Source organism: Melanaphis sacchari, unplaced genomic scaffold, assembly GCF_002803265.2.
Source record: "Melanaphis sacchari strain LSU unplaced genomic scaffold, SCAv2.0 Contig31_pilon_pilon, whole genome shotgun sequence".
NCBI lineage: Eukaryota > Metazoa > Arthropoda > Insecta > Hemiptera > Aphididae > Melanaphis > Melanaphis sacchari.
Genome location: NW_020271193.1, coordinates 3,451,585 through 3,577,733, shown reverse-complemented (window position 1 = coordinate 3,577,733; position 126,149 = coordinate 3,451,585). Strand labels below are relative to the sequence as shown.

Below are 126,149 nucleotides of genomic sequence, written 5' to 3'. Positions count from 1 at the left end.
TCTGAGGGGGAGTGGAAACAAGTTTATTCTTCTACAAAAATTAATTTATTCACTTTTCTTTAAAATACCGATTTTCACTATATAAACGCTTAACAAATTTTTATAGGTAAACTAGAACCCACTCAAGAAGACTTAAAAGAAAATGGGTGAGTCTAGAGACATCCTTTATATATAAATAAAATAGTTCCTGAATCTATCTTAATTAGGAGGACAGAGGTATACTGTTGTAGAAACTGTCTTTCCCTCAATCAAGCTCAACGTTATAACTTATATTATATTCAAACGTTAGGTGATAATCAATTATGTCATCATATGTCATAGTTTGTATAAATTTTAAATAAAGATTTTCAATAAAAACTAAAATATTATAGTGAATCAACAATAATAGTATTATTAGCAATACGTAACTGAACGAAGTACAACAATATATTATTTTTTTACTATACATAAAACACAGTGCCCTCTATTGGATTTATTTTTTTACCATAATTATTACGTTTTTTACTTTCTTCCTCGCTTAAACAATTTTATCGAGTATGAATCACAGACAAATCTTTGGCGTGAACCGTAGTAGACGTAATGGTCTATTAAATACAAATGTCTACATCATCGTGAATACTCTTTAATCGTAGGTATGGATAATGTAAAGATAAATGTCAAGAAAAAAAAACACGGTTTGAAATGTATAATATTTATAAAGACGCATTGATGCGTGTAAATCAAAACGGTTATCTAACAAATATTTCTAAATAAACAGAGCGAACTTCTGCCTTCTGGCAGTTTTTCCCCCGAGTAATACTAATATCCAAGAAGAAAACGTAAAATTCCAAATCATTAGGTAATAAACGTTCAGCAGCGGCGCGATTTCGACGAAAATGCTACACAGTACACATAGGTTCTAAAGCGCTGTATGTTTTCAGTAACCGCGTAATCGTTATAAAGTCGACAGTACGAAACGTGACCGCAGTAGTTCCACGGAATAGATAAAATTTAATCTTTTCCATCGAAAACGACAGTGACCACGGCTTACCGCGGTTGACAATCGCCCAGCGCCCAGCGTAAGCCGTTCGGTGCGCGACCCTCTCAAAGACGACGACGACACCGCCGCCGCCGCCGCCGTCGCTGCTGACGACGAACAGCAGTCGATGGCCGATTATTCGATCCGTAGACGAGACAAAGTTAATACTCGCCGCCGCCACCAGTCGCTGCGTCGTACATTCGTACCGTCCCGTTACTCGCGATTCGTCGCGTTTATCAATCAATACTTGCGAGTCCCGCGACTCCCGACTTCCGAATTCTGGACGTATTACGTATTTACGCAGTACGTAAACACCAGACGGCAGGCGTTGCTCATTGGCCATTGCTCGTTCCACATTTCCCGCGGCGCGAACGGTGCCGAGTTAACGTCGTCCCACGGTCAGTCTGCGGCCATCGCGTGTGTATTTGATTCTTTTCTCGTCGTCAAACGTTAAACATTAATAAATGTTATTGTCGCCGTCCGCTTGTTGGAAGATTTCATAAGATTACCATACGCGTCTGCACTATTACTATAGTGCTAATACTACGACTACTACTATTACTACTGCTACGACACGGTGAGTTTACACAATGTTTATTGTTTATCTTTCTAGTCGTGAGCTTGGACAATACCACCGAATAATAACAATGTTAATGCCTAGGCCCCAGAACTCCCAGCGAAAAATGTAGACTTTTAATTATAGGGCTCGCCAATCCGATTTCCTCGAGACTATTTGCTACTTCACCAGTGTCCATTATCATTTCTCGTTCATTATCTCACTTTCTCTTCGCATCTCTTTTGTCTAGGCTAAGGTTTACGACAATACGACGGCGCTGTCAACTGTTGTTTTCCAAAGTTCACTTTTCCGATTGAATTTTTGGTATTAGGCATTGTTTAATATTATTTTTTACATCTAGGATGTGCTATGCAAATTTGCTCGTGCGTCATAGTTTTTACTAGTACCTGTGTAAAACCTGTTGAGTATAATTATATATTGTGTTTCAACGTTTCGTACCAATTGTCGATTGCTGATTAGTTATTATTAACAATATGGTGAATATATTACAATAGTGCCTGTGTTGTATTGCTGTGCTTACTGATAGAATGCTCAACAATTTTATAATGATTGTTCTGGTTTACCCGAGTAGGCAGTTTAAACTTTTTATTTTTACATTTTTTTATCTAACTTTTACTACAGTTTCACATTATTTTGAACATTGAGATAATTTATTTAGACATTAGGAATTTTCCATTGAATTCCTTTGTGCTTTATCCGTGTTTCTCAGTAATAGTATAGATAAAAAAAAATTGCCAACAATTTTTTTTTTTTTTTTTTGGTAATAAAATCCCATTTTTTACCAAATAGCAATTTGATGTTAGATGTTTTATATTTATTTATAAAACTTGAGAAATTAATGTTATTAAACTCAAAATATTTATTAAGTATGATTTAAAAATTAATTAATATACCTACCTAAGATTTGTTTTCTTATTATCATATTCTAAAATTACTGTTGTTATGATCACTGTTGGACTTAGAATTAATAAGTTATGATTTTTTTCTATTAATTTTGACTGCAAACAATTTAAATGTTGTTTTAGTACTAAATTAAATTACCTGCCAACTAAATATACAAGTCAGAAGTCTAAAATCATAGTTTTTATTTATCATTTTACATTATATAATGTTGATATAATGTGTTTGAAATTTGTTAATTACCTAGTGAAATAGATATTGTATAAATTATTGTTATAGTTTAATTTGTGTTATCGTAGTTAAAATGTATAATTAGCCATTTAAGTGACCATTATTTGTGGATAGGTTAAAGTGATTATATAGTTCAAGAATGATAATATTATATATTTTATTTTATTATGCTTTGTGCAAATGTCTCATAGCAAAATAATCTTTCCTCATCTTAGTTTTAGTAGGAGTAAGCCCCGAAGTAAGCAAAATTAAAGTAATCTTTTACTTTAGATTATTTTTTTAATATTATTGTCCCTTATTATGACAACTTTAAATGTCTAGTATAATTATTAAATGTTTTCCTTTTAGTCTTTTTTCTGTTTTGTAGAAAATGTAAAAGCTACTTATTGCCTAGTAAAATTTTCTACTGAGTCATATATTTTTAAGTATCTATTTTATTATATTAAAAAAAATTGAATAATTCAAAAAAGCACTAAAAATTGCAAAGTATGCAAAATTAAATTTTTAATTTTAGGTTCTCTGTGTCATGAAAAACATTTTTAGCTTACTCTGCTATTTTTAAGCATCTCATAAGAAAAATTCAAATGCTATAAAATCTCAACCCTGCTAATAACTCAATGATTAGAATTAAAATGTTGTTAAAATAAAGTATTAGGTACTTATAATAGTTAATTGTATTTAGCAACAATAGATGTGAACAAACAATTGTAATTTATAAAAAATTGAAATAAACAAATAAAAACATTAATAAATAAAGTAAAATAGAATAATAATATTAAGTATTAGTAATTATTGGTAATTGATGATATTATTTTTTTTTCACATATTTTGAAATTAACTACAAATTTATTTTTGAAAATACATTTTGTTTTATTGATTTGATTTTATATACCTAGTTAAGTATAGTTAAAACTAATTGCTTACCTATTTATTATCTAATTCATTTTATTTTATTTTAAATAATTGAACTCTTTATGAAATTATGTCATGGCTCGCTACTAGCCTTAAAGAATACATCTTCCAAAATGTTTCTACCAAAGTTTCTGGTTACAAATGAATTGGCAGAAACCTCAACAAATGTCCCGTTTTTTATCTCTAGATAATATTTAACTCCCTATTATTCTCACATTTACCTTATTTTTCAAGTGTCTATAAACACTCAAATATAATCTTAGTATAAATCATGGTTTAAAGATAAAGAAAAAATAATGGAAGATATAATACTCCTTTTAAATGTTCTAAAATAAACATAGAATACAGTATCATTATAATAATATATATGTTAATAATGATATAATTTATAAAATTAAAATATTTTTTTTATTAAATTATTGCATACAAGAACATTTATTTCACATTTCTCCTATTCTATAATATGTTGACACATTGTTAATGTTATTAGATTATCTAAATTACAAAAAGAATCCAATAATATTATTTCATTAATTATCATCTCATTATTTTTTTTCAAATAATTTAAAGCATATTTTTATGAACTCATGCATATATATATATGTATGTGTGTGTGTGTGTAATTATTTAACGATGTGCATTCTTATAGATTACGTGTTTTATTTATGAATATCTTGCTTGAATTTAAGATAATATTTAAATTAAATTAAATTTTTATTTTGGGCATCTTTTATTGTCACCTTACACTAATCATCTTAAAGAATAAGTTCATTAAAAATGTATATTATTATTGTCTAATATTTATTGTAAATAAACATTTACAAGTACATTTTAATACTAGGTGGAGGTTGATATTTTTTTATAACTGTGTCATTCTAATAACTATAAAATTTAATTTAATACTTTCAATAACATTATGCATTTTTGTTAGGTGATCCTGTTTTACATAATAATATTAGATATCATATAAATTTGAATTATATTATAGTTCTATATTAATTATGTTTGTAAATTATTCAATTGTTCAAATGTTTTCAGATGCAAACTCAACAACCTCCTATTAACTCAACATTTAAACTAATTGAGCGTCGTAAGAATGAGTGGCGTTGCCTACTCTGTTGTCATGTCAGAACAGGAACCATTTTTCTTGGATTATGGCATTTGGTAATAAAAAAAAAAATGAAATTATTATAATAATCTTATTATAAAAATCAATATTTATTTATTTGTTTTATAGATGTTACAATTACTGGCGATAAGTACACTCGGAGTGTTTTTGCGACACCCAGAATTATTAAAACCTGTTCAGATAACAAGAACTTCAATAGAACATAATGAATTACCTACTGCTTTAGCTGAACGTAATATTCCAACTTTAAATAATTATGCTTCTACTGATAGCTCTTCTGCATTATCAAACTATGATCAAGATGATATGGTTGAACCTACAATTGGAAGTTCAGGAAATCAACAATATTCATTTGGAATGTTCATGGGTCGTCCATTCAAATTGGGTAAGCTAAAATTGAATTAATTTTTTGTTACAACTTAGGAATCTTATTTGTGATTTGTCTCAATTTTGAATGTAGTGTTTTAGTATACTGATAAAAGGTCAAAAATAATACTTTAATCTATTTTAGATTATCTGTTTTGTATGTATCTTAACTTCATTTTTTTCTTAATTATTTATATAATTTAATTTATTTAAAATTTAAATGATGATTCTAAATCAAATGATAATTATTTGATTATAATAACAATTATTAATTACCAAAACAAATATTACTAATACTAAATTTTCTTACATTGTTTGAATTTTTGTTTATATTTTCACTTAATTTTTTTTTTGTTACAATTTTATCTTAGGAAAGTTACCTTTATTATTTGTTTCAATTAAACTTGTTTTAAGTATCGAATATTGTGTTCATATCAAAGTATATTTATTACATTTATAATATTTTATAGTATTTTGTACAGCTCTACTGAATAATATTTTGATATTTCTTATTCTGCTTATGGTATTCAATATTGATACAATTGTACTTGAAAGACAATTTTTTTATGATTTTGAGTAAAACTTAACTATAAATAAATAATTTAAATTTATGATACTTGTTATCTGTTGGAAACATTTATTTCTACTGTAGTAAGATTTTGTATAAATTATTTACTGAGAATTTACAGTGATTGATAAATTTTAAAAAAGACAAAGAAATATAGATTAAAACTAGTAATATTTTATTTTTATTTTTTTTAGATGATTTAAATTATGGAGCGTTTGTAATACTTTTCACATTAATTATTACTATTTTCATGATTTATGGTGCCATAAAAGGAAAACCTAAGATGTTAATTCCATTCTTTTGTATGCAATTGTTTGATTTATTTGTGACTATGTAAGTGAAACATTGCCTTTATAAATTAATATTATTTTTATAAATATATAATATATTATTAAATTTTAACATCTTATTAAAGTACATATTGTATAATATATTATATATTTGTATTTTATTTGCATAAAATAAGCCAACTTTTTAACATATGTTTTATTAGTTTGTCAGCTTTTGGATACTTATGTTATTTGCCAGACTTCCATCGTCTCATGATCCGCACCGATTCTGAATATATGTCTAGTAGTATTGCAACGATAAATCCACGCTTAATATCATTTATAGTCGTTTTTTCTTTGTGTGTTTCAATAATATCTAAGGTTTGTATTTAATATTTCTATATATATATATATATAAGTCAACTTATAAATTGATTTTGTCTCATTTATTAGTTATTACATGTTTAGAAATAATAGTTTTTGTTTTAATCCACAAGTATAATTATTAGTGAATTAAAATTTAAATAATATTAAATATTTAGATTATTATGTATTTGTTAACACATTTGTTGAGACAAAAATTTATGATAACATTGTGCGCATACAATTATTTATAAATTGATAAGATCAAAATAAAATATAAATATTAAACAATGTATGATTTACTAATTTAGTAATGCATCAATTTTTTTTTAAAAACACATCTAACAGTTGGTTGACAGTTTCTACAAATGTATTAACAAATTTTATTATTATATTGTATTTATTCGTGTGTTTTAAAATCAATTTAAAAACTTATTTTTTTTTATTAGTAATTTTAACTTTACAGAAAATAATAAATAATTTATTTTTAAATTTTTACTAGTTTTTTGTTTATTTAAATAATTTTTTTCATTTTAGGGGTACTTTGTTGGTGTAGTTTGGAGTTGTTATAAGTATCTGACTTTAAAAAGAAGTTCAGCTCAACCAACTATTCATTATATAGAATCAAACTTTGTTGTTCAGAATCTTTTACGTCCGGACTATGATTTTAACGTGAAAAAGTTTCCTTCTCCACCACCTTCTTACGCTGTTGCTGTTGGAGAAGATAATGCTACCCATCCAGATGTACCTCCACCATCATACAATACTATTAATTAGAGAATAATTCAGGAAGATGATATTACTTATAGTTTTACAACATGTCTTTAAATTATTTAACATTTGAGTGTAAAAAAATACATTTATAATATATTACTTATCAGCATAAAATTACTATAAACTAGTCCCCTTGGAAAGACTGGAAGTGATTTGTTATGGAAATCAATTGGTAAGAACGCTAAATCAAATGTTAAACTAATCTTATTCATATATAAAAATACAATTTATTGTTACTTTTATTCCTGTTGTATAAATTTATTTAAAATTTTATGTATTTTTTTTTATATTATGGTGCAAGTGTTAGTTAATCTTCTTAAGTGTATTTGTCTTATTATTTTTTAATGATCACAATTTTAATAAAATTAATTAAATTATGTTTCCTATTCATAAGTAGCACAATACAACTGGTATTTGTTAAATTATTGTATTATTAATTGAAATGATTTAATTTAAAGTTCCTTGATACTTGGCTTTATTTAAAAAAACCTCTTATAACTGTTTAGAAAAACTTTATTTTCAAAGAAAGTATACCTAATAAATGTATAATGGTTATGATTTCATAAAATAAAAAACAGCATTTAAATTCAATTTTAATTTAGAGATTTAGAAATAACTATCAAATAATATCCTATGGTAAATATATATTTTGTATAATATTTTTCAAAAACAATTTAGTAATATATGTAATGTTGTATTTAAGAAAAAAAACCATTAAATGTCAACTATTTTTTGGTTTTTATTAGTTACACTTTAGTTAGTATAATAATGTACATTAAATTTCCACTGGATACTAGGTAAATATATTATAATCTTGCATGATTATAAAAATGTCAACTTATTATACTCATAAGTGATTGATTAAATAATTATTATTTAACCAATAGTTATAATTAATTTCATAACATTAATATATTATATTATTTCTAAATCCAACCCAAATATGAACTAGCCACTTGCTATATAATTTTTGACGCTCAACTAAAAGCTATATTACAAATTTTAAAAACAAAAGTAGTTACACAACCATTGATTAAATAATATTAATCGATTAAACAAATAAAAAAATATATAAATATTGCAATTATTAATTTATTTTTCTATTAGTCTTAGGGTACTACGAATGCTAAAGTAATTTTTCCCAAAGTTAAATTACATTTATTATATTGTAATTTTACTAATTGTTATTAGTTTATAAGTCAATACCGTTGTATCGTTGATCAGTTTAACAATGTAAACAGGTTCATGGTATAAAATGTGAGATATTCCTTTAAATAGTTTTTTTTGAACCATGACAAAATAACAATCCTTTTTTTTTGTTAAAATATTCAAAATTTTAATTTGATGTGTGTATTAAAAAAGTTGTGTAAATGTCTGATATTTTAAGGTTGCTATAAGAACAATATTTATGAAGATCCTTGTTTCTAATTGTCGAGTTTATTTTAGAAAAAACATTTTGTCAACTATAAATAAAAATAAAAAATTAAGAAAATCAAAATGTTTTGAAAATTTTCGTTACTAGAAAATTTTTAGACATACATTTCATGAAAAACCATCTACATTTCTATGCTGAATATTGATTTCAGTGCTTTAAATAAATGAAAATGGATGAGAGAAAAAAACAAATCATGTTAAATGATTTACTCAACTCAAAATTTAAGTTTGATACATTTAAATTCAGTAGCTGCCTTAATCACATGTTTTGAAAAAAAAAAAAATGTTAGAAAATTCATCCAGAATAACCCGTTAATATAACATAATATAAATGTACCAAATATTTATATGATATGAAAATGGAAATCTTTGTCATGCATGTTCTCTGAAACTACTCATCAAATTACTTTTATTTTATTTTTCAAATGGAAGAGTATATAATGGAGCATGTTTTTAGTCTATTTCCAATTCTATGAGTAAATGAAAAATTGAGTTATTAATTTTTTAAATAATCGGTAACTATGCATATTAAGTTAGGTATTTAGTTTTTCATTTGTGTTACCAATTATTAGTTATTAATAGAAATTAGTATTTTAGTGATAACTGATAAGTCTAATTGTAAAAATGTTCGTTGTTTTTAGTTCACACTATTGAACATTATGAATTGTTGGTTTTTGGTCTAGAATGAAAGGAAATCAAGTTTATGTTATTCACAAAAAAAGAAAAAAAAGGCTGCTGCTGTTAAATGGTCAAAAAAACATTAAACAACCCTGATCGAGACAGTCGTGTTAAATTGATATGTCGAGAATATATATACACCAAATCAGAAGACAAAAAATATTTACCCACATGCGTTACCCAAAATGTTAGCATTAGGCAACCAAATTTAACACGGATGTATTTTGTACGAACAACCAAGTGTACGGTGATAGCTAGTATATTATATGCCTGAACAATGTTAATTGTGAGTAGTTAAAAATTATTGAACCATCTATTATTTCATATTTATATTTGAATTTATTTTTTAATAATGATTAAATATCTTATAATAGCAGTAATTATATTTTTTTTAAACACGGTTTACCATTTAAAAATGAACAAAATGTTTGATTATTTAAAATATTTTTATGAAATAAAGAACAAATTTTGTAAAGGAATTTAAAACCCAACTAATTGAAAATTTTCAACATTTTTCAAATAATATAAAGTCTAAAAACTTACGGGAATCATTCTTACTTAAACATATTGTCGCGAAGTCCTTAGAATAATGTAAAAAAATATTTTTATTATTTAAATAAATTATTGAAACATAAAAATTAAAAAAAAAGGTTTTAAGCGGTCTGAAGTTTAAGTATATCACTACTCATTAGTCTATCTTTTTTGCGGCGCTCACGAATTATATACCAAGTAAGGTAAGTATAATGTACCTATCTCTTTGAATGCGTTATTACTCGTACTTTCACACCTACAATGAATATTCGTTTTTTAAAAGTGGTTCTTAATTCTTAAATAATAACATTGCCAAATAAATCTATTACACCTAATTTATATTTACAATTTAATAAACAAAAATAATTTTAAAAATTACTCACTCAATTAAATAGGTGATAAATAATAATGCTGTAGGTATTGCTATAATATCATACCAATATAGGTACCATATATATGATTATTAATCAAAAGTAATATCTAACGTCTGTTTTAAACTAGATACCTACTGTCAAACTTTTCGTGATTCAAATTGTTCATGGGTACTTAGGTTTTTGTTATTGTATAAGTACTTACCTATTATAATAACACTCAGTAAGTATTATAAAGATGTAAGTATGTTTATTAAGTTGGAAATCAATTTGAAAAATATAATGTTTGATAATTCGATTTGGGACATAGTGTTCGTATTACCTTTTTTTAAAACCAGTTTAGTGAGTACTGCTTTTATATATTTCAACATCAGTGCTTTAAATTTTGATGGACCGATTTTAAAAAGATTTTTAAAGTAATAAAAAGAAAAAAGAAAAAAGTAATTTTATCCAAAATAAATTAATAATAAATTTCGTTAAATAATGATTGCAAAAATATAATTTTTAGTTATACATAAATAAGTATAGGTATATAACCGGTGGCTGAAAATGTAAGTTTTATTAACACATTTTTTGAACAACTCTTTGCGGTTATTGATTATTTTGATTTATTTTGATTAATGGAAAGAACTGATTCGAAATTGAATTGCGTGACCATAAAACGAACGGACTATGTTTATGTGTCGTTTTATACCTGTTCACTAGTTTGACAGCAATGCCATATTTGATCTACCCACACAAAAGTGACGTCATTATTCTAATACTCGTATACGATAATTTGTAATAATATTAAATATATTTAGTAAGCCAAGTGCTGTGCAAAAAAAAATTATCGAGCTTCATGCCTTTATTATAATCACCAATCAAAACTGCGTTATAATATTCATAGTTACTTTTATGCGTTAAGATATTAGTTACCTACTTTAATGCTTTAACATAGAGACTGCACCGATGATATTGTCTGCGTATTATTATTATTATTGTAATATGTGCTCAACCACATTCGTATAAGGCGCTCTCGTGAAACCTAATCTGAAAATGATTATTAAGTATTAACATAATATTATACGCCAAAAATAATGTACATTCATTGTTGTTTATATTCATTTTATCGCAGACGTACACCATAGAATACATTGAAAGATGCTATCATTATAAATGTATAACTATTATCGTCTTATTCAGCTGAATCGTAATTTCTGTATAGTTAAAGCGGTTAGAGATATTCAACTTCAATCGATCGTCATTTAACACATGTTGCATAGTTCTTTTTCTTTAGAATTGCTTAAATCATTATTATTTTGTTTCAAATATTTTTTCGAAACGTTTGAAACTAGGTATGTGAAATTTATTTACAAAAATACAAGATTATGTCCTATGATAATTATTACTCGTATACAATATACAATGTGTAGAGTATTTATTTTTTTATTTCAAAAGATAATTCTTTAATCTTTTGGGTACCTATGATAAATTACATGGATAAAAACAATACAACATTAAAGTACAATTATTTTATTCTTCTATTTTTATAGTATCACATGTTTTGCATACAATTGCATTACAATGCATTTATATGTAGGTAGATGGGTACGCAATATGCGTACCTACTTATATTTAGTATTTATCTATAAATTTAAAAAGTAAGTAATAAAACATTATTATTGTAGTGCATAGTGCATACTGATTTTACGATAAACCCATCTTTCATTCAAATTAATATTAAAAATGAATTAAAAATAGATATTTTAAGAATAGGTATCACTCTCTGCTATGTATAGATGTGTAGTAACAACATAACGCCATTTACAATTTTGTCATTTTGTGTAATATGTAATATATTTTAATAGGTACGTAAAATAAATTATTGTTTAAAATTTAACCAATAAAAAACAGAAATATGAGAAAAAATTATACTAAATAACTAACCTAGATAAACGAGTAGGCAGTTTAAATATTTTCTACATTTCTATAATATAACAGCAATCTTAAGACCACCAATAACTCAAGAATATTCAAATCTTAATATAATATTATTTTGCTAAAGTTTAAATTTCAAATTTTTATATAAAAAATAATGCTTATGTATTTTAAATATTTTTAAATTGTTGAAAGAACTATACTTAGTATTTTTTGTAATACCTTTGCAAGCTTTTTCACCAAGCTTAAAATGACAATCAACACTTTTTTCAAAAGAGTAAAAATATTTAGAAAAGTATAATATCATGTATCTATATACACAATGGTAATGTAGGTAATATCTAAATATTTGGTGAAAATTTCAAGTTACTACATCAGTCATATTTTTGAAATGCACTAAAAAAATTTGTCTTCAACTATATTTAATCAAATTACTATTTTCTTTTTTTTTTAACTTTTTAACTATATTGTCTCAATATATATATATAAATAAATGATAGTTATTTTTCTCGAGTCGACCGTGTAAAATATTTATGTGTTGAAAGTTGAAACTATTGAAAGGTAAAAAATAAATAATAAAAAAATTAGTCGTTAGTTAGCCTTTATAAGACACTAAATGGATCTTGTTAAATTTATTGATGAACATTTTATGGAAACGGTCGAAAAATAGATTTTCATAATTATCATGAAGATAATTTTGTTTTAAACCTTTATTTTTATATACATATTTAAATAGATGATTCTGTATGGCATCACCCGTGACAAATTATTAATTAAATAATGCCAATGGATTTATCATATCTTATAAAACTTGTTAAATGTAAATTAGATAGGTATATTTTTAACCAGAGAAAATCATTTGAATTGTTTTGATTCTGGTTTAAAATTGTATATATTTATTAAAATAATAAATATTTTATTTTACGTGACCAATAGCAACCCTATACCTTCAGGTATACAGACAAAAATAATATTTATTTTTCGTTAGTCAACAGATCTTTGTGTAAACTACTCTTTAAAAACCAAAACTTAAAAAATGATTGCGAAATGCATACATCAGGATTACATAACATGTACCAAATTTCAGAACCATGAGTACCTACTGTACTCAGAGTACACTACACGTATACAAATAATGCATTCATTATACATAATGCTTTAAGTCTTAAGATAAACAATTATTTAAAACCCAGATAATTTATTAGTATTGATGTACACGAAAGTTGAATTTTATTTTCATAGGCGTAAACGACGGATGTCGATAATAGAACAGATTAGTGGTGTGTTTGTGATTTTTTTTTTATAGGGGAAATAATATGAGTAAAATTGTCAATACTAAACATGCTGGAATTTTATTACCTACTGATATAGTGATAAGTGGAAAAACCACAACTAAAATCATATAAATTTAAGTAAAAAAAGGGGGGGATTAAGAGAAGAGATGTATCTCTCTAATCTCCCACCTTAAATACGTTACTGAAACAGATATTTTATCGGAAACGAATAAAACAATGTTTCAGTACGATGAGAGACAATAATTATAATATTATTTGTTTTAATTTTGTAATATAAATACAATTTACAAAATATAAAACATGTTCAGGTATACGTATGTAAATGTTTTTATAGGTATTTGTGTTCATATCCATACATGTAAAATGGCACGCGAACGTTGTACCAAAAGAAAATGTTAAAAATAACACTATATAATTAAACTAAATTTATAATTTATAGGTTCGAACTTGACCTAGTAGAAAATCAAGTAAAAAAAATCAAACCATTAACTTAGCAGAAATCTATACTTCAAGGTCCAATTTTGTCGTTTTTCTAGACGAGTGTATGACATTTGAAGAAAATACTGAATTTTTAATCAGTAAGTATAGGTATCTACGTTTTCTCTCTCGGATTTCGTATTTTTATATATATAAAAAAAAAAAAACGAAGTCCTTCAACTTAAAAATAAAAAGATATGTGTTGTATAAAAACAAATAAGATTATATTTTAGGTTTTTTTTCTCGCACCAATTATAGTTTTTTTTTACCAATATAGGTAATTTATTAAACAATTTATTTGATTATCAGTATAATATGGACGTACGATCAATCGCCGAGAAATTTCGACCAAACAGTATATATATATATTATTATATAACCATCATTTACCTACAATTTATAATTCTGGTATTAATTGAAACAAAAATCGATTTCAAGTCAGCGCTGCAATATTATACTTGGAAATTTCGAATTACAACGCTTTTTCATTTACCTGTGGACGGCTGCAAACGTTGTCCAACGTACGTCATAATAATATTGCACGGTGTCCCGTGTAGTTATACATAACTATACGAGACTTAATGTTATTATAACGGAGCTTGTCGTAAGCGCGTACGCCAGCAGATGATTATAACGTGAATAGTAGATAACCTTCGGTTGTCTCCATATTTAGTATCAAAACCCCTTGTACGCATTAGCAATAGTAAAATAGGAACCTATATTATATTCGTTTTTACTTTCAAAACTACCTCCATATCGAGACAACTTGCGTGACCACAGGGCTCTAAAGATGACAAACGTGCAGCGCGTTCTTATATTGTGTTTTTTCTCTCTCCAAATAGAAGTAAAAATAATCATACATTATGCATGGCGTTGTGGCGCGGTATTATTTTGATTTAGATTTATCGATGCAAAGTAAAGTAAAGAAAAAAAAAACACCCCAATTGACAAAATATTTTTTTCCATTTATTTCGGGAGTAAGACGATAATAAATAGAAAATACACAACTTGTAGTTTAACGATGTATATTTAACGAATAATATAATTTTTAATATCTACATGAATTGATCTAATATAAAATTTAGTGGTAAACTATATTATCTGGAGCCTCGTGTAGTTTTTAAATTTCAAAGTTAGTTTTGAGTATTCTAAAATAGTTAATTTATATTTTTATGTTATTCCGTATTCGCTACATGTTTATGGTATCATAAAAATATTTTTTAACATTGCAATTTCAAATCGTGAAGGGGGAGTGATGGTCGGACTTGAAACCCCTCTCGGGTTTACGTCCTTGTTAGTGTTTATCTACGACGTGAGTGAATGATGAACATGCTTGAGGATTGATGCCTTCCCTTGTGTCCATTTCATACATCTTATTATCTTAATAACTACATTTATACTACAATAAATTTTTATACTTATTATACGGTTAACCCTTTCACTGCTATGGACGCGTATATGCGTCCAACGTAAGCGACTCTGTGGTGCTATGGACGCACATATGCGTCCTATCATTTTAAAAATCAACAATAACTGTTTTCAATAATGTGATAACATGCACATGTGGTAAATAATTAGATAAATCCAAAAATATAATAAAAAAAAAACCTGAAAATTATCAAAGAAGTTATAAGCAAAACTAAATATTTAATTTTCCAGGGTTCCCAAACTATGATTTATTGTTGAAAAACGGAAATATTTTAAATCGAATTTTTGATTGCACTGTCGCACTTAAATTTTATTATTATTATTTTTATTATTGTTATTCTTTTATTTACTGAGCTATTTATAAATTATATAATATTATTATTTAGTCAGTGATGATGTATTCATTTACTAAATTTCGTCATAAGTACGATTTCAACGAGTGGTTTTATTTGTTTTTTCAACGAAAAAAATTTGAAATGTTGTCAGAGTTCGATATTTTGAATGAATTAGATAATATATTAGCTACCGAGTAGTCGGGTGATGAGTTCCTTGATGATTTATGTTTTGATGATGTCAATTCAGGTAATTATGATTAATAATTTTTTTTTTATATATAACTATAAAATATTTATATAAAACCTTCTTTTCTGTTCAATAGATACATCGGCATCGCCACCATTGATAACAAACCAAAAGTAATTCAATCATTTTATGATAATGTCGAACAAGGTAAATACAGTTGTGCGTTACATATTAGTTTCTAATTCCTAATTGGTTTACCACATATACATATATAATAAATAGTAATTATATTTACTATTTATTTATTTTAGATCTACCAGGAACATCTGAAACGACTGAAGTTTTTCTTGAAGTGCCAGTTGCTCAAAATGTTACACCAGTTTTAGAACCAAATATGAGAAAAAATACATTTAAATTAACTTTTGCAGACGCCAAACTTTAAATAGAAGACAACAGGAAAATTTAGCCCTAAGACAAAACATCTCAACTCATCTAAGGTAATATATTTTATGTACTATAAAAATATATGTATTTACTAAAATAATAATATTTTTATAGTAATTATTATAATGCCTATAATTGTTATTGCAGTAGGTACAAGTAAAATTTGTAACTTTGATAACTATACCAAATACTAGTATTACTGAAATAATGTAATAGTTTTGATATTTCTAGTATTATTTTTGTAAAAATAAGTATACTATATTATATTAGTAAGAACAATACAAAAAATTAACTATTTTAATTCTGTAATTTATGTTGTTTATATAGTGTGAAGTTCAAAAACATGAATTTGGGTTAAAATAGTTTGGTTTATACAAATCTATCCTTATTCCTTTTAAAATCTTAAATACACCACTGGGGTTTTAAATATTTTATAAGATATTATATAAACGATTAAGATGATTTTTGGTTTGTAATATTATGTTTTAGCGACAGAACGTATACGACAAATAAAAATAAAAAACGATCTGGAATCGAAACTTATGAATAGTCTGTGGTTATAAAACAATTATAAACTGTCATGAGTTTTGTATTTTGTAGTAAAATGGGCATCAATTATAACAGTTTAATTTTTTCGTCATAATGACTTGTAGAAGTGTGAAGACGAGTCATATAATCGTATAAAAAATTAGGACTTTATAATAACGTGTCTAAAATAAATTTAAAACATTAAATAACCTAATATAACTACAATAATATATAGGGAGTTATTTTTCGTAATGAATACGCATGCGAAATGTACCGTTCTGTTTGTAATAACAATAAAAAATGATTATATTGTACATACATGCACGTGGGAAGGTACCATATTGTGTACCTACAGAATTTTATTTTTTATGTTTTTATTGAAATACATTAGCTTATTTTCTGTCGTCTAACCTATCATAATAGTATGTAATTTGAAAGTTGAATTTCAAATCGTGCAATTATCTTCAATCAATATACAAGCCGTAGAAGACTGATAGAAAATCCAAAATACCACATATATATAAATATATATTATAATGTACATATTATACTATTATATATATATAATTTGTATACAGTGGTCCTCGACGTTGATTTATGCTGTAGGAAAATGTAGGAAGTATATTACAAGACTTTCTCCGACTTGACGTATTGGATAAAATTATAATAGCAACCTGTAACAATTAACATTAAATAAAATATTACCATTGGCCGGTACAATTGCAATATTGTATGTCAATATGTGTATATTTTACAGTAAGTTGCAGGCGTAATTAAAATTTATAGTATAATAACCTAGTCATAGTTACCTCAGTGGTTTTTAATCAAGAGTGGATCGTATATTCGTTTATACGTAGTATATGCTTGACAAAAAAAAAAAAAAAAAAAAAAAACGTAGTCAAATCAAGACACCTTGAACGTTTAAAAGTCGAACAATACTTGGAATCTGTCTGTTTCATTCGAGCCATTCGAGGACATGGAACGGTGAGATAATTTCGTTGAATCATTATTGTGTTACGTTGACATAGGTCAAAATAGACGTTAAACAAGATAGTGCCTTCTTAAGAAACTTAGAATAATACATAGCCGTCGGCGCGACGGTTAAAAAAAAAATATATATATATTGATAAAAGTGTTGAGCCAGAAAATTTAGTTATAAATAATACATGTCACGACGCATGGATTTTTAACTTGCTAATATACATCGACCTGGCTTAAAAAAGAAAAAATAATAGTTACCTTGCTCTGCTCAACCTAACAAATTAATTATATTTAATGAAATTTGCTTTAATCGTTACTCGAGTATACAAAAAATATTCCGACGGTCGTTAATTATGCGAAGGAGACTAAAGATTAACTTAGTACAGTTTTACCATCTTTACACATTGTTACTTTCTTCTTTTACTGCTAAACGTTACATTTATAAAATAGTTTCTGTGTTTGTTCGATAAAACTTAATCCATTTATTCATTTACCATAAGCCTACAGATGACTTAATACGTAGTATTAAATATGATCATATTGTGCCTCAATGGACAAAATTAAAAAAAGAATAAAAGTATAAATAAAGCCGTATATTCGTTTTACGAAGATGTGTATAATTCAAATTAATCTCAAAATTATTAATTAATGTTAAATATTTTATAAATTTTAATACATTGATATCCGAAATATTTCTTAGTTAATAATAAAATGGTAAATACAAATATCAAAATTATGACAAATATTAATGATTTTTTAACTTCATCTTATTTAAAGTATTAAATTTGATTATTGATTCCATTAATGAGTATGTATAAGTGAAAGATAACACATAATAATAAATAAATAAATATAATATATAAATATTTTTAGTAAAATATGCTATTTTAAAAAAAAATTTAAAATTGATTAAGCACTCATTAAATCTATGCTATTTTTGTATACTAATAATATAATTACTTAGAGATATATCTTATGATTTATATTGATATGTACAAATTTCATAATGTATAGTTCTAGATTGTGTTAGCCATATTTTTAAACATTTTTTATGTATTTAAAAAATACTCCCTTTACACAAATAAGGAGAAATACAGGAACCTTCGGAATTATAACGAATTCTACATTCGAGTATTACAGCATATTGTAGAATTTAAGATCTTAATTAAATTTCATTTTTCATAAAATCAATTTAACTTAAAAGCTAACAACTGTAGTTATTTGAAACTCTGACAAAATTTTTATAAAATTATTTTCTATTTAAAATAACATTTCGATTCTTTTGAATTATTTAAAAGTATGAGAAATTTTTTAATTTTTTTCTGGAAACGTCAATTAAAAATTAATCACTGAATCAATATTTTTTATTTTTTCGTCAAAATTTTGAAAATCTCAAAAAATTATAAATAATTTTGTAGTTAAATACCTATTCTATAAGTCTACATTTTTTTTTTTTTTATTATAGTTTTGAAAAGTTAACTTAAAATTCCAAAAGTTGTTCATACTTAAATCATAAAATCTAATAAATGTATATATATCTTTTGATTGAAATTTTAAATTCAAATTTGGACAACATTTGTTGAGTGTATCTAAAGATAAATAACGATTTTAGTTAATTTTTTATAATTTAAAAAAAATATTTGTAGGAACTTCAAACTTTTATGTATATTTTAATATTATGAATTTGACTATATGCAATGACATTTTTTGTTTCTTTTAAAATATTATTAACTATTTATACGAGTACACTATGAATTTATTTTGATTGTGTTACGATATTGCATGTATGATGTACTATTATAATAATTAAATACTAATAATACGATAAATAATTCGTCTCCTTGTTTTATATAATTAATATTCATATTTATTGTATTTTAACGTGCCTTATAACATAATTTTGTATATTATGTAATTGTTGTCATTGCTATTTGAATAATTCTATTATCTATATACATATGTTAATTGTTGAGCTGTAATAGTCTAGATACTATAAGCTAATAAAAAAATAAAATAAAAAAAAAAATATGATAAATATGATACATTCGAAAAAGATTATATCAACTTATTTCATACTTTTCATATACTAAAAGTAAAATAAATGACTTTAATAGCTAAACTAGAAACATGTTAAAAAATAAACTTATCACTTACTACCAATATAGGCTAACATGGACTGGCAGATCCTCTCCGCTCTGATTATTTTTCATGTGATAATATATTATTAAATTAAAATTTAACACAACCATAAGGTTGTGAACCATAATAGTGACCCATTCAATACCTAATGTACAGCAGCAGAGGGGTAGTTACCCACTTACCTACCTTTTTATCGATTCACAATCACATTGATAATTTAAAAACTATTATTGAATCAACAAATTTGTATATACCTATACATAATAATATAGTGTATACACAAATAGGTACATTTATTCAATATTATATTCAAGAAATAATTTGAAATAGTATATTATTGTTCTTTTTTGATTTTATTTTTAATTTTATAGCTTGAAAACGATATATTTTTCAGTATGGGTATGGATTGAGTTATTTTTAAAAAGTCAAGGATCTGTAGTATAAATTAATTAAAATATAATATTGTTTTCTATTTTGTATTTCTAGTTTTAGAAGTTGTCTTTGTGCTGTATTCTTTACATTATAGCTACTTGATGTCAATATCATAGATATATTCGTTTATATCAATAGATAATGTAATAACTAACCTAACCCGGGGCTTAATATTTTCTATTGTATATATTATCTTCTGTAGTTCTGCGTCTATATATTCATATCTGTATGTGTTTGTGTGTGTGTTATTTAAAGAATATATAAGTAATAACCAGGGGCGTCCCTGGTTCAATTTTTTCCTGTGCATGGGGGAGGGGGGTTAACTTAATAATGCGCATACATATATTATTAGGTAATAGAAAATTACCAAAGGAATAACATGAATTATTACACGAATAATGAGTAATTTTCATGTTCAGTCCTACTAATATGAAAAATTAACTTAAGATTAATTTTATGGAGATTATTAAAGGCTCATAAATAATAATCACATGTAAAAGTATTCAAAAGCGAGCAGCTATATAGTATGGGGTATGGGCAAAGAAGACAATTCCAAGATGCGTATCCTGTAAAGTGCAATTAACCATCAACCAGAAAACCCCAACACCTCCTCTCGTTGAATGCCGACAACAGAAATCTTTAAGAGAAAAAAATGTTCATGAGTTTCACTAGCAGTCACTATACAGGACAATAGGTGAGACGACAAAAAACATCTAAAATTCACAAGATAAATTAGTATAGATAACTTGTCGTAATATCATTTATAATCATGTTGTAACACCTAGTATACCTACTCAGAACTAATAGTACTAAATCATATTATTATTATTACATATTTTACATGACTATTATTATTGCATAAAAAAAGATTAATAAAAAACACAGTAAAATAGGTATATAAGCTTATAAAAACGTTGTATAAAAATGAATTTAGTGGGTAGTCATTTTGTTTAGCAATTTTCCCATTTGCCTTCCCTCTTGGTATTGGCTTAGCTATTTTTTTATAGTAGGCTGGAACTAGATTTTACGTATGGAGTGTAGTTAATTTCAAAAATAATTAACATATAAATTATTATCGTTTTCACTATAATTATTTATTTTCACACTATAGCGTATCCAATATCCATGGTTTTTATGAAATCATTAATTACTACTGCAGTCAAAGGTGTATTATAAGTTATAACTACATACCTACCTAAAGCTAATTCTTATACATTTATGGTGTTTTGACTTGTTAATAATTGCATTATCAATAAATACTATAATTTTTTATTTTATTTATATTTATACATTTCAAATCCAAATATAATATGAAGTTTTAAGATGATAACCAACAAATAGTTTCAAAATTATTAATTATGATTTATGATAAAATTCTTATTATAGTGTAAAATAAATGTAAGAAAATTGAAAAGCAATATAATTTAAATCATACAGCTTTTTTAAGCATACTTTACAAGTATTTGCTATACTTATTACTTTACTTTTAATAAATATTAGCAAATACAATTTAACTAATTTTCACCAATGCAATATGCTGCAATAAAAACTGACAACCCCCAGAGAATATATTTTACATATATATCTTATATCTATACACAAATAGCTTATTCGGGTAATTATCATTAAGTTAATAATAATAAAATCATTCAAAAAAAATTGGCTTAACACAAACAAAAATCTACGTATCCAACAATTAGCTATATTAAATAGTAATATTCTGCCATTTCTCAATATTAAAAATCATATTTATGATACGATAAACTAATTCACATCAATATTTCAAGCAAATTTTTCGACTTTGGTGTTTAAATAAAAATATTGAAGTTATAAAATATTCAGGGGAAAAATTGGAAAACGTGGGATTTTTTAATAACTTTAGATTTTATGTTTATACATTTAAAATAACAAGAACCCATAAAAATTAAGTTAAAAAAAAAAAAAATAAATAGCTTAATTTTAATGTTTTAATATTTTAATAAATCGTCAATTCTAAATGATGTATCATTAATTATTATATATTAAATTTATATGTACCTTATTTATTTATGATCGAAATATTTAATCAATTCTTGAGACACGTTAGTAATTATTTTCTTACAAATGATATGCATACGAATTTATCATTAATTTAAACATCATTCGTCACATACGCAAAAATGTATGTAATTGTATATTTCCAAATTGTCATTTTAGAGCAACTTAAATCAACTAGAATTTTTTTAAATCATATTCATATACTGTCCTATTCATATTTTTTGAATTGTGTGTAAATCACATTCAAGAGTACTGTTATTGATTTAAATAAAAATGTTATACATCAAGACATTTAGTGCACAATTTATTTTCTAAATAATTTAATAATAGAAGAACATTGCACCTGATAGAAAAAAACTTATTGATATTAGAAATGTATTGAATAATAAACATGAATAGCGCGATTTATTTATAAATACATAAAAAAAAGATTTAAATGTATGCAGTATAATCCTATAAATTGTACATATTAAAGATAATATGTTATGATTTATAGGTACACATATTCCCCGTAAGCAATATTTATTATAAATAGAATATACAGTGGTATACCTACTCGACTACTCGTAAGTACTCAATCACTATACATTATTTTGTAAAACAAATTTTTATGTAGTAGTTAATAAAATCGATAAATAAAGTCTAATGATAATGTTAATTCCCAAGCGTTAAATAAGATAAATGCAAAATTATACTTTAATAAAATTTTAAAATTCAAAATTGTACTGTTGTAACTAGCAAGTATAACTTGTAGGTGTTTGGGACGTTTGGGTGTAGCTAAACGAAGACATCTGGCATTATAAATGATGTCTACATTATTGACTAGGTACGTGTATTGACGTATTTTGCACGATCAAAATGTACGCGTAGGAAATATTACAAATTATTAAACATATCAATAATTTTATTATTGAAGTTCAACAACATAAATTTTAAACCCTAAAATAATGAGTCATAAGACAAACTTTAAACAATAAAGATTTTGATCATAAGAAATTATAAATCCCATTTAGCATTGGTCATGTATAAATTTTTTAAAGTAAATACTAAACAGTAATGGTATAAATATATATATAGGTCAACCTTCGAGACCGACTATTTTGTACAAATTTTTTATCAATTTAAACGTCATTCGTCACATTTACAAACATGCAATTAATCGTATATTTCCATTTCCGGGATAACTTATATAAACTTAAATTGTTTTGAATACTTAATTGATATATTTTACATATGATTGATGAGTGTAAACTGCGTTCAAGGGTACATTACCAAGAAATAAAATGTTTGATATGAATCAAGGTACTTTGTAGATGAACTTTGAGGATCCGAGGTTCAGAAGTTAATAGCATATATATGGTCAATATAGGGTAGATATTTTAATTTAAAACCAATAATAAATAAAACAATGTATCAAGATAAAATAGCTTATTGTTTTACAGAAGGTTTTTTTTTATATATTTTACAATTTTCTCGAATCTTCTTCAAGAAATTAAAAAAAAATATAAAGTTTTAAAGAATATTTTGAGTTAAATTTTGATTTATATATCAGAATTACTAGATAGTCTATATGCTATACAGTAGAGTAAATGCAGATGCTGCACAAAACTAAATACTATTTCTACTTCTTAAAGTGTTAAAAAGATATGTAACATAATAACACGATAATAAGTTTTTTACTTCATTCAAAATTTAAAATAGATAAATATTTTTGCATGGATATGTAAACGAATCACGAAACAGTACAAATACATTAAGCAAGTATAAATAAACAATACATTTACATCAATGAAAAATTGTTAAAAAGTATATGTCATTAGTTTTAATAAATTTAAAAAACGTATTAAATATACAAATTTGTAAGTATAAACAATTTATAATATTAAATATGTATTATAATATTATTTATATAACGTAATAAGTAAGTATTAAACATTTTATAAAATGTAATAATAATAATAATAATAATAATTTTTATATATTCAATCATTTAGTCTCACGAAAATAAGTATATTTTTAAACAATATTTCATCATAATTTTTCTGAAATTTAATGTACCTTTGTTCTATAAAAATATGATGTATACGTACACAGTTCAAGATCGACTTCAGATAAATGAGATGTCTCTCGGTTCATTTATGAAACACAGTTTTCACTCTTGACATTTATGGTAACTTTAAATAATGAAAAACACTAGTAGTCGTAGACTATTGTCCCAATAGGTTGCATCATCATTATTATTATTATTATTATTATTGTTTACCTGTGTAAATAGTGACAAAATATTATAATGACTATGTCTGTTAAATGAATTGCAGCTGATTTTACTAGCTCTGTTTTGTTCACCGTTTTACCTTATCGGTCGAAGTTTTAACGGGAAGGGGTTTACCGCTACATCATACTTCATAGGTAATAAACATCAGGTAGGTACCTATAATAATAAACAGCCAAAATAAGCGTTTTGTCTTGATGACTAATGCATCGTTATAGGTGTAGGATACCATACAATGTTAAATTTAGATTTGCATACAAAATTTTGATGGTAATAAAATGAAGCTTATCAAAAGATTATAATTTATTTGGTATGAATGTGGCGGTGAAAATCTTTGCCAAGCATTATTTTATATTTTTATCTGAATCTGCTTATCCGATTATCTTGATTTATTTATTTTTTAATGAAAGACTACATCGTAGAGCATGTCTTAAGCCTATTTCTGATTCAATAAGTTAATGAAAAATCGAGTTATTAATTTTATAAATAATCTGTAAAAATGCGCATAAAGATACATTTTTTTTCATTTTTGTTACCAATTATTAGTTATTATTAGAAATTAGTATTTTAGTGAATAATTGATGTAGTATAACACTACAATATTTTTTCGCTGTTTTTGATTTATACTATTGAAACTTTATGAGCTGTTAGTTTTTGGTCCAGAATGAAAAAGAAATCAAATTTGAGTTGTTCAAAATGAAAAAATAAAAATAAAAGCAATGCTGTGCGGGACAGTTTTATGTAAAGTTGATATGTTGGAAATATCGTATATATACATTATACACCAAATCAGAAAACCAGAAATATTATTTACTCACACGCGTTACATTAAATGAATTAAGCAACCACATTTTACATTTAACATGGATGCATTTTATATGGGCAATAAAGTGCACGGGGATTATCTAACACTTATATAAGTTAAATAGCACGATAAGCCCGCTGCATAGACGACGTTCCCGGTGCTTACAAAGTCAAAAATGATTTTTGTTTTTAAAAACTCGCTGTCTCTTTACTATCTACAACAATTTTATAACTGTATGATTTTTGACGAATTCTACTTTCCGTCTAACTTTTTACCATCTCACAGGACCCGACGAAATCGATTCAAGTGGGCGACGCCGCTGAGAGGTAAAGACAATGTCGAATGGACAACCGGACCCGAAAAGTCTTTCATACAAACACACGCAACAGCGCAGATTAATAAAGCAACGCATAACTCGTCCTCCTACTCCGATTGTTCTCGTCCAACCTCCGAATGTGTGAATTGATCCTACACGTATTTCAATTAATCGCATGTGGTGCCGTAGTGCGTGGAGGAACCACGCTGATTTTATTTTATCTGTATCCCCCGTAAATGTCCCGGAAACCGAGTGATATTATATGAAAACCACTAAATTTTAACCCAACACCGACTTGTTGGTTATTATAATATGATGCTTGTCGGCTTATCGTCTACGGCTATCGTTCTAAATGTGAAATATTTTATTTCGATAGTCATCGATCAATAATTGGGCTGGTGAATACTGAATAATAATAATATGTATAGATAAAAGTTAAAAATCGCCAACATATTTTTATTTCCGTGTGCTCGAAACACCGAAAATACAGTTATGAGCAATATTATTCTAATTAATATTTATTTTATTTTTCTGTTTAGGATTTGAAAATTATTATTTATCGACATAATATTTTTATACATAACTATATAATATAAGGCTAAAACATGGTTATTACTTATTAAATTTTCCGTAAGTTGGAGTGTACAATTAATTTCACAAAATATTTAGTTATAAATTTTGTCATATTTCGTTTTACCTACGTTAAACTATACTTATACCTATAATATTATTGTTTTTTATGTGTTTTTGTGCTCGTCGCTGACTTATATCATGTCCATGTGTTGCAATCGTGAATCATATATATCAAGATAGTAAGGTGAAAATGATGTTTCAATACTTATGTCCTATTTCCTATAGTTATATTATTTTAAATCTAAGTACACCTTTAAAGCAAATGCATGATTATTAATATTGAGTAAACGGAAATATCAATTAGATCCAATTAAAATAGGTAAATTATACCTACTTATATATATAAATATTATAGTATAGTATGGGTAATTTCTCAGACTATCGTGTAATTCGTGCAAAGTACCGCGAGTTAAAATTAAAAATAATATATTGTTAAATGTTTAAAATGAGTTTTTAGTAATGATAATCTTATTTCATGTAGTAATATTAGGTACCTTAAGAAGACGTTACACCCACACGTGTTATGTCTCTGTCTAATCTATGTACCGGTTCCTTACTACACAGTTTATTTATAATTAATATTAGAGCAAATTTACTTATTATCGAATTAGTAGAGGGGAATATAAACTGTGTCCAAGAGAACAGTTTTTTTTTCATGTATTTATTATAAAATGATTTTAATAAATTTTAAATTATTAAAAGTTATATGAGTGGGTACTTATTAAAACAACTGATTTTAAAATTACGAAATAATAAATGTATGAATAAAATCTTTTTATTCTTAAACACAGTTTATATTATCCTCTAAAAATTCAATATGTAAATTTTCTTTAGCAATAACTATAAATAAACTATAGTTAAACCTATGTAAATTTTCCGTGCTGATTGTGTGTGTAATTAGAACGTGTCATAAGGCAGACAACACATGCGGGTGTAGTGTCTTCTAAGTGTATTAAATGTAATCATAATGTAGACTAAATATTTTTCGATTATTGTTTTTTTTAAACGTTGTACCCTACAGACTATAATTACTATTTCAAATGATCTCTTTCAATGACAATAAAAGAAATGTACACATTGACACATAGTGTACAAATGCCAAACTGTTGTTTGATTTTGTTTCACATAAAATACTTCCAAAGCAACTGTCAACTGACAATATAGTATTATGTAGAGCAAGCTAAAGATAGGTTGCGTTTCCTCCGGATTATAATTTATCTGGCATTTGTCATTGTCATAGCTCACAAATTACTGACGGGAAACTTTTTAAATAAAGCTATTTGTAAAATTTGTCAAAGTAATATTGAGTGGAAATGACAATATGACCCACTCAATACTCAAACCATAACTAGTAAATTCGTAGCCATGAATTTTAATGACTTAGCTACTATTCCCACTCAATGTACGTGTAGAAATATTCTTAGGAAAGTTCTATTCTGTATAATTCGTATAGGAAATATGCTGTATAATACCAATAATTAATAATAATTAAATTTTATTTTTAGATAAATTGCCTTATAATATTAATGTTTACTATTACTTACTGTTTCAACTTTTAAGACACAAATATTTTGTAAGTAATTAGTATAATTATTTAGACGAATCGTGACAAAGATCTCTCTAATAAATATACAGTTCTACATAGATCTTTGTGATAATCAATAATAACAATATTTAATCAAATTCTCGATTAGGTACCTAATTTTTAGTTTTTAGTATTATATTGTAAAATACATCATAATTATTAATCATTATTAATGATATCATCATTAATATAACTCAACAAATACGTTGATTTTTTTAGGTACTATCAATGGTAGGTACTATCTATAGTAAGTAAACTTAATTTGTGTTAAATGTTAATATAAACAACTGACATTATAATTTTTTCGCATATATCTAACTTTTGTTTTGTTTGAATTGCTGTGGACTTAAAATAAAATATTAACACTAAAAATTGTTATATTGTCTTGACATTTTTTACGAGTAGAAATATGCACCTATGTCATATAATCGTTCGATAGGGTAAATGGATTTGTTTTTTTTAAATTATAACTTTACAATCGCTCCGACGTAGTTTTCACGATGAATTATTATAGCTACATTGTGACAATTTCGCATTGCACGCGTTTATACTCTATTACAAAACAGCTGTAATGATATGTTATTTTAAAATTAATTATTAGTTTATAAATTTATAGCAATAAATAATAACATCTTAGATCTGAACATTTTTTTGAGACTTAAAATAATTTGATTTTTTGTTATAAATTATAATATATATTATATATGTATATATAATATTTCTGTCGTAATGATATGAGTTATGAGACAGTGATGCGTTGTAGATAACACTATAGTGATTTTAACTCATTGATATTTGCATAAATGCATGATAATCATGACTAGTAAAACTCAAGTAAAACTTTTCTTCTTCCACTTTGCTTAGCTAATAAGAAAAATGTAATTTTTTAATATACCTGTAATATAATATTATAGGTAACCCAAGTTTTATTATATACGTGTCGAAGCATTTTTTAATCGTACATTTATAATTATGTGTAAAAAAACAAATCTTTGGTTTATTTTATCGAGGTATATTTATACAATTATAATAATAAATAAACATAATTTTCAATCCAGCAATAATTATTGTTTTTCGTTCATCATATTAAGTAAAAACTTTACTTTCTACACAGTTCGGCGTTTTATTTGCATTAGTTTTATAGTCAATTGCTTAAATTTTATATTTTTATAATAACTGCTGTAGAGTGCGTAAATACGATTGAATTGAAATATCACGTCTTAAGATTTTATATAAGTGAATTAATTATCATATTATGGAATGTAGTGATCCCTGTTGTTGCGTGTCAAATTGTTAAATAAATAAATAAATAAATCGCCAATTCATGAAATTCCAGCTGCAGCGTTTAATACATATAAGTACATTTAAAGTTGGTTTGAATGCAAGCGTATATCAGGAATAACGGGTGTCGCCCACATTTATGTCGCAGCAGTATTCCGCGGTGAGACGCAGTATGTAATTTTTTTCTGCGCGTGTTGTCGATAATATAATAATTATGCTCCTCTTAAAAAGGAAATGGCGCAATCTTTGGGGAGAATCGACATTGTCAAAAAAAAGTCGAGTGGTGTGAAAATATATTGCGATTATAAAACGCGTATATATTATTCCTGTGTCCACGCATATTGTAATAATAATTACACTTCCGACACGTTTCCACGACACAGTAAATAATATATTTATTTCACCGAATTAAATGAGATCTTATTACTGCGATACAAAGAAAAGGACCTTACGATAAATTTACGTATTGCGTGGTTCTTGACAGTTGTCTTGGATTTCATTTTTTTTCACCGCTCCCTGTTGTCAAAAACAAAAAAAAAAAACATTGTGTTCATCACTTTTGTATTATATTATTATTATTAGGTTTTATACACAAAACTTAAAAAGACTACATTTTAATTAATATAGTCAGTTAAATGTAAATTGTAAATAACAGTTATGCATTCGTTTTTTTCGTCGTATTTACGTTCCTCGTGTATAATACGTACATTCAACATTGTACGTGTTATCAGATACTATTACGGCTGTTTAGAATTCTATATAACATTAATATTAGCTATCGAATTTTACTTTTTTTCAAATGACTATAAACTGCCCTAATCTACTATATTTTTTGGATCCTACTTCGATAAATAAACGTACATAGATAATAATTTAATATACATATTCTGGACTGTGAATTTTGATTTGAAATTTAAATATACTTTAGAACGATACAGGGAATCTGTTGGTTAAAGAAATGATTCTACGTCGTCGTATGGAAGACATCATTTATTTGAGAAACATCCACAAGTTACATATTGTATTTGTATACATTTAAAATGGATATAATTTATGTATTACAGGGTGATCAGCCAAAATATCAAGAGATATTATATGTTATGTACCTACCGGCTACCCGTGGTGGTGTTTGAGCTCGTTTCCCCAGTTGTTTATGAGTTACGTTATTACGATGAAATGAAAGGTAATCGCTGCCGTCGGCGATTCTGTTACAGACGTAGGTATGTCGATAAAAAAAAAAAAAAATTAATACATTCTCGCAGGCACGCTATTTTGTTTTGTTGCAGTTGAACGCGGCGCTGTGTCTGTCAATAGAAGAATTTTGAAGGAAGATCTATTAGTGCCTATAGTAGGTACTAGATAAGTATTACTTGTCCATATTGGCTCACGTCGGCATGCAAACGAAACGTTTTTTTTTTTTATTCCGAGATCTAAACTACTCTACAATACAAATACAGAAAAAAAATTATATTTTCCTGAATTTATTATTATAGTTTTCAATTCCTATTAACGATGTTATTGTTATTGTCTTTCCGAAAAATAAACATTACCCTTATTCCGTGGATTTAGATTTGAGATTGCAACAGTCATACAAATACATTTAATAAGATAAATAACAATAAATTTAGGTAGTGTTTTTCATGTTTACGTCTCACTTTATTTTTCAATCAATAGTTACACGAGACGTAATTGTCTGTGCTGAACAGTTTATGTTTATACCCATATGAAGTAATTTTTATTTATAATAAATGTTTTTTGTTTTGATGACTACGATGACTATACGAAATTAAGATTTACTACGTATTAAAATACGTACACGAGCAATGGAAGGGGGTGACCCACCCATTCCCTCCTGTAACACCACAACTGTGATAGAGGTATTGATTCCGATAATTCCATAAATAAATCGAACTGTTACAACCTATGATAGATTATGTATAAATTATAAACCTATTAACCTGCAGTAACCAAGGAGTGGAATTTAATCTGTTTTTAACCGAAACAGTGTAATAAACTAATAACTAACGATGTTCAAATATCGATTCTGCCGGGAACTCGGACTATAAAAATGCTCGATATTTTGTTAAGAAACAAATTTTTCACCAACCATTTCACACAGTTAGCAATTTATTGTTAGAGAAAGATTTCAAAAGACCGCCTTTTTAAATCATAATTTATGTGAATAATTGTGACTTGTACATTTATACAGAGTTGCTACAGATATACGCAAAAATCTATAACGCTCGTCTTACCCAAAAAGAAATCGCACATAATATATTAAATAATATGTAGGACGTAGGTACGTATAACTTACAGCAGAGAATTATACGATTTGTAACGGTGTCCTTAAAGTACCTACGGATATTCCCTTAGAGGCTAAAAATAATGTATATTGTCATTACGACATTACGTATAATTAAATTAAATCGTTGGCCTTAAAATTACATCCTTTTAGATGGAATAATGGGGAGGAAGGGTTGGCCGATATCACACCACTAATTCCATATTCCGAACGCAAAACTATGAGATTTTTTATCAGCTAACGGACTTCAACAAAAACAATAACTTGTTGATTTTGCCTTTTATGCCATGCGAACATCACGAAATGATGTTGAAACGGACACACTGACAAATATACCTACTCGCTATACGAGTACTGCCTGTCGATGTTTCGAATAACAAGCGTCATAGAATTTAATGTGAACATAAAATATTATAATACAACGCATGCAATATTTTATACTATGTAAGGAAAAATAAGCAAAACAAGTAAACGTACGCTTATATTACATATTTTTAAAAATGTATTTTCACTTATTTTTAATAACGTCAATCGAAATGTGCTGATGGTAAAAAAATTAAAATAATATAATTTATGTTGAGGTTTCTCCAAAAATCTTCACTTATCCGTATTATTATATATTATGGTTTTCACAGTTTTATCTTCTCTGCGCGCCGCATCGCTCAAAGTCGCGTGACAAGATAATAAACTCGGTTTAGGTAATACGTGACGACACGATATCAACCAATATTATATTATAGGTACATATATTAGTTGGATTAATGTAAATTTATATCATAGTTATCCGGAAGACCAGCCACGTCTTTTTGATGTAATAAAAAATGATGTTATATCATATTTATTTGATATTTAAATTTAAAATCATTTCACGATAAATTTATTCACCTAACACTATTATGTATAAAACATTAAAACGCTTGAATAACCATCTACGATTTGGACAGTAGTGGCAAATAAAATAATCTTATTTTAGTTTTTTCAGTGTAATAATTAATTACACATTGATTAATTCATTATAAATAGTAAATACATGTATCATAACAATTAATGATGATTTCGAACAAAAAAAATATATTTATTTTGCGCATTATAAAATATTGTCTATATTATTTTTATGATTATTCTGTTTGCACTTTTTTTTTGTTAATGGTCATACACTTTTACTGTTCAACAGTTTTTGCTTAAAATGTATTTATTTATTTTTTAATGTTTATTATGTCTGTGTTAGTTTATACTTTATTATTTTATAGGCATATATTTACGCGTTTCAGTGGTTAAAAAATGTTTACAATTTTATTCAAAGTCTGAGTTGTTTGAATTCTACGAAGGACATTTTGACGTATTTAGACAGTATAAATAATAGCTATTAGAACAATGTATTTATTTAATTTTTTTTATAGTTAAAATAAATTAACCACTTTTAAAATTATATAATTATATAATTACATATAATTACATTTAACTATAAAAAGAATATATTATTATTAAAACAATGTCTGTATTTTTTTTATGTAAATGTTATTGTTAAATTCTTGGGTATTATTTTTATTTTTTCAGATATTATTTTCTTAATTTAAAATTTAGATATGTTTACTTATAAGTATATAAAATAATATTAATAATAATATACTTTGTTATTTTTATTAAAAAGTAAGTGATAAAGTATTTCTAATGTGAAGAATGTAAGTACCTATAGTGCCTACATAATTCAAATACCATTGTTTTGATTTTCTCCACGTCGAGTGTAAAAACACTGCTGACTAACAAATGGCTTGTACGTTGTTACGTGTCTTATTAGTTAATTTAGTTATTATAGTTCTTAAACCTTAGTACCTACCTACCTCCTTGCTGCTTACTTCTGTCATTCAGTAATGTATATTGAAAAGTCAACAACAAAAATTTAATATTTTTTTTTTCAATTAACTATAAATATGCGTTGTATGAGAATTGTACATTTATTTTATGAAAATTGTCTATATGTACGATTGTATGCATATAAAAGTTCAAAGATGATCTCAAACAAAAAAATATTAAACTAAAAAATTATTAAATTATAAATGTGTGTGTGGTATTAAATATTAATTATAAAAAAATCAAAAAAGGTAAAAGTAGGTAACCGCTCTGCTGTATACAGTAGGTGTCGAGTGTATCTTGAGTGGGTCAGTGCTATGGATGTGTTAATTTTGAATTCAATCATAAACCATATAGCATACGGAGAACGATTTTGAACAAAGATGGACTGTCAGCCTCATGGTCGTAAATAGGGGAGGGATAGCCTTCCACGAGCTATCTTAAGCCCTCCCTAAGATATGTTACTTCGTTTTAATACGCTATACATTTTAATTATGTATAGCCGTAATGTAGTATAGGTAATCTTTATTTTAATAAATTATTTAATTTATAATCAATATTTATAAGTTATAACTATAAATACAATAATAATAATAATAATATGTTGATAGGTTTTCATCAAAATTAAAGATATATCTGTAATGGCGATTTTCGTTGACTTTCGTTTTAACGTTTTATGATCAGTTTATGGTCTGTTATAAATTATAAATAATTATAGAAGTTATAACAGCCTGCCGCGCCGAGTGCCAACGCGATTGGACGAAATGCATCGTCGTCCAAATATCTACAAACACGTACTCGAGCAGCGAAAGAATACAATTACAACGTGTTGTCCAAACACATAAACATGAAACATCAATGATAATGAAAATATACAATAGATAAAATTGCGTGTATAATACTATAATGTATGTAGTGGGTAGAAGATAAATCTCCAACTCATTTGTTCTTATAATCTTTTGGGCTCAAGCAATCAAGCCCTATTGTTTTTTTTTTATATTTCTATAAAGTAATTTATTTTACTATTAGTTGTATGATAGAGGCTGGAATTCATTCTTGCCGAAAAAATTGGATTTATTATATTATTGATATTTATTTATAATAGTTGTATTTATTCATAGGCCATAACAAATATTATTATTATTATTATTATTATTATCATTAAATTTTAAGTCAATACCGAATTACCGTAGGGGCTATAACCTCTAAATAACTATCTACAGTCAATTTGCTCCAAAATTGACCTCAAATATATACAACATAATAATATGTAATTTCCACTAAAATAAAGATATGTAATTTTCGCCAATTTAAATTTGTATCAAAATTCAAATTAATTATTTATTTTATTATTTCGATAATAGGTACACTTTGGAAAAGCATTAAATAGTGAGAAGCTAATAACACAAATTGTTCCATTTCAGATTCTGAGGGTTTATTTCATTAACTTATTCATACCGTTCAATGGTACGTTAATATTAAATATTAAAACTACCTAATAATAACAATAAATGAAACACATATGGTATAATTTAATATACAATTAAACATAAAAATCAAAAAATAAATTTGTGTTACATTGACATAATATCAAATATATCATATTGTAATATTAAAATATTAATTATTATGACAAAAATAAATTACTATAGCATATTATATTAATATATATTTATTAATAAAAATAGTTATTAGTTGGAAAAAATTTTTTAGTAAAATATAACATATAAAATATGAAATAATTGAACACAAATATTAATTTTCGACTTCTTGTGGTGGTGAAAACTACAAAATTTTACTAGTGTGAACAGATTCATGATATAAACAAGCAATATTATAAAATCAATCTAAATATTTTTAAATATCATTGTATTTATTATAAAATATAATGATATAATATATTCGGGAAAGTTCAAGACCCACGAATATTTTTAAATTAGACACAATCAAATAACTAAAATGGTTATTTTTCGTTTAAATGTTTATTTCGTTCAAATTTGAGCTTCAAGTGTCTATGTTAAAAACTGTGCTTATTTAATTTTTGGATATAAATTTAAACATTATATTAAAATTTTAAGCCTTAGCTAACCAAAATAAATATTTTGTACATTTTTAACTACAAAATAATTTGCGAATTTTGCCAAAATCTTAATTCAAAATGCTTATAAAAAATTTTAAATTAGTCTAAAAATTTTGAAAGTTTCATTAACTATAGAGAACAATTATTTGTGTAACAGTGAAAATTGAAATGTTTTAAGTTTCTATGTTTAATATTTTTAAAACTGCAACACAATTACCAAAATTGTTTGATAAGAAATCGTTTATTTACGTGTGAATATTAAACTTCAAAAACTCGTAAAAAAATGCTCAATTTTTTTATATTTATTTAACCCTAAATTAAATTTTCAAACTTAAGATATGATTGTTTGAATTTTAAAAGATGATGACCAACGCAAATTTTTTTTTTTTAAATACATATCATTATGAAATTAATTAATTTGTGCTTCGCTCAAAACCTAAAATGTAGTTATTATTTCTGATGTAGTTTTTATCTACAGAAAAAGTTACACATTATCTATAAATTTTTTTTTGATTTCTACGTAAAATATTAGTGACTAAGTTTTAAGTTGTTTTTTTTTGTTCATAAGTAATTATGCTCAACCAAGAAAAATATAATGAAGATAAACAAATACCAAACTTTAATATAAAAGAAAACAAACATTTTTATTTTATATATTCTCTAATTAAAATACTTTAATGTAATATAATATTATGTTAAAGAAAATTCAAAATAGTTGTGTTAAGACCAATTGGTTTTAAATTCATAATACATCAAGAAAATATAAATCATGTATTTATAATATATATGTATATTTATATACCTATATGGATTATATTTTTATCTAAGCTGTTGTTAAAGATAATAATAACAGGCATATAAACAATATTGTTTTTAAGTTTTATTACGAAAAATACACATAGATTTATCAAGTGTATAAGAACTAAGCAATATGAAAACAATTTGGCTTTCATGTAGTGATTTCCGATGAAAAATAAAAGATTAATAAGTGTAGGTACTTCTTATTATTTTTTTTTTTTTTTTTTTTTTTTTTGTCTTGTTAAATGATACTGTAGATCAACAATATTCTATATTTACAATACTTCTATGTTGTTTTTGTATATATTTATTTTTATTTTATTGGTTCTTGTCTAATGCCATTATAAAAAGATAAATGTAGGTACTTATGTACGTTATACTCATGCAGTTGTCTGTGATAACTATACTTGAAACACAGGATCCACCAAAAAAAATAAATAACTAAATATTTCCATTCGTACTTGGATAGATATAAAACCTGTATTTTTAGTCTACCTACTTTTTAGTAACTATACGAGTACACTAATTGTATTTTTTGTTGAACAATAAAACCATTGTAAATACATACATACAATTTTTACATATAAATAGGGACTATATTAGTACTATATTAATGTAAATATATTGAGTAGAGTCCACTAAGTGATTAAAAATATATTGATTGTTAAAATCAGTTATTTCTCTTAATCGTGGGAAAATAAACATGATGTTTGTCTCTATGCTTTTTATCATTTATAAGTTATAATGTTAAACATATTTGTTAGTTGCTAGAATAATTTTTTTATTTAATGTAACTACCAGTTTTTAGGACATAAGTCAAAAATATAATTAGATTATTACATCATATTACAATGACTCAATTTTCACTCAGGAATATTATTATTGTAGTTAAAAAATAACAATGTTCGAAGTTTTTTCTGAAATTATGTATTTGAAAATAAAATAATAGATATATGATTCTTGGTTTAAAATGACAATGTTTTTGAGAAACAGTATTTATTTTTATTTTTTGCTGTCAATATTTGTACTGTTATTAAATTATAAATACATTGATACGTTTTGAATAATAATATAAGACAACAACATTTTTAAACCTTGTTATTGAAAATATTCTTGTTATATTTAGCTACATATATTAAATATTCATATTAGATTATACATTTAAAATTGGCAGATTAATTTGATTAATTCGGAGATAAAAAATTTAAGATTAAGAGACTATTGTTTTTGCTTTCCTACATTTCATAGGTATATAGGTACTCCTCCACTTTAAAAACATTTGTGACCTTCCAACAAGATTAGCAGCCGTAGAAGTAATGATTTAGATTTAAACTAAGACTATTACGTCATGTTAGCAAATCACAACAAATGTGTTCAAATTCAAAGTGTTATTCATTACACTAATTACTATCTATTAGATAGCTCTTATCCTTTTTTTTGTTTTTATTCTGTAATTGATTAAAATTAAATCTGATATCAATTTCTCATAAGAAAACAAACTAATATCTATCCTTATTGTAGCTTAAAAAACACTTACAATTGCATCATTCTGATGCATTTTTATAATTTGTTATTATTGCCTACGACAATTTAATTCTAATCATAGGTAATTTTAAGATACATTATTGATATTCAAATAGCTGCTCCAATAATCAAAAATAAATGTCTAATGAAATACTATTCTGAGTGGAGACGGTCTAATTCTTTGATAATCACATGGTTACCAAAGAATTATTTTAATAATAATATTGAAATTTTAATAAAGTATGTACGTATTGATTTTTGGGGTTTTCGATTTTTTTAGAAATTTCTACTTTTGATACACTGAAATACAAACGAAATTCAATTTTCTGCTAGAATCCGTCCTCGAAATTTATAAATAAATTTATCCTACTAAAATATGTCTTTAGATAAAAAAAAATGAAATACATTATTGTAAAATTATTACATTTATTGTTCAGAATCTATCATTTTAAATATAACTTTTAAATAAATTTTAAACTAAAAAAAGTTGAAAAAAGTCATTTTACTCATTCTGCTCATTTTGCAAAAAAAAAAAAATCCTACGTATATCTTGCCAATAGACAATAATATCTGTTGCCGCCAAAAATCAACATGTCAATAGTGATTAAAGTGGATATTTATCTTTTAATTTTATAAAAATAGAAGTGTATTATGCATATTTATAAAAATATATACTTTTATTATTGAATATAATAATATATGCTTATCTATATTTTATTTAAATTCAAATGTTTTGTTTAACTATGATAAATAGTAAATATAATAGTGAATAAATTATTTTTATGCTTGATGAATATTAAGTAATAATGAGTCTACAATTTAGTACAATTTGGGAATTAAAAGACAAGTAAAGTAACATATGTGAGTCATTTAAAATGGATATAGCCTTAACGGGCAATACTAATATAAAATAAAAAATAGTATCGAAGAGGAGTCCTTGGCCTTCGAATTATTCTAAACAACATTAATCTCAATTGTCCTCGATGTTGAACATTGCTTTTTCATTTTTTTCTTCCAAACTTTCACGCAGATCTAGAGGAAATTAAAAATTAAAAATATGTATAGTTTATTGAATATGTTATATAATATGTGTTAAGTATGATGTACTATACATGATGTATCAGCTTAGAATTTTTTTTAAATGCAAACATCATATTATTTAGGTTAGGTTAATCTAAAAATTAATTTTCCTATATTTAAACCTATTTTTGGATTATACACACAGCTTGGATTTTCATAATAAATATAATTTATGTTTTAAAAAAGTTTAGTTACTTACTATTTATTAAACTTATATTATAATTTATAATCTTTAGTTAAAAAATAGATAGTTAAGATATTTAATTATTACTTAAAAATTAATCAAAGAAATTTGAGCTTGGCTATGCAATACAAAATTATTCGATTGTTCTTAAAATTATTGCAATAAAATAAGTTGGAGTAAATAAACAAATTATCTATACGAAATTTGTATTATATTTTTTTATCGTATTGAATACGAAATAACAATATTATAAGTAGTCAAATGATAATGAATATTGTTTTTTTATTGCATTTATGCCGGCATTTCTGCGTGTATTATTTCATAGTTATACAAAAATAAAAACACAATATTGTAATTTGTTCAATTAATTCAAACAAAATTATGAATCAAAAGTTAAAATATATATCGATATAAAATATAACATAGACAGGTATTAGTGATCTTCATATCTAACTCCAACAAGTATTTTCAAACACAATTACTATTGTCATCATGATAAAAAGGTGCACAATATTATAATATATAGCATCACGGTGTTCACACTTCCCACTCATTTATGTCTATTAATATCCAATAATATAATACTTAAATGTATATCTATCACATTTGTATCGATCATCATGACAAGTGTAATAAAAATCATAAGCGATACACACCTATTTTATAATATATCACACACGCGAACATTAAAAAAATATGTTTTCAAAAATTATTTGCTACGTTGTCTTGATACCTTTAATAACATGTTCAACATATGTAATTTTTTAAGAAATAATGTAAAAACTATAAAAATTAGGTATTTGCATATAAACCATAGAAATCATTTGATAATAATCAGTTCATAGATAAACACAAATAAAATAGTGAAAACGAAATATAACTTACGATTTATTATTTATTTTGTACTGTATAATATTGTTGGTTATTCACTTTAATCATATTACTTTCACACATAAACAGCCTACGTACAAATGATAATTAATTCTTTGAACGTTAAACCGTAATGAGCAACTAAGTAAACATTAATTAGTTTCGAGAATTGGGGTAATACACTACAGTGGAGTCAGTGGACCTATATCAAAAAAGGATTTTATTTATTTATTCAATGATAATTGTATTTCATGGAATAATGTAATAATAATTATGATCAAACTATATATAGTGCCTCTTCTGCAAACGTCAAACCATTTACGTCTTAAAGTAACAATATTCGCCCTTCACTCATTTGAACGTACACGTTTACACACCATTGGACTTCGATGATAATATGTAACTGGGATAGATCGTACAAATTGTTTCATGGTAGTATGGTACACATACGATTTTTATAGATTTATAAAATACGAGTTGGATATGAATATGGCATTACCATTTATCAATAAAATGATATCTGGCCATTTAAGGAAACCTGTTTTTCCTAGTCCAGGTAAATAATTATTAATCTATACATAATTTGTAATAATAATTATCTAGTTCTTTGTTAATTTCCCAATATTGAGATATTTATTAATTCTTACTGTTCTTATAATATGTTAGGTATAATATATTTAATTACTTACATAAACGCTGATAAAACTATAAATCATTTTTCTAGATTTTATGTAAAATATCGTGTATTTTATTATTTACATAAATTGTAAAGCAATTTTTATCATTTAATAAATCAATTTGTAGGTAAAAATTAACTAGGTACAATTTTTTTTTATTTATATACTTATTTATAATTAAATTATTAAATAGGTAACTAATATTTATAAGAATCTTTTAAAAATATATCAATGTTTATATTTAAAACATAAGAATTTAGTTTAAATAAAGTAGTTAATAGTTAAAACTCAGTATATTTTTAGAAAAAAGTTGGTTATATTGTGTTAAAAATTTACAGTCTTACAAACAATGAGTTTTTTAGATTGGAATTGATAAAAATTGATTTTTCATAACGAATACCTGAAAATTGAATATTATAGTAACTTTACTTTAAACATTTCAAATATATTAACCATATTTTTTTATCAAAGAGTTTAAATTACTGTGATTTAAAAATAAATGCAATTCCACATATTATTGAATTTTAATTTCATTTTTAGTATGCATAATTTATAGTTTTGACTTTTGAGTATTACCTACTTTGAATCATATTATTCATTAAAAGAACAAAATATTTTACTATTAATTACATTTGCAGTTTTTTTAAAGTTAAGAAATGTATAAAATTATTTAATTAAATTTAACTTTGTTCAAACCGTATTTTTGAATGATAAGATTTATCATTCCTTTTATAAATGTAATAGCACAATACGAGTAGCACGCATCACATTATCACGTAGGTCGTATACCACTACCGTTTATGTACGTCGAGGTGAACGATTGTAACAAATGCAATGTGCAAGACACACGCAACACCTGTAAGAAGACTCAGAAGATGGCGGGTAGTCCATTTGCACCTATATTTCTGAGATTTTTATCATGAGTTTCAAACAAAAGATTTTTACAAAGTAAACAAAATAGGTTCACTGAAATTTTCTGAATGACTGGGGAAAAAAATGTTTGAAACATTAATCTTAATTTACTCTCAAAATATGTGGTATATTATTGTACGACACTAATATGACGTATAATGTTGTATAATCAAACATTCCCATTGCCCTACCACCGATAAATGTCTGCAGACGCCCTTGAACGGACGCCCGATCTTTGCATTATATTCAGTCCGGCTTTTCGCACACAGATTTACACGCATACCCTATATAGAATAAAGAAAAAAATGTCATACAATTGTAATAGATATAAATATCTTAAAAATTTGTTTTCTGGTAACCTATACTCCATTTCATACATAATTAATAATTATTATAGACGTACCTCATATCACGAAAAATGTTTATAGAGTGGACGGAGCTGAGGCTCAGTGACCGTAGGAATTAAATTGAAAACCATGTATTGTTCATCATACGCGTATTATAACACATCGATGTCTTATAGAAACACATATCTCATTTTTATAATATAGGGAAAGAGGGGGGTTAGGGGACGGCGAACATCAAAACCTCTTCCGTGTACACGCTGAGCAGACTTTTAAAAACCGTAAGAGATCTTCAACGATTTTCTGTGAAGTTTTTAGTGCGTATTTTAACACCGTACATTAATATAACGATTCACACGCAAAACTCGCGCATAATAAACAACATGGCATGCGAACACTATATTTAACATTAATCTTATAGGTATACGTACCTCTACTCGTAAATTATGTTTGATAAAATATTATAATACAATATTCGTTTTGTTTAGTGCGGCGACCGGTCTTCGCGACCCGGAGTTGTTTTTGTGATCGCGTATTGGTGTACCGCTGCGATGTATACCTCCTACACGGTATCGGGTATATACTATATAGATATATTATGTAGAGGGTGACTTTTCGGTGAGACCGCTTGCCGGCAGCAATATTGTCCCGAGTTGGCCAATTGGAATGCAGTGGAATTCGTCGCCTGATAAGAGAAATATAGTACGATATATAACAGCAATATATATACATATATTTAACACTTAACACTATTATTACCTATATATATATATATATTATATCAGGTAATTTTATTTAATGTAATAATATATTCATGTGTGTGCGTGTATTGAAATTATAGGTACATAAAAAAAAAATAATATATTATATTATATTGTTATATGCATATAGGCTCGTTTAAACCACCTCCGGACTGACGACGTAGCGAGCCCCGTAGGAGTAGGCTGGCGAAGGACGGTGTGATCGCGTAATCCGCTCGGCCGACGTTTCCAGACACACCGGTTAGTATCCATAGTGCTTCAACAGACGGCGGTCATACACCGCGCGAATATTTACTAATATTTTATAATTCAAACGCTATTAAATCTTCTTATTTTTTTTTTCTTTTTTTAATTATTATTTATTAATTTATTTTGAAATTTACCGAACGAAACACGAATATCTGATCCCTGCGAGACAGGTAGTTAGAATTATTGCACGATATAATATAATACGCCGCTTTAACTTAACCATATTATTATGTTATATTAGTTTGTGTTTGTTTTATTATTATTATTATTATTATTAACATGTTATAACATAACGATTAAACTGTGATTTATAACCATTCGATTTTAAATTAAGGACATGAACTTATATTTAATTGTTGTTAAACGCGCTTCTTCGTACAAATTAATAGATAAAACCTATTAACATATTGGAGCTTATATTAAAAAAAAGGTATTATTAAATTATTATTGTTATTATTTCATTGTCGGTTCATGCGTCAAGTTATGTATTATATTATTTATAACATCATATGAATAAACAATACGATTCTTTATTCTCAGTTAATCTGAATAAAAGTATTTTATTTTTATTGAAAACCACAAATTTAATGTATTATACAGTGTAAAAAATGATAAAATCTTAAAGGACAAACCACAGATAGCTGAATGAGTCATTTCTTTTGTATAAAATTGTTAACATCGTCGTATGTTATGGTTTTAGCTTAACTGTCATGGATATTTCTTTTTTTCGAAGGGTCATATGTTTATGATCAATGACCATAAATGGGTACGATGTAGTCTATAAAGATTTATCATAATATAATATAGGTTCGTCCAGTCCTTTTTATATCGGGAGTTTAAATCATAAAATTTTATCTAAAAAACATCTAAAGGATTTTTTTATCTTAAAGAATTAAAGGATTATCAAAAAAAAAAACCAATAAAATATAAAAATATAATTCTATATAATACCTACCAAAAAAGCATTGAATATAGTATGATGTTGTGTAATAAATAATAATACTAAAATGTCATAAACTTGCAATAATTATTTTTTGAAGAAGTAATTTTAATTTATACATTGGCTATCACGGTACAAATAATTGTAACGCCAATTATACATTTTAATATTTGTAATTGACATTTAAAATTATATTTAAAATCTTATCATGTAAAAAGTTTGAATACGTGTAGATAAGTATAAAAAATAACGATATTACTAGAGGTTGAAAATTACGTAGTAACGTTTCGTCGTATAGTAAAAATATTTTATTTGCTGATTAATAATATTATACGTTTATACGGGTGTAATAACTTCTTCAGTCTACACGTCAATATAATGAGTCACTCATAGGTATATTATAGAGATCTGTGTTTTGTAGCCCGTTTGATGATGCATTCATAAGTAATATACATGTATAGATATATTTTAGGAGTTTATAGTCTGTGTATCATGGCAGCAGTGTTTATAAATTTGAATAAAAATGAGATATCGTTTCATGGAATGCAACGGGTGAATAATGCAACCAGTTTTGGTTTTTCGTCGCACTAAGGTCTATACGTATACTATAATAAGCCGATCTGACTACGAAAGATACACGGACGGATCTAGACATAGTGTTGTTATCTGTCTTTTGAATAAATCTAATTTTTTACTCCAATAACACATTAAAAATCGTATTTATTTTAATTCGTCACATTCAAACACAAAATAATAAAATTTTATTGCTTGTCTGATTCCGTCGTTTAATTTTATAAGGTTTTAAACGAAACAATATATGAAATAAAACTTTCTGTGAATTCGGATGTATTTTATCATAGTATGTGACTTTTAAGAGAACGTGTTATTTGTCAAGTTATGTTAGTCTATTAAGGTGAACAATAATTTACAAACATTTTGACATTGTTGTAGCACCCATGCGGCTTTTAACGAAGCGTTATATACGTAATTACTTCTATTAAAATTATTGCTACACTTAATGTTGGTGATTTTCTTTCTTCTAAACATCGTATATTTTTATTAGTTTATAATAAATTATTTATTTTAAATAAAAAATTACCATTTTATTGTATAATTACAATATGTTATCTTATACAAATATATGTTTCCTGTGAATTAACAATTTTGAGATTTTATTGATATTATTTTCTAAATTAAATTTGCGAGGGTGACAGACTGTATGTTTTATTTTTATTTATAAGTTCATTGATATTATTATTATCATTACATAGTCCTTGAGAAAACTAAAATATTATGGTAAATAAATGTGTAGATAAACAAATTTATAAACAAACATTCTAATAACAAATTAATTTAATTAAAATTTTTTTTTTTTTTTTAACATATAATATCAAAATTGGTTAAACAAATACTTTATTTTATCTCTTTTACAAAATCTATCAAATTCAACTAATCTTTATAAAGTAGGTAAGCGTTAGAATACATTTTATTATTATATGTATACAAATGTAATTTATTTTGGTTTTTAAAAGAAACTAGAAAGTGATTCTATTTAATTTCGCTATAATATTAAGCGGAAGTCTGTGTAAATATATTCTTAATTTAAATTTATAATTTATTTATTTATTTTAGTTCAATAAAATATATTTTCTTGTATAACACGTACGTCGTACCTACATTATAGTTCCTTGTAGTTACAATTTACGGTTATTTAATTATCTAAATACATTTAAATATATATTCATAAAACATTGCTAAAAAATCGTAATTTATTCAATAAAAAAAAACCACTAAAACCATGTACATTTTGTGTGAAATGTATCTAAAAAATCATTAACATAAATTGATAATGTATCGACCATTTTCTGTCCTAAGAATCACTTTCTCTCCGTATCCAGACCTATTAATTATTACTAATTACCTATAAGAATAATAATGAATAATGAATAACGTGTTAACACATATCAGTGAATAAAATACCTTAAATTATTATGAAATATTATGATCTATAATAATATTATTTAATTTAAATCCGTTTTTTTTTTTTTTTTTTTTTAATGATCCTTGTATACTTCTACATAATAAATAAGATACATTTTTTGTTTTTATAAGTTTTTTATTTTTTGTCATTATTAATAAATTTATTTATTCATTTTCTTAGTTTTTGTAAAAATTTCTAGACTCCCGTGTATTTTTATTTGAACCATTTTGGACGTTATAAATCATTAATTGAAATTAATTCTTTCAAAAATGACATTACTCTATAACAATAATTTGTGTGGATTATCATTGTGATAAAATATGTGTAAAAACTGTTTTTTAATATTTTTTTAATACTCAAAATCTTAAAAACATAATATTTTAAAATAAATATAATAAATAATTTTACTTTTTTTCTAATCCCTCGTTCCAGCGGTAATCTGTTACAAGACTATAAGCTGTTAACATTGTAACTAGGCTAGTACATAATTTATACTGATCTGCAATATTAAGTAGGTAGGTACAATGTTAATAGTTGCATCTTTATAGCATTACAGTATAATATGATAAGCTATATCACTATCTGATAAATGAACAACATTTTAATTTCCGGTCAGTGTTTATAAAAAAAATTATGACATTACATAATATAATATAATTGACTACTAAAATACCATTGGAATACGTTATACATATTCGAATAAGAAAAAACATATTTTCCTAATAAACTGTACAGTCATGGTTTTTTATCAGTCCAGAATTAATTAATGGCAATAAAATAATAGAAACTGATATTTGCTACTGGCATTTAGCCTTAAGTATAAATAATAATAATAACAATAATGAATAATTATACACAAATATAGTATAATATGTATGTAATATGTTGGCGCCGATAATAGATAGCATAAATCAATTGTGTATTGTTTATTGAAATAAAAAATAAATATAAGAAACAAATTAATCATTTAAAATTATAACAAATTCTCATACTTTGATATTGTTAAGAATGAATGACATAACGAATACTTATTCTTCTGTTAAATCGAAGTATATTATTAGAAAGTTATTCAAGATTATGAGCTAAGAAAATAATATTGTCAATTCATTGATTAAGTGGCTATAATAATAATATTATAGTTCAATAAAATAGTTGTATCTGCTCATTTTACGTAATTTCCAAAGTAGTTAATATATATAGTGCAATAAAAAGGGATAAATACAAATTTTGAGTTAATATAAATAGAGTGAGCCATCATATTTTCAATTTTTTGTTTAAAGGTAGTATAGAAAATAAAGAACACATTTAAATGGTCGGGGCCTGACTTTTATAATAATACGATTTATAAAAAGAGAATATTATTGTAGTTTAGCGTTAAAAATGAATTATTAATATTTTTATTTTTGTATTATGAGCTATGTACATTTAAATTAATCAACTATATTATTTTTCATGAATAAAAATATAGATTGATGAAAAGTAAAAATTTAAAAAAAATGTTTTGCTGTTTTGCTATACAGTACATCATTTTAGACACGATCGTTAATGACATTTGTTTGTCAACCTTTCTTTAAAAAAAAAAAAATTGATAATATTGTTTTTATATTTGAGAAATGGAGGTAATGTTTTCTACTATACTCAGCTTCTTAAGAAATATTATACACTATATTTGATATGTTTATCGATTTATTTACCTAGTATAGCAATAAAAGAGTGTGCTGAATGAAAACAAAAAAGCATAATGATTGTTATTATTTATTGAAGTTTTGTTGAGTATTATTGTATGTATAGATTCAAATAATTTAAAAATATTTTGATTAAAAATCAAACTATATTTTCTAAATTTAATATTGTAATTTGCAATATAGAATTTTTTTAAGCAACTGTAAATTAACAACGTATATATAACAATATGGCGTAGGAGGTATTGATTAACTAAATAATTTATACATATTATGAAAGATATGGTTATATTCTGTCATAATTTGAAATTTTTGAAATAAAAATTATATTGCTGTTACATGACTTTTCAAATAAAATTTTGTTTATAGTTTCGACGACTGATACCATATTAGGTGAGTATTACTCGCTCATTAAATTATTTGAATGTCATTCAATTGTAATAACTATCGAATTATATTCATTAATATTCAAATGACCAGTTTCAAACTTTTCAATTATATATCGAGTTTATATTACTTCGGTAATGTATTTCTTAATAAATCAATCCAACTAGGTTTTTTTTCTAGATTATTCTTACACCATAAATATTTATTTTAGACGAGAAAATGTTTGTTCTAAATACATTTCCATTATACATATATAATATAATATATTATCTCACGTTGAAATTAAGATAAAACGAACCGACCGTTTTCGTTGAAATAAAAGTTTTTTTTTTTTATTATTTGCACTCTAAATAACTTCTAATCTATAATTCGTGGTATTTGGAATTTGTCCCGCGTAATGGGTTGAGATATAAAGACAACGACTACTCAACCGCAGAAAACATAACATATAATATATCTAATATATTGTATATTGTACGTCGTATACAATGTTCTATGTCATAGATACTACACTAATGTCTAGTACGCATAATCGTCTCTAGAGTTGAAAACAAAACATGTACCTCGGGGCCTACTAGGATATAATATATTGTGTATAGATAGGTCTAGAAAACTCGCATTGGTTTAAAAAGGCGTTATATCGCACTGACGAAACATGATAATAAATTATTCGCCGACGTTTACAGCAGTATCAAAATCATATTATTATTATTGTTGTTTTACATTGCATCTCATTCGTGAGATTGTACACGAGTTTGACGGTTGTACGCGTGATAATAACATTTATTCGTACCTACAATACCTACTTGGTTTTGCCGTAACGCGATAAGAATTCTACGAGCACGACTCGATGTCTGACGCACTGTTACTGTTGTTGACTACAGATATACATATATAGTCACGGTTTTACATCGTACCTGCGCTGGTCCATGTGGCTGAGCGTACTACCTTCTACTTATAACAGTATATTCTAACGATTGAAATTCAGAGCATTTTGTTGCACTGTGAAAAATGTGTTCGTAGCATACAATTCAAATTGACGAAAAAAATTCTCTAAAATATACCCATTAAATTTATGGCGAAAGCTATAAACGTATATGAAAATAAGAACTGATGTGATGTCATAAAAATTTTTAAAAACGCTTAAAATCATCGAATTTTTCCGCTTTTTTCTTAAGATAATAATAATAATATAACGAAACTCGTAAGAATATAATTGCAAAGTCAAATTTTGTATTTAATTTTACTATTTCACGAAAATAATTTATATTTTACGTGGATTATTCTACAACCACCATTAAAAAAAAAGTTCCAAATTTTAACTATCAGGATTATTTTTTTGTAACGTTATATCATTGGTACAGTTAAAACTCGAAAATATTAGGTATAGGTAGGTATACTTGTTCGTGCGTCGTAGTTATCCATAATTGGGAAGGAGAAGGAAGTAGAGTTGCATGTCGGCTCAATAGAAAACAATTAATCGGTCTGGTCAAGTTTTAACACTTTGAAATTAATATGTCAATTGGCTATCTGAAATTAGTAAGACGCTTTTCTTGTCACATTTATCACTTATTCTCATAATTATAGTGACATTATTCTTTACAATGGATGACATACAAATTTCACTTTAAATTCTTTGCTGACATGATACATGATGTTTCTTCCAACGATGAGGAATACTTTAAATATGATTTTACTTTTAGATAGGCGTTGTACCACGGTTGTTGAAAGAATATTGTTACTCTATTAGTTACTACTCTGGTCGTTTGAACTTTAAATGCCTATAAATCATAAGTTTTATTATTCCATTATTTAATACACATATTAAAAAAAAAAAAAAAAAAAACTATTGTAATATTTTCATTTAAAAACCATAAAAAAAAAAAAAATGAATAAATAAATAAATAACTAAATTAATATTTTATTTCATTAAATAATTTTTTTCAAACAAGATTTGGTTGAGTCATAAGTGTACTAAAAAATAACTAACTTGTATGTTATATTATTATTATTCGCGTTGTACAAATTAGAAATTTGCTTACAGAGCTGTTATTAAAATGTCGCGTGCGTAATACGCGCATATATGCACCACGTACCTACAATGTAACATACGAAAGACGCTAACTATTATAATATATTAGCCCAATATACGATTATATTTTCCGTAAAGGTACTCTCCCTGAAAATAAACAATCGTTAATTTCCGCTTAGCTACATAATATTTACTTGCGCGTGTGTACAAATTACTGACCACACAAGCGTGGTGGTCTCCTGCGCCGTGTAGGTCGAATTTCTTTTTTCCTATTTATTTTTATTGTTGTTATGGAAAAAATCCCAACCCTCCATGATTTAGCCTAGTTTCATTGTGTTTATCATAATATTACAGTTACAAACGAAGTTTTTGTACATTTTACAATACATAACTAGTATTATGAATAAGTAGGTATTGAGAATTATTCTATTATTTACCATTTTAAGTTAGTATAATGATTACAAAAATATTGATCACGTTTTCCGGTTATCTCCAAATTCAATGTCACAGAACTTAATAAAATCGTTAAATTTAAATGTACATAAAATACGAAAAAGGATTTAAAAAAATATTAAACGTGTCGTTTATTGCAAGGTTCAAAAATGCTTTTTTTATATAATTAGGATAATAATTTTTAAATACGCAAATTATTCTAATATTTTAGCAGTTAAAATATTGAATACATATCGGTAATACAGAATTCATCGTGTAATAAAATACTTTATAGTAAATTAAACATATTCGTAATCACTGGACTCGCTTTACAAAAATAAAATGTATTGCTTCATCGTTTTGTGCATATTATTATATATAAATATATAATTATTCTATTAACGAACGTAGGTTCACGTTTCACGTGTAGTGATCGCATTAACTCAACATCCTTTTACACTGCCCCCACACATCCTCCGTTTCGTTTCCATACAAAACAAATAAACATTTCTAATTTTAATACTCGTGTTATAAAAAAAGATTACACTTCATCTTTTTTTATTAACTATACACTATATTGACGAACAGTATCTTTATCGCATTATTTCTGATTATTACATAAAAACCAGTTAGAATAGTATCCGAGTGATGAGCATCTTTATAGTCAGTTGGTTATCAAGAAATTATAGTAACTATATGTTCTTAATTAATAGTTATATATAATAACTATACATAATAACTAATAAATAAAAAAACATTTGTTTTGTGTCAAATATATTTTTATCTATACTAATAATTAATAAATAAAAGAGAAAACATCAGAGAAAAATAGTTAATTGTATACATTATTTTGTTTTGTTTTGTTTTTTTATACATTTTTCATCATATCTATTTTTATTATTTCTTATTAGTGTTTGTTATATTATATAATCTTAAGTTAATCTATATTATAAGTAGTTCTTTATATACACTCTATTGCCTTAGGGCGTTAAATAAATAAATATTATAATATGACGGTAATATAAATAGATAAATATTAAGTACCTACTTTAATAGGTGCTAAGTATCTATACTATTTCTGCTTTAAAAAGTAAATCGAATTTGTCGTTATAACGTCATATTTTATTTATTGAAATTATAGCAATAAAGGAACAGTTCATTTTTTTGAAGTATACTTTACTTCTTAACATGTGTCTTAAACTTGTTAAATAACAACATGTTTATCGTTAAATAAATATTTATAAAATAAACTTAAATAAGTCAGCTATCAATAAAATAATAATTAATAATGAATGACCTGAAAATGTTTAATTATAAATTATAATACATTGTAATTACTGGCTTACTGCCAATAATAATTTTTTTTTATTTTTACCTGTAATTACAATAAACTGATTAAATTATTTTTTATTATTTTGAAAATAAATATTTTAAAATTACATAAACAAACATAAACATAATTCGTGTTTTGTTAGTCGTAGCTTTCAAATTAAATATAAAAGCTGACAGTTCATGTAGATAAACATTTTCAGAATAACAATTATTAATAGTCTTTATATGTACATTATATTATAGTATATAGAGTAATTGATGCATGTATAAATATCGTAAGTTTAGTATTTTTATAGTGTAGATAAGCAGATAAACTGTGCTAAGCAGATTATTCTTAAACTGAAAAAATAAAAAACTGATGCACTGGGAATCATAAATTTGACAACATTTAGTTCGATAAAAATATTTATTGATTTTTAAGAAATTAAATATTAATAATGTAGAACATATTGACGTATATGGGTATTGTATCCCTTTAAATTTGTTAGGGAACGTTGGCTAACTATAATGTTGTAATGTAAACTAATTGAGGTCTAGGCCACTGCAGCACTTGTGTTCTTAGTTTAAAACTACTTCCTTGTAAGGAAATCATCGGAGTCTCAACATGCATCGATATTGTTTGGTGCTATAACAGTCCTTTCGTTACATTATTAAAACTGTTTAAACCATCAAGGACAGGCTATTTTCTACATGAATAAAGTGCATTGAAATGACCTAGATGGTTTACCATATAGGTTGACAATCACCAAATCTTCGGATGACGTAGTTAATGCTTATACGGCTGTACAGTTATATAAAGCAATAATTAAATTATTTATTATAAAATATGTGTAACAGTATTCGAACATATAGGAAATGCGGTACTTGAATTTAATTATTGTTTTTATGCCAAACAACCCACTCAACTTTATGGTGTCAAAAAAAAAAAAAAATGTTTATGGCCCTGAATTTCTCTTTTTGCAAACAACCATTCTCCCACACTCATCCGTATATACTGTGTAGGTTGAACATTTCCCAAAATCTTTACTGTCGTATACATAGGTAGTATAGGCACATTAAACATTAAATATCACATTGTAATTGAGAAGATAAATCTCTAAACAGCTGTTTATTTAAGAGTTATCGGTTGATAAGAATTTTATAAAACAAATATTCATGTTTGTATTATAAAAATATATTTTAAATATTACCTAAAAATATTATATTTAATATTGAGTCTATATTTGGAGTTTGTCTAAATGCGAGGCCAAGCTGTGTTTAATTTAATTCTTGTTATCTGTTTGTCACTACAGTCTAAAATATTAAATCAACTATATCGTTTATGGGTAATGGCGCTAATGATAATTTACAATATATAAACTTGTTTATATGTAATGAAATACATGCATGGAATTTGTAGGTCTGTTTTGCCGCAGAAGTTTTATAGTAACCATAAATGGAGTCACGTATCTTGTTATACCTACTTTATTGTTACATATTTTATTTATGCGTAACGTAAAACACATTAATTTTAAATATTTTTATCTAAACTGATTATTATAAATCTTTTTTTTTTAATATTATGTATTTTTAATTATAGGTTACAGAATCAAATAAAACATCATGGCGACCGAAGTAGGATCGGATATCGCACTCATACAAGATGAGGATATGTTACGTAAAATGGTATTATACTAAGAAAAATTCAAATAAGACTTCTTAAAATCTAAAATATATTATTATTTTATTTTTAGTGGCAACAAACTGAAGATTTCGGAAAGAAAAAAGAGATTCGTATGAGAATGTATAAGCTTCGAGAGCAACGGCTTAAAGAGTTTTATACGACAGGAGAAATGATTCAAACAGAAACAACAACTAAACGCTCATCAACCAGAACGCATACTGAATCTATAACGGACCAAGGATTCATGACTATGAAAACTAAAGAGATCCGGGATTCCGAATCTCCGACAGAAGACTATCAACGACAATCAAATACTAATAAAAATTATTATGTTTCGTCGAAAATTGATGAATCGGATGGTAATAAAGGAATAGTTGAAATTGAACAGACCAGCTCTTTAAAGCCAAATGAAGAGTATACTCAAAATTCATTGCAAACGTCTATGTCCAGTTCTACGTCATCTCAGTGGAAATCATCACAGACAACTATTTCTATTTCAGAAGAAGTTCAAAAGGCTGATGTAAATTTGAATTCCAAATTTATTGTAAACGAACAGACTAACGAAGATCGTCAACTGACATTTGATTCATCATATAATATGTCGGACGGCTCAAATATTGATAGTAAGGTAACTGAATCAATATCTACTACCAACACAGAAAATATTAAACGAGATGATAATAATCAATATTCAAACGATCATCAAAAAGTGTCAGAAACATATACATCTAACGTTGAACTAGTTGAGCCTGCATCGGAAAATATATCAAATAAGGACAGTAATCTTATAGAAAAAACGTTCATTTCAAATATTTCATCAAACAACTCTGAAAATGTTGAGATAGCAACGGATAGTAAAATTATCAATGAACTTAATAAACTGGACTCTTATCTATCCACTCAAAAGTCAACTACAAATTCTACAAAATCAAATTCGATTGTTTCTAATGATGACAAGATAATTAAAAGAGCTGATGATCAATTTATTGATACATCAAAAGAAAACATCGAAGGTCAATATATCACCACCCATCAACATTCATATCAGCCACCTAGGATTAGTGTGGATTTGAGCCCATCGCATGAAGCTTTTGCTAGAAGCTTACGATCAACTCCAGAAAGATCTAGTCCTTCACCTTGCAGAGAACGTACAAGTCCAGAGCGTAGATTTAAATCTGCTAGTCCTGAGAAGTATAGAGCATCACCAGAAAAATCTGGAAGTCCTTCTAGATCACTCAACTACTCTTCAAGAAGAAAGTTGTCATCTACGCATACAAAAGGCTTATCAAAAAAACGATCTAATACACCCACAAGAGGGGAAAAATATGATTCTTCAGATGACTCTGACTGTTCTGGTGCAACTCATGGCACTTACGATAAATATAAAAGTTCTGATGCTAAAAGAACCTTGTTTAAAGAAGAAACTACAATTACTTCAGTATCGAAGTATGGCCAAAAATCATCATCTACAAGTCCAGTAAGAAGAGAAAAATCTCCTGGATATAGCAGTGAAGGTTCAGTTGGAAAAGAATTGAGAAAATCCTCATCTAAAATAAAAAATAGTTCACATGAAAGTAGCCCTGAAAGAAGTGCGTTTAAACCAGTAAATAATTACAAAACACTTCAAACTCAGCAAGTTACTAATGATAATAAAATAAACCGTTTAACACATGAAGAGAATTTATACACAAACAATTATGTTTCTAAAAACAAAATAAGTGATGATAAACATTTAATTAAAGTAATAAAACCTGAAATCAATAATGATTTAAACGAAGATGAAAATATAGAACCAGCTATTAAGAATACTGAAAATATCTTAGATTCAAAAAAAAAGTCCATTCAGGAAAAATTCATCATAGAAGAACAAGTATGTACATCTTCTGAGCAAGTAAACAATGAAAAAAAAACAACACAATCAATATATAATACTGAAAAAAACAAAACACCTAGAGAAAAATCACCTTCAAAAATTGTTAAAAAGGAAAATCAAACAAAACAGGAAGAATTTATTGAAAAAGAAAAATCAAATGTAGCTAAACAGAGCACAATCACTAATGATGACATAACAATAAAACCGAGAGAAAAATCTCCAGCAAAAGATGTTAAACCGTTTACAAAAGATGATAAAGCATACTCAACCGTTAAGTCTCCTGAAAATGTATCACACACTTCTGACATTAAATCTATTACATCTTCTAAAAAAACAATTTCAGCAATACCTTCGTCAATTAAAAAAGCTGTACCTTCAACTTTGGAGAAAACTCCATCGAAAAAAACCCTAATACACAAAGATTCAAAAGACAATTTATCAAATAAAACAGTTAAAAAAGACCTTTCGAGAGAAAAAATGGATATTAAAATTACAAGAAGTGATAGTAAGACGTTAATACATAAGAATTCAAAAGATCGTATTACACAAAAAACGGTTATTAAAAAGCCAAGTCAAGAGTTATTAGTAGACAAAAAAACTACAATATCGTCTAGACAAAAAGTTATTAATCCAGAAACTAAAACCAAGACTCAAGAAACAACAAAAGTTCTTGAAAAGAAAGACTCAAAAAATAAAATTAAACCTTCAATTAGTCCACAATCTTCACAAAAAAAGTTAGGTGCAGTAAAATCAGTTACTGAAACAAAAACAGTAATAGATTCTAAAAGAACTATAGGAAACATAAACGCAAAGAAAATTCCTTCTTCGAATGGAACCAAACCAAGAACACCTACTTTACAGAAGTCTGATATAAATGAAACACCATCTAAAGTAACAAAACCTTTTACCAAAACTACATCAACCTCATCTATAACTAAGCCTCAAGTCAAAAAAACAACTTATTCTAATTTAAATAAAACTATAAAAATTGAAATTACTAAAAATGTAGAACAAAAATCAAAAGATTTAGAGAATGAATTGCCTCCAGATAATTTTGAAAGTGATACTGACTTGGACGATTCTACCAATAAACCAAAATTTACTAAAAAAATATCATCCAATTCGTCAACGTCTTCTTCATCTTCTTCCGAAGATGAAAATGACGAAGAAGATTTACAAAAAATTCAAGATATTGATAATATAAGAATTGAAGCTGAAGAAGAATACGGTAAAAAAATGACCAATAAAGATGCATTATTAAATGTTATTGTTCAATTACCTCCGTCATCTAGGGAATCATCACCTGAGTATTCTGCTAGGTTTGGCCAGCCATATTGTTCAGTATCTGATGATGCCAGTTTGCCAAGGTATGCTGATGTTGTGAGTGAACCAGAAGATGTTAATGATTACAGAAGTTTACAGAGCAACAGATATGACGTCATAACAGACTTAGACGAAGATAGTAACGTTACAGTTGCTGATAGAGTTTCAAAGTTTTTGAATAATGTCAACAAGCAAGAAGAAATACAAAAAACTACGGAAATACCTCAAAGTCCTCAAGCAGTAAGAAAAACCAAACAAATATTTGAATCTATTGCTAAAGGAAAAAATGAAGAGACAGATATCATAAATGATGTTATTGAATCAGAATCACTGAATATTGAAACTGAAGAAAATCGAGATGTGACAAAAACCAATAAAACACCAACTTCTCTTTTGACGAGAAAAATTTCTGGAGCATCTGATTATAAATCTCGAAAAGACTTTTTTGAGAACAAAAAATCAAATGATATATCCGAAAAAGTAACACATATAACCCCTACTAAAATAACTAGATCTTCATCGATAAAGGATAGACGTGCATCGTTCGAAACGAAGATTGATAAAAAAACACCGTTGAAAGACAAAACCAATGTACCAAGGACAAAATCACCAGAATCTAAAAAAAGCTCACCTGACCGAACAACCAAAACTCCCGTAGAAATAACCAAGACGGAAACATTCGATGTTAAAGTTGAAGAAATAAATAGATCTAGAAGGCTATCAGGTTCAAAAACAGTTAAAGACAGAAAAGCTACTTTTGAAAAGAACGAACCCAGTCAAAAATCGTATAAAGAAAACAAAACTACTTACAGAAACCAAGTGCCCAGTACACCATTAAATACGAGTAAGATCTCAGAAACACGTATTAAGTCGGCCACCGTAACTGATACAAAAATTGCAGATCGTGCCTCAACTAAAAGAGTGTCAAGTCCGGAAAAAATCACAGCCACTGATTCAATTAATAAAACCAACGAGATAACAAGCAGAAAAGTATCATCAAAAAGTCCAGATAGAAAAATCACGGAAACTCCAAAAAGAAATAGCACGAATAAAAGTCCTGAGCGAAGTGTATTAATTAGTACGAAAGACAACACTACTAGCGTAAATCATAGTGCACGAGATACAATTTCTTCGTCTTCCAAACAACGAGCCACCGTCTCTACCACTAAAACTGATTTTGGAACGACTGTGAAAAATACATCAATGCCAAAAACTACGTCGACGACTACAACAACAACTAAACTGATTTCTGTCAATAACACTGATGACGAAGTGCAGATTGAAGAAATATTTGATTTACACGTTTTGGAGATAATGGTAAATATATCATTCATATTTATAAATTTTCCGATGTCAGTTCGGACTTCAGAGTCAATAAAACACACACTATAAAAATATTAAAATGTAATCATCATCATTAATATCATTTATCATCATTTATATCATCGTCAATCTTTAGAAACAACAATAAACAAAAATAACTGTTCCCCAAGGTTAGTCGGTAAATCGTTGTTGTATTTTTTATTCTAAATAAAAATAAATTGTGTACACAACGCGTATTGTATAGTGATAATGAGATATAAAATAATATTTATTTAGTAACCGTTCCGTGAAACCTGATCATAATTTGATGAACAAAAATATACTCTCTCGTGATCTTAATAATGCCTATCCACAATGCCGTTAAACCGACACTAATTTAAAAATTGGTTTAGTTGTGTTAAGTTAAAATATTTCAATTACCTACTTTTTTAATATTAATTTATTTAAAACATTTTAAAACTTGTTTAAATTTAATGAACTCGAATATATTTTTTTCATCTTTACATATTTTTTAGTTCATATATGCATGTATATTTTGTACGTTTCTATTAAATATAGTTATAAGTTATAACCCTTATATAATTGGATTTCTACACCATGAAGACTTAAGCATATATATGAATTTGTTTTAAAAATATAATAATATTCCAATTCATATTTTAATAACCAATAATAATTTGAAAATATTAGTTTTAAGGGGTTGTATATAGGCAATGTGACCAATGTTCAATAAATTGTATAATATGATAATAAGTGAATATTCATTATTCGTTAGAATATGTGATATAACTGCATTAACTATTAACATGCCTACATGTTCTGATGAGGATATCATTATCATTGTTGGAATAATACCAGTTTATATGCAAGAAGTAATAAAAAAGTTTTGTATGGCAATAATCATGAAATAGGTGACAAAAATATATGTATAAAAAAAAGGATAATGTGCGTATACTTCTTTTATTTGACTTTAGATAAGAAAAAATTTTAGAATCAGAGCACAAAATTTTGTCACGATAATATAACATTTTATCATTTTTAAATTAATCCCCGTATAATATATTATTTGAAAATGTATAATTTATCAATATCTTAGAAATGTTGAAATTAAATTGTGAAATTTTGCTGTGAAATAAAAAAATTGAAAAATAGAATGTTTTGTCATCAAATATTTGAGTTATACTAACTTGTTCTTATCTTTATTGCTAATAATTTAAATTTTAAGAATATGAACTTTAAATTTAATTAATTTATATATAACTATACATAAATTTATATAAATAAAATTGTTGAATAAATATTTAAAAAGATTTTTTTTTTTTAATGTAGAAAGTATTTATATCAACAAGTATATTTTGTATTAGGTGTTTATTTTATTTTTCTTATTAAATCATATTTTTACTTGTCTAGCTTGAAAAAGCAGTTGGTTACGATCGTAGGAGACGAATAAGAGCACAAATTCGAATAGTAAAACGTCAATTAGAGACAAACAATGCAACATCAATAAACACTACAACACGTGTAACAAAGGTAAATTATTTTATTTCATAACTTTAATTATTATATTTAAAATAAATCATTGTTTATTAAAATTTGATTATAGAATTTTCAAGATGTTTTGCCAGCCAAGAATCAAAAACAAAGTAACATAACTGTACAAAAGACCGAGCATGTTAAAAAGGCTGAAGTCAAAAAAGAAAGAAGCGTTTCACCACAAAAATCTTATGCAAATCCAATTGGTAATTCGCGATCTCCTTCACCTCAAAAGGCTCCTAAGTCAGTTGTGGAAACTCGAACACCGTTACCTACACAGAAAGCTGTTCGAACATTTGAAAAGGAACGATCTCTTTCACCTCAAAAAACTGTGACACCAGTTGATAAAGTGCCATCCCTTTCATCTCAAAAAACAACTACAACTGAAAAAGTCCGATCTCCTTCATCTCAAAAGAATACTCCTACCGAAAAAGTCCGATCTCCTTCACCAAAAAAAATGACTGTGGTCCAACAACAACAAGATTCACGATTCAATAAAAATGAAAAATCTTCTCAAAACTCAACTATCACATCTACCTCAACGTCTTCAACAACAATCACTAAAACTACCAAAGGTAAATTTTTAATAATGTATTATATATCAGACATGTTTAAACACTTAACGCTATGGAATAATATTTTAATAAATTAATACTTATTATGGACAAATGTTTAAATGCTTAAGTAACAAGCTTAAAAATATGTAAGGTTTCCATTACTCTCCGCTCAATATTGATACATCGTATAAGGCAGATGTACAATAATTAAGTTACAATCACTAGTATTGTTAAAACAAAATTCGTTAACAACTCTATTTTATTATTTAATTCAACGAGGTTGTCGTACAGATCAAACTAACTTTTTACATAAAGGAAAAATAACGACAATTTTATTCGTGAAAGTAAAGAAAAATAAATATTTTATGGGTAACACTGTGGTTTAAATTTTACTTTCTTAATATTATACCGTTAACAAGAATAAAAAAAGAGAAGATATTCTATCAGAAAACAATGATTTATAATTTATATTACTGAAAGCAATCCAAAATGCAATCATGTATAAAATTGAGTTTTAAATGTCTTGGTATATTTTATATTCTAAAATGTACAGTTTTGATCAATTCGTTAAGAAATACAATACTATTTAAATCACTCTAAAAACTATATGAACAATTAAAAGTAATGAGTCGACACTTAAATTTTGTTTAAAATACAATTATAGTTTTTAATATAATTAAAAATAATATTCTGAAGTCTTTTTAATTTATGAAAATGTATTTACAAAAAAATCATAACAAAACACTTTAAAATTTTATCCATTATATTCAAGCTTGTTTAAAGAATAAATCTTATTTAATAAATAATAATTTATAGTCCACACCTAGATGCCACTAAAATAACTGTAAAATAATTAATATAATATGTTAAGTTGTAAACTATAGATCCAAATAAGTTTTATTTTTATCATCTTTTTAATAAAAAAATTTACCCAGAAGAGCATATTTTCATTATATTTTGAAAATACTTTGTTTTGATTTTTCATTTTATTAAATAATATATATATTATTATTCGTGAACATTTTGAATCAGGTAAATATAAAGTATTTGATTCTCGTTGAAAATTCTTGTAATAAAAATGTTTATTGTGGTTAGACAATACATAATATTATTTACTATATTTTGATAGATTGCTACTCAATCAATTTCTAATTTTTCAAACGAGAAGTTGATACCATTATTTGACATCTGTCACTTGATATTTTATGATATGCATATACTCATAGAATTTATATAAAATGATCAGTAAAAATGATCGAGACAAAACTTAGAACCGACTCTTTATTACCTACTATTATGCCGATTTAAGTTTATTTTAAATTTTTCCTCATAGTTTTAAAAACTTCAACAAATGTAATACAAAATAAATATATTTTATCATCATCATAATTGAAGACAAAGTATTTTACATCTCAAATCGCATGTTTTAAATAAACTTAAAAATAAAATACTTATAATATATATGTATAAAATAATTAGATCTATACATAGTTTTTGTTCTCAAATATAATTATACACACTAAATAAGAAAATTACAAGGACAAGTAATAAATGTTAAAATGTTAAAAAAAATTGAACAAACATGACGTGATTAAATGTATATTTAAAATAATAACGACCATGCCAAAAAAAAAATTAACCGGCGATAACAATATTTTAAACGAGTATTTGTAAAAACCAAAAAGTGTATTTTATTGTATTATTGATTACCTTACCAATTTAAAAATGTAAGTTATATGATTATATCACTTACATATATATATATATATATATATATTATAATATCATACACTTTTGAGCTTGTTACATAATATAATTTCCCTAGTATTGGTGAACGGAAGCATCAAATATTCAAAAATATAAGAAATACTAAGTTAGTGTGTCGATGTGTCGAATGTAAAATTGTATATGTTAAACAATCAATATTTGACGAATTTAACACTTTGGTTCATTTTATTTAATTACATTGGTTTCCGGTTTACTTATGAAATGTAATTATTGTTCATATACCAAACCACTAATTTACGGAAAATGAGAAATTGTTACGGGCAGCCGGAAGCTTAGAAATCTTCTTAGTTCTTACTGTAATTTAAGCGTGTGCTTATAATTGACGATGAATAGTGAAATCATATTTTTATTCAATTGAAAACGACTTGCCGGAATCAACGTTCAGGAACATTTCAACACGGCGACACTGGCATATTTTACTGCCTGTTTTCAACCAAATAGTAATACAGAAAAAAAACCGTCGTATTGCGTATTTCTGTAGATACTTTGTGCAGGTTCATAAATCAAAGTAAATTATTAATTTATAATTATTATTGAATTTATGCATAGGCCATTGCCGGTAACTAATTAAAAAAATGTTTGATTCAATATTTTAATTCTAAAACGTGATTAATAATAATATACATTTTGTAGTTTATGTTTTGTACGTCAGCGCACCATTTATTTTTGTTTCTACATAATATTATACTATTTTATGTAAAACTACGATATTTATATATCGATTTATAAATTTAGTGTATATTATCAATTCAATTATACATAGGCGACAAGTGGCTTAAAAACAATTTGAATGATTAACTAAATATCGGATAGCAGTAAAACTAAAATTAGGATTTCCTAATAATTACCATTTCCAACACTGGCCGTGTCTACATCGTGTGTACAATACAACTAAACAAAAACATAAATAATTATGTCGATAAAATATAATCTCTGTTGATCGGCCGGTTCTGTCGAATTTCGTCGGTAATAATATTAATAATAATGATATATAAGTACGCACGTCGCGCTAAAAAATATCGCACACCTATTCCAAATTCCAACGCGCCACCAACCGCGGCGGCGCGCGCCAAACGGTTTTTTGAATTTACTATTATACGTGCCCATGTAATAATACGAGGTACTTTAATGGCATAATACTCGTAGACACTACCTATACAGTGGCACTACTTATACCATTCGATCACCGGTCATTAAAATATCGTTTCGCACCAATGAACCACCATCACTCGTCCCGGTAATCAACAACTACAATAAACACACACACACACACACACACGCAATATAATATTTTGTCGCCCAACTGCGTTTTTTTTTCACATAAATCAAAACTGTAAATGCAGTCCATAAAAATCGTGAACACATGTCTGTGCGTATACCACAATACGTACTATATACAGAAATAGTTTATGCCGCTCCTGTTTAGCGAAAACCCGAACAGACCGTTTACGGAGACGCGTATTTTAAATATTATTTATATATATATATTACATCGCATGGTAGTGTATATTATTGTATCGGCTAATAGAGAGTGTATTATAATATTTTAGGGCTTTATATTTATACATCGAAATCTGTCCGTTTGCCAATAACCGAGAAAATTATTACGATGACGCGGCGCTGGTCGGGTTCGACGACGATCGCTTCCATTCGGCGGCAGTGCGCGTACACACACGTCACGATGGCACGATGGTAAAGATACGATATTGTTGTTAAGTCTGCGCGCCTTCGGACAACCCGCCACCACGCCCGTCTCGCCCGGTTTGGGGGTAGGAACGACTTAGGGGTAGTAGACGTTATCGCGGACGACCCAGACACACGATTTGGATTTATGATCTCACACCCGGGTGTGCAAGATATTATATTATGTTATTGTAAACATCGTAACCGACGGCCGACGGACGTGTGAGCTTAATAATACGTATCGCATTATGTAGGTACACGTGAAAAACGTACCGACGACCACCGACGTATGTTTTACGCGCGTACGAGTATTATACCTACCCATAATATTATAATATCATAATACATGAAAATATTATACGGTCTGGCGTGCGAACAACCTGTTTGAGTAAAAACGTACACACACGCGCGTGTGTTAGGTAGGTAGGTTAATACGTATATTATTATTATCACGGAGAGACACCGTTAAGAAGCATTGCGGCGAGTGTTTATATAGCGCATCTCGCTGTATACCTATAATAATAATTGTTATTGCTTATTAGTTTTATTGGGCACGCACACACTTGTCTTGTTCGTCCGGAGCTATGAGGTTTTCGTGTTGTCGGGTTATCGGCCGACGACGACGACGACGACGACGTCAACGGAGAGGACGTGAACAGTGTACAACATAATAATAATGATGAAAATAATAATATTATTTTATCGGCGTCATTATTATATTATATTATTATATACGATGAGACATGATAATAATAAAAATAATAATAATAATAATAATATGATATACCTAAACGGCGGCGGCAGTGGCGGCCGACACCCCGCGCACCGCGCCGCCAAACCGACGGTTTGAGTGATGCCGGAGGGGGTAGGAGGGACGGGTGCGCGAGTGATGCGGTTAGGAGGTCTTCTCGGTTAGGACGTCCGACATGCCACATGCGGCAGGCAATCCGTCACACGGCACCGGACCGCACGTACGTACGTTGTCGTCGCCGCGTCCGTCCGATTTTCGGATAGATAATAATTTCGTATATCGTTACGGACCCCTCGTCGTCAACACCTAACTCGCTTTTCCGTTTTCGATCTCCTCTGTCTCCGCCGGTGACCGCGAAAATTAATTACGCGCACGTCCGTCGACGAGTGATCGGAGTGCGTTTGGACGTTTTTGTCGAATAATCACAAGAAGTCTACTCTGTGTGCGTAAGACGCGCGAACAGGGCCCGTCGCCAAGTCGCGGCCGACTGGTGGTATTACATAGGTACGTACAGAATATTATTAAATTGCCATACATGAAAAAAAAAAAAATAAAAATAAATTAAATAAATATTTTGGTCGGCGCGATTAAATATTGCCGCGTGTTGTTTATCGGTACTCGAATTGTTGAGAAATCGGAAGGGTGGTATGCGAAATGTATATTATTTAAACACGTCTGGTTGATTAGAGGATATCGATACTCGGGGTAGGTACGCATAAATATTTTTTTTAAATACCAAGAACTCCGTCTCGCCTCCTCAATTCGAGCATTGAATTTTGTTACTGTTAAACGTGCTAAACCACCGCGTGATATTTTAAAAGTACGCATTGGTACTTCGATCCTCGGGTCTTGCTGCCGGTATCAGGAAAATCGTACGAAAAACCATAATATTATTAGTATGTTGTTCTCCGCCGGGCAAGTGTCGTGATATCGATGTCTCGCTAAATCTCGTTACGACCTTTGGTCTTTGCGACATATCCGTTCATCCGGACGGATCACGGCAATAACAACTAGGCCGGACCGCGAGGCGGGTAGGCGAAGAGCCGGTATCGATAGTGCGGCGGTTTCGATTGATACCTATGCGCGCGGTTCTATTTATAAATTTTAATCGGACGCTATATAATGCCGGTCATCATTTCGATCGGCCGCCGTTGGGGCATTGGGTTAAGAGTATTTTTAACGGTCGAAAACACTTTAATGTCAACCTACCGGTCTTAACATTAAATCATGACGTGGTGACGAGTGTACATCATGTGTGTATAGGTAGATAAAATATAATATAGGTATACATAAATTGCAGGTGTGCGTTTTCTTGTATAAAAACTAAAATAGGCTGTTTATGACTTTTAAAAGTGCCTAAAATTATTATTGATTTTGAAACGAAAAATCTTACGTTGTAACTTGTAGGTACTAAATGTCAACATTCCGGTTTTTATTTATTTGTATCGTATATATTCGTCACCACCATATTTCTATTGTAATATATTATAATAAAATTTCGCACGTACTAAATATCATCTGGCCGCTGCCATACAATGACCATATTTTTATCGTACTTAATGTATAGGTAATATTATATTATTGTTGTTAAACGGTGTCCAATGCTATTAATGTGGTTTCGAAAAAGTTTCCTTTTTTTCTCGTATGTTTGATAGGTATTTCGTTTTAAATCGAATACAGTTTTTAATGATCAAATTAAAAGAACAAAATGCCTAATATCTATTTTGTTCAACAATATACTTATGCATTAATATTGTTATATTATGGAAAATATACTTGTACTTATGCTATAATAGTGTAATGGATTAATTTTACAGGACTAACAGATCGGATATTTAATTTTAGGATTTTAGGATGAGAATATTATTTATAATGGGTTGATTTTTGATGAATGTTTAATATTTTTAAATAATATTACATTAGATCACCTATTGAAAACTACTTTGCATCTTAAATATCTCTAAAACTTTTATTTTTAACTATTATTTCGATGTATGTGTATCAACAATAATTCAACTAAACTATTAAATTATAATAGTATTAGTAACAGCATTTACTATTTGTCCAGGTTGTAGAGCATAAAATGTTCTATGCTCCAGTTTCGGATTTGTAAAATTTAAGCTTATTTTTTATATCTTGGAAATTTAACAAATTAATAGAATGATCTATTTATAAAACAATATTGAAATAAGAAAAAACGTAATGAATAATGTATTTGTTCATAAAGTCAATTAATATCAATATTTAATTTTAATAAGTAATAGGTAGGCTATTTATTTTATTTTTTATATTACAAAATACATTTTATTTATAATATAATCTTTATTCTTTAATACTTTGTATAATCTATACACATATATACGTTGAAATAAATAATAACTATGACCTAAATCTAAAAATAAACTTTTCATGAAATATTTTAGCGTAGGTATCTAGGTACTACCTATCATTTATTTTTTTTTCTAATATAAATATTTAATTAATAGATAAAAAGTACAAAAAAGTACAATGGCCATTTAAAATGTCTAAATTGTTCATAGTTTCATACAATAAGCATGCCAACGTTTTAATAAATTATAAAACGTAATTTTATTTGTTCAATAATAAAATTAATAACTTAAATGCAGTTTTTAAACAATTTGAATACCTTTAGTTACAATTTTATTTAAGTATGATTTAAATATAAATGACTAAATACATGCAAGTTATAAGTATTAAGTATATTTAATAATCTAAGCATCATATTATACTTCGTATTTTACAATATACATGTTATATAAAATAAACCATTTGACGATACCCGGTAGATGTTAGATCCTTATAACTTAAAAGTAGAATATAGTATATGTATTAATTGAGTATAAATGAATTTATTAAAAATATTTTGATGAATGTAAGTTCTGTACCTACTTTATTATTTTGCACTAATAATTTTATTTAAATTAATTATTAACGTATACCTAACTACAAGATTTTGAAATGACCTCATTAGAAAGTTAATTAAATTAATTACCTATGTCATTTTATCATTAAAATGCTATAAAGGTTACCTCCTAAATTTTTACCAACTTTTGCTTACTGCTTAACTAGTAATTTATATAGCAACTAGTTTTAACTTTAAGAGTATTATTTCTTTCTAAATAAAAATATATTTCGTACAAATTAACACGTCATATTGTTCCGGAACGGTAAACTTAATAGTTAATTCGTTCCGGCGAGATTTTACTTTCTACGATTTTTTAAATTCAATTGTGTATTTGAAATTAAATGTTGTGCCCTTCGACGTCATTATTTTTTTCATAACTTTTTCATCAGCATAATTTTTGTACTTAAACGTCTATTAATGTAAATTATTACCCGACGTCTTAAACTCTAGTCCTAACTTATTTTTCAAAATTTAAACCCAAAATTTCGACAATCTTAGCATCATTTTATTCTAATTTTGATAAAGTTATTGAACATGCACATCAGCAAATCATTGTGTTATTAAATAATCAGAGTTAATTATTGATTAAACTATTGTCGTTTACGTTATAACGTACACACTTTAGTTATTGCATTATCCGGTTAAAAATTACATTGTTATTTATGCGCGTCTAATTAAAATTCAAACTACCAGATCAAACACTATTATCTGTACTTAATATAAAATATAGCCGGAAGGTAGATGCGATGCGGTTAAGTGATTAACAAAAAATGTCAACGACTATTATGTTATACGTTGTTGTACTTGGCATCTGAAGTAGAAAGACATAAACCGTTTTAGAATTACTAAAACAAATGTTAAGCACTTGTAAAACTAATAAATATATCTATGTAATAATTACTAATTAAATATTATTTAATAAAAATGTACGGATAGTACAAAGTATAGATAGGTCATAGGTATAATAACTAATAAGTGTTCTAAAAAACAAATGTACACAGATAATTTGTCTTTATTTAGTTAAATACTTATATTACTTATATAATCTTGAATCTTCATATTGTTTGATGATAATATACTGATTGTTAAGTTATTAAGTGTATGCACTATAAAAACTACTGAAATATGCATGTACTTATAATGCACTTAATTTTTTATTTTAATTTATGTATGCATAAGTAAAAAACCTTTTAACTTTATAATTTGTATTTAAATGTCGTTGAATGGTAACTAAAAATATTATTTAATTTTAATTTAAAAATAAAAATAAATTAAAATAGGTACCAAATATAAGTTATTGAATATACATGTTTTATTTTAAATATTGCAATACACTGTCGACGCCGCGCCGTTAAATACAATTATAAATTAATTTTATATTTTATTTATTGATGGTTTTTTAAATGTAATTTATTTTAATAATTACATAATATTTAATTCTAATATACTATGCCATTAATAATGAAAGTTTTTAAAAATATGAGAATAAATAAGAAAACCTTTAAGGTATGTAATTTCAATATTATTAAAACAAAATTTGGTTATAGTTATTCAAATTTGCAGCTAATCTAGTAATTTTTCAGTATTTTCAGTAAAAACGCAAATGCATAAACTTTCGTGTCCTAGTTATTAGCACTTATTTATTTACTTATTATATTTTATTAATATAAATGAACAAACAATTAATAAGAAATGATATTGTTTATAATTATTTTATTAGCTATTCTTAAGCTATTTAACTACTATAGTCTATAAGCTACCCTTATATTTTATGTACAGCTATACAAGGCCGCCCGTAGAAATTTTTCTCAGGGGGGCCAGCGAAAAATAATACACTTACCATAAATTCTATTTTTTATACCACATCGTAAAAAAAATTATTTATTTATTTTAATATTGCAAGTGTCACCTTATCAGTTATCAGTCCTCCTTATCGCCCTCCAAGACGCTGTATAAAATGCAAATAAATGCAATAAAAATTAGGTAATATCTTAATTAGCGGGAGGGGGGGCTTGCAGCTATACCAAACATGAATGTAAGAAGAAAATTAATTCTTAGACATTTACAGTTTACTGTAATAGTGTAATACTACGAAACTATAAAATATAATAATTAATATCTGTATAGCAAATCTTTGATTAATTAAGTTGTTTTTTTTTTTTAAATAACTTAAAATTTATGCATATAGCTTATTTGTATTATACAATTTCTTTATTAAAAATTTAAAAAAAAAACTTAATTCAAGACATAAATTACGATTTTAATTATTTTTATGATTAACTCTGTTGTATCGATTTTGAAAATAGAATGAATAAATAATAATTATCTAAGTACCTATCTATTTATTGTGTAAATATTTGTTAATATATTCAGTATTTGAAAACAAATTAAATATACAATATATATATTTTAGGTGAGTTTATTATATTTACCAATTATAATACAACGAATACATAATAGTTTATAAGTTTATTGTAAGTACATAAATACGTACGAATAATAATGTAGTATTTAGGCATTATTTAAACAAATTTGTTTTTGTTTGCACTAATAAAATTTTTTAAATATTGATATCTTAAACTTCAACAACAAATTTTATATGTAGGTATAACATTTATAACACAATATCCTTGTTTACTGATCAAGTGAATATGGGCAATAAATGCGTTTTAATTTTAACTAAAAATCGTGTCAGTGGTGATAATTCGTGACGGGCCCATTGCCAGATGCTTTTTCGTATCGGTAATAATAAATGACATCACGTTTTTCCACTATATACAAACTATATTGTTGTATGGACTTATTTCACTAAATAATAACGATAAAAGTGTGCGTTTTAAGTAGTGTATTTTAATATATCGGAACTTCGATGTGGGTGTAAGCTACAAGTTTATACTCGTGTCCATAAATCTAGGAATTGTGATTAAAATAACCCTTGAAGGCTATTAGACCCGGACTAAGTATTGCCGAAAGTCGTGCCAATTTTTTTCTTAGTGTCTTTAAGAAATTTTCTAATTAAAATTATCAAACTAAATAATTCATTTCAACTTGCATATATTATACATTTATAACTTAGAGATTTTACATGCGTTAGGTGTGTATTACTATACTTAAAAACACTAAAATGTTAGTATGTATATATTTTATATTCTCTGTATCGGATCAATTAGTCTAACTACTTTGACTTTCGCGCTTCTAAACTATAATCAATCTACCAGACTGTGAAGTTTTCAATTTTCTCATTTTAGTTCACTATGTTTAATTTTTTTATCATTCGAGAAATTACATAATCTGTTCTTCTATGGTACAATAAATGCATGCAAATTTAAGCGACGTATATATGAAATTACCATACAAGTAAACAACTATAAATTGTATTTACTATAAAAATTACTGAACTATGTGTTGGTAACTATTACCCACTGTCATAAGTACCTATAGTTGTTAATTCTAATATTAGTTTATTAATTATTACTTAAATTTGGTCAGATGTTATTAGGTTACGGGGCCTTATACCATTTATTTTTTATTCGCATATGTTATTTTTGATACATCCATATATATACTGTTATAGATATCGAATTAAACAATCCACTCCTGTTTTAAATAACAATAGGTTGTTAGTGGCAAATTATCTTACAACGCTCATGCCTTGAATATTATATGTTATAGTCTTAAATTGAATAATGCAAACATCTGGGAGAATATTTTGAAAATAAATTATAGGTATACATAAATTATAGCTTATATATAATATATAGGTAGGTGGTATTAGTATATTATATGGGTGACACTCCTCAATCACACGCGCACCGGTCAATTATTTTGTAGTCCGTAACCGTATTTCCGTTGGTCATTTCCTGCGAATAATGAAAAAAATTCACTATTACAATAAAAACTTAAACAAAATATCATCTCGCACACATATAATATTATAGTGTACTAAAAATGACGATACATATATAGGTCATAACTATATAACATCGTTTGTTATGTACATTTGTTAGTCACCTTGGCATCTATAAAGGTACCCTCGTGTGTTTAAAATATTTTTTTCTAAATTAATTATACCTATATCATTTATTGCCCTGAAATTATTTTATGTATTTAAAAATAATTATTGGTCATAGAAGCTTATAAAATTTCAAAATATTTCTAATTCTTAGATTTAGACAATAATTGATAGAGCTTTTGACAGTAGGTATCTATATCGTATTTTTAAAAAATTACGCATAAAATCAATTTTTGTGCTTTTGAAATGATATATACCTACTAAATAAAACAAAATACTTATTTATAATTTGTGTTCAGTATAGAAATATTATATTATGAGCATTTATTAGAGTTTAATGAATGAAAATGTTTTACATAATATTTAATCCTATAATTAGCCGTTTTTTGTATGTTTAAAGTACTTTCCGTTTCGGTATACTCACTTGTTGGCTAATACACAGTGATTTAATTCAGACAAATGGGGTTATGAATATTTGACGTAATTGTTCCTAAGATAGTCTGTGTAAACAATAAATGAAACTTAAAATGTCTAGCTACAAATTGATTCGTTTCCAACCAAAAAAATAAAACCTCTGTTAACCTTAACCTAAATATATCGACATTTATATCTGTCTGTCTCAATATTAGGTATACTTCCATAAAATTTTCTAAATAAAAAAAATACGTTCAATGGTTAAATTATATTTTCTTTAATTATAATGTTAAAATCATTAAGACTAAAATCAGCTAAAAATTATTTATCATCAAAAGTAGTTGTATTATTTGTGTGTACAAAAATCTTAAACCACCGCTTTCACTATACCGTGTCGTGTAGAACTGAATATATTCACCTTGTAAGTAATGCGTTACAAAAATTTTGTTACTTATGTATTAAATAAATAAAAAGCGTACGGAACATAACACTACACGGTGTAGTGTAAACCCGGTCTTACAGACGTTTCTTAATTTATTTATTTTTTATGCATAAACATTTTAATATTTTTTAATATTGGCCGATAAAAATGATGATCTTGTGTAAGAGCTTTTTTTTTTTTACTGTAGTTGAGTTACTTTTTTACGCTCCCAAATGTTTGTTACCACGATAGGAAATTGCAGTTGCGTAACATAATCGATATGGAAATTAGGAAAAAAAACCGTCACGTAACAGTTCTTTGACACTATCTATACAGATTTGATGTTTTCCCATAATACCTAGATATAATAAGTAATATAAAACGATAAAGCATTCGATACGCACATCACTAACCATGCTGCGGATATCATTGACATAATCCTATATGAATTTAGAAATTCTTTCTATCAAATATTGCTACTTGTTATCGATATTATAAAAATTGAATTTATTTAAATAATGGTTTTATCAAAAAATATTATTACCTTTAATTTATGGGCGCCACACAGAAAATACATAGTTAGACATGAAAAAAAAAATAATCGACTTAATTAAAATTTAAAATTATAATATTTAAGTAGATACTAAGGAAGAATTAATTCAATTGAAACTGTTAGCATATGTAAAGTCGTAAACATAATATAAAATGTAATAAATTAATAACACTTTCAAAAGTCGTTTTTCGTCTTTCTGTAAGCTTGCGAGTATATTAAATTGTCTTCCGTTTTAGATATTTTATTAATTTTGCATAAATAATATTTCTAGATGTATACATTTTGCTTGGCAGTCGGTATCAACGGTATTTTTTGTACATTTGTATTAAAGAGCAATTATTATCATTTTCCTATAAAAATTAATGCGTTATCATAATATTGTGGTACGAGTGTACTACATCTCCTTGATCGCGCCGATATCTCTTTTATAGTACTTATCTAGATAAAATAAATATGTTTTGAAATCGATAACACTGAATGTATAACTAATTGTACCCTCTATATATGAGAAGTGAATCATTGTATGGCGCCATTATTGCTATTGTATAAAATGTATGCCTATTATACATGTCTATAGGTATAAATGTATAATGCATTAATACATTTACATTACGAGATTTAAATAGCAGCTACAATCGCAGTAAAATAACTATTATTTTTATGCTATTAGACTAAACAACTAGGAATTTTTCTGATATTAACTTAATAATTATTATAACATAAAGTAACGTGTCGTAATTGTTATTGACAATAATATATTAGCAGACAATAGTTAAAATATAAATAAAAACATTTTTCATAGCGTGAAATTAATAACCAACATTTATTTTTCTTCCTTGTAATGGTACTTAAAAATAAAAATAATATTATTAATCGCAAAAAAACATAGGCAAAACCACAAAATTAACATAAAACATAACATATTATTTATCAATTTTGGTGCAATAAACGGTCGCCCCGTGTTTTCTTGTGATCTGCAAACATGACAACAGTAATGTTGTTTATTATGTCTAGTGTGATGTATTATTTTTAATTGTTGGTTATTAATTATTATAAAATAATAATATAATTATTTTATTTGCTTTTATTTTGAAAATGATTCAAAACGTTTTATCTTACGGTTAAGGTTTATACTATATTTTTAATACAATTTCAGCCATATTTTGTTGTTTATTCGGGTATTTTATGTCATAATTCATTTTTTTTTAATTATTTATTTTTGTCATTAAATTATTTAATTATTTTTTCACAGTAAAAAGTGATCAATTCAGCAGTAGCGCAAACCTTTATCAAGAACAAAACGTTACTGATTTGATTACGTCTAGCTACGGCGTGGGTCCCACTGACGACAATGGTAGACCGTTGTTCGGATTGAGAGCTCTCAGGAAAAACAACGCCAATCAATCGTCTGTAAGCGGTGAGTTCAATAATACACAAACCTCGTTGCATTATAATACCTACGCGTTTCTCAGATCAATGATCTATTTTTATTTCTACGTCATTGTTATTGAAGCTTGTTATTTCTTTATCAGAAAACGATTCCTCGCTGTCGTCTGCCCACTGCGAAACTGACTCGCGGGACACTCAGGTTTCTGATCAAAAACATAAGTCGTACGGTTTGAAAGCGTTGCAATCCCAGAACACGTATACGGTACAAGAGTCGTCAAGCACTGTGTATCAAACAACGTCTTCCGAGCAAAAAGGCGGAGTCGATCAGCTGATTACCGACCATAAGGGCAAACCACTGTTTGGGCTTAAAGCGTTACAGAGCATCGGCAAAAACGAAGAAGAACCAATTTACGACGACATGCCGGAACCACCGGTATCTCCGCAACTAAAGGATTTGGTGCTCAAGCATGAAAAACACGCAAGTAAGTTATTTATAACGGTATTATCTTCAAAACTTTATGTTAGGTATTCAATACAGACTACAAGTACGGTTGTAGGTAATATTATAATATATTAACTTCCGTAGTGTCATACATCAAAGTATTCGCAATTATTATGAATTTAAAGTTTTTTATCGCATTGTTCAAATCAAACAATCCATAGCGAAGGGTAAATTTTGAATGACAGATTTTGGGTGTTGTGTAGGTACCTACATATTATAAGTACATAATATTTTTACATAATTTTCTATATTTATATCATGAGATTTTAAAACCATCTCATTCTGTCATATTATTATTACATTTTGTTAATTTGAACTTTGAAGTATATCAACAAACACATCGAAAGTGATCGAATTGAAGGAAAATTATTATTATAATAAGATTATTATTGAAGGGGGGATAGCAAAGTGTAAAAAAAATATACTTACGTCTTATCGATTAAGATATAATTAGAAGGGAAATACATACATTTAAAAAAAAGAAAGAGATAATCTGTTTGCCTGAGCCTCCCTCGATTTAAACACTATACGTCTACAGTACATATTTTCATACTCTCTAAAATAAATATGTATTGGTATGTTAGATGAACAAATATTTTATTTTATTCTAATTTAATTTAATTAATTAATTTTTTTTTTTATTTTATTATATATTTTTAATATTTGTGATTACTAATCACAAAACTGATTAGTAACAATTTTATAAATTTCTGTATCATAAAAATCTTTGAAAAAATTATTCTTTTCATCACTTGTTAGTTACTAACTCATTTCTTAGGTTTTATTCAATGAACAATTAATATATTATTATATTAATTTTCAGAAGAGAGTTCCAAGTTGGAATCACAACCTAGACAAAAACCAAAAGCAAAGTTCAGAGATAGTTTTATACTCGATACTAAAGATGAGGGTTTGTATTCAACATTTGAAGAAAATGAATTTACTGACCCCAGTCAAATAACTTCGTTGCGTTCGATTATTAAAAAAACAGATGATCAAAACAATGGTAATTTAAGAAATTAAGTGTAATACGTTGGTTTTTGAATAATTTAACATTAAAATGTTTTAGAAACTATTGTTAAAAGTAAAAGTCAGTCGACAGTATTTCAATCAAAGAGTGTTATGCGATCCGATGGATCTGGAAATGTTTCAGTCACACAAGATTTCTTGAAAGGTTAGTATCTCCACATGACCATATCATACATTTTAAATTTATTTTTTTAATTGCGTAGTTTATTAAATACATTTTGTAATTAAACTATTATGAGAAATGGCGAATTTATATCATACATTATGTTATGTAACAGTGGCACGTGATTGAGTGTTAGGCTAGGTGAAAATAAAACAAAATAATTCAAGTTGGACTTCTTCCAAAACGTAATTAAAACACAAAAAAACTCGAAGCACTTTAAAAGCCGTTATTTGTGTATGGCAACAGCAAGTGCTAAGACTACTATATTACATTTAACTTAGTGTATCATATATTTTTAAATGAAACCTTCTTTGGACTGTGTCTTGAGTTTTGGCCTAGTTTTTAGTTTTTTAATATTTTCATACACATGGCCTATAGTATTTCTTTTTTTTATCATAGCTTTTATAATTTTTCGAATTTCACAAATACAATGGGAACATAAATTGATTTTATCAGGTACTTAATTTTAATTTAATTTTTAGGTATTAGGTAAGGTTTGAACAATTATTAGAAATATATGTATAATTAGAATATAATTCTGATTTATAACGTAAAATTACTATAGATACACGTATATTTACATGATATTTGACTTGTTATAGGTGAATTGTCTTCTGTGAATGACGAAGAACCATCAGGAAAACTTACTCGAGGGCATTATACTTATCAGAACCCAGATAATTCAGATGCCAAAAAAGGCATTGCTAAAGTCACAACAGTCACTACAGCTATCGGCAAAGATACTGGTCCTCAAATTACTGAGATCACTGAAGAGCTCAATGAGTCTGATCGCGTTGATGGAAACAAAGTGGTAAAAAGAAGTCGAACCAATGACAAATTTGAAAATATCCAAAAAAGGTTTAGCCAAGAAAGTTTTAAACAAGACAGCAGACGTTCATCAAAAGAATTAAATGGACATGAAAAAACTGAAGAATCACCACAGTCCACTCCAAGATCAAGTTTGGTGCGCGGAGATTCAATCAAGGCACTTCAACATAAATTTCAACAAGCCACTGGTAATTTATTATCTATTAGGTATAAGGTAACACAGTTACTGAAATGTTTTTTTAATTGTTATTTCTATGAGTTATTTTTAAAATTATTATCATACAATACAATATTTTATGTGGTTTTCACATTCTTATCAATCTTAAACCTCATGATTATTCTGTGGTTATTCAATTTATAGATACTGATGAATGTTATTTTTGCATAAATTAATGTTATAGTTTCTTGTTAATTTTGGTTATTGATCTTTTTTTTAAATGTAAACATTTTTGTTAATATAATTAATCTTTTATTAAACAATTAATAATTAATTATTAGATTTTCAAACGTAGGTAGATTATATTATAATTTATAACATTTTGAAAAATAATCTCTTTGTGAATTAAAAGTTATAATATTATGTTAAACTATATTTGCCCATTTTGTTATCAAAAGTTGTTATTACAATTATAGGTACTAAATAATAAACTTAAAAAAAGTAAAAATTAAACCTTTACCTATGACTTTAATAAAGACAAAGAAAAATGTATTAACGAATAATGTTTTTTTTTCTTGTGGTAAAATAATGCTATGTTTTAAGTATAAGATAAATATTATAGTGTAGTTATATCAGAATATACCATTTATTACTTAATTAACTATTTAATATTTCAGTTTCATCTAGTTTGAAACAGAACAGGACTACTAAATCTGATGTGTCTAGTAGTTCACGACAAGTTGAAGAAAAAACAACAACTACTAAATTAAATGCAGCTAAAAACAATGGAACTGCTACATCCTTCCTTGACAATAATTCAAGAGTGACTGGTGTACAAGATGTTTTAACCAGAATGCGAAATGCAGATTTAGGTAAATAATGGTTGATAAAAATATTTATATATAGTATTATTAATTTAAGTATTGATTACCTTAAAAATGAAATATTTATGCTAATTTGTAATTTATTTGTTTCAAATTTTATAGTTGTAGAAAGTGGTGATACCAATGAAGACACTGAAGCCCGTGCATTACTCAACAAGTTTTTAGGTGCATCGGTCATCCTTCATGGAATGGAACAAGGAAACAAATCTCCTTCTTCAATAACTACCACAAGTAGCGCTACACTTGTCAACCAAGTAGAAAAACAAAGATCACAGGTACAACAATAATATACATTGTTTAAAGTATAAATTATAATGCTAAATTTAAAATAAAATCTAATTAAAAATTATAAAAATCACAATATTTTTTTATATTATACTATTTGTTAGGTAGGTACTTGTTACTAAATTCATGAATTTTAGCATAAGTTATAAATACTAAATTATAATTTTCCACAAATCTTTTAATTTCATACATATATGATATAGGTACTATATATTGATTTATTTTAGTAAATTATAAACCGATTATACATTATTATTATTTCAACAACTATATACTATGTTAATACGAAACAGTAGTGGCACTAACTTATTTTATCAGTCGAACAAGAAAAAAATGTTGGATGCACTCATGCTTCCTATTATAATTCTGTATCAAATTTATCATTCTGAAAATTTATAACATAGGTATTAGTGTATTACAATAAAAATTACTTTTCATAGTTATATAAATACTGATTTAATATTTTAAAATTTAAATCAAGTTAACATGTTAAGTAAACTCCTATCATTAATAATACATAATAGTTAAACTTGCTACCTATGCATTCTTTCAATTGAAGTTATCCAAACATTTACTATTTTTTCAATACTCTTGAGAAAAATTAAATTCTGTTTACAACTTTCTTCAATATTAATATATATCTTATTTTCATAAGAGATCAGCCTTTGTTGTAATATTTTCAATCTAAGTCTTATTTTGATCTAGATTTTAACTTAATGAACCAAGTTAGATCTTAGAATCACATAAATAAATAGCAATGCAACTATTATACTTTTGAAAAGCTTATTTCAGCTGAAGCTGAAATTGTGCATAATGTTTTATAAGCACAATATAAATTTGAAAATATTAAATTTTTTAGTACTCACTAGTCAATCTCAATTGGTATCCACCACCTCATTTTAGCTGTGAGACAATGGTCTTACAAAAACTTTTTTGCTCTACCACTGATAATAACAGTGACAGAATAGCTAAAAATAGTAGTCAAGAAATTTAACATATTATCTGTTACTATACAGAGTACGAACTAATACTAAACATGGTAATAGATATCAGGCTAAAACTAAAACACAATGACTGGCGAGTCGACAATATTATCAGCTGCAAGTTAAAAATATTTTATATTATTATTATAAGAAATAACTAGAAGTTAAAACGCAAATAAATACATTGGGAAGTGGGAGATAAACATTTTTATTGTCATGAACGAAAAATAAAATGTATTTTTTTGAAAAGATTTGTTTACAACTAATTATTTTTATTATCTCGATTAGCTTTTACTTTTTAGTACATTTGCCATTGCAGTTTTAGCGTATAAAATATATTGTAATATAATAATAATGGTAAATAAATTTCATAAATTTAAAACAAAATTTATCTTGTTTCTCTGCATCTAATAAATATTAAAAATCTTTCTGGACAGTTAGTAGTTATTTTTATGTATTTAATACTATAAAAATTATTTTATGGTATTTATATGTGAGAAAACATTTAACGATTGTGTTGATAGTCATTACACAATCGTAGTACTTTACAAATGTTAAAAATAACTTCATTTTCCATATTTCGTCTTAATGTTGTTATAATTTGTTACTTAAAAATAATTATTTCATAGAGCTAAACTTTTCTATCTTTAAATTGAATTAGTTTATAAAAATGTTTAAATTATAAAAAAAATTGAGAAGGTTTTATTTAAATACATTTTTAATTAGTTTATAGATGACGAATAAATTACCATCATAATTTATCATTATTAGTAATTAAAAATATATATTACATGATTTATCTACTTCGTGAGAATTTGTGTTTATTTATGCTGCCATAATTTTATAAAACCTAGGTACACCTATCAGAAAATCTTTGTAGAACAATGTTACATTATATTATTATAATCTATTGAGAAATGATTATTATGATTTTACGAGTAATAAAATATATTTATAATAAAAATATATTTTCATTAAAATGTTTATTTATATCAATAAAAATGTAAAACAATGCATATGATTTTGCTTTGGTCAGTTTCTTAGTTTTACGTGGTTTAATGATTATTATTTTATTTTAGCCGTAACGTTTTGATATTTAAATATATCAAAACGATGATTAGGATAAACTTAGAACAAAACAAAACGTTTACTATACAATATCTATGTATATAAACGATGTAGTAAGGATAACTTAATCTATTATTTGACAACTGTTTGCTACTAAATTACGCCTCACACGAGTTTACATTATATAATAATGTACGTATTATACTATTATAAATTTATAAATATAGAGAATATTTTAATCGCTTTGTGTGTTTGTTTACGGCGTAATTGCGCCATGGCGTTTATTCGCCCCCCCCCCCCCACTGGGTCGCGACATTTTCGGGCATTTGTACATAATATTTTGCTCTAAACAATAAAGGCGCTTGTAAGGCAGTTCCCACCTGTCCGTTTCGTTCGCGATAAATTAGCACAGCGAAATATGATGGCGAAAAATCGGCGTCTTTATGTTCAGACCGCACATAATAATACAACGGTCAATAATAGTATTACTACTCAACTAACTGTTAATTTCCCTACCCGTTGGACAACGCATTTTGGCTTTGCGCGTTTCACGACGAAAATAATATTTGAAGGCAAATCCTATTTTGGTCAGCGCGGTGGTTCGCTCGACGCCGAATGCTCCGTTGGCCACGCAGTTCAGTTTAAACTTGGCTACACGCGCAACTATTTCTGTTTATGTCGAGTCGTCGAGTGTGTTCGTGTCGCCGACAAAAAAAATCGTTTTTATTTTTTCTCACTTAATCATATTTCTCTGGTTCGACTGTTATTAATATTTTCGCGGCGTTCAGTAGCTTTATACCGCCTACGTTAACGATAGTGCAGTTCGTCCGCAATCGATCGATTTCTATTGTTTTACGTTTTAGCTGGCGTAGGTCGTAATAATATTATATACTATATAGGCAAACGATATTGGGTACGACGTTCGGCGGATTAGTCTAATCGAGTATAATATAACATTGGTAATGAATAATAGTTAATAAGAGTAATGCAAAATATGATATATCTGATCATAAAAAAAAATTTGCGAATGTGTGTTATTGTACAATGTACAGGTAGGCGCTCGTTGGTTATGAGGTGGTTATTCCGAAGTCTCGCCAGAAACACGATCGTGGGAACGCGTTTTGTCCTACGGTCCGGTCTGTTCTCAGAATGTTTATATTTTCATTCCGAATTAAAAAGGTTTTCGTTTTTGTTGTGTTCGTATTTATTTCCAATAGAGGCAATAGGTAGTCGTAGATCAAACGCTTATGGAAAACCCAAAATCTTGGTTCCATGAATATTATTAGGCCAACGTTTGGCCGTGTCCCAGCAAATAAAACATGTTGCCAACTATTTTTACAAGTGAATTCATAAATTTGTATTTATGTGTATTGTACACGAGGGTTCTTATTTAGATTGACACCTGTTAACACAATATTGACCGGTTAAATAGAACGAAGCTCATTGTGTGTACATTACAATACCACATGAACATAATACTATTTACAATTCGTTTTTTTTTTTCAGAAATCTCCCGTGATTAAAAAGAACCTAAGCCAACAAGAACTCGATAATATTTGGGACGAAAAACAATTACAAATTTTGGTTAGTAACATTATTATCAGTATGACGGTATAGATAATTTACTCGTACGCTTACTTAACAAATGTTCAATTATTTAGTTGGAATCTTGCCCAGACTACGATCAAAGGAGAAAAATCAGAGCCAGGTTAAGGCAAATCATGGCAGAACATAAAGGTAACTTAACTACATTATTCAATTTATTTAATTACGATATTATCCTATATTATACGTATTATTATTAGTAGTTATTTAAATCACATGTACACAGTTATTTAATAATTATTTTATTTTATGAAGTATAGTATAATAGTATGACGTGTTATAATATTGTATTTACAAAAAAGAAAATTTTTATAAAAATATTTAACCAAAATGACTAATTTAAATTCGTTATACTATATACAATTTTTTTTTATCACTACAATGAAATATAATTTAACATTAACATATCCAAAAATGAGTAGAATAATATGAGGAAGAAAATAATGATTTTAGGACTTAAGGTTCTCAATATTTTATATTGTTTATTATTAGAGTTAAATTAGTATTTTATGTCTGCCAAAAAATAATTAAAACAATAATTGCTTAATATACATTTACTTATTTTATTGTGTACCGTATACGTTACAGATAAATATTAAGTATAATATCAGCATAAAAATAATAATAGTAAAATCGTTTGAATAAAATATATTAAAGTAGACATGTCACTGTAAATAGACGTATGTTATTAGGTAGCTACTATATTTATACCATCAACATTTTACGTAAACAAGTATGTCATCTAATTTAAACACATTGTCGTATCACATCGTCGTATACAAGTTATGTTAATATAAATGTATAATGTATACTATATGTGTGCGTGTATTTACTATATTCTATTATATATTCTTAATCGTCTACCATATTTTTTTTAAACGAATTCCACTGGAATTCTGAGATTAGATTCTGGCATCATTTCATGTGGTAACTTAAATTCGGCATATAGTTGATATTTTTATGTTGGCATTAGCTTGCTTAGGTGAATTTAAAACCAGGACATTTGAAATATTATATTTACATATATTATATTGTATTAATAACTATTTTGACGGTTGTTGAATTTTTAATTAGAGGATACCTAATCGTAAGTAGTAAATTAGTGAATACCTTGGTTTTTGTCGTGTTCATAACAAAGGGCGATGTGTATTATTCATGTTTAATGTAATTTCAGCGTGTACGGACATCGTCGCTCAAGCTGGCCTTACAGACAACAGCACGAGCAACGAAAAAAACGGTGAGTTATTGAAGCCTATGTGTAATTTAAATGTAAAACCTATCGCGACCACGGTCGATGACTCAGGAACGGAGTCGGGCGAGGAAGTGAACCAAAAGATATTGGTGCAAGTGCAAGGGGCTTTAGCCAACCTAGAGAGCGCGTTACCGGCCTTGGACCCACTCAGGCGTTCATCCGTCGTCGAATTGCTAACAAAATTGCAAACTAGCCTGAAGTTGTCGTCCGTCGATCAGACCGGAAAACCGACGCCACCGCCCCGGAAGTGCTGGAATCGTAAGACTGTGGTGGGACGGCAAGACCGGCACACGGTCGGCGTATCTTCCGAAGAACTGCAGGACGCCAGACGATGGTTGGAAGAGAACGGATATGGCGAAACGATGACGCCTGGGGCTTCGACACCCGCGACGACGGCGGAGTCAGCTCGAAACACGCCGCGGAGCTACGAAGTAGCTGCTCCCAAGACGTTCAGACCAGTCAAGTTCGTGCCGCCGCCACCGAAGCGCACCAATCACTTGGCTGAGGACTGTGTCATACCGGAACCGTCGAGACATGCACTGCAGACCTGCAACTCATTCTCGTATCCTCCGGCACAACAGGTGGTTGTCGAAGACTTAGACAGCAAGAGACGCAAGACTTCAACGATATCGATTCGCGATTCGTCCGAATCGTCCGCAGATGGGTCGTCGTCTCCGTCGTCTTCTTCCGGTGACGACGACGACAGATCCGTTTCGTCAGCTCAGCGGTTGTTGCAGATCGCGTCCAACGATCATTGTCGCAAGTTTCGGATGCAAGGAAAGCGCGTGAAACTGAAACGCGGCGCGGCCGGTGAACGGGGACGATCTTCCGGAGACGACGACGAATACCGGTCGGGACGCGTCCCGCAAATCAAGGAACCATTGCCGGCTACTACTTCTGGCGGCAGCGGAGTGCCTTTGTTCGAACCTAAGACGGCCAACGACAAGAAATACTTGGCCCTGTTGCGGCAACAGGCCGAGGCAGACGAGAAAGCGGCAACGACTTCGGCTTATAACCCGTTGCAGGGGAAATTACAGGGCAACTGGGGCAACCGTTTTGGTCGGATAAAGACGACGTTCGAAAGGAGGATCGGTGGTGGCGGCGGCGGGGGTGCGATGACCACAGCATCGGCGGCCGTGTCGCCCAACAGGAACGTAGCAAAAACTTTTTGGCACGACATTTGCAAATGTCCGTCGGACGACAGCATCGCTTATTACCGATCGAAGAAGTTCACGTCGTTCAAGCCCGACACGTCCACTACCACCGCCGCCACCGATCAGTGGTCGGGAGGTAACCGCGGTTTTTCGCACGGTGCCCGGTCCGCGTTCAAGCCGGTTCAACAGCAACAACCAAAGCAGTTCGTTGCGCCTCTTAAGCCGATGCCGAAATCGGGGACTAAGTTGTTGGAGCCGCCGCCCCGAACGGTCGCTTACCCGAAACATCTGCCTTTGTACAACAGTTCGGTGACCACGGCTCACAGGCCGTTCGTATATTCGGACGCGTCTGACGAGGCGGTGAGTCCTACCGCTCCCCCACATTACGAATGTGTCCCACAACCGGCCACCGTGGTCAGTCGGGTCATGGGCAGCCCTCAGACCGCCACTATAGTCAAGAGCAAGCATAGGTCGGGCAGTGACGGATCGTCGTCGTCGTCGCTAAGAACGATTCCGGCGCCGGTCCGTCAACCGTTACCGTCGTCGTCGTCGGTAAAAGCGATTTCGGCGCAACACAACAGCAATCTGCTGCAGTCTTCTACTTCTTCTCCGGGTACCGCACCTAAACCGCCGACCAGGAACCCGCGGGTGGTGACCCAGCAGCGGTCGCCCAACACCTCGCCGGTGCGCATGCCGTCGGTCCTGCAAAAGTCCGAGTCCTGGCACCAGATGATCGTGGGCCAGAGCAGGGCGGCCGCCCGGTCGCCGATCTCGCACGTGCCTGCGGCCACATCGCTCAGGCACGCGTCCGCCCCGTACGAGGGTTACATGCACTGCAAACGGGAAATCGAACAGAAGCAAAACATCGTCCGACAACACTTGCACGCCCCCACCGAGTCCGCGTCCGCTGCCTGCAGACGCGCGTCACCGAAACTTGTGAAACTTAACGACGACATTGACAAAGTGGACGACACGTTCGAAAGCCTCTTCAAAGAGGCCACCAGACCGTCCAAATAGCCTCGGCCCGTCGTTCCTGTCGCGATCGTCTTAGCCGTCACCAGTCTGCCCACCCCAACCTAACCTCCCCACACCGACAAACAACTCTCTCGAGGCCGTATATGTTATTATTATACGATGTGTATTTTTGAATTTTAGTTCTTATTTTTGTTTTCGTGATATATTTTGCATTTCGTTTTTATTCTCTTATTCTATGTAGGTACCTAATATTGTATACGATAATAATTATTACACTATTTTATACGGCATGACGCGTGCACTATATAATAATATTATGTTTGCGCATTATTTTATTTTTTCTAGTCACAACAATAATACCACGTTATTATACGTTATATGTATTTAATATTCTAAACTATGTTTCCTAGTCGCGTAAATCGTTTTTAACATTTATTTCTTTAATAATATATATTATACACACACATTTGTACTGCATTTTGAGGATATCCGAGGAGCGAGTGGATAACATTAAATCGAAGAGTGTCTATTCATCTGTAGCTATTCTTCGTGTCTATGTGCGCACTGCGTTGAACACCAATAAGTACGTTCTTGTGGTTGTGTAGTCGTTTTCCGCGTGTGTGTGTTTTTCAAACAGTAAAACAATAATCAAAAAAATAAAATAAATATATATTCGCATGTCACCCCCGTAACACGACGTACAATAGTAGTATATTATAGTGATTGCTCTTTAACAAAAATAATATTATGCTCTCGTAAAAATCGTTTGATATCATATAATTGTGCATACCATCGTAACCTATGTGTTGAATCCGCTCGCTCGATTTGTCCCCCGTAGTGTGTATATTACGACCGATTGCAGTTTAACGATGCGACTACAGCTTTTTACTAGCACTACTGTCGCATGTTTTTTCTTGTTTTTAAAATATGTTTTATGTTGAAACGAAATTTGAGCTTTTACTGTGTATACTAATAGTTTTTATAATATTTTAAACTCGCCCGAACAATTTTGTTTGATGATTAATTTTTTTTATTGTTATTGTGTTGTTATTTTTATATTTTAATAATATTTGAGATGACTCATAATGTATGTATAATATATTAATATATAAACGTGTATACGTACACTTCGCAGCATTGTCCTATGTATATATATATTGTTTATAGCATTTGTGTGCGATGTTAAAATTTACTCGATTACTTTACTACAACTTTTCGTTTATATTTGTTCCAGAAGTTACCGAGTCGAATTCGACGAGTGTGTCCAGCAAAACCGAAACTGGATCGTATGTAAAAACTGAAGGTAGGATGACAATCAGTTTTAATTAATTATTTGAGCGTTAGTATTTATAGTACTTTTGGTTTTTAGTGCATACTAGGACAACAACTTCTAGTAACCGTCTGACTAAAGGTAAATTGTTTTATTTTTATTGTTATTGTTATTTTATGCATTCCATTGAAACGTGTAACTAATAATTTAAAATTACTATGTGTTTACAGCAAATAGCGTTAGTTCTTCACCGTTTGCCAAGTTCCAGCAACTCGAACGCCAGAACTCGGCTCCAAAGTAAGTAATTTGAATTTAAACCGCAGATTAAAAAAAAAAAATTAAATTAAGATTAATTGTATAAAAACTCTTCAAAACCCATCTATTGGTTTATTATTATTTCAAATACTAACATTAAACTAAACGTAACTTGATAATTAAAATTATACACTCAGAAAGACTGATATAAATATCGATATACTTTCTAGCTTTTTAATAATAATATTACATGTTCTTGATTACTTTATTTAACTCTTAATTTGGTTCTGGTTGTTGGGCAAAAATTTTAATTTTATATGGGAAATTGGTGTAACTTATATTAAGATCAAAATCTTATAATATTGTTTTTATATATAAAAATGAAATTATAAAATTATTACTAAGTATGAGTTATAACTAAAATGTTAATTAAAAGTCATACTTAAAGGGTATGCAATAATATTTTAATATTCGATAATTGATTGTACGGGTTCTTATATACCATACCTAAAATACATACATAAAAATGTAGGTAACGTGTTTGATTGTATACGTACATTTCACATAATATTATCGGGAAACAATAGTAATTTTTACTTGGATTAAATAAAAAAAAATAAAAAGTGATAGTTTTAAAATATATTAATTGTAGATAGTTAATTTTTGTCATAAAAATAAAACATAATATTATTTATAGAATATATAAATTATTGTATGTTAACTTCGGCATGTCATGCTTGAATAAATTTTCTACAGTAACATATAATATAATGGTAACATTCGGGGCGTTTTGCTTATAGCTCACAAACGCGTCCTTGCTATAAATTCACCGATCCCGCCCTGGCGCGGAGCGCTTCGTCAATCAAAGATCGCCTACTCAACTGGGTGAAAGCTCAGACGAAGGAATATAAGGTATACATTTTTGTTGTTTTCGTTTTATCAGATTAGGCTACATACGCCTTCACTATATATACTATATTACTATGTGTATAATACACTTCCTATACATTATAATATAGTATAAAACATATGACGTCACGACAGTGTATATTTTGTATATGTACACAACCTACGCATAATATAATATGAAAGATCTGTTTTTTCTAACAGAAAATAATAAATAGTACAGCTGTAGTAATTATTAGTGTATTATATATATATATATATAATATTGCATAATATCCTAAACCTAACAACGCATATGGCTTATTTATTATCAATTAATATGTTGGATAAATGATAAATATTATGCATTTTGTTATTTCATTGATCAACGGTGCATGTAAAAAATTAATCGTTTTTTATTATATTCAATTATGAAATTAATTGTTTACTTTTTTTTTACTTATTTTATTAACCGCGCTGTTTGGGATGTCATACGATTTAACAAAATAAAAAGTACTTATATCCCGTTTTCTAACCAATATTGCAATTATATGCGTCGGGTCTTACGCGATTGTATATTAATGTATTATTTTGTATTGCATGACGTATAGAACCTCCAAGTAACTAATTTCTCGACGTGTTGGAGTGATGGTCTGGCGTTCTGCGCCCTCATCCATCATTTTTACCCGGAAGCATTCGACTACGATAAACTAACACCCGAAAAACGAAGAGAAAACTTCGAAATTGCATTCAAAGTAGCTGAGTAAGTCACATTATTATTATTATTATTATTTTTTTTTTTTTTTTGATATAAAAACATAATAGTAAACAGCTAGCGTTATGTGCACTTTATAATTTTGTTTTTGTGTAACGTTTGATATTACTTTTGCAATAATACATTTTATTTTCTGTAAACGTTAATTGAAAATAACATCTTCCATAAATTTTGATTACCTAGTTCTATATCGTATAATAAATACCTATATGTCGGCTCGAGCCTCGAATGATTAAGTTTCACTTTGGCAACTTTCCGTTGCACAAGACATCGAATATGCACGTGTCACATTATAATATATTCATATCGTTTGCCGGACAGTATTTTTAGACATTTTTTGCTCCTCAGGGACGAAGCAGGTATCGCGCCGCTACTGGACGTCGAAGACATGGTCGTCATGCGGAAACCCGACTGGAAATGCGTGTTCACATATGTACAGACGTTCTACCGACGGTTCCACAACGACCCCCGATCCGTCAAACCTACGTACTTCGAATGACGACAATGCGTGTCTTGTTTTTGTCGTGCAGCTACGTTCTCGAATGCAGTTCGCTAAAAAAAAAAAAATATTACTATTTTATTGTTTTTACACGAATTTTGTTAAAAAAAAAAAAAATTATTTTAAATCGTCTCGTACCCCTTTGTATTTTGTTGATTCGTCTCTATTCGATTTATCAACGGATATAGGAACGATTCGTACCTATATAATATTTATGTATGTTACATGTTAAATTTTTATTTTATTTTCTGTAAGTACGTTGTTATTGTACTTATCGATCTAAAAGTGAGTTTGATTTTCGGCTCTACTCACGTATTTTAACTATTTTTAGATTACTAACTACTTATAGTGCCTATGTATTGTTTTTACTCTTACCCTCGACCTTTACCTACTAATTATACAATAATTACTTCCGCCAACAGTATAAAATGTTTCCACGTTTGCTCCGGTTAAACGCTAAAAATGATGAATGAGGCCTGTAGATGATATTATATTATTTTATCATAGTTTATATAATTATTAAGTTATTATTATCATAGACATTAATATATAATATAATATTTATGTGTAATGTGTATATATAGTGTATACATTATATACTCGAGTGTCGTTACAACAACAATATTATAATCTAATATAATTATTATTTTTAAATTGTAATCACGTCGTCCCCTACCCCCTCCTCTTTAAATCATTTGCCGACCACAAGTCATGATAGTCGTGGTTTTGATTTTCGCTTTTCCCCTGTTACCGTGGAGTTATTTTTACATTTTTTCATAGCCCCTTTCAAACAATTCGATATGTTTTTAAATGTCTGATTTCGTTGTCGTCGATCAAAATACGTCATTGCCGCGCAACAATACCGAAAGATAATATTATTATGATAATATTTAGTATTGTTTTAGTTCAAACGACCATCGTGTATGTATATTTGTATACATATTTATATACATGAAATAAATATTATTGTATATTACATTAAGTGAATCGATTAACAAGACTAATCTCGATGATAATATTATATTATATACGCAGAACAACACATATTATTATACCTAATTTCCTATATTAAACATTTTTAACTATATCTTATTATTATATTATATTATTTTTTGTATATACAATAAACGTTTGCATATTTTATTTATTATTTTCAAATGACCTATATAATTATTAAACTAATATTATATAATATAAAATATAATAATATTATCTGTTTAACAACTTTTTACGCGCCTTTACGTTTACCTTTAAGTAAATATATTTTTTACTTTATATTTTCTATATTTCATCGTATTGTGTGTATATGATGCAATATATTATATATTTATATATTACCATAATACGGTATGAGGTATAATATGATGCCTAATTAAATATACACAACTATATTATTATTTTTTTGTTATACTGTATTTTTTCTACAAAAATTGTATTATCACCTATTTATCCTGTTTATTATTATTTTTGTTTATAACTCGTCAATGAATAATAATATTAAATAATAAACTATCTACAAATTTTTAATTTATTGCGAAATTCCGGTAATTATTAAAAAATAAAAAGAACAGTTATCATTTCCTGTAGACAATTATAACGCTAAATTTTCATTAATGCCTTAATATCCTTAGGGATGTATTATATTATAAAAAACGAAAATAATGAAAGATTACATACATTTTTTAATTTGAATGGTATATGTTTATCTAATAATAACAAATCGTTTATAGTATTGAATATTGATTATAAAATAGATTTACATTGATTGTTAGCTATTGTGTTTTATTAAATGTACTATTTAAGACTTGATTGAGATTAAAGGTCTATAGTTAATGCCTTCCAGTAAAATAAAATAGACGACATTGCGTGATTTGTGACAGCGGTCCATACAAGTTACTGCATAGTATAATAACAGGACGACCGTTTAACGTTTTTATCATTATTTGTTTTTTGACCGTTGGCACAATTATGGAAATATGAGCTGTAGACTCAAAGCAGAGATATAAATACCATTTCTCGAGAATACGCCCATGGACAAGCGCTTTGAGTTTTGAATAGTTGTAAAATGATAAAAGCTAATGGCGTGTTAGGTAAAATGTAAAGTACCCCACGCACACTTGAAGTTTTCGATTATTATAAAACGTCCGATTTACAAGTATCACAACTTAATATAACGTCATCACCTAGTCGCGGATTGCTTTATAAAGAGCGTAATACTCGCACAATGTGTTGATTTTAACTTACCAACGTTAAAACACGGCAAATCTTCGTTCAGCGGAATTCTTTTTATGCCGTTATAGTTCTAATATCATAGATTAAATTTACCTATAATAAGACTTAAAGATAACAATATTTTCCCTGGCATCATGTAGGGTTTTTATTGATATTTTTATTTTGAAGTAAGTAAGCGTTACCTATCTCCTCCCATCACTGTACCTTCTTTTAGGCGTATTATAAGTACATTTTGACGCCCGAAAAAATAATAATAATAATAAAAAGTTACGCCAATGATTGCGATATTACTTGGTTTTGTATCATATAATATATTGTGTCGTATAATTTATTCTGCAGTGTTCTCCTAGATAGTTTTAAGTTTTAACTACTAAATATTGAACCGATTTTCCAGTGATGTATTGTTAAAATAAACCGTGGGTATACGCCTTATTCGCGTAGATATACATATATATTATAATAGAGAGATCCAGGTAGGGTCCAAAAAAATTTTGCTCAACAATAAATTATTTTATTGATAAATATTTCAATTTTCAATATTACAAAAATATTTTACATTTTAAATAAAAAAATTTAAATGTACCAAATCTTTTTATACACATTGGAATCATATAATTGTATACCACAAAAAAACTATTGTACAATCGACTAACGAGATATCGTAGTTGCTAGGTTATTGGCGTATTATATTTATCTACAACCGTGATTTATGATACTTGATATATTATTTTAAATTTTTATAAAGATATATACGGTAAATACGGCCGTATATCCGCGTATCATTAATTTGTCATGAACTACACGCCGTGGATACAATATTAGCGTATTGGATATACGCCGTAATATACCTCCGTTTACCAACAATACACCACTGCGATTTTCGCTGTCACTTCTTTTGAATCTCTCTTACAATATGTGGTCTTTTAAAATATTTCATCGATATTATAAGTCGTTAATTTTGTAACAATTGATTTATATACTCAAAAATACGAAAAAAAACAATATTTTTTTTTAGTTTTAATTTTTCAGTTTATTTAACATTTTTAACAAATCCAAAAATAATAATAATAAAAAAAAAATGAAAAAAAATATCGTATCAATGTGAGAAGTTAGATGAGAAAAAACAGATAAACAAGTAATATAAACAAAAAAGAACATCGGCAGGACGACACAATAAACTAGGTTGAGGAGATACGAGATGGCGAATGGGTGCAATAGGTGGAAAACAGGCCATTGGTCACCTTCACAACGTCCTCGCGACCGGTCCCACGGGCAGACGAATTTCACGGACGCGTTTTACTCGGGTGCGCAACGCGACGACCACGAGACGGCAGATGAGGTCCGGACAGCTTCGGTGACGTGAGCGACGACTGACGAGCGAACGGCTATAGTACGCGATGTCATGCACGCGTCAGATGGCCGTGCAGACAATGACGGCTTTTAGTCTGACGGCGGCGGAAACGGAAACGGCATGGGACAAACGAGAATCTAAGCCTGCGGAATAGGCGGCTATCGGAAACGTTACACGGCCGGTCGCGGATCGCCTCGGGACGAAATAGAGTCATCGACCAGATTTACTCTCCAAAGTCCGAGGGTTTTGTCCCTGGCGTCCCGCAGTCGACCGGGATCATCGCATCCCGTAGTAGCCGGAGTCGCGCGCCTTCGTCGAACCCTGTGAAACGTTGAATTCTCACGTCCGTGTTCCTGTAAGCTCAAATGAAAATTGTCACTTACCCCGCGCCAAAATCTCCGCCGCCGCCTTAGAGAGTCGTCGTCAGCACCGTCATCGGGGGCGATCGGGTACCGCTAGCTAGTTGTCGTTATCGTCCGTCGTCGCTCAGCAACACCAAAACAGTCGGACGTCCGCCGAACCGTTACGATGGTCGACCGCGTCAGCGACCAAACACGCGTCGCCCCCAAATCCCGTCGCGCCGTGAGTGGCCTCAGAGAACACGCTCCAGTGACTTACCGCCGGGCACTGTGCGTGCTCTGTCTAGTCGCAGTCGTCCTATCCTATGTCTTCGGCAAAGGGAAGTAGGGGTAGCTCCTGCGAACGCCTTCTCAATGCACACAGCAACAGCATAAGCACGTCGCCATGCAGTGGCAAATCGCCCTCTGCGTTTCTGTATGGCTTCTTCTTGTATTCTGTTGCTATACGTATGTGGATCTCTGCCAAATGAAATTCCGCGCATCTCTCCTTTGCCGGGTCGTCGCCATCCACGATTGCTCCGTCACCTACGATGGCATCGACAGTTCCATCGACGGTGGAATTGACTGTAGTATTTATAGTGCCATAGACGACGGTATGGACAGTGGCATCGATTATGGCATCAACGGTGGCGCTGACGGTGGTATCGATGATGGCATCGACATTGGCATGAAAGCGCCACATATTATAGACATAACTCTATTCACGTGTTTCGAAAAGTCGGCGCACTCGACTGGATGACGACGACAATAACGATCGCAAGAGGTTCAGCAACGACGCTGGACACCGACCACGTGGATTGTGGCGGACAGTAAAAAATGCATTTGCCGGACGCTGTGAAAATACGTGAACGACCGGATACAAAACAACGCCGAACAAAATAATAATTTAGGTACCTACCCGTCGTTTGGCGGTAAAACCGACTACGCTTACGTTTTAAATACGATCCGCACGGCTAACAAAACCGAATGGCGACACTGACAAAAAAAAAAAAAAAACTGCGGAACGACGGTCACGTCGCACCACTCGCCGACGTCGATAGCAGCGAAAACGGTAATGCGTAATGACTAATGATGTAAATATTGTAAATACTAAAGTGCGGCGGTGTCCGAAAAAGCCGGTTCGCGACGGCGAACACGCACGATAACGGTGCGCAACGCGGATGGTGGAGGGTACGAAGTACGAATAGCTATCTTATTGACGTGCGGTATTGTCCATGTTTTCGAACTTCGAATGGGTCGTTTTTGACGTTCGCCATCGCGTTGAGATTGTTTCGATACTAAAAATATAATGTCACAGTATTGCAGACAGCGACGTTCGTTCTTCCGCCGACTCGTGCAATTTACGAGTGTATACAACGCGCACAAGCCATGAGTTTCTCTGCATCAAGCCCGTCAACTATCCATGCACTACGAATTTCAATTGTCGGCGCTTTTATTCGAAGTTATATTACTGCGCGTTCGACCTCCGTCGTGATATGATAAAATATTATGTTTCGCGTTTATAGATTTCGTTCGTCTGTTTTTATCGAACACAAATTTATACAAAACCGTCAGTCCGCGGGCACTCTCAGCGGATAGAATTTGTTTCGCCGTATAATATGTGCGCCACTTGTGTGTGTCGGTTTGAATTTTTTCGTCCATGGACTTCAGGTCGACCGTCTTCGATGGCCCAAGAAAATATGACAATAATGTGGATTTAAAACGAACGTATACGTGGAGTATACGAGTATACGCTCAAAATAGCAATAGCGGGAATTAAATAGTTAAAAAGTTAAAAGATAATTTAAAAAGTTATTTATTTTTTTAAACTTTTTGACTTAACTAGTTAGTTTATTTTCTAATCAACTTATGAACTTAAAGAGATTAATTGACATTTGACAGTTGAAATAATTTAGCTTTTTGCAGTTGATATTATAATTTTTTTTTAGTAAAATTATAAACTATAAATTGTATTGTTTTTTTATGTTATATAATCTTTAATTTATAAAATATATAAAAAATAATAATATTTGTTAAATTATTTATTTGAAATGTGTATAGTTTAAACTAATAAATAATATATCATGTAACGTAAAAGGGTATTTAGTATTTATACTGTACAATGTACATTAGGATAAAAGTTCAATAAAATTATTTTTATAATTTAGTTAATTAGAAAGGCATAAAGACATAAAGACATACTTAATCATTCTTTATGTGATTTACATACTAATTTTAAAAAATGGATTAACTTTTATTTAACTGAACTAAGTTAACATTTTTTTTCTATATTAAATTTTAACTTATTGATCTTGTGTTCTTTTAACTTAACTTGAGTTAATTATTTTCATTAACTTGACGCCCACGGCTTACCTTTACGAAATACTATAATATGAACACTAAAAAAATCAATTTTGCGAACGAGTGTATAGAAAAAATTGTCTCCTAAGGTACCTACGCGAGTTTGTAAGTCAGAAAAATGGCATTCCATTTCATGTCAGTACTCATTTCTCTTTATCATTTTTTAGTCATTGTTTGTGTAGGTATGTACATCATAAAAATATTAATGCTTATAAATTGTTGCCTCAGAAATAATCGTAGATTTTTTTAAACGCTTATAACATTATTATGGTCATCGGTAATTTTATAACATAATTTAAAATAATATTATTTATTTACATTGTGACCAATGCAAAAATCATTTAGTTATTCGTCTGACAACGTTTAACGGCAATTTTTCTCAACTCTACAAACAACACAGTAAACGATTAATTTTGCAGTATTCAACTTTTTGATGTGAAACATCTTATGGCGCGGTACAGTAGTGAGACCGACTATGACGTGGCGACGCCCCACTCGTAGCTCGTCGGCTCAATTTTCCGAAGCTCGCCGATTTCCTCTCTATGTGCCCAGTATCGGATTATCTATGTTTATACGATTTATAAACGTATAATATGTACACCTATATTTTTATAATAACTTTATTGTATATAAGTATATTACGTTGATTATATTGTTCCGTGTATGTATATTGAATATTATGTTGTTTTAAAATAAACAAAAAAATATTACAAATATAATGGAACGAGACAGTGCACCGCCGCCAGAAAAAAGAATTAAATTTCAAGTTAACCATCACATGCAAGTCGGAGTGAAATGTCTCCGTCGTGTGCTTTTGATGTATATCCCTATTCACAATTTACTGATTCAAGCCAAAGGTTAGTTTGTTTATTTTAATAAGACTGATCTCTGTATAACTTCGTCATTATATTACAAGATAGTGAAGAAGTAAAATATTAATTAGATTAATAGATATTAGTTATAAATTATGTTTATGACTTAATGTGATTAGTCAACGAAATGTGATAAGTGGTATTCGACGATGTGCATGTGCGTGTTGAAAAAATACTTTTGTTTAATAATTATATATCGATATATTAAATATATTATATTATATATGATATAAATATATTGTAATATATTATTTATATATACTGTTTTATATCATAACAGTGCTCTTAGTAAAAAAGGTCGGCAACAACGATATAAGGAACAGCGCCGTGAAGAACTAAAACAACTTGAAGCACAAAGACGGAAACGTAAACAAAATAATCTTATGATATTAATTTAGAAATTATTTCATAATCATCTTATTCACCATTTATTTTCAACATTATTACAAAAAAAAAATGTTTGATGTTTCACATCTGCCAGGCGTCCCGCGACGGCTCAGGTTATTTTTTCACTATATATATATAGGTACATATATTTTTATACGACTCGAAACGCTAAACGGCTTATGACGCGATAAGAAAAAGGGTACGATCGCTCAACACAGCAAGACTAATTCAACAAAATGAACGGTTTAACGTGACCGTATGTACTTGTGCGTTACACAAGAGACGAATTGAGTCTGCGGCGGCAAAGTGACGACAGACTGTTGACAAGTAAGTGTAGCACGGGCAGTGGCGTATTTTCAATTTTTTTGTGGGGGGGGGGGGTCTTAATATTAAATATAAGTTTATAACATTATAATAAAATACATACGAGTTATGATTTAATAATGATATTATTTATATTATATTATATTGCACTATTATTATGAAAATAAACGTCAATTAATAGTTAAACCCAAGTTATTTTTAAAAATATTGTAATACAAACATTAAAAACACATAATATAAATTAATATTATTTTTTTCTGGGGGTGGTCGAGACTCGGGACCCCCCCCCCCTAAATACGCCATTGAGCACGGGGAACTGATTCTTCGTCTCTCCGGTTATACCGATATCGCCGTCAATATGCACCGTATCGTAGTCGTTGACCTTATAGTAGGCGAAGTAGGGCAAAATGAGCTTAGTTAATCTTTACGGGCTTTTTATACTGTGAGTGTTCATGCTAACCTTAATGGAATGTTTAATCGCAGTCGCCTTATTATATACCAATTGATCGACGCCTTAAATGAAGTGTAGATTGGTAGCTATACGAAAATGAATTGCACCTACTGCTGTACAAAATTTAAAATGAACAAAAAAAAACTGTCAAAAAGAAGGTATTTATTAGCAAACAAATGTTGCAATATTCAAGTGTTGAAATCAGTAGAGTATCGTTTATATTACGGGCTGTTACAAAAAAAATTTTGCTTGAGCCCTGAAAAAACAGTGAAGGGCTAACTCACGTGATTTTTATTAAAAAAATTCTGCACGCAATTAGTATCATGACAACGAAACTCGTGTCCGCAATTGTTATGTTATATCCGCGTCTAGCATGTCCGGCATGTGTCAAACCGCTCCTCAAATCATAAGAGCCTCGTGACTTAACACAAAAAGACACTATTCGTTTGCAAACGAGTAACTGTCGTTGTACCGCTAAATATATCGGTTTTCAAACCATGGTTATTTAAAACAGCGAACATATTTTGCTGTACAACGGCAGCTACTCATTTGCAAATAAAACTTGTATTTTTTTTTTCTCGCAATACTAGTAAAATAAAGACTCGGATACACTAAAATAAACGTCGCTAACAAAATAAATGGTATGAAGCTGTAAATCGAAATGTCGTCGTCGATGTCTTCGCCTGCGGTTTCGTCGTAAACACTGCAATTTTAACGAAAAATAAATCGATATTAACAATCATAATTATACTTTGTCTATCGTCCTAATTATTATATTTTTATTATGACTTTTATAGTGTTCATTTTTTGTCCCCTACTTAATAATTTTATTTTTTACGGTCACTTCAATGCCAAATCATTTTAAAACGTTCCGGACATATTACAATAAGGAAGAAATTGACTAAAACTTATTAATGTATGCCCACTTATAGTTTATACGAGTTCCGGTTTTGTACTCAGCTGCAGAAATATTACAAGAATTAGTAACACAACCTTATAAGATTTGTGCCGTCATTGTAAATTATTTTGTTTTTATAAAATTACGAAGACTCAAAGATCTTTCAGTTTTTGATGGGCAATCTATTTTTACTAAATACAGTCGACTCTTTATAATCCAATCCTTCAATAATTAGAAACTTTCGGTAATTCGAAGTAAATATTCGTGCTCTTGAAAATCTCGTGATAATTCAAATAAAAAACCATTAATTTAAGTACACTCGATAATTCGAAATTAAATTTTGGGAAAACTGAACACTAACACGAGACAATCTAAGTTTCATCCGTTCAACGTTCTGTAATTCGAAGTTTATTCATCAAATGTATTTCTTATAATCTTTTCTCTGGTAATTTTCTATACAATCGTGCAGCAATTTAGCTATAGAATTATTATCGTAAAAACTTTATCGCTAGCATATTTTTATTTCTTAATCGTCTGTTAATAATAATAATAATTTAATTTGCACAGTTTAATTCTATTCATAGTTTAACTTACATTTTAAAAACAATTAATAAATGCAATACCTCCTAATTTTGCTGAAATATTTAAAAAATTAAGTATGAAAAAAAAAAAATAATTTTTTAACTCTTAGTAATTCGAAATTTTTCTTAAGTCACACTGCAACTTCGAACTATCGATACTCGACTGTATAGGTACGTTTTGATTGCATTACAATACGATCAAGCCGTGGCGGCCGTCTCGATTAAACGATGTTTACCTAACGAACATTGATTCTATCTTTTCAACGAGATGACGTGTTCTCGACAACATAGTTGTTCAGACATTGTACGAAATATTTATTGGATTCGGGAGGCCAACCCCGCCGAGGACCCGTCTCCAAATTTCCTACCCCCCCCTCCACAGCCGGCGCACGACTGTGTACACACAATTTGCTTACGGACCGTTAATGTACAGTATTGCAGGTATGTTATATGGTAGCAAACTCACTAATCGTATGCCAAAACGCTTGCCGTAACGGTGTCGTCCATCACCGTCGACGGTGTGCTATAAGACGACGGTGTGCTGTAAGGCGACGGTGTGCTGTAAGGCGACGGTGTGCTGTACGGCGACGGCGTGCTGTACGGCGTCCGCTGTGGGTGTTCGGGGCAGCCGTCGCGTTCAGTGTCCGTGGTCGCGGTCGTGTGGCCGTAGTGGTGATGACCGGCCCAGTCGTTGGTGGCGGCCGACGGATGGGGCTCGGCGGCTGCGGTCGTGCGTTCGTAGTAGTGATGACCGGGCCAGGCGTTGGCTGTGGCCGACGGATAGGGCTCGGTGACCGTGGCCTGGTGGCCGCAGTGACAGCGGTGTTGCGACAGTCTATGCTGTCGGACCGGCAGTTCGGGCGGGACCTCTGACGGTCCGTCGGTGGCCATCAGAACGGGAGCGGCGACGGCGGTGCGCGGCCACGCGAACAACGCCAAACACACGACGACCATCGCGCGTCGCACAACCGCTTTGTCGCGGTCAATAGGCATGCCGTCGTGCGTCTGCGCGAGGAACGAGCGCGACTCTTGTCAAACGACTTCAACAATTTTATTATACAACTGTGATCGTGAAAAATATGACACGAATGCAATTATATTTTATTTATCACGATATGATTTTGTGCGGAACAACAACGGTTTAACGATATATGTCGGATATGCACATCGGTCGGTGCTGTTGATTTTATAAACTGTGTTATGCGCGACCTGAGCATCGCCTTGGCGACCGGACGACACGAGATTTTGTAGCTATTATAGTTATACGTACGAATTAATATTACACTACGTTTTTTATTTATTTATTTTTTTTTTCATGTGAAACATCTTACGGCGCGGTACAGTAGTGAGACCGACTGTGGCGTGGCGACGCTCCACTCATAGCTCGTCGGCTCAATTCTCCGAAGCTCGGCGATTTCCTCTCCATGCGCGCTGCAGTATCGGCTTATCTATTTTTATACGATCTATAAACGTATAATATGTACAGCTATATTGTTGCGTTTAAATAAATTGATTGTATATTACGTTGTTTTGAACGGACCGTTGTAATAACGATATAATATATTTTCTAATGAAATATGAGTGACAGTGACTGTGAAAATATTACAAATATAATGGAACGAGACAGTGTAATAATTAGTTATAGTTTTTATTATAATTTAATATTTTATCATATTATCATTCATATCTCAATCCAGGAGAACCTACCACCAGATACGGGACAACAATAGATGCTGTATTTATTAGATATCTTGATAATGTTATGTCCAATACTTTTGTAACATACTTCAGCTACCATCGACCAATTGTCACAGTAATACCGTCGTCAGAGGCGACATCGAATGTCACTATTACCGAAATCACTGATTAAACGAATTAAGTAGTCACGATTTGAAATAAATTCGTAAATTTTTGTATTTAATGAAAATAAATGTTTATTAAATAAACAGTCATCATTATTTGAAAAAAAAAAAATCGTAATATTTTATTTTATCATTATGACATATTTAGTTCCTATCGCAATCTGTTCTTTTCTGCATATTACTATTACAAAATAATGTCGATGTTTCACATCTGCCAGGCGTCCCGTGACAGCTCAGGTTATTTATATTTATACGTTTTAGAAACTCACTGCCAGCGATCAAGTCAGCCGTGTACATTAATAATTATTAATTAATAATTACGAACGTCGAAGATGCTTAACGGTCTCCGGTCACGGAGCTGGTACGGCCGATCGTAATAAAGTAGGTATACTCACCGGAATTCTCGTCGTATAGCATCCGCGAACGATGTACAGAAATTTCTCCCGAAGCCTTCTACAGTCGTCCATAAATTTTACCTGTAGGTACAATGGTTTTTTGACGTTTGCAATTATTACTATTTACTTAATAACTATATGTATAAAGTGTTAGATTTTTATTTTTATAATAAATATATAATATGTACGTGCAACACATACAATTTTATTACCGTTTTATTATTATCAAGACGCTTAAAGCTGATTTTAATTTTTACACGACTTTTCCAAAGTCGAATAAGATCATTATAAATGCATATACGGTATACCTCAACAGTGGATTATGAATATTATTGAATTATTCGTAAAAAAAAGCTTTGCACGACAATAATTTCGTTAAATCGACAATAATTAAATATAAATTAATGTAGTATACAACGTTTTAAGGTAGAATTCATTGTTTTTTATTCCTTTGTTTCATTGAGACTCTTGCAACCTATACAGTGTCAAAAACCATCGATCGCGCGTGCATAGTTGATTGTAAACGATACGTAGGTATATATTATAGACAACAACAAAGTTTACGCTGAATAACAGTAGTGATGTGTTCATAGTCAACGGTCAGTAGATTCCTCATCCAACCTACAACGATAATACGATAAAGTAAACAACGAAAACTTTAAATAATAAATAAATTACGTTAAAAGTTTCAGTGCCAACTGCAACTCGTAACAAAGTATATTTTAAGAATTTTTTATTAGGTGGCATTACCACTATTAAGTATTAAGTCGTAAGGACTAGTTCAAATACCTATATCGGGTATCATGGGCGTAAGCGCAGGAGGGGGGACTTAGGTTGGTTAGGTTATCTAATGAATTTTTGTTTTTTGTTTTTGCTCTTCTATTTTACAGTAAGACTTACACCCAACTTTATGTGTTAATGCTCTGAGTAACACAATCATAAGGATAAAACATTTATGTTTTTCAATAGATCATTATTAACAACTGTAGGTACCTATCTATTACAATAAAATAAAATACTTTGATGACTAATTTATCATTGTATTACATAATAATAATTAATTAAATTATTACCTATATAATTATTCATTCATGTATCAATTAAATATCTATAAATAATTTTGGAAAGTTTAAATTTACCATAAGGTTTATAATAATTTCTGTCATGCTTACTAATTTCATCAAATTTAATCACCTCTTTGATCAAACACACAATATTGTTTTAAAAAGTTTATATTAATATGCTATTTATAAGTAAATGCAACTACATTGAGTAACCACAATTTATAAAAATTAAGTTATTGCTCATTTATGATAAAATTATATTTTCAAATGATTCAGTACCTACATGATTATGAGACAAAATTGAAAAGTAAATCATCCTAATCGTAATAAATTTAATTTCAAATAAAAAATGTCATTTATTATAAATTTTTTTAAAATTAATATTAATAGAAAAAATACAATTATATCTATAAACTAAACACAACTATTCATACTGTCACTGATTATAGATAGAAGCTAAAGATTAATAAAACTAAATTAATTTATTATTATATTCATATTTCATAATTAATAAGACCAATGATTATGTGTACAATTTTGTACCTATAGACATCAAATGTATTATACTATTATGCACTAAAGTCTTAGTACTCTAACTGACGAAGTATAAGTGATTTCAAAAGCCTTGCTTCACAGGTCACATTGTTCAACTCTTTTTTACCAGTCGATTCCTCTTCTTCTGGCATTGTTGCTACCTCTTTGCCATGAACTAAAAATGTAAGTACATAACCATAAATAAATTCATATTTGTTTGATAACCACAGTATATTGTGTTTAACTCACATTCACATTGGTTAAGGAACACAAGACATTCATTGTAAAATGAATCTCTCATGACGATTATGTGCTTTGTCATGTTTTCAATCAATGACAACATACATCGTTTAGCATAAAACCTGAAACAATGTAGTTGATAACTTTAAAGCTATTAAAGTGTTTAAATATGAGTACAAAATTTGTGTAAGCAAAATACATATAAATTTTAACTTACCATGTGTCCATTCCCAGCTTTTTATTATAAGGTTCTAAACTTTTAATAACTCTTGAAATCCCAAATTCATAATTTCCTTTTGAGCAGTACAAAGTACTAAAAATCAAAAATCTTTTACACTTGTTTAAATTATTAAAAGTTATTTATCTTACCCAATAACTAGATTGACTATACAAAGATGAAAAACTTTTTTTTCTGGCTCTTGATAATATAGTCGCTCTTCTTCCTTTTCAATTTTTCTCATTAACTCTTCGGCTTCTTCATTCTGTGCAGTCATTATATGAGACACACATAGGTTGGCCAATACAATGGCACTTACCGAAAGAATCTTAAAATTTATATTAATCATATATTCAGTTTAATTAAAATTTTTTTTTTTTTTTCGATTAGATAGATTTATTTATTAGCAAGTAATAATATTTACATTATTGTAGTTTTTTTTTACAATTGGTTCATAAAATGCAATAGCTTCTTTGAATTTTTCTTGCATAAATAAAACATGTGCTACGTGTAATCGCCACGTATCATTTTCATTACAGAACTCAACAGATTTATAAAATATGGTTTCTGCTTGAGCGTAGTTTTCTAGATCCCAATAGATTTTTGCTTGAGCCATCGTAACTGGTATAAATCTACAGAATATTAAAAGTAAATTCTAAATAAATGAGTATTTTAAAAATATATGTATACCTACTTTTCAAGAGTGTTTTCATAATCAAGTAAAGCACTCTTAGCTCTTTTATCATCTCTGGCTTCTCTTGACTCTTGTACAGAACGTGTGGCTTTGCGCAAAGAATCAGCTAATTTATTTGCCATATTGTCAAGTTTGCGATATGCTTCATCAGGTGAAGTTTGTTGTGCAATAACAGCATCCACAAATTCTCGTATATACTAAAATTAATATTAATAAATAATATGAATACAATGTATCAGAGCAATTAATTGTTTTTACATTCGATAGATATTTGTCCTTGACTGGTGAGTATGTTGATATGACGTCAGAAGCCAAATCATGGTATCCGTGTTTGCAGTATAAAATCAATAGATTTTGTAACGTTTCTTGTGGATAAGTTGACTGCTGCATAAGAAATTGCAATTTATGAAATCCTTGGGTTGGTGACATATCCACCGAACACAATGCCTGGTTGTGCAATGTGACCGAGTCTAATTCTTCTTCCCATCTTGGCGGCATGTCAGTCATCGCTTCTCTCGCACTGTCAACTGGAAAAAGAATGTTGAGAAAATACACTCAATAGTATTTACAAATATTTTCTTTTTTACTGTCGTTCTTTTCAAACTGAATTGCAGCTTTTAAATTGAATGCTTCAACCAGGGCTGATTCATGAAGTGTCAGAGTGTTACCGACACTACGGACTTCAATTCCTTCAGTTGTCATGCCAATCCCTAGTTCAGGGTGTTCTCTTATGCCTCTATCGATAATATCACCTTTGAGTAATGAAAAATTCTGAATTATTTTATTAATAAAAGTGTGCATTGTAATATTACTAAAAAACAACCTATGTGTTTCAGTGATGAGGTAAAATCCTTTAGCTTATAATAGCATAGCGCAACGCTGTACGACAAATGGGGCCTATAGCCAAGCATTGTTTGTGCATTCAAAAATTTCTGTAATGCTTCTTCATACCGGCTCTCCTGAAAACATTTTTTTGAAAAGGTCTGTTCTACAACAATTAATTGAAATTATCAACATGCCTTGTAAAGTAGGCATCCATAGTTTATGTCTGTGTCTGGATCATCATTAAGACCAGAGTTGGTTTCCAACAAAGACCGGGCACCTGCTATATCTTCCATACCATATCTAATTGCGGCTGTTAGTTTTCGAACCTAACACAAAACACAGTGTAAGTACAAGTATCATTGTTGGTCGTACCTATTAACCGCCACACTTTGTTTTCATAACCGCTTGTAGTAATTCCATTCGCTACTCTCAAAGCATCTTCATATCGTCCAGCAGAGTAAAGTGATTGAGCATGTTGTAATTTATAATCAACTTCCTGTGGCCACAATGCGGCCAGCTGTTCATATATTGTTGATGCATTTTGGAAGTCGTCTGTATAATAGTAGCAGTAGGCTAATAAAGATAAGCCAGGTCTCGTCTGAATGCATTTAAAATTAATATATTAAAATGCTTATAAATATGTATGTATATATTATTTTTTAAAGATTTACATTTCTATTGTTATCTGACATGTTACTAATGATTTCAATAACATCATTATACTGTTTTTCTTTGATCTATATCATAAAAAATTGTGCTTATATTAAATAATAATACTAAAAAAAAATAAATCATCTTTTTTTCCATAGTTTTATTTATTGAATTTACCAATGAGTAAATAACTGTAGTGTAGTTACCATCAGCAATTTTTGACATTTTAATTAAATTTTCAAAGACAATAATCAACAATACAACAGTAAAACAATTAAAAACAAAACATAATATTCAAAGTGAACCTATATAATATTATATGAATTATATAATAATAAAATATAACATGGAAATTGGTCATCACAAATGAAGGTACATGGTAACATAGTAAGTTGCTATGGATACCATGTCATAACAATGGTATAATAAATACAATTTTTAGGATTTGTTGTGTTCTCGCTTATTAAGTTAACAATAGTTTAAAAATAATAATATTCCCTTTTGCAGTCTTATTTAACACAGAATACCATTATATAAAAATAAAAAATAGTTTTATTCATCTATTTTAATGATTGTTCAAGCTGATTTTGTACTAAGTGTATCAGTATCACGAATCATGGATAAGTTTAAATCAGAGTCACTATGGGTCAAATCTGATTCCATAATGTCTTCTAATATTTGTGTATTAAGGCATGCCTCCTTTATATCCACCTATTAAATATTTAAAAATAATATAAATAATTAATATTTATTTCTATTTTAAAAAACTATTTCTTTACATTGCTATTAGCAAACATTGGAGTAGGTCCCAATGGTGGCACATCAATCAGTGGTGAAGGTTTATTTTCTTTGTTGTCACTCCAAGACTGCTTTTTACGGATTGGTGGTCTCATTGGACTAGTTGCCATGTCTTGACAACTTATGCCATTTATAATGTGATGATTTTTTATTAGAGACTAAAAATAAAAATAAAATAAATTATAATGCATGTGAATAAAAAATTTTATGATGTAAAATAACATTTTCACAAACCGTTTTATGGAATTCTATCAATTTGCAAGCTTTTCCTAATATGTAGACAAGATTTACGATTTTCAATGTGACTAGACATGTAAATGTAAACATTAGTAAAATTATGGAAGCTAGTCGTCCATCAATAGACACGCATCTAGTAAGAACTTTAATCATAACCACTCCAAGCGGAATTGGGATAAAGCCCATTCGTCTTGCAACCAAATCTGAGTGATCAGTGAATGCCTGTAAGATAAAATTGTTGAATTAAAAATAAATTCAACAAATCAGCTCACTAAGAATGATAACCTTTCTATGGCGAGACTGTGCAGTGTCATAAGCAAAGCTTAATATATAGTCACTGTATACTGACAAGTTGATTTCATTAAACCTAGTAATGAATGCATGCTTTGTCCAATCAATTAACATTTCTGATACCATGACATAGATACAGTCAAGCATTAACTCCCAAAATGATTCTAAAACAAAATTCAAAACATAAAATTCTTGTACAAAAATAATAGCTCAAATCCAAACAATATATAATTATATTATTTGATTAGATTTATTGTAAAAAATAAATTACATTTTTTTGGAAAGAAAATTTTAAACATTGGCGTTTTAATTTTTTTCCTTAAATTAATCTTAATTTTTGTCATGGTGAATTAATTTTATTAAATACTAACCACTAGTCCATTGATATTCTTTCATTGTTTGCACGACAACTATTAATAATAATATGAATAGATGAAATCGTTCACGAACATCACTGCACGATAATTGGAACAAGTTTGTTTTGTCAAATTTTTTGAATACACTTCCTTTCAATTCAACAAACTGGTAATAATCAAAAAATAATACTGAGTGAGTTAAAATATTTTATACACAATAAAGTATGAAAATATGTATTACATTATTGGACATCATTATTGCTAGTAATGCCTTGTGACTAGAATTGATGGCAACATTCAATGTGGTAGCTTGACATAATACAAGGATGCTATGCAAAACTAATATTGAATATTAAGGAGAATTTTGAATGTTTTAAGACTTTTGTTGTGTTAGGTATGTTATATTAAAATATCTGAGTCATTTTTTAAAAGGATACAGACATATAAAACAGCAATGATATAATGTGGTAAAACACCAAAATGTTCACGTCGACTAGTTTTAGGTTCAGTAGCGGTCCAAAACAATGCGTCTAAAATATCTTGGCCAAATGAGGAAAATAACCTGTCTCCAACCTTTAATTATAAAATATTATAAGTTATAAATATTATGTAGTAAACTAAAAGCTTTTTGATAATTACCTCTAACATATTGAAAAATATATACAACTTAATAACTGATTGGCTTTTAATTACATGATACATCATTGATGTATCACACGGCAATAACATCATAGAGCATGATATTAGTACAGCCATCTTTAATAAATCGCATGTCTCCGCTGCAGATAACCGTTTATTTTTATGTTTGTCCCTAAAAGAAATGTTCAATGTATTTTAAATGATATTTGGAATAATTAAGACAGTTTAAAGAATACTTACTTAAATTTTGACAAGGAACTAGAAATTAATGATTTTAGTGCTACTAATGCCCGCAACGGCAGGAATGTATAAACAAATAGGAATGAATCAGCACACTGAAATTACAACACAATTAAGTTAAATCTATAGAGCATATAGAAAGCTATATTATATGTTATACACTAAATAAAATTTGCTCACCTGACAAAAACCATAAAACATGAATTGTTCTACTTCTAAGGGTATTTTCATAAAAGTATACACTTTTTCTCTTCTGTCTGAAAATTCTTTCTCATCATTTTCTAAAGAATAGCCACGTTTAAATTCTATGCAAATAAAATCCCATAAGGAGGCTAAAAAAAAAAAATATTAAAATTAAAAATTAAATTTTTTATTGTTTAAAAGTAAGAATAATTCAACCTCTAGGTAAAGTAAGTGCAATGTAGGTCATCATGGGAGCTTGTGTTTATATGGTGGTATATTTTTTATAATATACCTAATTCAAATAGTGGTATCCATTCATAATATTTATGAACATATTTTTAATTCAGTACGTAGTATAGTTGTTTAATCAAAATATTTTATTCGAAGATTGAAGATTTACTGCTTATACAAATAAATAATTTCAATATTAATTTTGGGTTTCTGTACAAAAACAATGTATTACATAGGCAGGTTATAACAAAAACAGATGCAATTTGCAAACATTGCCAAGATCTGAAACAATTTCAACAGATGGAGAATTTAATGAAATAAACGCAAAAGATTTATAAATATCTTGTTCTTAGAGAAATATTAGATGAAAACAACTAATTATTTTGGCTGATTGCAGAAGCAGTGGGTAGTTCCAAGTTCTTAGTGTTTTAGTTACCTAGCGTTCAAAATTTTAGCAAAGGCCTCACTCAAGTCAAGAAGACTAACAGAAAATAGTGTTAAATATTGTGATTAACTAAATACGAAAGTCAGGGGCGTTAGATTAGAGGAGGGTTGAGTGGCGAAGACGTACCCGAGTTGTTCGATTTCTTGGTGGCGCTCTCGACTTTGCCCATTTCGCGAAACACGATAAGAGCTAACCGTTTCTCCGGTGTAGGATTAACTTTACCAGATGGCTACAAACGAGTGACTAAGGCAACACTAGTGCGACGACGATCGGGTGACCGCAGAAGCAAACGACCCGAGCGGTGTTATGTACATCATCATTGTAACATTTGTAACTGTCGTGGTCGGAACCGGAAGTGTCACGACAGGTCGCTCTACTCCTGAACGGCTGCAACCTGCAGCACTAGACGATATTTCTTGGTTAGTCGGCAAAAATAAAGCTTAGTATTTTGTAGCTACTTTACAATTTGAATTGGTATTCAATATTCATAAGCATACGATATATACATATTACATTAATAATTTACTCTGTGATAATATAAAGTACGGTTTTTCTTGACTGTTTTTTTTTATAGATATTTTATCTAGAAAGCCTTGATAGTAGCTTTGATTATTATCAGTTATCAATTCTCGTGATAACAAAAAACGATAGTAAACAAACCAAATTTTTTAACGTTTTGTTAAACCATTCACTGATTTCACTGTTCAGCCGTGTGCTGTACTCGTGTTAAGTTTATTTGAGACTTGACTATTTTGGAGTTGGGATTATATATTGGAATATTATTTTACTTTTATTCTCTGTATATTCAGACATTACGATGTGCTCCTGTAGTGTACACCTGTGTGCAAACCGATCAGACGCAGGATCTCAAAAAATTCACTTTTTCTCGTAAGTACTAAGTAGATGTTAAATATTTCATTAAATAGTAATTTTATTAATATAATGTATAATATGATGTACATAATATGGGACTTACAAGAATATAAAACAATATATTTATACATTTTACTCTTTAATATAAAAAAATTGAGGTAATTTCTTTAAATTATTCAAAATTTGATTTGGAGTTGGTGACTGAACTATTCACAATAGTTTGTTATTTTAATCAAAACAAATTATGTTGTTTATTTTCAACGAATTCATTGTATTTTTTGTTAATAGATTCCCACTGAGAAATACAGAAAGAACACAGCAATGGATTAATGCAGTTGGCTGAAAAGGGTTTATTCCAACCAAACATAGTAAAATATGTAGTGATAATTTCCATTAAAATGATTTAAAAAATAATATTGGTGGTAGTTACTTGTAAAAACTCAAAATAACAGCCATCCCTTTGATTTTTCCAAATTATTCTGAGGTTATATCAAAAGCTAAAATGCAATGTCTTGAAGTTGAATCATCTGAAATAGCTGGATGCAGTTCTGATATTCCTTACACTGAAAATAATGAACCAGGTAATTTATAAATAAATTTACATAATTAAAAATTATTTGTATGTACCTATTTGAAATTATTCAACATTTTACATAGTATTTTGTAAAAATGCTTATTTTTTTTAAAATTTTTTTTTAGAATATTTTTAGCTTAATGATGGAAATTGTATAATTGAAGATGCATCATCAGCTTCAATAAAAATTGTTTCATTAACTGAACTAACTTTAAACATTGAAAAATGTGTAACTTATTGACACAAAATTCATCGCCACCAAGACCATTATTAATCACAACATCTAAAATATCATGTGCTTGTCCATTGTTTAAAGTAAGTCCAGTAAAACACCCAGATTTTTCTCCAACCAAAGCCGAATTGAAGAATAAAAGACATCTTCCAAAATGTTGTTAAAAATAAAGATAAAATGTTAACAAGATGTAGATTCAGTAAGAAAATGAAAAATTTTTCTTTAACTCTGCATTATTACTTACCTAAAGCTTATATTTTTAGTATATTAGATGTAAGCTTCTTAACTGTAGATGCACTATTTTTAATTTATAATGCTTTTATCTAGCTCTTGCTCAAATTATTTACCATGGCTTGTCTTAATAACTATTTGTTTTATTGATTTTAGATCAATCCTAACATTACCAAGCAGTAAATCTAAAATGAACTGGACTTCATCTGTCAATGCAGAACCTGGCATGTTTAGTGAAGTCATACAATTTCTACCAACTTTAAACTTGAGAACAAACATATAACCATAAAACAAATTTTATGGAATGATGAATTCAATAAATTTATTGGTTATTGTGATTTTGGTGGTGAATTACAATTGAAGGAAACAGACTCTCCAGCAACAGAGGCTATATTTTTCATGCTTGTTAGTCTCAATGGTAAATGAAAATTTCTAATAGCTTACGCACTTCAGAACAACACAGTAGTTGCTTAAGCAGAACTTGTAAAATTAATTCTTACACATACATATACACATAAAGCTGGTTTTCATATGGCCATGATGAAAATATTAGGTTGCATTATGAGAAAAAGTAACAGTAAAATAAAATGTTGGTTTACACATCCCATTAGAAAGTGTTGACAAAGTTTATTTTATTCCAGATGCTTGTCATAATTTAAAATTAACCAGAAACACACTTGGCAATTGTAATGTGCTTACATCTGATACTGGGTTTATTAGTTGACATCATAATTCAAATTTACATAATTTGTAACAAGAAATTAAGCTAAAATTTGCTAATAAACTTTCAAATTATTACATTAAATGGCATAATAATAAAATGAAGGTATCTTACACTGCTCAAATTCTATTTTCTTCTTCAGCAAGTGCTTTACATTTTTGAAATCAACAGAAGGTTCCAAAATTTGAAAATATAAATTTAACTGCAGAGTATTATCAAGTAATTAATAAAATATTTGACTTTTTTATTTCAAAAAGTATATTTTCCAAAAATTTTAAATCAACAATCACTAAAAATAATACTAATTCTCTTGATAGTAAAATTATTCCATTGGTTAAATACTTATACACTTTGAAGTTTGACGATCAACTTTTACATACAACAAATAAAATGACATTTAATTACGGTTTTGCCATTGCTGTTAAATCACTTTTTAGTATTGCGAGGTCAATATTTGTAAATGATTTCCTCAATTTTAACTATGTCCTCACATATAAGTTTTCTCAAGACCACCTTGAACTTTTATTTGGTCAAATTAAACAAAGAGGTTGATCAAACAACAATCCAAATGTAGTCCAACTAAAAATTGCAATCAAACAAATTTTTATTAAAAATGCATTAAAATTAAAAAAACAATAGTAATTGTAATACATTTGATAACGATGCTATGTGTAGTATTTTTTATTATAAGTGGAATAAAAATGTGTAGTTTAATGATGACCTTGTATCAGATGAAGCTAAGATTGATGTTTTAAATAGAATAAATCTAATTTATAGTATAAGCCCTTTATTATCTGTGGATTTATCTTTTTTAGGTAAATGAAAATTTTCTATTTTTCCATAATTGTATGACATATTATTATTGAAAAAATTATCAAACATAATATTATTATGATACAGTTGATAATATATAACATTTAAAATTTAAAATTTCTAGTATTATTATTATGTTCGTTATATTTACTTTATCCATATTTCATCATTTTCTGTTTATTTAAATATCAAAAATAAGTCAACATCAAAATTGTTTGTAGCTGATTAAATAGTACTCTTTCAAGAATTGAGATTTAAAAATAGTACAACAATATAAATTAGTGATGCTTCCATTTTCGCATCACATTTAAAATCAAGAATTATGCTGATTATAGTGGTAAAATAATTTAATGCACAATGATTTTAATATTTAATCTTGTCACATTGTATATAGTAACTATTAAAACGTTGGCTATCTTTAGTACAATGTATCAGTGATAGATCAATACCAAATGAGGGATTATGACAGAATTTTTATGTTGATAATTTTAGATAAAATCGAGCTCAATATGATATATATTTAAGTAAAATTTTTAATATAATATAAATATAAATACTGTAATGGTGTAAAAATATAAGATAATATAGGTAATTAATTAATACAAATTATTTTTATGATATAGCGTATTGCTGATTAATTAACAAAAATATGAGAGAATCAAACTACAGTCAAGAAAAAAAAAATATGACAGAAGAAAAATAATTGGATGAAGAATGATAGCAATGACAGATTAGTTATTTATTGATGAATTTTATTAATTAATAGGTATGTGGATATTGGAATTAAAAATGTTTTAGATGATGATAATTTTAGTATAGCTCATTAATCATTATTATTATTATTACTTATCAAAGTGTTACACCTATAGTACAATTAGTTGAATTCACTTTTGCAACTCTGTAAATTTAACACTAAATTGTTTTAGACTGATTTATTCTACATCAGAGATAAATCCACTTCTAGCAAAATAAACATTATAATTTGATCTGATCATAACAACGGAGTGGATAAAGCAAAATCTTACTTTGGTCAACACAAAAAGTAAATTTATTATAGATAATTTATAACCAAAAACTATAGTTAGTATTATATGCTAAATGATTTTATTTTTTAGATCGGGACTATTTAGTGTATTATTTATCAAAAACTTTTTCATCCAGAATAAAGAGATCAAACAAAATCTGAACATAACAAGGATATTGTTAAAGAAATTACCTTAGATATTAAACAATTTATTGTGCCAAAAAGAAACTCACTTCTTCGACTAAGACACATTTGCATATGCTGGTGCCTAGTTAGGTCAATGAATAAGCTCATAGTTCATGTATATAGGGCTAAATTAACGGATTTCGAGTATTGATGGCCTGCTTACCAAACAGATATGATCTATTCTTCTCAATATCAACAACATTGTCTTATTGTTGTTTTAGTTATTTAAGATTCTTTTTGAGGTTTAAATTTTCAATGAATTTATTTTTGGTGTTTATGTACATTTAGTTTTTTATAAAACTTATAAATTATAAAAACCATTTTTAAACAAATTAGTTTATATTTGTAAAATTTTGAAACTTGTGTCTTAAAAACGATTATTTGTCATTGCTTACTCCAAGACAAATTATCTTTGTATGACTTTTTGTTATCTACATACTAAGTGGATTATCACTTCTATAGTTCTATGAGTTCTTTACTTTATACGTAATATCGTCCAACATAGTCATAATTAACAGTCTGTCTTGTGGGATGTGCATCTAGTTTTGTAACAGCACTGTCGACTGTCATCTTCAGTGGTTTTTGATTCACACTTCTATGGTATGAACTATGAAATAAATTAAATTTTGTTGCTCTTTATTTGAATAGCCCTGTACAATTGAATTCTGTAACATTATAACTCACACATTATATTGTATACTTATGTCTTATGACTAGAATTAAAATTAATGAATGCCATCATCACCACATCAATTCATTTTTCTCATAGCTTTGTTAAGTCATATGTCACCCCAGGTAAGAACAAAGCTCACCCCACTCATCATACAAATAGCCAGGCGAGATTATGGTGTTGAAACCTCCAAATCAGATATATTGACTTTATATAACATCTAGTCTATATTATATTATTACAAGGAAATAATTAATATAACTAACCCACCTCAAACTTTTTTTTCAATTGTACTAATCTTCTTATCTCTATTCATAAATTGATAGATTAACTTTAGAATATATTTTTAATAATAATAATAATAATATATATATACATATTACAGTTATGCTATCAAATAATAGGAACATTTATATATATAATATATCTATGTAAATATAATATTTAATTACTGTAGAACTGAACATTGAAAATTAGAATGTTATGATTCACTCGAAAACCCCTTTAAAGTAAGTAATAATGATACACGAATAATAGAAAAAAAATTAAATTTTTTTCTATTTATCAATTTATCATAATAATTACTAATATCGGATTCAGAGTACTTCATAATTTTACCAAGTCGAGGCACCCGGGTTTAAATGCACCCATTACCACTCCCCTCCTTAAAATCATAAGCTTAATTCTGCTGCTTAGAAGTCTGAAACTTCATTACCGATGATATCATATTGCACGGTTTCGATATCGATTTATAACATGGAATATGGCCATATAGGTGGCGCTTGAGCTTTGGCGTTTACAACTTGCCCAGTATGTATACCTCGCCAGTCACGACTCGTAAGAGATCCATGTACCCAAGTAAATAATTTTCAAATAAATTGTACGTAATTGGAAGACACCTTCAATCTTCATGCACATATACATATTAGTGCTAATCGTATTTTAAATATTGGCAAAAAAAAAAAAAAAAATAGTTTGAAAATTGCATAATTTTATGTTCCCGGGAAACTGGGGAAATGTACGAATATGGCGAACGGATTTCTAGTGCGAGGGAGTGGCTAAATATATGCTAAATAATATTGGAAAAGGAAAAAGTTTTTTTTTTTAAATATTGTATTTATTATAAGTATTTAGTTACTAAAATAGTATATATTTATACAATATTACAACAACTTTTATAATACTCAATTATATGACATACGAGTATTTCTGTATGTTATACGATATACCTATTGTAAAACAATAAAATAGTCAAATAGGTTCATAGTGTCTATAGTAGGTATATTAAAATAAATCAATAATGTCAATACGTACAGTAAAATTCATAATAATAAAATACATGGTAAAGTGTAAAGTCTCTATAAATATTATTTCTGAATTAAAGCAAAATAATTAATATTGTTATTAATTATTGTAATTTTATCCAAATTTGGACATAAAATTTCTGTAAAAAATAAATGTCTTTAGATATTTTTTGAATTTTACGGAGTTGATAGGAACTACTTGTGAGTAATCTTGTATGGAATTTTCACAACTTAGACATAATAAGATCGTTTTTTATGGATTTCTATTTTCTAACTACGAAATAGCTTGCATTTTTGTTGCACAGGTATAGGTTAGTAATGTGTAAAAATACATCGTATGAATTGCACGTGTAGGAATAGAGCGACAACGCGATGACGGGAGGAACAGTGCAGTTTTTAATATTTTATATTAGAAATGTGTAGGATGACTAGGATGAATTTGTAAGCCCTATATAGTTATGATTATATATTTTACTTGAGTATGGTAGATACGGTGTTCTCTACTAGAAGAGCCAGTCTTAGGACAAACAAGGTCGAGTCAGACGTGGAACCATAATACTTGTGACAACACCTCACTCGAATACTCAATACCACAACTAATACAGTACCTAATTTGGACTTTGTTTATTTTTCATTTTAAAAACACTTAAAATATTTTGTCAATAAAAACTTAACACTAAACAATTTGAATTGTAATAATTCTAATTCCACCGTATTTCAACGATCTGTAGATACCTAAGTATCTGATCAGGAACATTTTTGTATCTACAGTGTACCCTGTGTGCCAAACGGAAAAGCGTGATTGATTATTTTTGACCAGAGCGACAGCGTGTCATCGTAAAAAATTAGTTTGTTAAAAAAACAAATATTTTAAAATTTACTATAAAAATAATTTCTAAATTTTAATACACGAAATGCAAATTAAATATTAACTATTATTTATTACATTTAATATAAATCATCTCAAATTTATTAAACGCTAATAATAATTTATTGAAATGTATTATTCATGTACATTAAACCTATAGTATTTGCCAATTTAAATGTATATAGTTTTAACTAAAATTGAATAAACCTATATTGGTGTCACTCGAAAAGCGGCCATGTCATAAGTTTACAATTCCTACTGTTGATTATCCATAAATTTTGTATATAAAATAATCCATCACGCATTTACGTATCATTATCTGGCACCAAATTTAATGATTTCTACGAAATGTGTATGGTAAAATATCGGTGTAGGTAGTCAATATATGTTGCAGTACCATAATAAAGTCTGCACAAATGCGTAACTGACTACATATTATAATTTATTCCGATTAATCTACGTCCAATCACCAATCAGGATGATTTCTCCTTTATATTATGTTGTATTCGAAGTTTCCTACCCGGAGAAAAATTAAATTTATCTAAACTATAATATATAATATTATATTTTTAATATTTCTTCTTTAGCTGACCGTCGTCATTTCCATAATCTCTCCGTAAGCTTTCCGCAAAGTCTGTTGAATCCTCTTTTCTTCTTGCTCTGATTAACTCAAGGATTCCTGTTCAATGCACCCGCAATATATATAGGTACCTACTTGTAAATTATCCGCATTCCGCATTTCACAATACATTGTTTAAAAAAACGATCCTATAAACCGTATGATAAGATTAACCAACGATCCGTCATTTTATGTTTAGTATTTAAGTTTTTATTTATTTATTGTACTATATTGTCTATATTCGTTGTTAATTTTTATGTTATACCTACTGTTTTTGTAACATGCGCTTACGCCCGTTGATATTTAAATAAATAAACAAATATTATGTTATAAAATTATTAGTGAAATTTTTCTACTTCAGTGATTTTATAAATTTTAATTTAATTTTGGTCTTCCGTCTAAGATACTTACCTACATGAGAATTATCTATATTGAAAGATTTAACGTCGTTTTAATATATACGTCGTATTACCGACTACCGTACTTTAATACATAGTACCTATGTGTATAATAATATACGACGAACCTACTTATAAGTTAGGCATGTTAAAGTTAAACAGTAAACACATACTGTGTTCATGTCTCTATCTACTAATCAACATAATGTTTATATTATTACAGTTTGTTATAAATTATAAGTGCATATACATATATGTATGTATCGTAAATTGTAATGTTGTAATGTGTATATAGACGAAGTATTATAAAGGTTAACTGTATTTTGTTATGAATATCATTACGATAACATAATATAATATGTTGCAGTGTTACGAATAATGTTGTAATATATATATTTATAGATCTTTGAATATATTTTTTTTCATTTTAATATATCTATTTATTTTCTCATGTTAAACTTATAGCACATTTTGTATATTATGTTTGTATAATGCATATAGTTTACAAGTTATCGCTCGCACATATATATCTTCTGGTACACGCATATACTTAAAATACGTATAATGTGTTTAATTTATATTTTGTACCTATGGGGTGGTGTGTGTGTGTGTGTGGGGGGGGGGGGTTAAATTGGATCCGCGAAAATTCGTTAGCGGATAAAGCGGTATATTAAGTCACGGGTGTAAAAAGGTATTGGGTAAGTTGGGTCTCGGCTACGATAGCTGGGCTATTTCATTTCATTTTTAGTAGCGTGCATATGTCGACATAATATATTGTGTTTTATAGTTGTACTGCAGTTAAACAGTTTAACGTTTAACAATTGTGTTTTTCTTGAATTTTGAAAAACGGAAATAATGTTCAGCGAAAAAAACAAAATATGGATATAAGTTTAGGGTTAAAAATATTGAATACCTACTTAGATGCGGACTTGTTGTAAAAGTACATGTAAGTGTTTCATTTTTTTTAAACTCATAATGACGTTAATAACGATATTTTTAACGATCACAGACACAATAAATCTAGCGAACAAGACATTAACCGGCAAAAACTAAGTAATAACCTCCAGAGAAGAGCTGTAGAAGAGTTATAGGTGTTGATATTGAAACTTATTTGTTGGTAGGTAGTCAAAAACCTCTGATACAAATAGTTCAACTTTAAATGATACTTTTTTAATAAAAATAAATATAAGGAATGCGTGATTATTTGTTCGTCTTAACTTACAAAAAACATAATACGTACTTATATAAACGTATGTTGCTATACAATGGTTTGTTTAGGATTTTTTTTGAGGGCGGAAAATATGACCAAAATTGTCGATGCCAAATGCCTCAGCATTTTATTACCTACTGATAAAGTGATAAATGGAAAAAAAAAAATAGCAACTAAAATCATATAAATATAAGCAAAGTAAAGAGGGATACCGCAGTACCTCGGGGAGATATATATCCTTAATATCCTCCGTAAATACGCCACTGCCGCTATAAATGAAATGACATTAGTTACTAATAAAAATAATTCATTTTTATTAGTCAAAGAATAACAATAACGGTATCATTGGGATTTCAACAAAAAGTAATCTAAAAGTGTGATGCGATATCAGTATAGGTACAATATAAATTGTCGATGACATTTTTAGAAGTTGTAGAAAATATTTTTATCAATATTTTACATTTTTACCATTCACGGGCTTACTGGAGAATCATAATATATTCTACTTGTGTTTTTGTTTTTTATTACCTAAAAGAGAAATAGAAATATATTCGTACGTTTATTTGAACATACCTACTGTAAACAGTTGTGCGCAATATCAATTAACGTTTTCTCTCGATGGAATATTTTTAGACTTTGAGATTGCTGTACATATTATGCGGCTGTAAGTCTTGTTTGGCCTATAATCTGTGTAAAAGGTCGTAGTTTCCATTTTCGTCAAAATCGGTGAAAGAAGAATCAAGTCCTTGGTTCGGTAAACTCGTACAAAAGTTTAAACATGGAAAAAAGCAATTTTTTAAAATATTTTTTTGGTTTGTCTTTTCTAAAACCTGAAGAAGTTCTGTAGAAGATTTAATGACCATACAACCAAATGACAAGCGAACACAGTTGTTTTGCGATTATATACTAGACACTTATATTTCACCTGATGCTCATTTTCACCAAATGTTTGGTCTGAATTTGCAACTACCGCCGCGCGTACAAAAAATCGTTGTAAGTTCTAATATTTTTAATTTTTTCGACGAACTATTAGAGGTAAAATCAGAGACGCGTGTAAAATTATTATAAAGCAAAAAAAAGAAAAAGAAAATTACGGTCGATAAAAGACAATACTTAATATAAAAAACGACAAAATGCACTGTTAATACTATAACCCGATTTGAGTTAGTTGAAACCTTACTTTTGGAATTTTTACTTAGAACAATATTATAAAAACCAAAAGTATTTTAAATTATACCGTAATTATAAAATTTAACTTTTATTAAAGATTATAAGATATAAAAAATAAAAGAAAAAGGATGAACGTTCTAACATCTTTTCTAAAACTCAATTTACCAACTAACTTTTTTTTCGGAACCCAATTTACCGAGATAAGGTCATTTGGGACCCAATTTACCAATTCTAGTATCTATGTAGTATATGTATATATATACTATTTAGTATTTACCTACCTTCGTTGTGTTATGCGAACAAAATGTTAAAAATTACGAAAATACGAAATCACTAAAAACCATGGTTTACCTCGAAAAAACACATTATTATTTATTTTTTACGGAAAGCATATAACTAGGAAAGTTGGAAACCAAAAAGGTTTTTGTTACTTTATCTATTAACATTTTATTTTTTTATTGTCTTAAATCATGTTTTATTTTTAATTAAAAATAAAACATAATTTATTTACCATTGGTTAATTGTCGTTCCTCGTTTAACGTGGCTAAAAAACATTTTTTACCAAGAGATTTTGTGGTGTAATTCGTTGTATGGTACACTAAAATATTAATGTTTAGAGAATATAATATACATAATCTATATTTAGAAAAAATTATTTCAAGTTCGATACGCGTTTTGACTCCTAAAAAAATCCTATTTGATAAATACCTGATACAGATCTAATGTGTTTTAATGAAAATGCATGAATAATATTGGTATGAAAATAATTGGATATTAAATTTGAGTAAATTTATCCGTGTTCTGTCTAAATAAATTTAGTTGCTCGATACGTGACGTACAATAATATAATATAATATGCATAATAATGTACACAATTTAACTTGTAAATTTGCTTATTTATGTTATATTATAATTCGTATTTATATTTTTATACATCTTTTCGATAAACTACGTACCTAAACCACGTTTATACCTGTACATTTTTTTTTCAAATAATCTATTTGTGTACGATGTACTTGCGTGTTATTATCCGATATCCGTGAATAATTATGTCGAAACATAAATTTTACATAATATAAAATAAGAACAGTACCTATATGTAATAATGTAATATGTTTAAAGCTAATAATATAACTATTTTGTTTATTAATCGGAATCCGAAAGTACAGTCCGTAATTCATTATCTCTGATAATTAATTCCCCGTGAATATTGCATAGGTACTATATGCAGATAGGTATGTTAAGTCAACAATTTCGAATTATTAATACTGCGCCACAGTGGTTTGATCAAAGGCTTCTATAAGGGGTAAGTACTGAGTCAGGATCCCATGGTAATTCCAATAATACTATTAAATTTACATATATAAATATATACATATATATATATATTTGTATGAATAACCGTAGATATTTATTATATAGGTACCGGTATACAATATTATACGTATAATTAATGATATATTGGTATTATCAGTTTTGTCGGGTAACTGCTTACTTGATTATAATAGCGTTATAATTATAATCAACGGTGATATTAGTACCTACCTATATTACCTTACCTATACGATTTATATTTATACTATTCTATTATCAACTAAGGCCTATAGCTGGTACCACTGGTACCAGTCTATTTAGTGTTCGGAATAGTATAACGATCTCAAAAATTTTACACTTCCGGGGTAAACGGTTAAATCGAAAATATGCTATAAGTCTAATATTGTTTTCATTAAAAATACCTAACTAGAAAAATTCATTTTGTCAACTCAGATAGACGATCATAAATATTTTATGATAATTTTCCAAACGTAACACCGTTTAGATGGTCATAATATAAATAAATCATCGTGTCATGATAATTTATTGGAGAACGAGTGTGATGACAATAATAATTATTAATTATTATAATATCAAATGCGTTTCGATAAAATAATTATTTAAGTACATATTAATAAAGTATTTATTATTTATTTAATGGTAGTTTTCAACATGCCGTCTTTAAGAAAAATTATTTAATTTTGACTCGCACATGATCGAGTGTATTATCGATGTAGTTACAAGCTTAAGGTATCACTAAATTATTGCGATAAGTGAGGATCTACTATTTGTCGGGGGTTTTTTCGGTAATGTCGTTCGTAGTGCAAATTGGACGAATCGATGACAGTCGATTTACTCAAGAGATCATCTGACTTTAGACACGTGACAAAATATACACTGCGCCGGAAGGACTTTAAGCTGTTTTGATGATAATAAATATAAATCGAAAATTTACCTGCTGCAAACAACTGCGGTTTATCGGTACCTGCTATGTGGACAAAGCTGTCACAACGCAACGTTAGGTACTTGTCAAAGTCAAAATCAAACCAAAGCAATAATAATGGTAATCATTTTTTTCTCTGCGACCCGCCTGCCATTCGCGTTCACAGAGAATAATTTTCAAACAGACAGAAGTCCTACTGGTTGACGTTTATGGTGCCTCTATCATCTACACGGAAACCTACGTCGTATACTACGCGTATCGGCACGACGATCATCAAATTCGATGTAGGCACATGCCTCGATTCACACGAAAGTGCGTGATATCAGATATGGACGATATGGTGTCAGTGTGTGTACGTGAGTCCTTGTTAGTTGTTGTAACTTCTAAGCATGTGATATCGTTATCAAAAAATACGTGTTTATTGCTTTATTGGTCGGCACGAAACGAACGGCGAATGATGATGTTGATTTTATTTTGTTAATAAATATTATTGTTATATAACAGTGTACCTATTAGTACAATACTTGAGTGTTTTGTTTAGATAATAAATTAAAATATTAAACCGTACACGAGCACAAATAACAAAGCTCGTAATTATAATAATAATAATAATAATAATAATAATTATCGTTGTGTATTGTGTTGTATAGATATGGATGATATTTTAATCGCAGTTTACCGCAGTTTCACGCCGCCGTTCGTGTTAATAATGATATAAAAAAAAAAAAAAAAAAAATAATAAAAAAACTTTTCGGTTTGCAAAATCCATGTGTATCAAGTTATTTTTGTACAAAAATTTAATTTCTCCGATTAAAGTCGATCGATAGATTTTTCACGAAATTGGGTATAATGTACATAGGTAGAGGACATAGGTACGCGTATAAAACGTGTGTATGTGTATCGCTGCACGCGCACCTGCAACGGAAATAAGCAATAATTACTATATTGCACTACGAAATGATATAAAACTATAAATTGTAGACTCGGCATATTTTGTACTCTGTGCTGTGACCTATTAATAAATGTGTTTTATGAGTTGTGAAGAATTAATCATTTATATTCATTTATTACACTTGTGTGTGCCTACGGCCGTATAAATATAAATATTGAAATATGTATAACAATATATACAACGATTACACACGATAATTATTACTGCGGACTATTATAAATAACATATTTCAATCAATCAATTATGTATTACAATAGATATATACAAATATATCTTTGTAATACATTATAATATTATTGTATTATGTAAGTATGTGTATGTACATCGGAAAACCTATCCGTCTGACGTTACGTAGGTACCTACACAATATGGCAATGATTGCGAATTACGATATTAAAATATTTAAAATCGTGAGTCTTAACACAATATTCATAATTGCAGCAAGCTGATTTCACGTTGCGCATCGGGTAGGTACTTGACCGTAGTCTGTACAGGTATTCGTGCACGCGTTATTATTTTTATAACTCTTATCATCACTGTTTGACCGGTCCCTTAAAAATTGAATATTATGGCCAATACCTATAGCTGATATGCAGTGTACGAGTAGAGCTGGTATATGTGTATATACTATATTATGATATTTTTGTAGATTCACAGTCGTAACTGGGTATCGTCTATCATCGTATACGGAACATTATCAACAAATAATGTAAGTTACACGCATCGCAAACGTGAAAATAATTATAATATAAAATAACGAACAGGTTTATTGTATACATACCATAATATCATTTCGTATCTAATTATTATAAATTAAGCGAGCGCAACAATCACAGTTCAAATGTAAAACCCATTTATTTTAATAGAATCGTTAACACGCATCTTCTAAACGTTATTAATAATAATTATTAACATCGACATTAGGTTATAATATACTATATATTATATTAGGTATACAACATTCATAATATACTATCTAGTATACCATTTAATAGGTATCGACATTATCGCAAGGCTACGACACTAATATTGTTATGTACCTGTTTACCGGTAAAATGGTTAATATAGGTACTAAAACATTTTGTATTACATTTTGAAAATCAATTTCACGAAAGACTAAAAACTTTTTTTTGTAATACTCGATAAAAAAAGTCCGGTCTTGTAATTGTATGTGTATATCGATATAATGTGAATGTATCAAAACTTAATTTTTAATACCACCCGTTGCTATAGTATGATTTTTCGTAAAGGTTTATTCGAATCGTTTTCATACGTTGGACAATAATTTTTTTTTCGATTTCAGCAAAATGACTCAATTTTAATTGTGATCTCATATAGATCACACTTAAAAATGACCATTTTTTTTTTTTATTGTATATATGTATTTTGATACAAAAAGTGTTCACTGCAATACCGTGTGTTTATCCTAATCGACCTAGTTTTAAATTTATATTTATTTACATTTAGAATAATATATTTTGGTATTAGATAATTAAAAAAGGTAATGATCATCATCAGTGGCGTACTAAGGTTTTTTTTCCGAAAGAGGGGTTGTATCTATAAATGTAAACAATAAATTTATGATTGCCACGATCATAAATTATGCACACCTGTAAGATTAACGCTCAAGTAAAATTACCTTTGTATACTATGAGATTGAAAATAATAGTTTATGAAACTGTTAGATATGTATATCGCAATTTTAAATTTTTATTGCATATACTTTATCTACATTTAACATTGTGATACCAAATATTGTTTTTTTTTTTTAAAAAAGTATTTTTTTCATGAATATTTTAGTATTTTTTCTTGCGTCTATAAGTTTACGAGAATATCTACCTATATAGAAATATAATTAATTCCCTGGAGGGATGAAAACCCTCACACCAAGTACGGCATTGAATAATTGGTAACAATACTTGATGTAGATCAATACTACTTTATGTTTTCTAAACAATGTCATTAAAGTTTCAGTATGTATACAGTATAGTTAATATTTCATTTTTTAAAATAAAAATAAAATTCATAAATTTGCATAGGCATCATGCATTTATTGTATTTAGACGGGCATTGCTATTTTTAAATCAAAGTTTACAAAATTACAATATGTTATGTGTAATAATAGGAAATGGTTTTAAATTTTCAATTAGTTTTATAGAAAAAAAATAAAAAAATAAAAATAGTGGAGAATGAAAATGAAATTATTTTTTAATTAACCAGTGACAACTTACGAGACGTAAATAATAAAATTACTGCACTCTTGTAGATTATCGTATGTGATATTATATTGTTTGATAACATTTTATATTGGGATCAATATTTTCACTTTAACTATCTTTGCAAATGTACCACGTAGTGACTTATTCAGTGAAGAGTTACACTCGACACCTTCTAGGTACCTACACGTTAGATTTGCAGAGCGGTTACCTGCAAATCGTCCACTTTTTATTAATTATATTACTGTATTTATATGGTGGCCAGAATTATTAGACACTTTATTTTTACGCAGTGCACCACTTACATTTTTTGACAGTGTTATTTAAAAATATCAGATAGCCAATTTCAAGACTTAATTATCATGTCAAACATAATTTTTTATGTCTCATTGTTCTATATGGGTATTTATTTGTACGAACGAGCTACAGAAATTGTGGATTTTTAGCGTACAAAATGTTGTTTAATTCTCAAACATTATACTTTTTAATAACTTTGGTACGGTCTTTACGGCACACAATATAATATATGAGGTACGCGTTATAAATAAACCGATACAAAAGGAGAGCATAAAAATACCATCTTGCTCAAATGTCTACAGCTATTGGAAAAAACAACAGAAAACCAATTGAAAACTATTAATTTTATAACATATTATATGAATCAGCCAACAAAAGTCAGTAGTAATTTTAACGTAAGGGCGCGTTTAAAGCGTTAAAACATATCGTTTTGTCAGCCTTTGAGTCGCACACACCACACGCACACACATATCCATATTCAATTATATATATATGCTGGACATAAAAATACCATTTTCAATGTATGCGACTGTATATATATATATATTTGGGTGTTGTATAGCAATGCGCAGCGTGTGCGAAAATACCCATTAGGGGCGGTCTCGACGTATACGTAATAAGTTTTGCGTTTTCGTAATTTCCGGTCCACCGCCGAGGCGATAAGTCGAATAACAGCTACACCAACAACAACAATAATAATAATAATAATAACAATAAACGTAAACGACACATTTTGCTTTTATATACATACATGATTATATTTTATATTATATTTTTCAGTCTTATACAGAGCTCGGCGGTATTTAATTAATATAATATAAGTACAACAACAATTTATTGCTACAACAACAATAATAATAATAATAATAATAATAAAATTAATAGTAATGATAATAAAAATAAGTAATAGTATTAATATTATACGTAGACATGTAGGTTGACAATAATATATAATATATTATTGGCAAAGACATATTATTGTTTTTGGGGACGTTAAGAATATATATTTATAAAAAACAAAAATAACAATAAATAAAACTTAAAAAAATTGTGTACGCACGTTCCTACGGCGTTCCAATATTATAATATTATAGAAACTCCCTATGCGTGTTTACAGGTAGCTACTACAATACGATAATAATAATTCGTATTCGCGTTCGTATACACTACTTACAACTACTTACACGCTCCGTTGTCAATTCGAACTCACACACTCGCGCTTGTACTACCCACTACGTATTCATGCTTACAAACTCCGACGTTCTTAGGTCGTTACTTAGGTCCGCGTAAACGTGCCTTTGAGTACGAGAACGAACTAAAAAGCAGGACATCGTGTCGTCGTCAGCACGTCCGTCCGATCGGTCGACGAGCGGCTGGTGGAACAGCCATTTGACGGGCGCGAACAGGCCCACGTCGACCGATGCA

At 28.4% G+C, this 126,149-nt stretch overlaps 6 protein-coding genes and 1 pseudogene across 8 annotated transcripts; 3 read left to right on the top strand and 4 right to left on the bottom strand.

Moving 5' to 3' along the window:
• The first annotated feature begins 1,307 nt into the window (after positions 1-1,307).
• LOC112596433 (lysosomal-associated transmembrane protein 4A) lies at positions 1,308-7,446 on the top strand. The gene is made up of 6 exons (XM_025342107.1): positions 1,308-1,595; positions 4,677-4,802; positions 4,876-5,152; positions 5,896-6,034; positions 6,195-6,351; positions 6,871-7,446. Exons 2-6 carry the CDS (start codon positions 4,677-4,679, stop codon positions 7,108-7,110), a joined length of 939 nt encoding a protein of 312 aa, XP_025197892.1. The 5' UTR covers positions 1,308-1,595; the 3' UTR covers positions 7,111-7,446.
• Positions 7,447-42,861: 35,415 nt separating this feature from the next.
• LOC112596298 (serine-rich adhesin for platelets-like) lies at positions 42,862-88,969 on the top strand. Of its 3 annotated transcripts, XM_025341896.1 has the most exons (21): positions 42,862-43,018; positions 53,214-53,299; positions 53,368-57,810; positions 59,227-59,346; positions 59,420-59,924; positions 73,707-73,871; positions 73,987-74,325; positions 75,169-75,351; positions 75,415-75,519; positions 76,140-76,553; positions 77,200-77,394; positions 77,509-77,681; positions 81,249-81,326; positions 81,404-81,479; positions 82,522-82,584; positions 85,963-86,031; positions 86,098-86,139; positions 86,229-86,295; positions 87,054-87,165; positions 87,750-87,901; positions 88,262-88,969. In XM_025341896.1, exons 2-21 carry the CDS (start codon positions 53,237-53,239, stop codon positions 88,410-88,412), a joined length of 7,515 nt encoding a protein of 2,504 aa, XP_025197681.1. In that variant the 5' UTR covers positions 42,862-43,018; positions 53,214-53,236; the 3' UTR covers positions 88,413-88,969. The 3 variants fall into 3 exon arrangements, with proteins under 3 accessions (XP_025197681.1, XP_025197682.1, XP_025197683.1); XM_025341897.1 differs by lacking the exon at positions 82,522-82,584; XM_025341898.1 differs by lacking the exons at positions 87,054-87,165; positions 88,262-88,969 and having other exon boundaries at positions 87,750-87,860.
• Positions 88,970-91,739: 2,770 nt separating this feature from the next.
• Positions 91,740-94,100, bottom strand: LOC112596387. The gene is made up of 2 exons (XM_025342041.1): positions 93,253-94,100; positions 91,740-93,186 (listed from the first exon to the last, which is right to left on the bottom strand). Exon 2 carries the CDS (start codon positions 93,034-93,036, stop codon positions 92,653-92,655), a length of 384 nt encoding a protein of 127 aa, XP_025197826.1. The 5' UTR covers positions 93,037-93,186; positions 93,253-94,100; the 3' UTR covers positions 91,740-92,652.
• A 2,619-nt stretch (positions 94,101-96,719) lies between these two features.
• On the bottom strand, positions 96,720-99,793 carry LOC112596418. Its single transcript, XM_025342083.1, has 2 exons — positions 98,674-99,793; positions 96,720-97,431 (listed from the first exon to the last, which is right to left on the bottom strand). The coding sequence occupies exons 1-2, from the start codon at positions 99,198-99,200 to the stop codon at positions 97,230-97,232; spliced, it is 729 nt and encodes a 242-aa protein (XP_025197868.1). The 5' UTR covers positions 99,201-99,793; the 3' UTR covers positions 96,720-97,229.
• Positions 99,794-101,956: 2,163 nt separating this feature from the next.
• LOC112596360 (tetratricopeptide repeat protein 30A) lies at positions 101,957-104,964 on the bottom strand. Its single transcript, XM_025342001.1, has 13 exons — positions 104,867-104,964; positions 104,710-104,775; positions 104,427-104,636; positions 104,233-104,364; positions 104,037-104,172; positions 103,801-103,965; positions 103,472-103,740; positions 103,214-103,410; positions 102,944-103,151; positions 102,672-102,847; positions 102,520-102,615; positions 102,312-102,424; positions 101,957-102,237 (listed from the first exon to the last, which is right to left on the bottom strand). Exons 1-13 carry the CDS (start codon positions 104,912-104,914, stop codon positions 102,113-102,115), a joined length of 1,941 nt encoding a protein of 646 aa, XP_025197786.1. The 5' UTR covers positions 104,915-104,964; the 3' UTR covers positions 101,957-102,112.
• Positions 104,965-105,002: 38 nt separating this feature from the next.
• Positions 105,003-108,278, bottom strand: LOC112596361 (protein TAPT1 homolog). Its single transcript, XM_025342002.1, has 11 exons — positions 108,236-108,278; positions 107,431-107,582; positions 107,251-107,345; positions 107,011-107,182; positions 106,809-106,944; positions 106,613-106,710; positions 106,387-106,537; positions 106,010-106,179; positions 105,722-105,946; positions 105,469-105,645; positions 105,003-105,400 (listed from the first exon to the last, which is right to left on the bottom strand). The coding sequence occupies exons 1-11, from the start codon at positions 108,276-108,278 to the stop codon at positions 105,266-105,268; spliced, it is 1,554 nt and encodes a 517-aa protein (XP_025197787.1). The 3' UTR covers positions 105,003-105,265.
• A 504-nt stretch (positions 108,279-108,782) lies between these two features.
• Positions 108,783-109,720, top strand: LOC112596364 (annotated as a pseudogene).
• Positions 109,721-126,149: the final 16,429 nt, after the last annotated feature.

Bases quoted from the DNA above. Each gene is read 5' to 3' on its own strand.
- LOC112596298 (XM_025341896.1), top strand. From the start codon at position 53,237: ATGGCGACCGAAGTAGGATCGGATATCGCACTCATACAAGATGAGGAT. The intron at 53,300-53,367 runs GTATTATACTAA...TTTTATTTTTAG, and splicing joins AGGATATGTTACGTAAAATG to TGGCAACAAACTGAAGATTT. The intron at 86,296-87,053 runs GTAAGTAATTTG...TTTTGCTTATAG, and splicing joins CGCCAGAACTCGGCTCCAAA to CTCACAAACGCGTCCTTGCT.
- LOC112596360 (XM_025342001.1), bottom strand. From the start codon at position 104,914: ATGTCAAAAATTGCTGATGGTAACTACACTACAGTTATTTACTCATTG. The intron at 104,637-104,709 runs GTAAATCTTTAA...AAATGCATTCAG, and splicing joins TGTCAGATAACAATAGAAAT to ACGAGACCTGGCTTATCTTT. The intron at 102,616-102,671 runs GTAAGATAAATA...TTTGATTTTTAG, and splicing joins ATAGTCAATCTAGTTATTGG to TACTTTGTACTGCTCAAAAG.
- LOC112596433 (XM_025342107.1), top strand. From the start codon at position 4,677: ATGCAAACTCAACAACCTCCTATTAACTCAACATTTAAACTAATTGAG. The intron at 6,035-6,194 runs GTAAGTGAAACA...ATGTTTTATTAG, and splicing joins TTTGATTTATTTGTGACTAT to TTTGTCAGCTTTTGGATACT. The intron at 6,352-6,870 runs GTTTGTATTTAA...TTTTCATTTTAG, and splicing joins GTGTTTCAATAATATCTAAG to GGGTACTTTGTTGGTGTAGT.
- LOC112596361 (XM_025342002.1), bottom strand. From the start codon at position 108,278: ATGGGCAAAGTCGAGAGCGCCACCAAGAAATCGAACAACTCGG. The intron at 106,945-107,010 runs GTAATTATCAAA...TTATAATTAAAG, and splicing joins TATTTTTCAATATGTTAGAG to GTTGGAGACAGGTTATTTTC. The intron at 105,646-105,721 runs GTTTGTGAAAAT...TTTTATTTTTAG, and splicing joins TGATAGAATTCCATAAAACG to TCTCTAATAAAAAATCATCA.
- LOC112596387 (XM_025342041.1), bottom strand. From the start codon at position 93,036: ATGTGGCGCTTTCATGCCAATGTCGATGCCATCATCGATACCACCGTC.
- LOC112596418 (XM_025342083.1), bottom strand. From the start codon at position 99,200: ATGCCTATTGACCGCGACAAAGCGGTTGTGCGACGCGCGATGGTCGTC. The intron at 97,432-98,673 runs GTGAGTTTGCTA...TTAAAATTGCAG, and splicing joins AGCGTTTTGGCATACGATTA to TGTTTACGACGAAACCGCAG.